At 42.6% G+C, this 122,974-nt stretch overlaps 7 protein-coding genes across 8 annotated transcripts; 3 read left to right on the forward strand and 4 right to left on the reverse strand.

Moving 5' to 3' along the window:
• Positions 1-8,415: 8,415 nt before the first annotated feature.
• fgf12a (fibroblast growth factor 12a) lies at positions 8,416-31,460 on the forward strand. 2 transcript variants are annotated; one of them, XM_053437767.1, is made up of 6 exons: positions 8,416-8,611; positions 9,948-9,995; positions 12,887-12,997; positions 17,453-17,556; positions 27,501-27,699; positions 28,703-31,460. In XM_053437767.1, exons 1-6 carry the CDS (start codon positions 8,416-8,418, stop codon positions 28,816-28,818), a joined length of 774 nt encoding a protein of 257 aa, XP_053293742.1. In that variant the 3' UTR covers positions 28,819-31,460. The 2 variants fall into 2 exon arrangements, with proteins under 2 accessions (XP_053293742.1, XP_053293743.1); XM_053437768.1 differs by lacking the exon at positions 9,948-9,995.
• A 7,974-nt stretch (positions 31,461-39,434) lies between these two features.
• Positions 39,435-65,407, reverse strand: LOC128454370 (collagen alpha-5(IV) chain). Its single transcript, XM_053437754.1, has 52 exons — positions 65,336-65,407; positions 64,103-64,156; positions 63,011-63,100; positions 62,801-62,845; positions 62,567-62,611; positions 62,363-62,425; positions 61,898-61,951; positions 61,750-61,776; positions 58,054-58,131; positions 57,587-57,649; positions 57,444-57,479; positions 56,924-56,968; positions 56,701-56,781; positions 55,892-55,945; positions 55,653-55,718; positions 54,954-54,995; positions 54,677-54,730; positions 54,542-54,583; positions 52,006-52,090; positions 51,797-51,832; positions 51,476-51,652; positions 51,212-51,301; positions 50,851-50,934; positions 50,663-50,733; positions 50,401-50,589; positions 50,152-50,323; positions 49,956-50,045; positions 49,748-49,855; positions 49,510-49,604; positions 48,905-49,055; positions 48,687-48,797; positions 48,383-48,547; positions 48,100-48,186; positions 47,757-47,897; positions 46,774-46,872; positions 45,780-45,878; positions 45,420-45,559; positions 45,140-45,266; positions 44,960-45,045; positions 44,662-44,752; positions 44,433-44,480; positions 43,872-44,054; positions 43,373-43,503; positions 43,045-43,117; positions 42,683-42,757; positions 42,399-42,524; positions 42,137-42,232; positions 41,689-41,898; positions 41,429-41,606; positions 41,179-41,293; positions 40,909-41,081; positions 39,435-40,295 (listed from the first exon to the last, which is right to left on the reverse strand). The coding sequence occupies exons 1-52, from the start codon at positions 65,405-65,407 to the stop codon at positions 40,178-40,180; spliced, it is 5,031 nt and encodes a 1,676-aa protein (XP_053293729.1). The 3' UTR covers positions 39,435-40,177.
• Positions 65,408-67,858: 2,451 nt separating this feature from the next.
• Positions 67,859-76,830, forward strand: LOC128454550 (collagen alpha-4(IV) chain-like). Its single transcript, XM_053437970.1, has 22 exons — positions 67,859-67,977; positions 68,361-68,424; positions 68,906-69,040; positions 69,206-69,264; positions 70,641-70,706; positions 70,817-70,876; positions 70,985-71,047; positions 72,054-72,098; positions 72,178-72,249; positions 72,338-72,356; positions 72,467-72,520; positions 72,671-72,734; positions 73,517-73,614; positions 73,754-73,787; positions 74,562-74,668; positions 74,769-74,841; positions 75,161-75,267; positions 75,349-75,532; positions 75,637-75,708; positions 75,989-76,077; positions 76,282-76,473; positions 76,648-76,830. Exons 1-22 carry the CDS (start codon positions 67,859-67,861, stop codon positions 76,828-76,830), a joined length of 1,959 nt encoding a protein of 652 aa, XP_053293945.1.
• A 5,712-nt stretch (positions 76,831-82,542) lies between these two features.
• LOC128454551 (collagen alpha-4(IV) chain-like) lies at positions 82,543-85,019 on the forward strand. Its single transcript, XM_053437971.1, has 9 exons — positions 82,543-82,711; positions 82,933-83,040; positions 83,149-83,304; positions 83,376-83,483; positions 83,632-83,769; positions 83,901-84,017; positions 84,132-84,311; positions 84,401-84,684; positions 84,759-85,019. Exons 1-9 carry the CDS (start codon positions 82,543-82,545, stop codon positions 85,017-85,019), a joined length of 1,521 nt encoding a protein of 506 aa, XP_053293946.1.
• Positions 85,020-87,543: 2,524 nt separating this feature from the next.
• On the reverse strand, positions 87,544-103,725 carry nyap2b (neuronal tyrosine-phosphorylated phosphoinositide-3-kinase adaptor 2b). The gene is made up of 8 exons (XM_053437976.1): positions 103,542-103,725; positions 100,906-101,107; positions 96,703-97,019; positions 92,486-93,540; positions 89,631-89,742; positions 88,269-89,375; positions 88,044-88,147; positions 87,544-87,837 (listed from the first exon to the last, which is right to left on the reverse strand). The coding sequence occupies exons 2-8, from the start codon at positions 101,082-101,084 to the stop codon at positions 87,544-87,546; spliced, it is 3,168 nt and encodes a 1,055-aa protein (XP_053293951.1). The 5' UTR covers positions 101,085-101,107; positions 103,542-103,725.
• A 5,700-nt stretch (positions 103,726-109,425) lies between these two features.
• Positions 109,426-115,476, reverse strand: LOC128454780 (cullin-3-like). The gene is made up of 15 exons (XM_053438319.1): positions 115,285-115,476; positions 114,849-114,962; positions 113,413-113,573; positions 113,178-113,292; positions 112,856-113,084; positions 112,572-112,717; positions 112,304-112,480; positions 112,040-112,210; positions 111,815-111,922; positions 111,486-111,610; positions 111,306-111,402; positions 111,063-111,197; positions 110,761-110,947; positions 110,153-110,298; positions 109,426-109,557 (listed from the first exon to the last, which is right to left on the reverse strand). The coding sequence occupies exons 1-15, from the start codon at positions 115,474-115,476 to the stop codon at positions 109,426-109,428; spliced, it is 2,235 nt and encodes a 744-aa protein (XP_053294294.1).
• A 3,016-nt stretch (positions 115,477-118,492) lies between these two features.
• Positions 118,493-121,036, reverse strand: LOC128454473 (zinc finger protein OZF-like). The gene is made up of 2 exons (XM_053437884.1): positions 120,717-121,036; positions 118,493-120,022 (listed from the first exon to the last, which is right to left on the reverse strand). The coding sequence occupies exons 1-2, from the start codon at positions 121,009-121,011 to the stop codon at positions 118,938-118,940; spliced, it is 1,380 nt and encodes a 459-aa protein (XP_053293859.1). The 5' UTR covers positions 121,012-121,036; the 3' UTR covers positions 118,493-118,937.
• Positions 121,037-122,974: the final 1,938 nt, after the last annotated feature.

A 122,974-nucleotide genomic window follows, 5' to 3' on the forward strand; every position in this document is an offset into this window, starting at 1 on the left:
ATGATACAGCACCATCTCCATATCTGTGACTCTGGGTCTAATGCTAGCAACCCCTCCACCCCTCCATCCTCACATTCTCTCTCTTCTCCTCTCTGACCTTTCTCATTTGCATGGCTGCTGTTGTTGAGGCATTCTGCTGACCTCACTTGTCCTTTTATATTCGTTGTATATAGATTTTGAAAGTATGAAGGCAGGTTTTTAAGGTAGTTGCAGGCCTTATCATTTGTTGTCCTTGTGGTGCGAGAGTAGAGGAGTGTTTGGGTAAAAAAAATTATGATATGGTATAAAATCTCCTCAAAAGTAGCAGTGTGTAGAATTAGTGCTGCAGTAAAAGGTTGTGCAATATGTCTTTGCTCACTGCCGACAAAACCAAAGCTTTTGTGTTAATGCTGTATTAGTGAGTCCTTTATATCATGGCGCCCCCTAGAGTAAGTAGTTGCACATAGAATTGCTTTGGTCTAGAAAATCAGGAGGGTTTTATATTCGTCCTGAGCCAAAAATACATGGTGAAATCTTGAATCCTGACTTTTAAAGTATGATAAGATTAGATCACAATGAAACACAATTAGATTGTAATAAAACATTATAAGTGATACTCATATTTAATCTCAAAGGTGGCTCTATTTAGTTTGGAATAATATATTTTAAGTCTTAAAATAAGGAACCATGTACCAGCTAAGACAGCTAATGTTGTCGGTTCTAACAGACATGTGAGTTGCATGATAACATGTATATATTTACCATTTATCTTCTTCTGTACTCTGAAATGTTTCTAAAGTACAGCCAAGAGTGTTGGAGTGTTGTTGTCTGACAGAAGTTATCCAAATGTTAATAGTAACTTAATAATAATAAATAACACAGGGTTTTGAACACTTCCTCCACCACTGACAAACAACATCATATAAAGACCTGAACTTCATCGTAATTAATGTAAGTCAGTGGGCCTATGTGTGTACTAGTTATATGCACAGGAAGATCGGTTCTTGACTCCCAACACCTGTGCAGCCCTGTCGCCTTATAGCTCCGCATTACACCTCACTAAGGGAGGGCTGCCACTGTACCCCTGCAGTTTAACTCTGGTGTGCATGCATCCCCCCCCCCCCCCCCCCCTCTCTTTCTCCTACCCTCCTTCGTCCCATTACGTCCGCGCGGATGGTGAAGATACAGGCGGTCGGGGGGTGTATAGAGGAGGGGAGGGGGTGTGTGTTGTACAATTAAGAGCACATTGTAACGTCCTTGCGTTGCCTCGCCGTGGCGGAAGTGGAATGTTTGACGTGACCGACGGTGGACAAAAAGGAGAGAGAGAGAGAGAGAGAGATAGAGAGAGAGAGAGAGAGAGAGAGAGAGAGAGAGAGAGAGAGAGAGAGAGAGAGAGAGAGAGAGAGAGAGAGAGAGAGAGAGAGAGAGAGAGATGCTGGCCCGGCTCCGCGATGCTGCCTGACCCTGCCGGCTGTGCTGGGATGATATAGCGCTGCCCGGTTGTTTGGATTGAGGAAGGCTCCCATCAACCCAAATCAATGAGGATTCTGAGGCCATTCCTTCAGAAAGGAGCGCATATGCTGCAGTGTTTCTGTGGACAACGATCGAAGTCGACCACTATCACCGACGGTGAGAGACAGCACCATAGCAGCATAGCTTAGTGGCTAAACACCTTTCTTTGCATGCTTCCTCTCTTGAGTGATGATGATGAGGAGGGGGGAGACAAAAGGGGAAAGAGGAGAGGTGAGGTTGAGGAGGAAGAGGGGGAGGTTCAGTGGTTTCATTGGAGTGTTTTGAGTTAACATCCTTCCAGTCTGCAGTGGAGAGAGAGCCTCTCCTTGTGCTCCTCGCTTCTGTCCCGAGTTTGTGTGTGTGTCCTCGGGTAGCAGCATCCAGCACCCAGCCGCACTGTGCAGGGCTCCAGATGCACTTCACCAGACTGAGCTAAATTTGCAGGCGAGCGTGTTCCAGTGCTGCATCAGAAGCAGAAGCCAAAAAAAAAGGGACAATGCAGGGACCAAGTCATTCAACTTCAGGTGGGAGGCAGCCTTGTGATCCAGGGCCCCAAACAAACAGCCCAGGGTTCAGCACCACGGACAGCGGCACAGCACAAGTGACACATGCAGGCTCACAAACTTTTCCTTTCACTTTCCTTAAAAATGATCTTGTTACAATTAAAATGTTATGACTTTGAATCAAAAGTAGTGTAAAAAAAGAATAAGAAGTACCTTACAATGTACTGAAATGTCTATTCTTGGCTGAAAGTACTTATTATGAGAGCCTCCTCATTTAGAACCCCTGGAAGTCCCTAAACGTTTCATGTCACGATTTCACTAAATGTATCTCAATAGAACCTCATTCAACACCAGTTTGAACAAGTTTAATTAATAAGGCCCAATACCCGACAGCACAGAGTAAAAACTACTCTACAATACACTGGATAATTAAGTTGGAAAACAGTTAAAAAGCATTTTCTTTGTTGAGTTTTCAAACTGCTCATCATGAGAGCCTCCTCATAGCCCCCAACTTGTCATTTCTTGATTTCACTAAATGTATCTCTTTAAACCCGAGTTTCATGACATTTAATCAACTCTAGTCCACCTGACAGCACACATTAAAACTTAGCTTAGAATATAAAGTATAATTTAGTTGAAAATCTGTTGAATTGTCTTTCTTTGTCTCTCTCCTTAAGTAAACCACATGTAATGAGAGCCTTTTTATAGGATCCCTGAAAGTCTGTTAAAAAACACTTCTACTTCTACCACTATTACAATATACTAGCTAATTGAGTTGGAATTGAGATTAAATGTATTTTCTTAGCAGATTTTGGCAAAAAGAGCCTCTGGAGGTCCCCAAATGGATTCTTTACCTGACATCACAGAGTAAAAACTACAATATATTGGATAATATCATTGGAAATCAGTTGAAATATCATGTCTTTGTAGTGCATGAGAGCCTCCTCATAGGACCCCTGGTCATGTAAGGATTTCACTCAATGTGTCTGTATAAAACCAAATTAAAACTCCAGTTTGATGACATTGAATTAATAGGACCCTACTTTACAACACAGAGTAAATGCTACTTTACAATATAATGGAAAATAGAGTTGGAAATTAGTTGAAATATCTTTTATTTGCTGATTTTTGGGACACTCTTCATCACCTACAGGAGCCCTGGAAGTCCCCAAACTCCCCCTGACACTGCTGCTCTAATTCTGGCAGTGTGTCGTTTCAGAGAGGCTGCATTTGCTCCCACACCCGTAAACAAGACACTCTAGAAGTAACTCACTTTACATTTACAAAACATACTTCTCTGTGACTCAAGCTAAACCTCCATTCAAACAAGAAACATGTCATGTCCTCTACTCTTTACCAGCAATTCACTGCATTGCTGCTGTCCACTCATAGCATGACCACATATTCTGACACAGTAAATAAAAACCTCCCTCAGAACTTTCAGAATGAACTCGATTGCCCTTTGAACGGGACATAAATTCAGCAGCCTCTTCCCACCGCTCTGAGTTTGTAAAGATCGAGCTGGAGCAGCTGTCGAATTCAGGGCAGACAATTAGAAACTCCATTAAGCACAGATGATTCCTCTGAGGTGGTTGGACCAAAAGCAGCGTGCACACTGGGAGCTGTGGGACGCGATGATATAAAAGCGCCACCGGCCCTTATGCTGCATCTCGGCTCGCTGTCAGATTCACCTTATGACCTTAATGTAAAACTTTGTCAGTCAGCTCATTTGTGTGCTCACAGAAGGATGCAAAAATGAAAGTGTGAGTCCAAGTTGAAGCTGTTTGATTGTAAGCTGTCGGCCGAAGAAGCTTGTCTAGGATTTACTAACTTGCTCCCTCGTTTGCAAAGCTTAAATCAGATTCTCTGCTGAAGTCTTGTCTTTCAAAAAGAGCCCCTTAACAACTGCATACTTTTTGATTTTGGATACAACACTGATCAAACATCCAATTCTAACTGAACTCGATTCAGTCTGTTTCATGCCAGCAGTTTCTTTATCACCAGTCTGACACTTAAAGAAAACTCAAGACTGAGCATTTCTGACAAACACAAACTCAAACTGGTGAAACAAAACAGCATCAGACTTTTTTTTTTCCTCTGAAGCAACCGACTGATAGAGAATTTTTTTTTTTTAACTGGACCATCAAATTAAAACTTTTTATTTAAATTGAAAATTTATTTTGTATCTCTAAATTGGACATTTTCTCAAAATAATTACAAAAAATAACGTATGATAAGTTTTAATTGCAGTAGCATTCAAAGCTGGCATCTCCTACAAGGGCCCTTAATGTTGGTCTCACTGCTGCTGTTTTACTTTAGCCTACACAGGATCATGCAAAGCAGGAGGAGTAGAAAGTGCTGCTGCTCTGCAGAATCAGGCTCGCTGCCAGCAATGACCTCAGAGGGATTCACGGTGTAAGATGTTTTTCTGAGCAGACTTAAATGGTTGCACCTGCATGCGTTCCTTTGCAGTGTCAGGGTGGCCCCTGGCTTTTGCTCTGTTGAAGTTAAATACAGTAATCGGAGGACACTAGTGTAGTGGGTGCTGTGATGACAGAAAAGCAGTGGCAAAGCCTCGTCCTCATTCATATTTCTTGTAACAGCCCTGTTAAGCTTAATACTCATTGTGCACGTTTTCTTTTAATTTCAGTTCATGTTAATCATGTGTCAGTGAGAATGATGGGTCATGAAGCACATTTCTAGACAGCACAGTTTTACCATTCACACACATGCATCTATGTGCAGGACGTTCTTTATCACACTCATACACTGTTGGCACTGGGGCAACTTGGCCTTCAGTATTTTGCCCTTCAGCATGCGGTATATTGGAGACTGGAATTAACCCCCCGGCCTTATGCTTAGTGGACGACCCGCTCTACTACCTGAGCCAAGTACTCAGAGCAGTGACTGAAATTGTGGCTAATGTAACTTAACCTGTGTTAACTGTTGAAAACATCTGTTTTTTGTAAAGCAGGGATCTTGTCCTTTGGCTTACACTCGCTGTTTTTATTAATATGAACTAAAATAAAAAACCAAGAATTTCATACAACTCAAGCTTTATGCATTATTGTGTGACTGTTGCACTCTGAACAGTCAGCTGTGATTGTAGAAGTGTGGTGGTGTGCGCTGCGAGCAACGGCATCGCTTTTATTCTCTCACATTTCTGCTCTTTGCCACCTGTCAGGTTGGCAAAGCAGCCTGTTCATCAATTTACATCACAAGATGATGAAAAGTACTTCCAGCTATTGTGAGTCAACAAATCTGTGAGGTAGCTCAAGGACACAATGAACTGTCAGACTTCATACAGCGGAAACACTTACATCAACTCTGTGAATACTTGTGGTTAATTATTTCTCCACAAGGTGGCAGCAGTTGTAAAGGAATCACTAGCTGTGGTTCATTCACTGTCACTCTTTTAATTCACACCAAACTTACACACTAACTGTGCAATCAGCACATATTTGTGTTATTTTCACACGATACTAAGAAGTTTTATACCATAAAGAAAAATAATACAGGTGATGCACAGTTTATTTTATTGAACCAGCCAACCACCTCCAAGTCCTAATCTTTTTAACTGACTGAAATGATTGCAGTCTACTGTCTGCAGTGGATTACATAGCAGCAGAGTTTTAATGCTCATGGACGTATCTCTGCTGGAATAAAGTGATCATCAATTGTCTGAGGTAGAGGGAGGAAGCCGAGCAGATCCTCATTAGGGAATGCTGTCGAGGAAGGACAGAGACATCCTGTGTCTGGGCTGTGTCCCTCCCATTTCCAAGAATGCTGGCTATCCCATCAAAAAGCTCCACTGGCTGATTCCTTTCATTCATATAACTCTGCATATCCACCGGAGTGATGCATGTTATTATTGAAGTTGGTATTGATTACTTTTGATTTCTATATGCTGCAGCGATATGTTCACTTTCACCACTTGCTGGCAATAGAAATGCAAAGTGGGTTTTGATTGGTGACTCTATCCATCAGTTTTGTGACTTGCGCTCTGCTATATCTCTCGTTCTCTCTTTCTCTCTCTCACTGACACACCGAGAGATAAACATGTGTAAGTACACAGGGGGCCTAGCCAGGGTATTGACTTCCATCCCTTATATGTGTGGAGGGAGGAGTGTATCTTAAAATCTTCCTTCCTCTGTTCTCTTTCTCTCTCCCCCCCTTTCCGACCTCTCTCCGGATTCAGAATGTCAAACAGAGTCAAGAAAAAAGCCACTAAATGTTTCATGCTGTTTCATCATGGGGAGGAGAGATGATCACTGTGCTGCTGAAGCCTCACGTGTCCTTCCTCCCACTGTGTGTGTATGTGTGTGCGTGTGTTTATGTGTGTGTGTTGTGTGTTGTGTGTGTGTGTGTGTGTGTGTTTGTGTATATATCCCCTGCTCGTGCAATTATAGCGTAAATCAGAGGCATGGTCACAGGAACTCAGACATATGTTAGTACACACAGGCCACATTTTTGGGGGGCATCTTTGCATTGATTAACATTTACTGCTATTGTATTGCTTGTGGCTTATAACACTGTGCTCATTACAGCTGCAGTGAAAACAAACAGTTTTCTAACATTTGCCTTCAGATGTGATCAGTGACACAAACACGCTGGTTTTCTCAACAGGCAGCAACAAAAGCATAAATGATAAGAACTTTATGATGATATAAGCTTATTTGTAATCGTCCGCTTTGCCATGTGGGTGTTGATTTCGTTTGCATAAAAATCCTAAATCATATTTGTCCATGTGTTGGGTCTGCACTTGGTGATTTGTGTTCATACTGTGTGTGCTGACACCTGTGGCAGGTAATCCTTTTAGTCACGTTTGATATGTCCTTCATGTGTGGCCTAGGGGTTCTACAAAATAAAATGTGTGCTTATCTCCCTTAAGCTGTAGGGGCCAGAATACTCTCAGCCAAAGCTGATTAGGATAACTGCTTTTACTGTATCCTTCTTGCTGCTGAACTGTTCTTTTTGGAAACTTATTTTCACTTTGGGATTTTAAAGTGTAATTCACTTTATTTGTGCACCTCATCCCCTCAAAACCACTCTTTCCCCTCTTTCACCAAGACCCCCCCATTATTCACCCCCTTTCCTCTGTTATGTGTTTTCCATATCCACATCCTCTCTCCGCTAAGAGATCATCTACCTTTCCTGTGCATCCCCCCGATAATTCCTAATACAAACCTCAATCACGTATGGTTGCGTTAAAAGAGTTGGAGAGGGAGAGATTGAGAGGGAGAAAGAGAGAGAGAGAGATGGAGAAGGGGGGGAGAGAGAGAGACAGACAGACAGAGAGAGAGAGAGAGAGAGAGAGAGAGAGAGACTGTAGAGGGAGAAAGAGAGAGAGAGAGATGGAGAAGGGGGGGAGAGAGAGAGAGAGACAGACTGTGAGAGAGAGAGAGATGGAGAAGGGGGGAGAGAGAGAGAGAGACAGAGAGAGAGACAGAGAGAGAGAGAGAGAGAGAGAGAGAGAGAGAGAGAGAGAGAGAGAGAGAGAGAGAGAAAGGGGCAGAGGGGAACTATGGACCGCGACAGTTCGCTCAAGCTGTCGGCGATGGAGCACACCGACAGCATCCACATTCGGGGACGCACGGGGAGCTGTGTCTAGGCTACTTTATTATTTGTGCGTTACAACAAAAAGCACTCTGGTGCGCGTCCGACTTAACTAATTGTTGCTGTCCAGGCGAGAATCGCTCAGTGCGCGCCTGAATCACATCTCTGCAGCATCCCTGCAGAGTAGACCCTCTGCTGCCCGTTTCCATTTTTTTTTCTTCATTCGGTGCCGTCGACGGAAGACTGGAGACTGGGCTCGGATATCTGGACTCCTGCGTCCAAAGCAGCATCCACGGACGGTGCCATTCATCGCAGCGGAGTTAATAATCAAAAGAGAGAAAAAGTTCCTCTCTCCAGACGTGCACGCGTGGATTCAGGTTGATGCGAGTGATTGAAAAGGCGCCTGGGAGCCAGCGAACAGGCTGTGTGTGCAGATGAGGATTATGGCGCTGTTCACCTGGAGTACCTGAAGCTCTCCCACGACGCGCGGCTGCATCAACTTGTCGACACTGTTGAATATTCTCCAGCGCTGACATGTCGGCCCCTGTGGCCTCGCCTGCAGCTTTATGTATCGTATAAGATCTGAAATCGCTGGCGCTTGATTCGCAGCCCTGTCGTGCGTAAAACTCAGCAGCAGCTGAAATCCACGCCACGGTTACACATCAGGAGGATGCAGAGTACCTGAAGCGAGACGATGCACGGAACTCGGAGGCTTTTGTGATCAGGATGACATTTGGTTGAGACACTCGTGGGGCCGAAACACAGACAAAAAACAACTCCCCTTATTGCTACATTTTTTGCAGCAAGAAGCTGCTGCATCTGTCGACTAGACTTCTCGTGTATTTTGTAGTCTCGGTTCGGGGAGATGGCCGCGATCGCCAGCTCCCTGATCCGTCAGAAACGCCAGGCGCGGGAGTCGAACAGCGACCGGGTCTCCACTTCGAAGCGTCGCCCCAGCCCGAGCAAAGACCCCCGCTCTCTGTGCGACAAGCATTTCCTGGGGGTCTTCAGCAAAGTCCGCTTCTGCAGTGGCAAAAAAAGACCCGTGCGGCGGCGAGCAGGTCAGTGCTGTCGATTCTTGTTTCTTTTTTCTCTTTTTTTTTTACCCCACTGATGTGTGTTATGTGTGCGTATATGGATGGAAGCGGTCCCCCCCCCCCCATACTCCCACCCCGCCCCTCTGTAGAGCAGCAGAGGCATACTGCAGTCCAGAGCTCCACGAGCAGCTCGATTTTTCTCCGCGGTGCGTAAAAAGCAGATCCACCTGTTCCATTGGGTCCTCCTGTTGTCTGTCGACCCACAAAGACGCAGCCCCCCTAAACCCTGATTATATATATATATATATACTGTGACGTGACCCCGATATTTACTTTAATGCTGCTCTTATCACAATAATCAAATCAGCCATCAACAGAATTGATGCCACTGTATTCCGGTCAAGGCTTGGGCAGGTTTCTGCTCCAACAGCTTTATGAGCCTTCAAATGTATACACTTAATCTTTGTCCCATGTATGCACACCATCTGAAAACACACACACACACACACACACACACACACACACACACACAGCACTTGAATACACACTCAGAAATTCTAATTCAATATTAATGCAGATTGAAGTACAGAGGGGAGATAAGTTGCACCGCAGTGCACCAAGGCTCTTTTGAGATTAAATGTTTTAATGGTAAATGTTTATTGCAGAGAGGGAGTCTTGCTGCAGTGAAGGGGGGGCACAGCCTCAGTGATTAAGAGCTACTCCGGCTGTATCGATAGGCTCACGTAGAAGCTACACACTCACTAAATCCGCTTGTAAAGCCTTTCCCTCCCTCTTTTATTCCACTGGTGCACATGTTAACACGACAGGGGTGCATGTCACCCATCCATGTGCACATCCAGAGAGTTCTGTTGTGTGATGGACGACAGCCTCTCAGCATCTCCCCCACCAGACAGAAGGATGAGGAGTTAGACAGACAGACATTGGGGGGGGGGGGACATCAGGGACAGATGCGCAGGCCAGACAGACGGGATTAAAACCCTGTTTTCGTGCAGCCTCATCAGACAGACAAACGATGTCAGTCCCAAAAGTGCCATGATATAATCGTAGACAGACAACAGTCAGGCCTCAACACTGACGGGCAGGTAGGTAACTTCCAGTCACCTGACAGGGCCAATACTAAACCTGACTGGAGGTCGGACAGCTGTGACACAGACACATGCTGTATATGTCCTTTAACTGATCGCCCTTTCTATTTCCACCTGATGCCTTCGTTTGCCGTTATATGTGCATATAAAGAGCCGATACACTGGAGAGACTTTATGAATTCTGCCTGTTTAAAAGCCTTGTTGTTTTTCCTTCTACCCCCCCCCCCCCACCCCTTCCTCCCACCCCTCGTAAGATGCACCCTCGAAACCTCCACAGGTGTCCCATAAGGGCTGCAGGCTAGGTCAGTAGCTCAGCCTCCATCCGTGTGTGCTGTGTTTCTCCTCCTCTTCTCGTCTCCACCCCATCTCGCGACCATGTCCGACTCCCCCTCGGCCAGGGAGAAGGGGTGGGGGTGGGGGTGGGGGTGGTGGTTGGTAGGTTGGGTGGGTGGGTGGTTGGCCTAGGGACGGGATGGGACAGAGAGGGAGGGAAGGGCTTGGGGGCTTCAACACCTGTCCGACAGCCGACGACCCTCTCTCTCTCTCTCTCTCTCTCTCTCTCTCTCTCGCTGATTTGTTTCTCCTTTCTCTCTGTCATCCCTCCTTCTGTGTGGCTTTCGTTTCTTTTGAAGCTTAATTTCCTAGCTCTCCTGTAGCCAGTTGTCTCGCTGCTCCTCTGTCCCTCTTTCTCTCCGTCTCTGCCTCCCCTCATTTTGTTCCCTCATTCTCTTTGTCAGTCAATGTCGGGTCAGTCGTTACCCCCGCTACTCGTTCTATGTCTGTAAATATGTGTCAAGTACTGTTGTGTAAATCTAGTAGAGGTTCTTATTGTCCATCAGTGTTTCTGGATATGATGTGCTTCTCCGTGTCAAACACTATATAAGAACAGGTGACACCATTTCATGGTCATGATGCCATTTGTCGACATTCCTAAATGTGTTTGTCCTTCTGTATTGGTATGAAGTAAAGTTATTGACCTGTACACACACAGGAAGATGATCTCTATGTTGCAACTGGGGGACATTGTCCACGCACACATGCATATGTTGTAGGGTCTTGGGTGAAGCCTATTTATACCCACACACACACACATACATACCTACTCACAAACACACCAAAACACACACACACACATGCACACACACACACACAGAACACACAAACACTCTGCTAAATGATTGGGGCTGATGAGCCGTCAGCGATTGCTCAAGTCCACGATGGAGCCCTAATTTATGGGAGTGTAGTTACCACATGTGATTTACTGGTGTGCACGCTCTCGTGTGCTTTCACAAACACACACAAAAGCACACGCACACACACATGCATACACCCACACACAAATCCTCCTCACCCTGCCTGTGATGCATGATGAAGGGCCCGTCCCAGGGATTGATGGCCCCACCAAGAGTAGGTGAGTTGGGGGACTGATGGTCAGGACGACGTACATTTAACAGCAGTCACTACTAAGCCAAGTCTTTATGTGGGACACGTTTCTTTATATTGCACATAGACGCTTTGTGCGAGAAATCTCAAGCAGAGACTACTGTCACAGTTGAAAGCAGATTTGGATATGGAACACTCCTCTCTCTCCAGATACCAAGTTTGAAAATATTTATTTGGGGGTTTTGTGCCGGCACTGAAATGCACGACCTCCACGTCTGGTTATGACCTTGGAGGACAGTCACACTCGCTCCTATGCCTTTAGTACAATCACACACTGTGTATTATCTGTAAGAACATGCCGTGTACCTTCAAAGACTGCATTTCCACGGACAAAATGCATAATTTGTTTCTCTTGTCTGGCAGAGTAAACAAAGGATAAATAATATTCAGCACAACAACACACACACACACATACGTAGGGCACACACTCTTTCTTAGCTTTTCGTTTTATATTTGCAATCGAAATGACTCAAGTATTTAGTCATCAAAAATCACAACCCAATGCCAGTTAATGTTAATAGAGCCATTTGACTTTGCTTTTCAAACATTTTTTTAAAGAACCTGCTGGACACGAGACACACCAAGGAGACCACACACGCATTTTCTCTCAGATAAACACATTTTTTTCTACACAGCTATCTCTTTTTTCTTGGCGTAGCCCGAGGCCAAGAGGCAGCCTTTGCCCTGAGCTAATCCTCATTTCTATCTGCTTCCCTTCGAGCAGCTTCTGGCCGGGCGCCAGATGTCACAGCCTCAAAGTTGGAGCTTGGTTCAGGGAAACTGTGATGGAGAAAAACCTGCAAAAAGTTTAGGTCAACTTCTTTCTGGTCAAGAATCCCTCCCACTGGAATTCTTCTGTGTAAAAGCCTTTGGCCAGTAAAATCTCTTAAATGAAGAACAAACTGAATATCAATCAGGATAACCCCTAAATGTACCGTTGCTTCATACCAAATAAAGAAACCATTGGCATGTCAGTGTGCATTACAATGTGATTTATCTATTTTTTATTTTAAAGGTTTTCTAAATAATGCAGACAAATTTTTCTGCACCAGATCCAGTCAGACCTTATGAGAAAGTGACAACCTTCTCATTGATTTCCTGTCATGGGGTTCCCATTGTAAGGGCCTTCACGTCAAACAGCCATTTAGCCTTTTTTGGGAATATGTGATGCAACCGATGTGTCATGACAATGTGTCGGATTGTGCCACAGGTATAATAATACCTTTTTAAGAATGGTTCATTATAATTGAGAGTTTAATTATTATGGTTAAATTATAAAAACAAATATTTATACAAATAATTAAGTAATAATAAATTCAATTCAATATATGGCAGGATTACACACATGTGAAGGTTGTTTAATGCATCACGTTACTCAAAGGGTGAATAAGTCTTTAGTAACATAATAAAATGTTTTTATTTCTTTGGTGGTACACTCCATCCTAAGGAGTCCTTGGGTGTTTTGAGAGGCGCGTTATATTTCAGCCAAGGTGTCTTATGTCAATTATCAAAATACTGATCATTTTCTGTTTGCAAAGCATTTCTTTGTGATGATTTCAGCTTTTGAAATGGTTTGATAGAAACTTATATGAGTAAGCAAACACTGAGTAAGCAGCTGCAGGCAGAGGTGTTTACTCATTCCTGTGTTATTGTCACGATTATCAGACTGTTATTCTGTGGGGATGGGGCCGTGGCTCGGCCGGCGGTTTGTGTGTTTGTGTGCGTGTGTCTGTGTGTGTGTGTCATTCAGAGCCGCAGCTGAAAGGCATCGTGACACGACTGTTCAGCCAGCAGGGCTTCTACCTGCAGATGAAGCCGGATGGAACCATCGACGGCAGCAAGGACGAGAACAGCGACCACAGTGAGTGGATCGTCGCGGAAGCAGACGCTTCCAGCATAAAACATTTAATGGCAATGAGTCAGTTGGTTATATAATGCGGCATATTAACACATTTTATATGCTGTGCTTTATCTTTTTTAATTCTTATATCACTGGTGCCATTTTAACAGCCTAAAGCGCTCCAAAATTAGTTTAAGAAGCCCCAACTGATTGGGATTATCTACAGTTTTTAAAGGGAACTACTTAAACAGATTCCACAAGGCAGCCTGCCTTCTTTCTGTATCTCATTATGCAATGGCATGCGTGGATATAAATGTGTCAAAACCTACTCAAATGCTTTAGATATTCTTGGCCCGTCATCTGAACAGTTTACCTTTCACAGTGCATTAAATATTTATGGGGCATCTTGCATTAAAACATTTAAGCATTTTTATTCCTACGTAGAATAAATGCTGATACCATCGTCCCAGCTTTTAACCATTTCCATCTATGTCACAAATGTTAGTCACAAGTGTCACATTGTTTTGATTAATTCCGCTCTGAAGAGTGAGTTATCATCACAACAGTTTTTCTTCCTGGAAAAACCCATCACCTGTAACAAGTGTAGCCGCACAGCATCAGTCCTTGTCACAAAGATTCCTCCCTGAGCTACTTCTTTGCAATATTTCACCACCGATCGAATTTCCATAGTGGACTAGCAGTGGATAAATACTCTCCAGGGTACTGTCGCCTAAAGCGCTCACACCCTCTCCCTCCCCATAGGACCAGAAACAAGGAAATTTTGTTTTGACTCCTTTGTATAACATCGCATTTTATAACATGAAAACCAGTTGTTGTTGATGGGCGTATGTCAGGAGAGAGTGGTCGTCAAAGCGATAATGAAAACTCTCGCAGTCTGGAGTGAAGCAAGGCAGGAAATCAATCATGGCCTATCTTAAAAAAAAAAAAATGCAATCTTTAAGGAAGCCGTAGCCAAAACTGCCGGACCATAGCAGTCATGCAGTCAAAGAAACGTCTCTCCCTGTCACTCACCGTTTTATATTTTATGAGGAGACAGATTCTGTGAGAGAACTAATCAGAGCATCAGAGTCTCCAGAACAAAGAAAAAAAGGAATGGAGAGAGCGGGGAACAATGATCACATCCATGTAATGCATTGAATCCCTGTGCCGTTTTTTTGACCTCCATTGTGTCCTATTAAGGTTTTGGCTGATGAGGTTTATGTTGTATACAAGGGTTTCCCCACCTCAAGGTAATCCTCTTCTTAAGCAGCCCCGCTGGCCCAGGGATGGAGGAATGCAGTGAATAATTCAGCCAGAGGAAACTAAAAATACCACCTTCTCCGTTTGTACCCGATGAATAATTCTCTGTGTGAGATGCCTCAAGCTCAGACAGTCCGACAGAAGAGACAGAGGGAAAGCAGAGGGGAGGAGAGGGCTCAGCGAGACGGATTGGAAATGTTTTTAGCAGAAAGACGCAGAGGCCGAAACAATAGAAGAACAAGAGAGTGTGATTAGATGAGATAAAAATGGAGCAAGAAGATTTGGTATTCAGGTCTCGCGCTGAACTATTGATTGCCTGGCAGCATTATTAGAATAATAGATTACCCCCACCCTTGAACCACACCACCCTTTGACCTGCAGAATCCGGTTACTTATTTTCAGGGGGAGTTTCAGTAAAAGCGATGGGATTGAGGAGAAGGAGGATGCCCCCGTCCATACAAGGAGCGACCTGAGCCAGCCAACTTCATGTTTTTATAATTTACTATAGTTCTGCACCGAATGACACCAAGCTCCGAGACAAGGACACAACTGAACGGCTGTATTACAAACAACTCACCTTCTGCTTTAATTAAACTAGTTGAGTGCCTGAAACATTGGGAGTGCAACCTCAATGATGTCATCAGTGACAGTATCAGAAAAATATAAAAGAGACCTGCAGTAATTGAGCCAAGGAGATAAGTCCACAGAACCCTGAAGCTGCACCACCGCGGCTGCACAAAGAGCTGTTCACTTGTTCAAAGTTCACAGGATGTTGACTCCGAGTGCAGAACTGCAAACTGGAGAATCTGTTCGCGTAGCAGTTGGGTGTCACTTATGAGTCCCAACTGCTGTTGCTCCAGGGAGCTGGTTGCCTGTGACTTAAACGTTTATTCATTTCGAACATATCTCTTGTCCAATTCGCACCAAAATTGTCACTGCACCTCCTTGGGCCCTTACAAGTAGACACGGCCCGTGTGTAGCCGATAAAGTGAGCGGTTCTCGAAACATGAGATCTACAGACAGACAGACAAACAGCTACAATCTTATTAGTGACATTATTAGAAACCTTTTCCACCCAAAATACTCAGTAAATTGTGAGGAGTGACAGAATAGAGCAGGTTGTTACTGTATTACACATAAAACTGATTTAAGCATCGCTGACTGGCAGGGCTACACTTAACTCAATGCAAGCGTCACGGAGCAACATTCAATTAATTAACGCCCCTTGTTCCAATTTGCGCAGTTATTAATTTAATTGTCATCAGTTGATCGCCTTCAGTAATTACCTGCACTTTCTGAGGCTCTAGAAAGACGGTGCTGGATATGAGTCACCTGCGGTATCAGGCGCCCCCTTCCATCTGTATCTGGTGCTCCGGGTTTGATGGATGGGATGATGGAAGGTTACTATTTAATTTTATTGTTTGAAGACCCAGGCGTTCATTCCAAATGCATAATCAACTCTTGCAGAGAACTATGGGGAAAGTAAAATTAAAAACAGTATGTAAGTAACGCACCTACCTCCTTCTGGATTTGGAGATGTGCCCTTGGCTCAGTGTTTTTTTTTTTAACTAAACCTTTTCTGCAAGGTTTATTTCCTGCTGCACCAGTATTCCTCACATCAAATGCGCTTCCTTTATTATTATTGCTCCACCGGAAGACTTGCTGTTTCAAAGATTTTTGCTTTGTTGGGTTGTTTAAACCTATTTTGTGAGGCCCTTTGACGATAGTAGATCCCCTTGGAATTCTCTGTCCCCCGCACCGGCCCGGACGTTCTCTTTTCTGAGGTTATTAGGAGGAAAGAGCAATTACTGTACCTTCAGAAGAGCCACCAGGTACAAACAGCTGGAATTATGGAATCGATCAACTTGTGGAACAGCAAATAGAGAAAAGCCAGACATTAAGAAGAAAGACAGCTCCTGTCAGCTTTGCATGTTTTGGAGCAGAGATAAATAGTGTCTTACTATGTGTTGTCGTTATTCTTCCCACTTTTCAAATTGGGGCATCATTGACAGTCCTATTCTGGGCCCTACTTCAAATAGGAAATCTCAGAGAAAGCTATATTTTGATAGGTGAATGGGCTCTGGCGCAGAACACTGCTTGGTTGTAGTGATACGTGACAGAACTGTGCACAGTATAGACACAAAGGCAGCAGCCATGAAAAGCGGAGAAAAAGAAAATGAGCAAGGGAACGGACCTATGGGGAAAGGGAGCGTTACCACAGATGAGATGGGGAAACAATCAGAGACAGCGCCCGAGCCTGAGAAAACAAGATTTCAGGGGGAAATGGAGCCATATCCCCAATCATCCAGCCCTCAAGGGTATACCTAACTGCAACAGGGGTCGGTGTGTATCACCCGCACCAGTGGCCTGAGGGCAGATAGAGACCATTGGCAGGCGAAAGCAGTGTGTCGATATTTATTGAGTGAAATTGAATCTGCTTGGAGGACGGACCCATGTTGGCACATCTCCTCTTGTCTCTCCAGCTTTGTCCGATAGTCCCCATCCTCACTCACAAGAACAATCATGCCAACAATACAGGCAGCCTGCAGAATGTAAAGTGACCTCACACCCTCACCAGAACCAAAGCCCATTAAAAGTCACAGTCCAGTCGGCAGAGTCGGCGGAACCCACCTAGAGAGATGACACTAACTCATATCCGCAAGTACGGAGCCATTTAGAGCTGGATGTCCCTGTGGACATTTTCAGAATTAATCATTTCACCTGGATAATTGTTGAAACATGAAGTATTTAATTTGCCATAATTAAGAGTTTCAGTTGTGGGCATACTCAGCACAACAAGTTTAGACATTTGTCCCTGTTGCTGTTCAGCCTCAATTCCTTCGATATGGTGGCGATCGCAATTACATCTGTTCAAAGAGTTGTTGCCCACAAAGTCACATGAATGCAAATCAGTGTTACTTTGCTCTGAGGACAATTTCAATGAAATTACCACATTGCTTTTCCAAATTGTATCAAACAACATTTCAAGTACCTGAAAAGTTTTGGATTTCGGACTTATGATGGATACATCACTGTTAGACTCAGGAGCCTCAGTGTTTCCATTGTCCATGACCTTTACTGTTCACTTTAGTGCAGACAGAAAGCGAAACAACAGAGATCAGAGTCTTTCGTGAAATCTCAAATGTCCTATTCTGTCCTTTCTGTCTGATATCTGTCTTTTGTCTCCCTCTCTCTTTGCGCCTGTCCTCTCTGCAGCCCTGTTTAATCTCATTCCCGTGGGTCTGAGAGTGGTGGCCATCCAGGGCCTGAAGAGTGGCTTATACATCGGCATGAATGGCGAGGGCATGCTCTACAGCTCGGTAAGATACACAACCCGTACATGTGTGTGTTTGTGTGTGTTTGTGTTGCCAGCGTGCGTGTTAGCTCACTTACACGTGTTGTGTTTTGTTTCTGTTTGTTGTCTCTTCTAATATCCCACTGCAGCAAAGACTCAGCCCTTCCCAACCCTTTCATCTCGGCTCTATTCAAGAGCTCTTCAGATGTGCTGCAGAGCACTTATTCTCCCCTTTGTGGTTGAAGCACCACTGCACATGTTTTACATTTAATTTGGCATCAAGTTCTGTGGCTCAGCCCATTAAAAAGAATAAAATAAAATGCTCCCACTTCTTCTACTGGCTACTGATGGAGGCTCATTATGTTATATTTCATTATAAACAGAAATCCCAGTGAATTCCACGATCTGTTGATGTGAATGGTGCTTCTCTGTTCCACTTTCATCCTGACATCTATCCAGGATTCCTGCTGTCATGAAAGCAAACCACACACCCAAAAATCCCTTATTATATCAAGGCAGTCTTGGTTCAGGAATTAATTTGAATTAATCTTTTTTTTAATGTTGGCCAAATGTTCATCAGAGTCTAGCACATGGCTTGGAGAAATGAAAAGACAAATCAAGGCTCAGCGGGGGAGTAAATATTGTGATGGTGGATGTTTTATTAGCAGAGGAAGTTAGAGAGAGCACACAGGCTGTGGGCTGCCGATGCACGGGTGGGGGTGGACGCAGTCACGGATGTCAGGTGTGGAGCTGCAGCTTTTGCATCGAGGATGAAGTCATGGTTCTTGAGCACGTTTTGTCGAAATGAGTTGCAGAGGGCAGGAGTGTGTGAGTGCGTGTGTGTGAGAGAGAGAGAGAGAACGAGCTCGAGAACTGGGGTGGGGACAGACAGAGATACAGAGACAGGAAGATATCCCTAGTTGGCATAGTTACATAACCTCCAGTCTCACTGTTCCTAATCTAGCTGAAGATATAGCTACTGGGGGAAGAAGAGGGGAGGGCTGCGTTAAATCTCGGTCTGATCGGCAGACGGTCCCGGTGAACGACGTGCAAGAGCCGAAATTGACTTTTTTTTTTTTATAAAATGAAGGACAGAGCGAGGCCAGCGTCTGACGTATTCCACCGTGGATTTATTGTTAAGTGAGGTGCTTTACCGCAGCAGAGACAGGAGAACATTTAGAAGCGGGCCAGATGAATAGCAGCACATGATGTATTTTTTAAAATGCCCACTTGAGTAATTGCGGAGTCGATTAAATTCAGTGCAACGGGAGCTCAGCTCGGTGCCTCGGCAGATGTATGAGCACTCACAGGTTCACAGGAGGACGTACAGTGGATGCACAGGCCGCTGTGACTCATCCAGGTCGACCCACTCATTCAGAACTAAAGGTAGAAACAAGAGCAGAATTCACAAGATTACAATGAGGCTCATAATAACCCTTCGCCCACCTATCTGTGTCTAATTAAAGTTTAGTTGAGCCCAGACAGCAATCTTTTAATGTATTAAACTGACTGAGTTGGGGCACTCTGCATGACTCTCCATACTCACAAACACACACATACACACACACACATACACACACACACACACACACACACACACACACACGCACAAACACACACACACACACACACACACACACACACACACACACGCACACACACACACACACACACACACACACACATCTCTCTATAGTTATGAGGACACTCATTGACATAATGCATTCCCTAGCCCCTTACCCTAACTTTGATCACAACTAAATGCCTAACCCTAATCTAGACCTGATTGTAACCCTAACCGTAATACCAAACAGCCCATTGAGTTTGTGAGGTCCAGTCAAAATGTCCTCACAATGATGGAATTAAACCAAAGTTGACACTCAGAACTATAGATATTGATGCACACACACACACACACACACACACAAACACACACATGCACGTCTCTCAACAGTTGTGAGGAAACTCATTTACATAATGCATTCCGTAGCCCCTAACTCTAACCTTAACCATAACAGCTAAATGCCTAACCCTGACCCTAACCGTAAAACCAAACAGCCCATTGAGTTTGTGAGGTCCAGTCAAAATGTCCTCACAATGATGGAATTAAACCAAAGTTGACACTCAGAACTATAGATATTGATGCACACACACACACACACACACACACAAACACACACATGCACGTCTCTCAACAGTTGTGAGGAAACTCATTTACATAATGCATTCCGTAGCCCCTAACTCTAACCTTAACCATAACAGCTAAATGCCTAACCCTGACCCTAACCGTAAAACCAAGTATTAACCCTTAAACAATCCTGAACAAGGATGGTATTTAACCAAAATTGTCCCTCATAACTATAGAAAGACATACAGTATACACACACAGACACACACACACACACACACACCGAACACCCTTGATGAAATCATCATTGGCATCAGAGTACGTGCTTATTATTAATTACAAATGATTCAGTCTCTCTGTGTCAAACAGGCAGCGTTAAGTTTGTCTTTTTAATCGCCTTTTTTACGGGCGCAGGAACAAACTTGTAACCTCTCTATTGCAGTGGGAATTTGTCAGGAGATGTTGGGGTGTAAAAACCCCCTATTAAAAAAAGCAGTAAAGCGGATGCGCTCTCTGGCCATATGGGGGACGTCCGGTTTCTCAGTCCTGAAGCGGGGGGAATTAGCATGCGTTGGTAAGCGTATGTGTGGGTGGCAGACTTTTTAGCTTGCAGAGCCACAGAGCGCTCGTAAAGAGGCCAATTTAAGACGCAGACCTTTGGATGAAAGCACAGATGCTCTTGGCTTCTCTCTCTAAACCTTGTTATTTACCTGTTTAATTTATCAATTCAGATGAAGTGTTTCAGGAGGACGGTAAGGGAGAACATTTCCGTTAATTATTTATTCATGAAAGCTGCTGTGGTACAATCACAGCTGTAATACGAAGCCTTCACTTCCATTCCTCATACTTACTCATATTAACTTTATTATCATTTATCCTGCGGTCCCCCCCCCCCCCCCTTCTTTCCCGCTCTCTTTCATTCAAGGTCTCCATTACTTTTCTGCCTCTCCAAACTATAAAGTTTCTTTCTTGCTTGTTTGTTTAAACTTGTTTTGTTTTCCTAACATCTGCGGAATCCACCACCGCCCCCCAACACACCCCACGCCCCTCACATCCTCTTGGGAGATAATTACTGTGGGTTATCCTCCTATACTTCCCTTACTCTCCCTCCCTTTTTTGTCATTTTCCCGCTCCCTGCTTCTTTACACCGTCTTGTCAGATGAGGGAATGTGACAAGCTTTACCTTCACTGTGACGGAGATGAGACGATGTTGTGTTGCTGCTTTCTGAAGCCGCTCGCTCAAACGCCTTATTCTAAATGCGGAGATGCTTACAGTCATTTTCTGCTGGTCAGTTTATCGTTACCTTTTCGAGCCTGGAGTGCAGACCTCACAGTGGGTGAGCGGGGTGATAACGCTTGTGTGTAGTGTTTAGTGATGGAGTGCGTGGGGGCTGAGCATCTACAATGAAGAGTTCCCTTCCATTATTTATAACATTTCTCAATATGACCTAGTTTAGTGCACAGCAGCAACCACTGTTCTGTCTCTCTGGTTTCTCTATGTATCTATCTATCTATCTATCTATCTATCTATCTATCTATCTATCTATCTATCTATCTATCTATCTATCTATCTATCTGCCTGCCTGTCTGTTGTCTGTCTGTCTGTCTGTCTGTCTGTCTGTCTGTCTGTCTGTCTGTCTCTCTCACTCTCTCTCTCTCTCTCTCTCTCTCTCTTTTTATCTGTCTGTCTATCTGTCTCTCTATCTGTCTATTTGTCTCTCTATCTATCTGTCTCTTTCTCCTCACAAACACATACTTTATCTGTTCATTATTTGTGTCTCAGATAAGATAATAATGTGTGAAAGTTAAATCTTCAATGAGGGCCCTGAGGGATGAGTGAGTGACAGTTGGTGTGGAAGGTCAGGGCTTCAGATAGTAATAATGGAGATTTGTGAGTTGACTCTCAGAAAGTCACATGCTGTGTGTGTGTGTGTGTGTGTGTGTTTTGGATGCATCAGGACATATCAGGGGTCCATCCCGGTCTTTTCTGATGCTGTGCCACATAACAGACCCATCTTGTCGAGGTCAGTCATCACCATTTGCTGAAGATCTTGGATGACCTGAGCTTAGAAAAAAATTGTTAACAACCCCACAAGTTGCTATTCGGTGCAGAGGTGATGCATTTGTGGAATTTATGGAAAAATTAAATAGAACTTTATTAGTATTAATGCATGCCAATGGTAATGCAGTTTAGTGCAATTTCAAAATCTTTCCCATTCAGTGGCCACACTGATAATTACTTTTTTTATTTTCACATGTTAAGATATAAATGTTTCAGTTCATCACTTAATTATTTAGTGTATACAATTGTGAAAGGGGCCTATTTGAATGACATTGTAACAGCGGATGTTTTGCATTTCTGCTCAATAACTGACCTGAATAATGAATCAATTATCTGAATTTGTTGGTGAATCATCAGTCAATACACTTATAGATTATTAAACTAACTGCGTTGGCCCTCGGGTGCATCAACATTGAACAGGGGTTTGTTTGTGCTGACAGTCATAATGGCAGATAGGGACAATGCTCACTGCAGAGAATGGGAAAAGAAAAAGGAGAGGAGGAAGACAATTTGTAGAACTAATCTCGAAAATGTATTTTATTATGTGGGCATTGGTTTGTGTTGGGGTTTGAATTAAGCCACTGGCCACCGACGTCATCTCTACGGGACGTTTTTAAAGGACGGAGCAGCCCCTTGTTTCAGAGTGATTGAGTTACAGAGTGAGACAGAGGAAAAAGATAAAGCGAGTAGGATAAACAGCGAGGGGCGGATAGAAAAAGCGAGAACAAGAGTTTTTCAGTTTAAGTAATGTCTAGACAATCCCCGACCTGAATCTCTCCCAGAATAACAATGAGCTCCATGGGAGTTCGGTGGCAGGGCAGGGATTCTTCTCAGCGAGTCCAGATCTCTCTGATAAACCCGTGTCTCAGTGTCATACGTCCTCCCCACATCCTCATCTTTATCCAGAGTCACAGGACGCCTATCCACAGCAAGCAGGGCTGCTTAATGCAGAGCTGCAGAGCTGCCTGCCCTTTAGGGTGGAGCCGAGAAACTGATTTGGATTCAGAATGCGTTCAACCCAGTTCTTTTGGCAACCCAGTTTTATATCCATTACATATTGCTCTCTTGCGTAATGCTTCATTCACTTTGTACGCCACCTTCTTTAAGCCCACAGCCCACAAACATCAACTCACTCATATCTGTTTAAATATGCTGTTTTGTTTTTTATCGTGGTGTTTGACATTGGGTGGCAACGGACTCCAGCGTTAAAACACCTTGTAGCCGACTGAGCCACATGTAACCGGCTGTTACGAATAATGGCTGACTCGAAAATAAATCTCAGCAGTTTGGTGAACCTCGAGCACCTTTACTGCTTATAACTGTGCTGGTGTGATTTGGGCTCTGTGATCTTATCAGCCAGCAGCTCTCCTCAGCATAAAAGCTCTGACACATCCAAGAAAGGTGCTGAATATACGTCTCTGTGGTTCAGAGTTGGCAGAGAACAAAATGGAGCCGCAGACATGTCTTCAAACGAATGTGTCCGCTGGGTGTGCTGATGTGTTTGCTAACAGGTAGTGTCAGGTGAAGTAATGTTTATTTTTCCTCCAGCTTGTTGCGCCAAAACACCAGAGAACATGCAACATATTTTATAGCGTACATATAACGTCAGTACATCCAGAATAAAAAAAAAAGGCTCCTCAGTTATACAGTGTCCTTTTTTTATTATTGTTGTGTTTGACATTATGCTGCAATGGACTCCAAGGACTAACACATCATTAATCCACAGACACCATTATAAATAACATAAGATAAATCTCATAATAACTCGAGAGAGAACATTGTTTAGGTGACCCTACAGTCCTGGCAGCCAATTATAACAGTAATATTACACAATTTAATAATTTATGGTATAAGCCTGGAAAATATGCTTTAATCCCACCGCCTCCCAACGGCCCACTTGTCAAAGCCATGCCGCGAAAAACACAAGAAAGCTCCTAACTTAACTTCCGTGTCATGTTTATTACAGTCGTGTTGTATTACTGTGAGGGCCACAGAAAGCCGTTTTGTACTTTTTTCAAACAAACACAGCTTACATCCATTGTCTTGCATTAACATTTGTAGCAACTATTGTTGCATGGATGAACGTGTTAAACGCGAAGTGAAGTCACTTCTTGGAAACCCTGCATTGTTTACATCCATGTTTACATTGACTATCGTAGCCCATGTTCTCCAGCTTTATCCGGTGCTTTGGGCATAAGCACCATAGCTATTTAACCGTGGAATAGCCTCCTGTATAGCCTCCCTCTGACAGACATTGTCGTTTGTCGAACTAACTGGCAGTTACCATCACACGCGTAGCTAGCACCTCATGTACTTGAAACTGCTTGCATCTCTTCTGGTTTGTCTTATCTCCTTAATGTTTTATGAACTGCATTCACTGCACATTTGCATTTCTGCACCAGACCTGCATAAGATCTGTGCCTGTGGAATCACATATTTGAAATAAGTAGAAGTAGTTGTAAGTTAAGGTGACATTCTTTTAATAAAAATATAAAAATTCTTGGAAAGTGCTTTGTGTTAAAATTGCTGAAATATTTTATAGGCCTATATTCTACCTCCACCTCCGGTGGGGGGGTATTCAGCAGGTCTCAGGTTGACCTCTGTGTTTATTTATCTTTAGCTCCCCGCTGGGACCCCTAATGGCAGCAGTCTCATGTGCCCAGCTTCACTAACAAGTCCTCTGCCTTTATCCGTTACATCCCCACAGAATATAAATAAGTGTCCTTGTAATCAGTTTACCATCACTAAGTGCAGTCTGAAATGTGGCACCACTTTTTTCCCTAAATCTTCCCTGTTTTTTTGCAGCAGGGACAATTTTAGTTGATTATGTATTCCTGGCCGAGGAAGTGATAGGGCAAACCTGTTGGCGTGCATTTTTAAACACGTGCGCTGCATTGACTCTGTGTAAATAAGTGCCCAGTTAACCAATTGGTATTTTAGTCCATTTCCTTCCCAGCTTGGTTCTGTGGTTTTAGCGTGTCCATTAGGCAGAGCCCATTAATCAGGAAAAACTCTTGCCCCGTCTCGTTCACCTCATATTTCCTCTCAGTCACCCGCAAACAAGGCCCTTTGTCAAAGACTTCAAAGTCACTTACATTCCACCCCTATCATTTCCAAGCCACGGCCTGGGTGCTTTCTATACCGCTCCGGGCCTTGTCACAGACGGGAACAGCGTGTTGTCCTTGTGGACACATTTAGAGGGGATTCTACAGTGTGTCAGCAAAGCGAAGTGGCTGGTTGTGAAGGGTAGGATAGCAGAGAGCACTAATGTCTTTGTGTGGGTGTGTGTGTGCGTGTGCTCGGCCTGATTTCGGCTCCCAACAGATGAAGCTAGAAAGAAGCCTGCTGGTTTGTATCTATCACCCGCTCCCCCCTAACGCACAAACACATATGTTCACACCCAAACGCATCGATGTGACCCCCGCTGCCCTGACGGAGGGAGAGTTGTCTGCTCTTTGACAGGGTGTCAGCCGGCCCAGATAACCACTTCACCGTGAAGCCTCTCCCCTCCCTGACCAGCGAGACATTTCCTCGCCGCCGACCATGTGACCTTACCTTCCTCGAGTCCTTTACAAAGGCTGCTGTGCCCCGCTGTGTCTTATAAATGAGCAGTCACACACATAATGACTCATTTTCCGAGATATGGCCCAGCGTACAGCAAAGACACAGACACACACACGCACACACACACACACACACACAAAAAAAGGTTTTTTTTTGCAGAACTTACTAACTTTTATACAAACCTCAGAGGTTCATCACCTGACTCAGCAGTTCCCCTCTGCTCTTCAAAGCTTTCTCCCAATGCATTAATTTAGAGTCTTTCAGTGCTGTTGTGATTCGTTCTCAGTGATCCCATCAGCTAGAAGCGGTTTTCAGCACAAAATCTCTGATAAATCTCAGATAGTATCTCCAAGCTACCAACCCAGAACCAAATGGCAGAAAAACAAAGCAACCACTTGGCAAACTTCAGCATTAAGGAGCCAGATATTTTGTCTCTGTGGTGGTGGTTTTAAGTTGGTGGAGAACAAAACTGAGCCAAAAGGAAAGTGAACAAAGGATTTTTGATTTGCCAGGTATGCTCATGCCCAAATTAATGTGTCTGCTGGGTGCGCTCATCTGTTTGTATGAGTAATGTGACAAAATGTTAATAATTTCCTTCCAGCTTTGTTGCTCCAAAACAATGCAGAGAACACGCCACATATTTTAATTATATGAGGTGGATCCTGTAAACAGAGCAACTTTGTCAGTTGATCCAAAATTACAGAAAGACGTATTTTCTCAGTTACGTTCAGTGTTATCTCAACTTGTGGATGGAGATTAGGTTCAGTCTGCCCAGGTTTCTGATGAGATTTATTTGAATTAAAGTTTGCTTGTAACGATCATAGTTTTGACAACTGGCAGAGTCTTTTTTTCAGAGTCAGTGTCACTCTTACTTTGGATAATCCGCAGGCGTCTCAGGGTCATATTTCTTCAGTAAGAAGTGCTTTATATCCTAGAACGGCATTTTCACTTTCAGTTCATCTCTATTGTAATGCAGGGCAGGCAGAAAACATATAAATACTGATATGCAAAAACCTGGTTAAACAAATAAACACAGTCTACAAAGCTACAACAGATAACTATGTGTTTTGTGAAATGGGAACCCCATCCTTTTACCGAAAATTTGTCTCCGCCTCTCCTCCACTCTTTATCCTTCACTCTTTCAAAGACTCTCCCACACCCTCTGTCTCTCTCTCTCTCTCACACACACACACACATACACACACACACACACACACACACACACACACACACACACAACCACACACACACACCCAAACACGTAAACAGTCACCTCCAGCGGGAAGCAGAATTGGGCTGTCAGTCAAGCGAACAACCTTAAAAGGGCACAGAATCCTGCAGCAGGTATCAATGAATGAAATACGGCACCAACACCAAAACTCACACAGGCACACACTCACACTTATAATGCAAAGTCTGCCTAAACTGAGACGACCCATCATCCACCGAGCCATGCTGTTCCACATCACCTGCATCTATTGTGGATGCACATGATTTCACAGACCTTGAACCTGTCTGGAGTGGGGTTTTATTCTCACCTTTTGCAGACAGGAGATATTCAGACTACAGGGAGAGCAAGAGATTGCATATTTAGAATTCACTGTGTCTCATATTTAACAAATTACCCAACATTCCTGCAGCTTGGATCTGTAATGAATGAGAGAACTAGGAACATTGTTTCCTCTCTGGCATCGTCATGGCCCTAATCTGGCTCTGCACTCAGTCACAGCACTGTCTCCAGTATCTGGATCTTTCCATTTTTTACTGACATTCGCCTCCACTTCCTCTCGGTCCCCTTGACTTTCTCCCGGACTTTGTTAATGAAGCCGAGATAAAAATCTTCCACTGGTCATTGTCATTTTAATTAGTCTATCATTCTCATTACTTGGGAGGATGTGTGTTTGTGTGTGTGTGTATGTGTGTGTGTGTATGTGTGTGTTTGTGTGTGAGTGTAAGTATGAGTGAATACAGTATGTCTCCTGAACTTGGCTATGTACACAAGCTTACTAATGAAAGCCAGTATTGGCAGAGTAAACCAGACACACTTCATTATCTAAAATCCTCTGACTGTCGTGCTGCCGGTTGTCTCTCCATGTGTCTTTTATATTTATGTGGATGCAAATTAGGTTTTATCTGTGCGCACTGATTTATATCTCTGATCCTTAATGTCCGCATCTGTGTCCTCCGCTCCACTGCTCTGGCCATCTGTTCTCAGGAAATGTTCACACCGGAGTGCAAGTTCAAGGAGTCTGTTTTCGAGAACTACTACGTGATCTACTCGTCCACGGTGTACCGACAGCAGGAGTCGGGCCGAGCCTGGTTCCTCGGCCTCACCAAGGAGGGGCAAGTCATGAAGGGCAATCGGGTCAAGAAGACTAAACCCTCATCGCACTTTGTGCCCAGGCCCATTGAAGGTATGAATATTTTTTTATTTGTTGTTTAATCATTTTAAAATAACCCTCCTGTCGTAATGCATATTTTGTCCTTCTTAAATATAAATTGCGCATTTTATTACTACCATTAACATTAAGATTTCCGCCCTATATAGTATAAAATACTAAATACTTAGTTGCTGTATATAAACTATCACAGCAACATTATGAGAGATTATTTATGCTGCCTTTACTTATAAAAAGAGAGACGTGCATTTAAAAAAATGTAACCGTCAACATGCATGCTAGCACGCTTGTTAAGCGATGCGTCCACTAGAGGGCAGCACAGAGTGAAGCATTTGTGACCTTTCATAAAGTTAAGCCATCGTTGAAATTTTCTCCTCATGGCCTTTGGTCTTCTCGCTTGAAGTATTGGCTACACTGCCCCCCATGATTTCTAGTGGTACTGCTCCGTTTTTTCTGTTTTGTCCAGAAGCTTTTAGAAGATGTGCACAAATACGAACAGTATTATGGCAGTATATGGACAGGAGGCACCATCCACATATCTAATGTTGGTCATAAATGAGCCCTGAGGTGGTGGTTTTACACAACTCTGTGCATTTTACATCACAGGAAATATTCTGACCAAGAAGGATAAACTATTTAATCATTAAATTTAGAAAGTTGCACTTTAAAAATAGATGGCTATCTAGCTTCAGACTATTTCAATGATACTACTGTGATCTCACTGTATAAGATATATAACCTCTAACGTGTTTTTCGTTTGATAGATATTATCATGAGAACTTGTCAAGCATTGTGGAAAAAAAGTGCTGACTTGGTCCAAAATACCCATCTTATCACTCCCAGCCTGGTATAATTGTCCCTCCAGCCTCACACCTGACCTTGTCTCCGTCTGCACATCCATCTCTCCAATCTCCATTGTCCCCTCTCTGAGCTCCTCCCTCTCTTTGTCCCTCTCCTCTCCTCTCCTCTCCTCTCCTCTCCTCTCCTCCCCTCTCCTCCCCCGGCATCTCCACCTCAGTTTGTATGTACAGGGAGCCGTCACTGCATGAGATAGAGGACAAGCACCGCTCCAGAAAGAGCTCAGGGACTCCCACCATGAACGGAGGGAAAGCTGTCAATCAGGATTCCACATAGCAGCAAAGGGGAGGGGCTTCCAGCGGGGATGGGGGAGTGGCCTCATCCTGACTCAAGTGGCGGGGGTCATCGGAATACTCGCCGCACCCCCACCAAGATACATACCACCATCCCCTCTGAAGACGGGAGCTACGTATTACTGTACACCCGAGACGACAAAAAAAAACTGAACTCTTGCCTGTGAAATACTTTTAGATGAATTAATATGAAACCAGAGGATATATATATATATGAAAAAAAGAATATTTTCAATCAGGACTTGACCAACATTTTATGCAAAAAAAGAAAAAAGCTGTGATAAACAAAGAATGGTGGTCTCTCTTCACACAAATACAAATATCTATCATTTCCAATTTATGCTGTGAAAAACAAGCTTTAATACATGTTCAATTTTCATAAGGTGAGTTTTTTTTTAATCTAAATGCTATTGCACTCTCATATGCTTTATGGTGTTATTGCTGTCAGTAATATCTACATCATCATCAGGTTATACCTTTGTTTTTGAGATCAGAGAAAGTTTTGATTTGATTGTTATTACTCCTTTATTTTGTTTTCTCTCACAGTTTGATCTCCAATGTATTGTCGCACTACCTGCTCTGGTGTGAGGGTAAGACTGAATGTATTTGATAGTTCTCTGTGTTGAACTGAGACAGAGCGCTAAGGGTGGGATATAATACTCAGGTGTGTACTGTACGTTAGACTAAATGAGACTAAATGGACAGACGGGGCTGTTTGAAATACTCGGACATGAACTCCCCTGCGATGTCCTGCCATGACGGAACAAGACTGATAAAAGCAATATAATAGCAAGCGGTTGAGTATAATACGCTAATAAGCCGACAACACATCGCTGTGATTGTTGGCAGAGAAGACTGATGAAGAAAGTTGTTTGAGGAGGTAAAAGTCTGAATCAAGGGTAAAAGTGTTTTAAACTATTTCAGTAAACTTTGCAAGGGTTACTAGGTTTTAGATAAAGAGATGTTCACACTCGTCTACTATTCTCTCCAAAACCTGAGAGGAAGATAAAGACCAGCATCAGCACTACGAGCCATGGCCAGAAAAAGGTCACATCACATTTGCACCTCAAGAAACACAGAACCCTTTTCTTTCCACTGATAATCTAGGTTATAACCACAACTCCTCAAGTGTACCTACACGACAGCATTCATGCTTTTGATCTCTACGGACAAATTGTGAAATAATCCTTGATAAAGAGGGCGTCTTTTGAATGGGAGCTGTTTTGACAAGACTTGTGTTGACAAGTTTTTCCAAGACATGTCTGCGATTTCGGTTACTTTTATTGTGAGAGGTTCCTCAGCACAGGTCTGACTGGCTGACTGTTCAATCATCCGCTGACTTGACCTGTTGATATCGTCGTTGTTATGTCTCTATCACAGAGACTTTCCCGTCACAACAGAAGCAGAGTGCTTTACTGAGGATCCAGTATATCTGGAGTTAACCAGGTTCGAGGAAGGGTGTGTTTCCATCCCAGTGAGAGCTGTTTGTTCTCTCGGACATGGTCCTGGTTTTGTGACCCATGAAAGGAGCCATTTGCTCCATTGTGGAAAGTCAGGTCTGTGTATGAGTAGGTGGATTGACCAGTACACCGCACTAGCTGTGTACACTCTCATAACTCATTCCTAATCCCCCGATTAGTTCGTCCAACTCAGGAAGTCCTCCTATAGATCTGTGAATGGGGCGAAATGAGCAAAGGCTAACAGCCTGTCTTCCAGCACCCATCGCACAAAGCCTGGCCACTGCCTGGTGTTTAAAGAGGTCAGGATTGGGGTCGATGGTGTTTTTGTTATTTTAAAGAAGGTGTACAGCTAAGCTTAGCCAGGTTAGGTAGTTTGATAAAGGGACAAGAGGAGGCCTGACAAAGCATGAACATTGCATGATTGTAAAAGTTGATGTTAGCTTTGATTTTGAGGTGAGAGCAGGGAGGAGAATGTTCCAAATTTGGGGAGAGTAGGTACAAAACTTTTTAATGCAACATTTTGATCAGTATTTGCAGCGAGAGCTCCCATATCTCTCTTGTTACTGTTTGGAAATGCTGTGCTGGGTTGGTGGTAGGTACACTCAATAGCACACATTCAGCCGCACAGAGCAAAGCGCAGTGATATATCATCATGGATCTGGGAGAGTCTTCCATCTTGGGCCCGGATCCATCACTGGTGCAAATAACCTGCAAGAGCTAACGGTAGATTAGTTCAACTTCCACAGCACCTACAGCATCACGGAGATACACACAGTATATTTGACTCTGAAAGTCGACAGGCAAGACCAGCATATATCAGAATGTTTTTTATAGAGGTTTATATTGGCGCAAATGAGATACATTTGGACTCAAAGCAATGCATGAAATTGGATGTACTCGGTGTCAACTGTTGAACGAGAGGACTTGAGGAGGAGATGAGAAAAAGAAAGGCGGTGAAAACAGTTGAGCAGTAACGCAGAGCACTTTTGGTGGGTTCATCGACGTATGACAGGGTGAGCGAAGGTTTCGGTTGTATGTGGTATCAAGTATCATTTGTTACTTTTATGTTTGCAGAGGATTTCACTGCATCGGAACACGCTCATATATGCATTATGAATTGTGAGATGAAATAAAAAATATGCATTGATAATAAAAATCTGAATGAAGTTAGTGATTGTTTAAGAATAAAAACTATGTTATCAAAAACGTTCACATGCACGCGGTGATTGATTCAGTGTCGTTGATCGTGCCTGACTGAGTGTGTGTATTTGATCCTCTTTATTTGCGTCTCTCCTTGCATCAACAAGATAAACAGCAGGATAAGCAGAGGAACTAAATCCATCAGTGTTGGGACTTTTTAATGCGCTTCAGTCAGATTCAGAAAATCCAATGTCAATTCACCGGGGCTGAGTTATCGTCTCGCCGGCCCCTAAATCCGTTGTCATTTTGGGGATGGCGCGCCTTCGCCCTTAATTCTCCCGTTGTCATGGAAACAGACCTTCCATGCCGTCTGCAAGGAGAATGAGGAGGAGGAAGAGGAGGAGGAGGAAGGCTCCCCTGACTTTCAGGACGTGGCAAATGTTCTCTCTCCTGCGCGATGGCTGCAGCCCAGAGAACAGCAGAGTTGGAGGAGGGGTACTTTGTTCTCTTGTCTTTTTTATTGTGCTGTTTTCTTTAGTTACAGTAAACAGCTGAGCTGTGAGCAGCACTGCAATCTATAGGGACACAAATGTGTAGTTACTCATGATGAGATAAAGAAAGAAAGAAGTAGAGCACATATGTCCCATTAGAGCTAATCAAGCTGCACCAAATTGCACACACTTTAGGAGTAGTCTCCTAAATATACCAGATTTTTCATCATGATCTATGAATTTTTCCCTGAGAATCAATGAAAATGTCAAAGAATTGAAAGTGAAAGAAAGTGATGAATTATTTTTGGTTCCTCTCCCTAATCTGCACAAATATCAAATGGGTTCTTCTCTGACCCATAAAACCTCTTCCACTAAGTTTCATGATAATATGACCAAAAAATATACACACTGATCAACAAAAAACAGATAGGGGTGAAAACATAACCTCCTTGGAAATGATAATGGTTACTGACAAATGGCGTTGAAGCAAAAGAAAGGGCTCTCCAAAGTCTGTGGGGTTGATAATATGGACACTACCAATATACTTCTTAGAATAAGTCTGAATATAGACTCTGGACCCTGAAGGAAAAGTGATGGGATCACTAAACTGTGTATATTTCGTCTTCAGGATGAAACTAAAATGTCTAATAGTCAATCGGTTGTTTTCATCATCTGGGGACCATGAATGTCTTGAAGCTCATTCATATTTCAGTCTGAACCAAAGTGGTGGTCCCACTGACTGCCTTTACTGCCTTTACTCCCAGTGCCACGCCATATGTGTCTGGTCAAACCTTACAGAAGCTGTGATCACTTGTTCTGGAGCAAAATATATCAAATACACAACGGCAAATATTTAGCAAGATGTATTGTTATCAAAATGTGTGTTCAACCACAAAATCACAGCGCAAAAACTCACACTTTATCCCAATCCATATGCCGTGCTGCTCACTGCATCCGCCTCTGTAATTAACTTTTTCAAGAAGAACAGAAACAAGTCAATGTCAGCTGTTTGGACACCCATGGGAGTCGGTAAGGCTCATCTGTTTAGAGAAACATCGGGAGGGCAAGGTCTGGAAACAGCTTGAAGGCCACCTTCTCCTCCTTTTCTCTCCATCTACATCTCTGCCTCTGGCATTTGCTTCTCTCCTCGTCTCCACCTGTTCTCCGCTACCACCTTCCCCCTTTTCTCAGGCAACCTTGGACTCAAAACCACTATTCAAATCTCCCCTGGAGAGAAAATGTACTGATAGTCCAACTATTATTACCTTGAAGAGTGACATCACTCAGATGTATTATTCAAAAGCAATAACAAATAATGTAAATGCAAATTGCATGATGAAAATGGAATTTACCAGAATAAGAGTTTTCAAAAAGTTTAACCCTTTTCAGATCTTTATTCCACCTCCACAAGGAGAGTTGTTTTTTGTTTGTTGTTGTTGGCAGGATTGTGCAAAAAAAAAAGAAAAGAAGCCAATTTCCATTAAATATTGTGTAGGGTTGGGACCAGACCCAAATAAGAATCTATTAGATTTTGGTGTGGATCTGGGAGCGTATCCAGGAATTGGGATAGAGATAGAGGGTGTTTTTCAAGATTTTCATGGATTTCTCAGATTTTCATTCATAGACCTTGTCATGTTTAATGAACAAATATTTTGCATGAGTATGCAAAATCTGGATCTAGTGATAGAAATTCAGTTTCGCCATCCGCCTGTCCGTCTGTCCGGAAAGTTGCCAAAATGGCCAATAAATCCAAAATGGCGGGCTTCCTGTTGCATTTTTCATAATGCTCCATGAGACTTTTTTGCTTGTCTGGTCATGATACACCTGTGAACCGATTTTGTGAAGATCGGTCGAAGGGAAACCTAGGGGCTGCGTTCCAGGTGGCACTGTTTATCCATTTAGCCAGGCCAATTAAAAAATACTCCAGAATACGCACATTTTCACCACTTTAAAATTTTCTGCAAAGTTTGTTAAGTATTTGAGCAGATTTAAGCCCTCAAAAAGGCCATTCTTTTGCCTTAAAAATAATAATAATCATTCAATATTCAATAGGGCCTAATAAAGTAAATCTCAGCTTCATAATATAGACCTTTGAATCATCGATACATTTGATGAAACATGAGATTCAGTGTCGGTTTGATTTGAATACATGTTTGAAATTGTGGCTTTGACTCATTTAAGTGTCCTTAAATGTAGACACTAAGTTTTTAATTGTGTTCAAACGGCATGTATTGTTATTCAGCTACCCTCAAAAAAAGTGTTTGCATTTAGCTGCATCAACAACACTGACACCTATTTCTGGCCTGTGCTGTTATTTTAAACGAGCCTGTGTATGACTTTGTCTTTTGCAGACTCATGAGCACACGGAGTGAAAATATTCTTGATCCTTTATCCCAGGAATCCTCCCTCTCTCTCTGCCTGCCTCTTGTTTGGCCTGCTGTTTTTTAAGGTACGGGCCTGAGCCACTGGGACTCCACTTGTTTCTCTGTTCTCGTCGTCCCAGGGAGAGAACGAGGGAACTCCTACTCAGAAGTGGGGCGTTCAGCTCAACTCATTAAAAATAATTGGTCTCAGTTCAATTAAGGCTCAGTGATGCTGCTTTGATCCAGGCGGCTCGCTGTGTTTTATCGGTGTCTTTTACATTAAAATGAACTATTGGCATGGATTGGGTAAATTGGTTATGCTGTGTTTATTTCCAGAAGTGGGGGGGGGGGGGAGGTTAGGAAATAGGAGCTATACTCGGGAAAACATTATACAAGTTAGAATGAAAAGGGCTTTGATGGTTAAAGAGGCCGACATCAAACCTTGTGATCTCCGCTGCGGCACCGTGCGAGACGTTCCGCCATCCCGAGACGACAGAGACGGATCACCTTACCTTCTCTCTTCTTCCCTTCTCGCTGTGATTTTCTCGCCTTCTCCTGTTTGCAGATGAGTACCGCAAGGGATACTGCGAGCGAACACGCCGATACCAAAGAGACACAAGACATATCAAAGTTCATGCCCAGCGCACACATGCACCTACTCTCCCAGCCAGATGCCCGCACGTCCACTCACACAGGCTGTGTTTCTCACTCTCACACACGCTCACCGTCACTTTATGGAAGAAGCTCTGCAGTATGAGCATGTTAATGTGCTGGCAGGGCTTCCTGACACAGAGGGAAGCTGTTCTCTTGAATCCCAATAGCCCAGGGACAGAAAAGGATACCAAGCCAAGCCCTGACTGCAGTGATGATCCAACACTGCTTCTTTAATCATCCCCTTTCTCATCCTCTATCCACCTCTCTTTCTCTCCGTCCTTCTTCTTTCTCAGTTTTCTAATCTCCGCTCCCTCTGCACATCTCCATCCATTTCTCCTCAATCTAGCTCTCCTTACCTGCACACTACATCCAACCTATTTCTCTCTTTTCTTTTCCCTCTTGTTGTAGGTAATTCTCGCAAGAGTTCCAGAGTTCTACATGCATGCACAATACTGCACACACACAGTGGATATCAATGCATTTTTCATCAGAAATGCCTCTAAGACATGCATTAATGCAGAGCCACCTAAACACACGATCATCCCTGCAGTTATTATGCAAATTTGCACATATAAGCATGTATGTGATAACGTGCAAAAGCAATACATGAGTCATAGATGCATGTATTGATGCCACACACATCTTTTTCCAAAGAACTTACGTTGGGAATAATATGCTTTAATCAATGGTATAACAATTGAAAGAACATTCGACACATACTGAAATTGATGAATGGATGTCTGTAAAGATTCTTGTTTATTCCTTTGCAGGTAGACCATGACGATTATTGGGAAACATCAAACACACTCCGGGCATCTATTACATTTAAAGTCTATGTGGATTTGACAAAGAGAAGAACAGCCTCCTCTGCTGGAGTAAAAAAAACGTGACAAAGTATAAAAGTACTTATTAAAGAGAGCAAGAACATATCTGAACGCTTTAAGGAACAAATTAATGAATGTTGGTTCATGTGTTTGACTTCGTAGAAACCGCGTGCATGCTCAAACCCCACAGTTCGTTCCACAGGACAGTGGAGCACAGTTGGTGATGGAGGAAGCCCGCTGAGTGTTTCAGCTATCGTGGCAATTTCTGGTTGGGGCTGTTACAAAGTCAAAGGTCAGGATCTTCTGATTAGATCAAGGCAACAATGCCTTAGTTAAAGCAGTAAGGCCTAAATTCATTCAGTTTTACAGGATACAGCATGATCAAGGTAACATTGTATGGGTGTAAATCATAATCAATCAAAGGGGAAATTAACATGATCATATTGTGGTCAAAATGTTACATTTCCCTTACACAACCCTCAGCAGCGATTGTTTAACCATCTGTTTGACGAACAGGACATGCGGGGTTCTGCAGAAGCTTTCCGATTGTGTGGGTCCTTAAATTAGTAATCAATGAAAGCATGAGAAGAGATCGAGAGACATGAAATGGTTTGGCATTCAGTCCGGCACCTGAGTGAGAGCAAAGTTAGCAGGAAGCCCAGGATTTCCAGTAGTAGACTCTACAGCCGTTTCTGCGACTTGCATTGCTTCTACCGAAGGCGCGTCGAACCTTCTCCTGTTGCTCGGTATCTTTGGTGAACTGGAGGGTATTTCCATTTTCAGCTTTGAAATATTCAAAAATCAAATCTGCAAATGTCCGAGTCTTTGTTGATTCCTATGGAACAAAATATTAAAAATAATGTGGAAAATTGTCAGGGAACAGACTGGGAACATCTAAAAACTTTACCTCAATATGTATGTCAGTTCATATACCAAAGTTTACATTTGTTTTATGTTATAAATCATTTCGCATGAACATTGGATTGTTGCCATGAAAGTAAATGTTGTGTAATCCCCGTACTAATTACCATGTTTGATCTGGACATTCCTGGAGGGACAGCTCAGAGGAAAATCAATGAGAGAAAGACTGCTATAGTATCTCTGAGAGAACCAGATGAAGTAAAAAAAATAAGGTATATGTGTACAAATATGAATAAACTATAAAAGTATGAACTTTTTTAGCTTGACAAAATCTATAGACCATCACATCCAGATGTATGGAACATAATCATAGCTGGGACCCGGAGACTGCTTTCAATCAATGGGAGGATTTTGTGCTGCACTCAGTATTAGGAACATGCATGCAGAAAGGTATTAAAGAAAACAAAGACATCTTACCTGCTTGTCTTTTAATCTCTTGAGCCATGACAACGAGTCTTGCAGCCGTTGCACTTCGTTGATTTCCTGCTCAGTTTCCAGGTTTTTCGCAACACATGATACAGAACACAGAAGTGCCAAAATGTAGAAGATATAGGCCATTGTTAGTCAGAAAATCGAGTTTGTGCGCTTTTTTTTTTTGTTGGGAAGACACCACAACGTCACTGATGTGGACCCTAACAGAAGAATACTCTGAGAGGACTATTTTATATGTTGTACCTAGGTCAAAAAAGGGGAGGAGTATCATAGTTATCTACGTAAAGGCCCCATGTTCACTGAGGCATGTATTATGTTATTTACAGCTGCCATTAGGGGTGAGGCAAAGGTCTAATTAAGGCTGCTTTCACCAACCCGATGGTGTGACCATTTAAATAAACACACAGTAAAAGCACACATGACAAGATAAGGTCATCCTGATGCTGTCATTGGTAAAAGATCCCCCCCGCCTCCTCCTTTCAAGCCAAATCCCTGCACGAGAAGTGCTTTGTGCAGTCAAGTAAAAATAAAAAATGAATGATGCACAAACACTGGGGAAACAATGATTTGATCAACCCTGCGCTGCCGTGAAGTTGAATCAACGGGTAGCACAGAGACACTGGGGCGTCCAGAGGCCTGAAGGTCACCTGATCATTTGTTACACCCTCGTGAGTTTGGTCTCTTTGCATCTGTGCATCTCTTTAATGAGATTTCTGCTCTGTTTAACTTTACAGTTCTACTGCATCCGAATCGAGAGGCGTTTTAATGAGTTTGTTATGGTACTGTACATGCTGTAAACGGACAGCCGCATTACATGGACTGGAAAATGTGGTAACCTCTTCTTTTTTTATGTTTGTTAGGCAAATGCCGGGTTAAATAAATCTCCGGTATTTTTATGGCGATCAGTGTTAATTATAAAACATCTTTGTGAAGGAGCAGGTTAAGACAGATTAATGATTGTATGAAATGAGTAAATTAAATCTTTTCTCATTATACATTGTGACAAATACAATAAAAGACATGATTAAATACCAGTTGTTTCCAGATCATTTTCACAGTATACAGCATTTAATCTACAGTTTGTATATTGCTCCATCAACCTGCATTATAACTTCCAAAGTCACAAGACATCCCTTGTTGTTCAGGATTGAGATCTGACCTGGGGAAAACAAATGTGCATTTAATGGAGCCAAAATACATTTAATACTTTGTAATCCACTTTTTATTTTTTATTTACTGTTTGATACTATTCCAAGTTTGAGTCTATCCTCCAATGTGTGAAGCTAATCTGTAACAGAATCAGTGGAAATATCTTTCTAGCACGTATGTGGTTATAAACCTAGAAGGACGCGTCCTTCTAAAACAGGAGATGACCTTAAAGCGCATCAACCTCTCAACAAATCGCCATTCTAACCTAATTAGAGAGGTGTAGAAGCCTAATATAGCTGCCTAAACAATTAGTAAGTGCAGTGTCGGGAGCAGAATAATCCTGTTAAGGATACAGAGAGCGCTTGACAGCAAGAGTGTTTCCATACATGCTGACAACTGTCTGCACCAGGCCATGTAAGACTTATCTAATTCAAGGTGGCATTCAAGGAGTGGCTGCTTCTCATACCTACTATACCTGGACTCCCAGATGTTTTGAGATGCTGAGCCAAAAATGTCTAAATATGATTTAATCAGTGTGATACTTTTATTTATTGTTGTGACATTCATCGTAGGTTTTTAATTAAGCTCTTCGTCAGCTGTTACATAAGCACACGAGGCAGTGTGTTATTTATGACCGCGAGCAGTCGATATCTGGGATTATCTGCGAGCCGAAAAGAAACAGTTTGTGTTTGTGGACATTATTGTGCTTATCTGCATCGAGTTCCATTGGGATGTATTGATCACGGTGGCAGATATGGATGAGCGAGCGTGAATGACTGTCCCTCTGAGGTTTATCGCTCCAGTGATAGTTCTCTGAGTGGAAAATGTGGAGGAATAATATGCTGAGAAAAATCACAAGATTCATAGTTTTCTTTATTTCTTTGTGGATGGAAATGGATGGATTACATATTCATTCAGTTTTTGATAATGGATTATTTCAATTCATGGTTACAATTTGGAATCATTGGCCAAAACACTATATCACAAAAAATTGCATTATTTCTCCTCATTTGTATTTAATCCTAATACATTTTCCTCCACTTGTTCATCTAGTAACATGGGTATGAGTTGCACATTTGTTTGTCTCCATGCACCATTTAACATCCTGGAATTCAAAGGAATGTATTTTTAGAGTGAGGGAACAAGTGACTCAATGTTTGCATTTGGAAACAATTTCAAAGCGAGAGCAGGTCACATTTACGCCCCACTTTCTCTCCAGATGGTTGAGAAACATTGGTGACATTTTCTGTGACCTATTACCTCAGACGTCATTGACTGGACTGCAGCCGCTTCTCAGGTCACTTAGAGCAAAGCAGCAAACATGTCAATGACATCACTGAGTGGACGGGAGTGGAAGGCTTTTGTTTGTTTTTTAATCAAAAAGATCTTTTGTTATCACATGGTGCTACATGACATTTTATCAGTTAAGGTACACACCGTAACAGATGGCTTGTTTTCAATATGTCAGTGAGTTTTTTTACAATATTAAAATTAATAACATGGTAGAAAATTATGTTTGGTGAAGTATTTAAAGTAAAACACTCAAAGTAAAAAATAAATCATTTACAATCCAGAAAAAGATCAAATGTAAAAACTGAATAGGATACAGTGCTGCTGTTGCTACGAGTACTTTTTCCACTGCCATAATTAGTTGTTATTCAGGCAAAAAAATTATTAATTACTTTCCAGTGGCAAACTACAGCATCCATAAAATATTATGGATCACTAAATGTTTCATTAAATTTAATATTCACTATTTTCAGAGCTTATATAACTGCCATCAAAGATGATTGGCTATTTGGTTGAGGAATGTTTTTCCATTTATTGGAAAAGGATAGGCACTTAGACAACTAACAAGTTCCCTCTCACATTCATCATATTTTAGATGACATTGAAAATCAGTCATTGTTAAAAGCTGTCCCCACGTCCGTCGCCTGGACGAGCCTGTACTGGTTTCCTACAGACTTGACAACGGCTGACAACACTTTCTAGAGCGGGTCCCTTGACGGTCCGAGGAACAGGTTTACTGGAGGGGAGAAGAAAACACAAACACAATGTTACAGATGGCAGGGCCAGATCCAGGGGTGGGGACAGGGGGGCACTGGCCCTCAAGTAGGCATGTCTCGTCAGTAGTTATTTTTCTTTTAATAAAGATGTTCACTTATCAACAATAAATGTGGCAACATGCAGCTATAGAGCTAACAGTAAACAAGAAATGACCTAGTGTGTTGGCCCCTCTGTGTAAATTGTTGCCGATTAATGGACCCTTAATCAGAAAAATCCAGATATGTGTCGTGGAGTTGTGGATCACAGCTGTTTAGATGATAGATTTGTTAAAAGTGTTAACAAAGCCATTGAAATCAAGAAGATAGATTATTTTGTAAGATTTGATGGAACTAAACAGATTAAGGTGGGAAAATGTATGTTATAAGAGCAAATATCTGTAACATTCAGTTTTCCTCCAGAATTTGATTCATGGCAGGATGGATTAGGATCTGAAACTGTACTCAAAGCATCAGAAATGTGAAAAAACAAACGCTTAAGAGAATTATTTGGCTTAGCAATTGTTTCCATGTGGCAATCCCCATCCTGAAAATTCAGGCTGAACCACTGCGTAAAAAGAAAAGTAAACAGTTTACCTGAACATGTTGTTGGGGTCGAGGGAGGCCAACCAGTAGCTGTAGGAGTCGGGATAGTAGTTACATGTTCCCTTGCCGTGACATTCAATGAAGGGCACTTGGCGGAAACTTTCCAGACATGAGCCAGGAGAAACCAGAGGCTGGGAGGAGCCATCTGCACCAACGCCTGTTTGCTAGAATGGATAAAAGGTCCAAAGAAGACTAATTATTTGGGAAATGTCTGTTAAGGAGATCTACTAATTCAGAGGCAACAAGCACTGGTCTCTTTACCATGACAAATGAGTATCCAGTCCACAGGGACTCCCATCCCTGTGGACATTGAGGTATACGAGTTGTCTGACTGTGGACGGCTATAACGTTGGAGGTGGTTTCACACACTGAGCACCTAAACCAAGCATGCAAACACAAACGTTAATAGAATCATGATCCATAAACAACTTCAGTTAACAAAAATCATATTGAATTAAATCAAATTCCTATTTCAACTATATAGGACATTTTTGTGAATGCACTGCTCCACCTGCTGATGTAGGAGACCAGTTTATCCCCTGCGATGGCAACCATGTTGGTGGGCATGGGAGCGTCAGTGGACAACCAGTACGAGTAGTCATTTCGAGAAGCGTAGCGGCAGTTACTCTCCGTGTCACAGAACAGGAAGGGCATGGTGGAGAACCGAGGGAGGCAGCTTCCCATTGTGCCTGAGAGACAGTTTCAAGGGGAAGACAGATGTCATCAAATGTCTAAAACAAAAAGAAGCTTCTATGTATGAAGGTTTCTTACCGAGGTCCTGACCATGAGCTTTCTCATTTCCATTGATGAAGAGGAGGGAGTATCCAGAGTAGATTAAGATGGAGCCATGAGGGCAGTCAGGGACATGGATGCTTTGACTGTGTCTCGCGATCAGGAAACTGTCAGTGTGACATGAGAAACCTCGACCGGGCAACCCCGAAGGACCCTTGAGACCTGGGTCTCCGGCTCTACCTTCTGGACCTGCAGAGTACAGAACAAAATGGACAATGAATTATTAAGTAAAATCAGTTTTTTTCGGCTTAATGGTTCACTGTCTTTGTCACTGTCACTGTTCTCACTGGACTCCCACCCAGATTTAGAAGTATATAATGCAAGCAACCACTCATGTGCCCCTTGATGTAGAATGGCATCATATATAGAAAGGCACAAGAGCAACTTCTTATTCCACTGGTATCCATCTTTCAGCCTATAAACATACCTGGAAACCCGGCTCTTCCTGTGTCTCCTTTGCGGCCAGGAAAACCCGGCAGGCCGAGTGGGCTGGAACCACGCACCCCTTTGATTCCTGGCTGGCCTGGGGAAGATACATCCAGTGTCACATAGTATCACAAAGGGAAACTTCATTGAAGTAGCATTATTTGAAAATACTGTACATCACACTACACATTATTATATCACACAATATGACAAACTACCGGGAAAAAAAAGGCAAAGATTGAACTGGGATTAAATTTACTAACCTTGATGGCCAGGTGGTCCTGACACTCCCGTGCTTCCTGGGGATCCATGATTTCCAGAAGGACCGGGTAAGCCAGGAGGCCCTGGTTCATATATTACTTTGCCAAACGCTGGTTCGCCTTTAGGGCCTGTAGCAATAGGTGAGAAATAATCAAGAATGGTGGTTTTCTGAAATGTCCATCAACTGTACCGGGAATGTCAGAAGGACCAAATCTAGAAGATATTATCGGGGCACATTGTTATCCCTGCTTATCGAGAAGAACAGTCAAACAGACTTCTGACGCACCAGGTTGTCCAGGTAATCCTTTGTGTCCCGGTGGTCCTGGCAGGCCTGGGATGTATCCAGGGTCTCCCGTCCCACCTAAAATACACATGTTATAATTCGATTTCAAGTAGCTTGCCTCAAACCTTACTTCATATATTCTTTCTCATAGTGTATGCCAGAAAATATTTGAAATGTATCCTCATGAATATTCTTTTATTTCTGGTCCCAGTCATTTCTGGTCCCATTTGGGTCCCATCTCAGTTGTAGGGACATAAATCAATCGCCGAATATCACTCTTCTGTGGTGACACATCTGCATTTTCTCTGTGGAGGAATTCATAGAGGCCATCTAATCTATGCACTAAAGATGAAATGATAGATTACCTCGAGGGCCTTGGAATCCAGGAGAACCTGAGTCACCTATTGGCCCTGGGCCTCCAGGTCGTCCTCTTGCACCCTGGGTACGCAAATGAAACAATGAAAGGTCAAAGGTTCGACTTCAAGTATTGCAGAGAGATTATTTTAAGATTCAGGATTAAAGGCATCAGTATTAGAAGTGATGTAACTGCAGGTGATGCTTGGAATTAATCAGGGATAATCAGCTGGAAGAAATTAAAACTACATCTATGACATATTACTTGAATCTTTTGTCAAGTATATTTTATCAGACATTTTTGAGTAATCATCAAAAATAAATTTTAGGATCACTTACAGTTGGTCCTTGAAGCCCTTGATCTCCTTGTGGACCACAATAACCAGGGAGACCTGAAGGACCCATGTGCCCTCTGTCTCCTTTTAACCCTGCTACAGTGGGACCTGGAGGGCCAGGTAAACCAGGAGAGCCTACATATACAGCAGCAAGGAGAGAGAGTCATAGCTGAGAATCCATCCATCCATTTTACTGCTTATCCCTTGAGGGTTCCGCATGGGCTGGAGCCAATCCCAGCTGACTTTGAACGCCTATTGGCAAATTAGTCTCTCTAATTCACCTAAGATTTATGTCTCTGGATTACCAGGAGATAACTCAATCAGATGGGGCCTGCACACCGTTAGACTCTAGTCAGACATCACGTTTGAACCCATAACTTACTAGCTATGAGGCGGCCGTACTAACCCTACCACTGCACTGCCACCCTCAACACCTCAAACACAACATTTTAGCCACTTTAAGATATGACAGGTTCTTTATTCCTGCAGCAGGAAATCCTCACCTCGTCTGCCAGGAAATCCAGGATGGCCACGGTCTCCTTTTAATCCCGGTAAACATGCCCCTTTTCTACACGCTGGCCCCCGAGGACCCTTAACCCCACGTGCGCCCGGAAGTCCTCGGTCTCCTGTCGGTCCAGGACTCGCTGTCACAGACAAGCCGGGAGGACCAGGGTTTCCTTGGGGACCTAAAATACATAAAGAAGAATCCACTAATGTCTACAGCCAAACAACGCAATAGTTAAGAGGATTAAGATTCTTAGTTAGATTTTAAGGTAAGATTTTGAACTCTGGATATGTCATTGTCTATGTCCTTGTGATCAATTTAATTTTATAGTGTTAATATTTCTAATTTGGACATGATACAATTATGACATGAGCTATAAATGAGTAGGTCGCTAAAGCTTTCACCAGCTACACAGCAGAAAGCAAGGCAGACCCCCCTTTGAGTCCAAAAACAAAATCTTCAGTCAACTTTCCAAATGTGTGAAAATTTAAATGCAGTACCATAATGAAGCAAACTTGCACAAGTGGGATGTTTGTAGAAGTGTTGTCTATTACCTCACCTGGTAGACCTGTGTCACCACGTCTTCCGGGAGTCCCTTCAGTTATGGCTGCAGAGAAGATATCGAAGGTGAGCTTTGGCTACCTCAATTACCTCGATGACTTGTTGTCTAGTACACAGACAACTGTTCAATAACAGTAAGAAAATAACAACACTTATAGGTTTGTAATATGCATGATTTGCATGAGTTCATCGCGCCATGCAAGATGTTCATGGAAGATTTCTCTTACTCTCCCCTTTTTGTCCTGGTGGTCCAGGGATCCCATCCCTGCCCTGGTTGCCTTTCGGACCTGTAGAACCAGCAACACCCCACAGTCCTCGCTCTCCTGTGGCAGGAGACATGAAAAGGTCTTGTTGAGGTTTAAATTAAAATAAAGTACAAATAAAACTCAACGGTTTAAAAGTTCAGTACTTCTTACAGTATTTTCTGCGTACAGATTAGTTTTCATCTTGAAAGTATATCGTAGATTAATTTAGTGACATTTTTATGGCATTGTTATAGAGTAGAAAATGGTTAATTTAAAGGACTTTGCCTGGTGAACCATGAGGTCCTGGGTGTCCTTTAAGTCCCGTAGGCCCATCTGAACCTTTAGCTCCTTGATACCCTTGTAAACCTGGAATGGGCAATGGAGACAGAGGTTGGATGTAGAGGTAAATAAAGTGTGAGTAAATAAAATATGCCTAGTTCTCATGATAAGAGGTAGTTACCGTTTTTTCCAACAGGTCCTGGGTTTCCTCTGGCTCCTGAACTTCCTGGTACACCTACTGGTCCACTGATGCCAGGTTCTCCTTTCTGACCTTTCATCACTTCACTATTGCCTGATCCTGGTTCACCCTGAGGACAGAAATAAGAATAAAGAGAAAAAAAGAACATGTCATTATTTACAATCAACACATACATTGGCTGGATCCATATTTATATTCATATTTTACAAGATTGGATTGTGCTCTACCGATTCATGCAAAAATATTTTTTTGGATCAGTCACCTTTTGTCCGGCTGGTCCAGGGAGTCCATATCCAGAGTAACTTGTTTCTCCATTAACCCCTTTGTATCCTGTTGGACCAGTTTTGCCGACTAGACCCGGCCCTCCAGTGTTACCTTGATCTCCTTTTGTGCCTTTCAGGCCTGTTAGGGTTACAACAGGGTTTGTTTGGTTTAACTAATGTATTGATTTAAATTCTAAGGTTTTTTTCTAATTTTGAGCCTAAATATTCCACATTTAAACAATACTGTTTTACAAAAGTGAAAACCAAAGATTGGTTGCAAATAACTATTTAGATGTATTAGTTGTGAAGTGAACAGAAACAAAATAGTCAATGGCCTTAAACGACAGTTTAGGTTTTACCTGGAGGTCCACTAAATCCTGGGTCTCCCAGGACTCCAGCAGGTCCTTGACTTCCTTTGGAGCACGCTGCTCCATCAATACCTGGAGCACCTGGAGGACCTGGACAAATGATACACGTTAGAAATACAGCTGCAAATAATGCAAAAGACATGCTTACCCTAACGACATCACCATGACATAATTTGTACCATATGAAAACCCATGATGGGTTATTCCTGTTTCTAATTTTATTGATTACAAAAGTTAATGCAATACAACTTTAGAAAATGTATTTTTCCAACCTACAGACAATACGCACACGCACACACACACACACACACACACACACACACACACACACAGTGTGTCATAATACATTCATTAGCCCCTTACCCTTAACCCCCAACCATCCAAACTAAATGCCTAACCCTAACCGAAACCTAATTCTAACCCTAACCCTGAAACCAAGTCCTAACCGTCAATCAGCCCATTCAAAAAGTGAGGACAGGTCAAAATATCCTCACTTTCAAAATATGTCCTCACTCTGTAGGGTCTATGCCTGAAATGGTCCTCACAAAATTATAAATTCAGGAAGGAACACACACTCAAAATGAAGTATATTGTTAGAAATGTTACTCTAATTGCAAACCTTTTGGTCCAGGACCCCCTGGTCCTCCTTCTGTCCCTCTTTGCCCTTTTGGTCCAGTACTTCCAGTGTCTCCATGGGTACCAGTTTGACCAGGGGGACCTTAAAAAGTACAGTTAAACCCAACCATCCAAACTAAATGCCTAACCCTAACCGAAACCTAATTCTAACCCTAACCCTAAAACCAAGTCCTAACCGTCAATCAGCCCATTCAAAAAGTGAGGACAGGTCAAAATATCCTCACTTTCAAAATATGTCCTCACTCTGTAGGGTCTATGCCTGAAATGGTCCTCACAAAATTATAAATTCAGGAAGGAACACACACTCAAAATGAAGTATATTGTTAGAAATGTTACTCTAATTGCAAACCTTTTGGTCCAGGACCCCCTGGTCCTCCTTCTGTCCCTCTTTGCCCTTTTGGTCCAGTACTTCCAGTGTCTCCATGGGTACCAGTTTGACCAGGGGGACCTTAAAAAGTACAGTTAAACCCAACCATCCAAACTAAATGCCTAACCCTAACCGAAACCTAATTCTAACCCTAACCCTAAAACCAAGTCCTAACCGTCAATCAGCCCATTCAAAAAGTGAGGACAGGTCAAAATATCCTCACTTTCAAAATATGTCCTCACTCTGTAGGGTCTATGCCTGAAATGGTCCTCACAAAATTATAAATTCAGGAAGGAACACACACTCAAAATTAAGTATATTGTTAGAAATGTTACTCTAATTGCAAACCATTTGGTCCAGGACCCCCTGGTCCTCCTTCTGTCCCTCTTTGCCCTTTTGGTCCAGTACTTCCAGTGTCTCCATGGGTACCAGTTTGACCAGGGGGACCTTAAAAAGTACAGTTAGAGTTAGAATATTGCAATATTTCATTAAGTATATGTATTGCATACAGTGCTATTTGGTATAAGAGTCAGACTGTATTAGTGACTTCACATGCACTCTCGTAATAGATTGCCTGAAATCCAGATCAATCAGGGAGCTCATAATCTTCTGCTCCTGCACAAAGTTCTAGCTTCCTCTCACATTTCGATCGATTTATTCACTATTAATCAAGATGACTATCACTGCTGTGGAGAGGTCTGTTGAATCCTTTATTGAGACAGTTTTAAACAAACAAGACTGTATATTTCTCTGAAAGATGAACAGCTGCATGTAATAGTCTGTTTAGATTTTTCTTTTACACATTTGGAAGCTGAAAACGAATGAAAGGTTGCAGAGGATCTGGAGATAGCGGACCCTGTCCTACCAAATTTTAAAGTTTATTAGAACCACAGCAGCAAACTGTCTTTTACACATTTTTCATATCCATTTTACTGAGTTACAAGAGTTTGCTATGATTAGTTTACCAATATAGCCGGGGTCTCCTGGGGGTCCAATGATTTCTATTGGTGTTGGTGATCCAGTGCCTGGAGGACCTCTGGGACCAGGTTCTCCATCCATGCCTGGCGGACCCTGGGAACCTTTGGCTCCATCAGGGCCAGGGGAACCTTTGTGGTTAACAGTCATGTTAATTAACTCCATCATAAGTGTGGATCACATCAACAAATACAATGAATCACTATTATTGAATGAGGCAAAAACCTCTGATGAAATCAGACATAAGACTTTCTAACGTCAAAAATAATTACTAGATACACAGTGATTTGCTTGTCTCTGAAGGTGTTTGTGTGTGTTATATGGAAGTGTCACCTATTTGGCCTGGTGGTCCTAGAATTCCAGGCAATCCCATCAATCCATATCCCGGTAAGCCTTCTGGTCCTGGGTCTCCTCTCAGTCCTGATGAAATCCAAGTGCAACATTGAAAGACAAGCTGTTTCTCAGCATCTGTACATTCTTCCAATGGCACTGCATAATTATTGCAAACGTCTTTTTGATATGCACTTTAATTTGATTCGATGTTTTCTTATGGTTGAGACAAGAACTAGTGATCATGAAATGAGTGTAGTTTTCAGTCAGAGAAATAATGCCCTACCTGGTTTACCAGTCAGGCCGTTTCGTCCCATAATCCCTTTTTGTCCAGGAAGTCCACGTGAGCCCGCCACTGATGACCCAGGGGAACCAGGCTGACCACGGGGCCCCGGATGACCAGACCCTGCTAAACCTTGATTCCCCTTCTCACCAGGCAAGCCATTGGGCCCTGGGGTAGGTGACATAGAGAGTGATGCGGATAGAAGCAAATGGGGGTGGTGAATAGTGGTAAAGCTGAATTCAATGAACTTTTATCTTTGACATTTTAGCTTTAATAGTCACATGTCTCCAATGTCCTGTAGACTGACCTGGAAGTCCTGGATTACCATTTGGTCCTGGTGGTCCCTCTGGTCCAGATAAACAATTACATGAATCCTTGCTACCAGGTAGTCCGGGGGGTCCTATAGAGCCTTGACTTCCTATATGCAGCATAGAGTAATGTTATACACAGATTAATATGTGTTTGTTGAAATATTACATGCATTAATGCATATGTATTACAGTTTTACATTTGGTTTATGACTACCTTTTCCTCCTGGAAGCCCAGGGTTGCCATTTAGCCCTGGGTTTCCAGGTAAACCAGGATTCCCAGAATCTCCTATAGGTCCCTGCTCGCCAGGTTCTCCCGGAAACCCTGGCAGGCCTGGGGACCCACGTTTTCCAGGGCCACTATCCCCCTGATAATGAAACATAAACAGAGCATTATTTATTTATTTATATTAGTTATATTCACATATATCTGTGTGCCTGCAGTATGGCATTTTCCTAGTGCTGTGCTATGGTAGTGCTGGGACATATCGTGATTTCAAAATTTACTGAAGCGGTCTGTGGAATCTATAATAGTCTACCCTAAATTCGGTTCTGTTTAGCGTTGAAATCTCCCTAGTGAACTCTCACTATACTTTATAAAAAACTTATGGCAGGATATATTCAAAGAGGCATCTACCTATATTACATTATTAATAAAATGAACACTTGAATGTCCTGGAAAAATGTATATAAATATAACATAAAACATATAATAATGTGTTTTCAGTAAACCAAGTTACTGCTCGCCCCTAACTGCTATTTTCCTTTTGTTACCTTTGGTTTTTATTTCTACATTTCACAGATCTTGTTTGTGTCCCTGACCTTCAGTCCCGGAACACCAGGAGGGCCTTGTGAACCTGGCTGACCAGGCAAGCCCATACCTGGAAGACCTGGGAGACCTGGCCGCCCCTTTTCACCTGAACAACACACACAGATAAAAACATAGAGTGTTATAGCGAGTCTCCTAAGGCAATATCAAACTAACTGTGACACTGATAACACACCTATCTATAGAGTATAAGCATGACTTCTTTGCTTGACTTCAATACACATTGATTACCTTTTGGCCCTGGAATTCCGAGCTTTCCGGGAAATGCCAGATCCCCTCTTTCTCCTTTCTCTCCTGGGGTGCCTGGTAGGCCTGGGGTACCTTGCACTCCATGATCACCTTGATGTTTATTAAAAAGTATGAGATATGCTTTCATCATCTATTGTATAATCATGTTCAGAGTATCCGTCCATCCATCCGTCATCATCCTTAAGCTTACCCCGGTTTCCAGGAACACCAGGCAGACCTTTAAATCCAGGTGGTCCAGGGAGTCCTTTGGTGTGAATGTGGATAGGTTCCCCTTTCTGGCCTATCCATGAAGGAGAGGAGAAATAACAAGCAATGGCTTTCACTCTTTTTCTCTCTCCATCTTCTGGTATTTGTTCAATTGTTTTTTCATCAGTGTGTTTCTTTACCTGGAATTCCAGGCAGCCCTTGGTGGCCAGGTACACCAATATCTCCCTTACTTCCTGGATGTCCAGCATGCCCATGTCCTACTGGGCCAGGGAAGCCAACTGGTCCTGGATGGCCTAAAGGCCCTGGTGGACCTGGAAAACCCTTGTCTCTCTCGACACCAGTGCTTGGATACTAGAGAGGGGACAGTAAACTTTGTAGAACTTTTGGTCCCAAATGGCATAAACCCGAATTAGGCAAAACATTCTTACTGAATCCCCTGGAGGGCCTTGATATCCTTTGAGACCTGGTAATCCAGGAGTCCCAGGGAGACCGTTTGCACCAGGTTTGCCAGGCTGTCCTGGGCCTCCTATCTCTCCCTTTATCCCTGGGGTGTGATAGGAATATGAGTCTCCCTTTTGTCCTGGAGGACCTTGAAATCCCGAATCACCAATTGGACCCTTTAGAGAATAATATATGTTTGTAAAAACAAGCAACAACAACAAAAAGCTACTTTAAGATATAATATCTTACTGGTCTTCCAGGTACACCTTTAGGTCCTGGGAAGCCTGAATCTCCGTTGGCACCTGGTCCTTGATTGTAGCCTAAGCAACAGAAACAATAGCGTCTATTTCAGTTTTATATTTATTTTACCAGAAATAATATAAAAATGCAATTCAATGAAGAAGATTTGGACTGTTTACAATCATGCCAGGTTTTACCAGGAATGCCTTGTGGCCCCGGGGGACCTGGTAAGCCTGGGTGTCGTGATCCGGTACACTGACTAAAGGACTCCCCTTTCTCTCCTGTACAAAGCATAAGAATGTATTTATACATTAATATGTATTTTTTTTAGCCCTATTTTCATTACACAATATTATATTTTGCTCATCACAGTTCTTTGTATCCGTCCATTATACAGTATATACATAGAATAAGGTTTTAGTCCTTCTTATATTAAAAAATTATTAAATTTCAAAGGGTTCCAGAAACTGTATCTTACTATTACTCAGATTTAGCAGTTCTGAAGATGTGTAGAATAAATGCGAAACAAATTAATGTTAGCTGTCAATTTATTACAACCTTTTATTCCAAAAGTTCCGGCATATCCCGGGGCTCCAGGTATCCCCCTGATTCCCTTCATTCCTGGGACACCTGTGGTTATCCTGTTAGCTATAGGCCACACAAAAAATGAATCAATAAGTTTAATCTTTACTGTTTCAATTTATTCTCACTATTGTATCAAAAATGGTTGTTCTTTTCATCATTGTGCATTTGTTTGTACTTCAGAACACCAAATCCAGACACAAAAAGCCTGGCATGAATAGCTTTGGCATTTAAACATACTTCTGTCTTCTGAAAGTCCAGGTGGGCCTTGATCCCCAGGAAGACCTCCATCACCAGGGTCTCCTTCTAGACCTGGGAGTCCAGTATAAATATCCCCAGGCTCCCCAGGGTCCCCTTTGGAACCTGGAAAGCCATTATGGCCGCGTGGGCCTGGCACGTAAAAGCCAGATGCACGGCCTGTGTGATGAAAAGTGACAGACTGAGACAGATATATTCAGGGGAGAAAGCAATACCTCCATATTCTGCACCTTTGAAATAAAACTTTAAAAAATATATATATTTTCTATAGGGAGGTAGGAAGGCAGCTTCTTTTCTTCACACCTGGTAGTCCTTCTTGTCCAGGGAAGCCCACAACACCTGAGAACAGAATAAGGACTTTTGTTATTGTCTGATTACTGAATTACCGTTATAGCAACTGTGGTATTTGTTATAACACAGTCATGTCACAAACTGTCTTAACCCTTTGTTGTATCGATCTATTTCTCATCTCACTATCTGTCAGTGTCTTTATCATAAAGCTGTTCATCTACCCTGAAGACCAGGAAGCCCAGGTGTTCCAGGGGGACCAGGATCTCCCTGATATCCTTTGAGTGGCTCAGGCACAGGCCCATGTATCTGCAAACAAAACCATGTAGTGAAATCATGGCGGTACAAGTACTAGTCACGCACAGTATAGGACACTAGACACAACAATAATGTCTTATCCTCATTCTTTCATCCGTTCATGTTTCAATAAATTATTAAAACATCCCAGTTTGCTTAACTCAATCCCTCCATTAGATTATCGCAAAGGACGTCAAGAGAACCTGGAAAAGGCAATCTACTGTTTCCAGAAAATATGGAGACTACATTAAGAGATATAAACTACACATTATTAGTAAGAATGCCATATTGGAATTTACTTATGATCCAAAACATACAAGATCATCTGTGAAGCATTAAGCAGATAAATAGGATATAATCTCCCAGATTTATGGAATCATCTGTTCGATGAAACCTACAGTGCCTTGCATAAGTATTCACCCCCCTTGGACTTTTTCCCATTATGTACTGTTACTAACTGGAATTCAAATAGACGTAAATAAACTTTTTCCCGTTTGATCAACAAAACATGCATAGTACTTTGGAGGTGCAAAATAAATGTTATTGTGACACAAACAATAATGAGAACAAAAAAGTTGACATCTGTTGGGTGCATAAGTATTCACCCCCCTGTGTCAATACTTGGTAGAACCCCCTTTCGCTGCAATTACAGCTGCAGGTCTTTTGGGGTATGTCTCTACCAGCTTTGCACATCTAGAGATGGAAAGGTTTGTCCATTCTTCTTGGCAAAAAAGATGAAGCTCAGTCAGATTGGATGGAGACCGTCTGTGAACCGCAATCTTCAAGTCTTGCCATAGATTCTCTATTGGATTGAGGTCTGGGCTTTGACTGGGCCATTTTAAGACATTAACATTCTTTAATCCAAACCATTCCTTTGTAGCTCTGGCTGTATGTTTAGGGTCATTGTCCTGCTGGAAGATGAACCTCCGCCCCAGTCTCAAGTCTTTTGCAGACTGCATCAGATTTTCTTCAAGGATTTCCCTGTATTTGACTCTATCCATCTTTCCCTCTATTCTGACCAGTTTCCCTGTACCTGCTGAAGAGAAGCATCCCCACAGCATGATGCTACCACCACCATGTTTCACTGTTGGGATGTTGTGCTCAGGGTGATGGGCAGTGTTGGGTTTTCGCCACACATAGCGTTTTGCATTGAGGCCAAAAAGTTCAATTTTGGTCTCATCTGACCAGAGCACCTTCTTCCACATGTTTGCTGTGTCTCCCACATGGCTTCTGGCAAACTCCAAACGGGATTTTTTATGGATCCCTTTCAACAATGGCTTTCTTCTTGCCACTCTTGCCATCTTGAGAGATGTTCAAAGCTCTGGATATTTTTGTATAACCTAACCCTGATTCATATTTCTCCACAACTTTATCCCTGACCTGTTTGGTGAGCTCCTTGGTCTTCATGATGCTGTTTGTTCAGTAATGATCTCCAACAAACTCTGAGTCCGTCACAGAACAGGTGTATTTATACTGAGATTAAATTGCAGACAGGTGGACCCTATTTACTAATTATGTGACTTGCAAATGTGACTTGTGAATGCAATTGGTCGCACCAGATCTTTGTTAGGGGTTTCACAGTAAAGGGGGTGAATACATATGCACTCAACACTTTTCAGATTTTTATTTGTAAATAATTGTGAAATCCATGTAATATTTCCCCCCACTTCCAAATGATGCACTATTTTGTGTTGGTCCATTACATAAACTCGCGATGAAATACATTTTAATCTGTGGTTATACCATGACAAAATGTAGAAAAGTCCAAAGGGGGTGAATACTTATGCAAGGCACTGTAAGTCAGTAGATTAGCTTAAAACAAAATGGACAACATTTTTAGGTCACGTTACACCAATGAGAACTCGGCATGTAATCATACCTGATCTCTTTGCTGCCGACATGGACTCAAAAACTTAAACATAAGTTTGTGCATTGTATTCACTTCACAAAATCCAACATTAGTAAATATTAAGCAAATCTGGATCCTACCAAAATGTAAATCAGAGTCAGCCATAAAAATCCACGTCTGTAGAACAGGTCATTTTGAAATCCTTAGTGAAGCTTACAACATATTTGTGGAGCTGCGTCTTCTCACTGTGGGTTTCAGAGGAAATTGTAGTAATGCAGTTGCCTTTACTTGCTTGATAAACTCGCCGTCTTATCCTGTTTAACTCAAAAGATTCTAAACCCACTTTCCATGTCTGGTGGCCCCCTAAGGGCAAAGAAGGTTGAGTTAAGTAAAATGTGATGCCATTTTTATCTTGTGTCACTACTGCTGGGGTAACAAATTGGTATGACTCATAGCGGATCAAGATTTATTTATTTATTTGGCTTTGTTCACTCTCTCCTTGTGTGGAGGCTTTCTTTTTTTCTTCTCACACACTTTTGTGTAGTTGTATGAAGTCTAAAAAAAGGGATGCCAAGAAATCAGGAATATTAAGTTGAAAAAGAAAATGAACTCACATATCCCGGTGGACCAGAAGGACCTCTATCTCCCTTTGCACCCTAAAGTTAGAATGTATAGACAGAGCATTAAGCAAAGCACAGCAACCTACCAAAAGACTGTGTATTGTTTTTTGGCACTAACAGATCACTAACCGTTCCTCCTGCGGTCCCTGGATTCCCTGGCTCACCTTGGTGGCCAGGGTTTCCCTAAAGAAATATAAATTATATTTAAAGGCCACATAATGAGGGCACAAACACACAGACACACACACTCACAAGCACACACACACACACACACACACACACACACACACACACACACACACACACACTCACACACACACACACACACACACACACACACACACACTCACTCACATAGACTCAATAACATTCGACATTTGACATTCAACAACAGTCGAAACAGTACCTTATGTCCTTGACCAGGATCCCCATCCCTCCCTGACGCTCCCTGTAAGTACATTTAAAAACATCATTAAGGTTTGAATAGGTTCTGCTTTCTATAAAGAGAATAACTTAGCGTGGGCCCTGAGCATATTAAATTTATTTTCTATTGATATTGCAGAGTTGGCAAGTTTTGGCGCCTAACCAAGTTAAAAAATAAATATCAGATGCACTCAAATCAAATTGAGCACAGCTAAGGACAACATGACAACAACTTAATTTATAAGCTGTATTCAAGTGACTGTGGATTCATGGAAGGATTTTGTCCTTGGCTCTTTCCCTTGTTTCAGAGAAGACTCTGTGATGCAGGTCCCTTTCTGTGTTGGCCTTTGCAATTGGGTCAGTGATGAAAACTATTTTCCAGCTAGATAATTCAGATGACATTATGTGTAGATATCAATGACATGGGTCTATTTGTCTGCTCTTTCCTCTCTTTCTCCTGTACAATAGCAGATCTCATTGGGTTTGATGTTGCATTACTGCCCTCTGCTGTTCATCCCTATTCTTGAACTGTTACCTAAGTGATATGAAAAGTGATGTCATAAAACAAATATCTGCACATAGGGAGAAAGATATGTATATATAACAGTGAAATACATTTGATCTGGGACACCACCAGCTTTCATCTGTATGCACATGGAAGACATTGAAGCTAGTATCTTACTTCTGGACCCTGCTGTCCTTTGTCTCCCTTTGCTCCTTTGGAGTAGAAGCCATAACCGACGTCTCCCTGAGAACAGATCGTAATGAGCACAGAAATAAAGAGGGAGGGAAATACACAACACTAAAAAGGCAGAATAACCAGTGGCAGTTGTTAAACGTTTAAAAACCTTAACTTTGAAGTGTGTATGCTTTGATGCCAGGTGCAAGTGTCATTGATGTGAACTGTTACCAGAAACTTACTGGTTCGCCCCTGCAGCCTTTTTCTCCCACATCTCCTCTATCTCCCTTTAGAGCCTGAGTAAGAAATATAAAATTAGTCAGTAGTTGCAATAACAGTCTGTCCAATGGACAGACATTGTAATATCCACTGGCTATAAATATTGCTACCATGCCATATTAAGAAAATAATCTATTCCTAGTACTTTTTTACATAAGAAACATTAAATTGTAATGACTTTGGATATAAAGCATTATAATAATTTCCCTCTTACTGTACTTTGAATAAATGTTGCCTTCCCTCAGATGCTCTCTCTGTGTCTCAAACTACCTGGCACAGTGATTAAGGGAAGTTGTAATCCCTCAAAATCACCAGCAGGTTAGCAACAATAAACTGATAAATGTATCCAAACATCGATGTTACTGAATAAGTGATATATTAATATTAGCTTATATCGCAACTGTGAGTGCCTTAACACAGCGGCATTTGGCATCGGAATTGTCCTTATATACAGGAAACAACACATTGTAAAATATTTAAAGGCTCAGTGTGTAGCATTAATTACATCTAGTGGTTGCATGTTGCGGCTGAATACCCCTAACATCACCCTCCCCTCTCAAATATGAAAGAGAACCTGTGTTAGCCTTCGGTTGTTATAAAGAACCCAAAGGTCCAGTTTGGACTAATGTAAAAACATAAAGGGCCCATTTTAGGGGGAAGAAAACAACAATTACAACAATTTAGTTATGTTAATTTATATTGAATTATTGCCAATAGATCCCTTTCACCTAAATCTTACACACTGGACCTTTAATCGTCACGATAGTCTGACCTCAATCTGTTGCTGTAGGTCAGTAAAAAACTGCCTAATTCGACCTGGTGGCCCCGGTTGTCCATGTGGTCCTGGTCTCCCCTACATCAAACAAATTGAAATCATCCTCAAGACATAATACAGATAATGTTATGATTATTTAACAGAAATTGTCAACATCTTCTCCTCTTTTAATAAATGTAATAATTATCAGTTTACCTAAACAATGGATTAAAAAAAATACCTTTGGTCCTTGAGGTCCTCGGATCCCACCTGTGCCCCCATGACCCTGAAGGATGGGAAAAACATTTGTAACTTGTTTGCATCTCAATCTCTCTCAAACACTCCCTCAGTTTGCTTTATCTCATTTTCCAAGGTCTTGTTGCTGCAGCACCAAAGAGAATAGATATTCCTGTCCCTTCTCTGATCCCAATTACGTTTTCAACGTCTGAGAGAAGTTTCACAGAGAGCTGGGAGTCTGGAACCCATGTGCATGTTCCCACAACAGTGTGAAATCCTGCCCCACTGATAAACAAGTGTAGCGACAGACGGCAGCAACAGCCAGTAAATGTTTACACTTTCCCAGGTTGTGTGAACACGGCCAATTATGATAATTGGATAACAGGGGCAAAACAAAATAACCCTGCAGCTGTGGTTTTCATGTGGTTTCCCAGGATATACAGTACAGTGCTCACTCTACTGATCACAGGTGTCAAATAGTGTTGGTGTGTGCATATCTAATAAAATATTCAGACAAGCATTACCTTGGATCCCTGGGCCCCTGGACGGCCAGGAAAGCCCTGTTCACAAAAAAGGCATACGGCGATATCAAAAATCATAATTTACATCATAATCATAATTTCCCATAGTGTCAAATATATTCTAACAACAAGGCAATTTCACTCACAAAATTGCCCCTTGGTCCAGGGTCCCCAGATGGTCCAGTCTCTCCACGGGGACCTGGGGCTCCCTGAAATATAGACCTGGCCAGTTATCAAGTTTATCTGACAGTCTTCCATGATCTATACCATTCATCTTTTGAGCATCACATACGGGGCCAGTCCAAGCTGACATTAGGTGGAAGGGGGGGGGGGGGGGGGGGCGGTACCCCCTGGACAGATCGCTCTTCCTAGATCGGGACTACATACAACCATTCACACCTATGGCCAACGTGTCCCCAATTAACCCAGCCCAAATCTGCAAGTCCTTGGACTGTGGGAGAAAATACAAGGAGAACATGCAAACTCCACACAGAAAGACATCAGCTGACTCAGGATTCGAATCAGGAATCATCTTTCTGGCCGGGTACTACCCCTGATGATAAAATGGTGAATATTATACAAATCAAAACTGTGATGAAATATAAATAGTTACCTGTTTTCCGTCCCTCCCAGGTGGCCCAGGTGGCCCAGGTGGCCTTTGTACTGAATTTGTTGCCCTCCGAGATTCACCCTGTGTAGCGATGGAAATATGTTTATTTATTATTTGATACAATAATTAAAAGTGTTAAATTTAGTGTTAAAATACCTGATAATCTCAGATATGTGATAACACTGTATTGAAGGTGTTGCGCAGAGATGGGCAAAAATACATCAAAATGTATTTTTATACAAAATACAAAATACCCCTCAAATAAATGTATCAAAATAAAATACAAAATACTGGTGCCAGAAAATGTAACAAAATACAATACATGTATTTTGTAATTGAAATATAGGAAATACTTTTTCTGGATTTTCTGTTTTCTCACAATTTGGTATAGCAGAGCATTCAGGTTTGGGCTGTACAATTTACACAAAGCTCTGGTGAACCCCACAAAAAGGTCACGGAATGTCTATGTAACTAAGCAGAGCTAATAAAAGAAAACAACTTGATTGATTACGTATATATATATACAGTGGTGGCCAAAATTATTATAACACCATTAGGATCTGAGAAAATTGGTAAACTGATAAAAAACATAATAAACTGGATAGATCTATTGTACATTCAAAGGAAAGCCTTTGGCTTGAGTTGCAGAAGGCATGGGATAAAATTAGGGTTGAGGTTCTTAGGAAATATATTGACACTATGCCAGAGAGATGTGCTGCTGTAATTGCTCCAAAAGGTGGACATACCAAATATTAAAGTTAAAAGTGGATAAAATCAGTAGGACTCACTTCATCTGTTATTTGTTTGTGCTCAGAGCAACCATCTGCATGTTTCATGAACATTATGACATTAAATCATGATTTGGAGGCAAAAAAAGTCAATTTTGTCAGATCCTAAAGGTGTTCTAATAATTGTGGCCACCACTGTGTGTGTATATATATAGATTAATGGGTAAACAGCCCCAAAACAAATATTCATCACATATGAATAGCATCACACATGGCCTATGTATACTATTAAAGCAAAATATAGAAGGTAAATAGCCTAAATAAATTACTGTACATAAAGTTATGCACAGAAAAATAACTAAACAAGTGAGTAGCCTACTTACTTCTCTTTTACTGAACCTTGGCCAGTGGCATGGTAGCCTGCTAATTTCTCTCTTACATTGGCCAGTGGCATGGTAGGCCATAGTTATATATTACAGTGTTAAGTGTAATATTCACACTGATATATTTATGACATAATAATTTTCCATTTTGGTTCTTGAGACCCAACCATTGATATGGCATTATGACATTCACATTGAGAAGACAAAGCAAAACTTGTAATACAGTGCAAGATTAGATGGTCAGACGTCTCTAGATAAGGTTATCATGAACATACAAGCTCCTAATCTCCCTCTTCCTATAGCTAGCTACTCAACTGATAAATTAACTTGCTAAACACTAGCTATGCACTAGCATAGCCAGCATGCTAGCGTCATTAGCATGTTAGCATCTATAGCTAGTTTGATATTAAAACCATCACCATGTAATAGGCTATATAATGTAGCCAGACCCTGACATAAGTTATACATCCAAGCTAGTTGACATCTGTCACACTCAGATAAAATATTTACCTTGACAGACAATCTGCTGCACTTGAAGATCTGAAGACTGAGCTCGTGAACTTCTTTTTGATTAGTGGAGAAAGTATTTTGAATATTTAAAATACTAAATTACTCCACTCTAAAGTATTTTGTTACAAATTACATTTGATTTTTATCGGCACTATCAAATACAAATTACAAAATACTTAAAGTACTTGAAATACGTATTTCAAATACAAGTAATTGAAATACTGCTGTTGCGATACTTAGCTGTTACATTTGGAAAATCTAGCTGACGGTTGTGCTCTGTAGGCTTCATCACTCATCTTTATGTATCCGTGCACTTGACATGCACATGCTCAGAATTACAATGACCACAGTCAGTGTCTTGGGAGCTGCCTCATTGAATCGACCACATAAACCCTACTTCTCATTCGCCATGACTTCAGCAACTAGTGGAGGAGAATCGATATTTAGAGGGTTTTAGCTGTGTTTATAGAACAAGGTAAAACAAACGCTAGCCTGTTTTACACATGCTTTGCTTTCTGGAGGGTTCAACTTGCTTAAAGAGCAAAGTTGGCTTAAAGCGTCATCGCCCAGACATGACAACACAGTAACAGGAATGTAAATGAGCCAAAAGTGCACTTACACAACAATATCTCACCAGGGAGGATGTTACTCCTCTAAAAACTGTGTGTGATGTCATGGATCAATTTACAGAAAAAATATCCAGTTTTCAATGAACCTTACTTGTGTCTGACACCTAAATTGATATCATGTACCTGAACACTTTTTCCCAGATTTATATCATTTAGGTAAGACTTCTGCACAAACCCATTACTGCAGCATTTAGGTTTCCACAGAGTGAAAAGAAGTGTGGATTAAAAACAGGCCCAGAGCAGAGGCACTTGCATGTACGATTATTCATCTTATCATTTTTACCACGTGGGACTGCAGGTTTTTGAGATAGGCCTCATTACTTTCTTTATTTTTCCAGGACCCGGTGTGGCAGCCAAATCGAGGCAATCGGTCAATTTGCGCTGTTAAAACACAATTGTGTGTTAATGGAGCGATGTTTGGGAACGGGCTGCATTGCTCAATGCATGTGACATGCCTCATTCTCCTTACACACCCTCCCGATTTAGCGGTCTGCTAATGTTTTCCCATTTCGTCCTTTGCCTGTCGGCACTACCTCAGCATCCACCTGCATGCTCCAGCAGAGGGTTGAAGATATGTGCTCATCACTCACCATGATCTCTCATCTCATATCTGGGCGGAGTGATGAGGTTGCGAACTTCAAACTCAAATTATGGAATGGAGCTCAGCGTAAGTTCAATCAGGAGGATTATCATAAGGACTTACAAATTCACAATTCTCTCTCCCTGCGTTTTCTAATTAGCCGACAGTGAGCATTTTCAGTAATCTCAACCAGATTCTCATCCAGCCAATTATCTCCTTGCGGCCAAACTTTAAATCTGTTCTTCTCTCCCCTTTGCTGTCAGATGTAATTTCGGTGATTTGCTGCAACCCTCCTCCACCCCAATGACCTCCAGACTTTATATCCACAGCCGTAGTTCTGAGCCTCAGCATCGCTCCATCCCATCACAACCACCACCAGAGTCCAGAGGCTGATGGGGGGGGGGGGGGGTCCTATTCTACACAGCCTCACCCCCTTTCAATCATAATTACATCACAGGGGGGTGTAGGTGTCAAAAGACTCATTTATATCCCATCACTTCATCTTCTTTTGTGCACAGCAATAAAAAAAAGCATTTAACTGTCCATTGAGGTCTCCCCTGAATAAACTGCTACTGTAATAAACATTTTATCTCAGAGGGGCCGATCACTGTATTCGGAGGTTGTTGTCAAACCTTAAAAGCGCGAACACTGAGGTGTATTGACCTTGGCTCAGACATGTTTATCAACACTTCCCAGTGCCTCATAGATAATGACATGGACATGTTCACAGATACATAAAGATGAGCCACACCTGCGGCAAAGCCTCAGATAGATCACGCTCACAAAAACATATAAACTTCTTAAAAGTCGGTCAGTGCCGAGGGAATTCTCAATCTTCATCATTAGAAAAAGGCTTTAATGATCATTACCTTAGGTCCATGCAGACCTGGATGACCCTGTAAAATTAAAAACAAAGCTGAGGCCAGTTTTGAACAGTAAAGTGGATTGAAGTGTAGAAAGCCTCAATACATTATTTTGTTATACATAATAATGAATTGTTTTGAGTTAGCTTCTTACTGGTTTTCCATTAATACCGAGGGCCCCATGGATTCCAGGAGGTCCATCATCTCCCTAGAAAAAGGTCACAAACACTTTGAGGCATGAAATACATTTGTTTGAGATCAGAAGAAGAGGGATGGAAAGTTCTCGCTTTGCAAAGGTTCAGGATTTCTAAACTCCAGCAGCTCAGTGTTGTCTCATCCAAGCACAGCCTGACATGCTTGCCTTTGGCCAATCACTTATTAGCTATAAGATACTGTTTCTCTCTCAGCTGTCTTTCAGCACAGTAACGTTTTTGTGACAAGCCCTCACTACCATAGCTGCAGTCAATCAAACCCTGTCCTGTCATGAATCATCTTTCCTACACCCCTACTTCCTGTCTCAGCATCAAAAGTCTCCATCTCTCTCTTATTCTATTTTATTCCTAAATTAAATGTCTCCTAATTTAAAACTATTACAAGTAACAATGTTATTTTTTCTTACATTAGTTCCATTGCATCCTGGGGCCCCTAGGGGTCCCGGAGGCCCTTGTAAACCCGGGATACCCTGTAAGAGAATGATCAATTATCTATTATCAGAAGCTTAAAAAAGCATCTATTTAAATATGCTGGAACATACATTTACACATTATAGAAATTATAGGATGAAGAGTGTAGCACAGACGTGTACGAGGATAAGACAACTCACCGGTAAACCATGAGATCCAGCAAATCCTTCTTTGCCATCAGGTCCCTGTAATGACATTGTAGGTTTTAAACTGCAAAACAGGTGCAACAGAATGGATACCGGGTCAATGCAATACAATGCAATGGAAAAACTTGTATTATACACAACTACATTCAAGCTGAAGTCAAATATATATCCACTGAGACATGACTCAACACCAAACAGACAGAAGCAAGCATATCACAGTTATGTTACCGGATTGCCTTTTGGTCCCACGTGTCCATCAGACCCTCTTTTGCCCTGTCAAAGACAAAAACCTATAATTGATTTGAGGATTTGAAGTCATGCTGAAATGTAACAGTCTTAACACGATTTGAATCAGTGTTAAGATCTGACAACATCTGACAATAATCTGTGTTTTGAAGTCAAGCAAGAGAAGCCATAAGAGCCAGGCTAATATTTTACCTTTGCTCCCATTGGCCCAGCATGACCAGTTGGTCCCTGACGGCCGTCCAGTCCTGTGGGACCTGGAACTCCTTGTAAACCTTTGTCTCCCTGTGTGTGTGTGTGTGTGTGTGTGTGTGTGTGTGTGTGTGTATAGTTATGAACGACAAATACACAAAGGGACAGACAGATGACAGATGACAAATAAAAATAGAGATATCATTTTAAATTGTACATTTACACAGTTGTATTTTTCAGTGATTAATTAGTGAAGAGTTATTGAGGAATATATAGTTTCCTTGATGTTTGTGGAAGTAATATTTTACCCTCTTATGTCACTATAATTTTGATGCATAGTGAATAAAATGGCTGTTGAATAACATCCCACTGTATGTCATCAATTGAGGCCATTGCCCTAAAAACATATAAACTCAATGACCCCTCGGGAAAAATAAGCTTATTTCTATTATATGATCAAATCCACAACTGCAGGAGAAAATATTAATTATAGTTCAAGTAGTTTTCAAGTGTCATTCCCTGTTTTTATAAAATAAAGTGAGTAAGATGGACGTTATTTTGAAGACTGGAGATTTGAGTGGGTTGACACTTTGACAGTGAGACTGATGTTTGTGCAAATTAAACGTACTTCTCAGGAAGGTTTAAAAAACAAATTGAGTAAATGTTACATATACTGTAATTACAATGAAGTTGTTTGAGTGCAAACTCTATGAAAACAGACACATTCTTTTAATTCATGATTCCTCATGCATTGAGAATTATTTGCAAACCTTAGTTGATTAGTTTATGATGTAAGATTTTGGAATGTATGCAGTCATAGCAATTCTAGATCCTTAAAGAGTGTGAATTATTTTACATTAAATAAGTTTCATTTGCTCTTTTTCTGCTTGAATCTAACAGTAAAACAATTTTAAATAAAACTAAAATAATTATTATGGATGTTGAATCAAACATGTCAATCAAACAAGATGTAGCTGAGACTGATATAAACTATTTATAAACTATGTAAAGAGAAGCAGGTCTAAAACAGGAAAAGCTGAAAGTAATTCACATTTAATTTGATTATTTCACACAGTAAACAGTTGCTCTACTCACCCTGCTGCCTTTCACTCCTTCACAGTGGCACCTGGATTTTCTTCTGCACACACACTAAAAATAAATTATAACATTATTCAATATATATCGTCTGCATGGAAAACATTGTCCAATTAATTTGATATCATTTTGAGTTTGCCCGCAATGAATTTTCATTGAAATTAAAATGTGCATCCCCAATGTCAAACCCGTTGGATTTTTGTCATCTGTCAACCATATTGCAGAAACCAGCAACATTTGGGGTAGAGTATCTTCCCCAAAGACAATGGCATGCGGATTGGCTGAGCAGGGGATTGAACCACCGACCTTCTGGATAGTGGACGACCCACTAGCTAACACATAGGCACACAACAGTCAGCGTGACTGTTTTCATTTAAGCCATTATTGGTTTCTACCACACTGCACACATATTTTTAACATATTAATTATGAGTTTTGTATTACAATTGGCACAGTTGTAACACCAACCACCATACACAGCTAGCACATGTTCCTCCTCTGTTTAATGCTTGTTCTGCTTATTTTCAGCTTTCCCTCTTACATATACCACTGTCTCCATGAACTTCCTACAGAAAGGCCCACCAACATGGCCCCACGTGAAAAACACTACACACACTGCACTGCATGTGCAGACCAACCGTAAACAAACCCATCTCTTCGGTGTGCAAGATGTTTGCACATAAGCTCAGACCCTGCAGTTACAAACAGACCTTAGTGTTGTATATATGAGAGCTGAGGCAGTGAAGAATGAACGTCGCTAACTTTATACACAACAGAAAATACACAGAGAACTACAAAATGACGCTCCTCTCCCGTAAATAGATTTTAGTGAGGGATCTGGGCAAGTGGGTTTCAGGTCCACAGCATTATTGAGTATGTAAAAAAGTTTATGTATTACTGACATCTTCTTTAAATGTAAACAAAAACTTGGCAGGGTTGGATGTGCAATGATTAAAGCTCAGTGGAAAAGTCTTATTTAATGGCTTTAGATTCAGGTTGTGACACATTGCTTTTCTCTTGAAAAATCCTCAGCTTAAAACTCTCCTAAGACTTTTAGAGAAATAACGAGCAGTGAACACATCACAAGTTTGACTTCACAAAGTGTGTACAATATGAGATGAAAGCAAAACTACTAAACTACCAGAGATCAGTACCTCTGCAGATGGGTGTCTACTCCTCTGGCTGAATGAAATCACATTATTCTTCGTTGAAGAAAAAACAAGAAGCATCTTACATTTTTGGCCCCGGTGCCTGACAGCATCACAGCGAACACCATCAGAGGGAACACGAGCAGTGGCCTCCACATGGCTCTTCTCGCTTCAGTCAAATCAGAAGCTCAGGGAGTATCCGCCAACAAACCAGGGGTGATGAATGTGTTTCAGAGCATCCTCCTGCAGCGACCGGCCTTCAAAGCTCACACCCACACACTGCTGCATTTCCGGACGCTCTCAAGTCATTGCCTCAGCTCATATCAAGGTTCCCACACGAGGGTTTGAGCGCCTTGATAGACGCACAGAGATGTTGTTTAACTTAATTCTGTAGTGGTAGGAGGTCTGAGCTCACTGATGCAGCCAACCACAGTCACCATCCTTCTCCTGATCTCACAAACAGTGGCGCTTTCTACTGATACTGAGGCAGGAGATCGGACTGAATCCTCTCTGTGGTCGTCCTGTTTGGAACACGCTAAAAGCTTCATGAGGATCATTTCAGCATCTGAATCTGGGTGAGTTGTGGATGTTGCTTTATGTGCACGATGGACTGTCAGCGATAGACTACATCGAATTTCTCAGCAAGTAGCATAATTTCACTGTTTTAAATATCATAATTGCATGTACTACATTTTATCTCAAAGGAAGGATTTCTTTATATAATGTTTACTGGTCCATGGTTCACAGGTGTATTTGCTGTGTCATGCTTCCTTTTATCCCCTACAGGGGGCAGCCCTGAGGCCAATACTCACCTGTTAAGCTGACTGAACTGATGTGAGATGAGATCCTCACTTACTGTAGTGACACTGTGCAGGTGAGTCTTTATCTGTAGCTGCATTCATATCAGATCACTACTGATAACTACTTGTCATTTAACTGTCTTCTATGATATCCCCACATCAGAAAACCCAGACTGTTGTGTGTTTTAAATTTTCTATGTTAAAATCTGTCACATGATTTTATCAGGAAAATAAAGCTTTTGGTGTAGAACAGCAAGAGGGCAACTAGTTTAAGAAAATCATTTTCACTATTGTAGTATGGAATGTCATATGAAGCCCAATGGAATTCACATCCACTTCTCAGCAAATCTATTTACCGGAAGGCAAACACACTTCATGCATGTTTACTCAACACGTCTGAATACTTGCAAAACCTCAGGGATGCACACGCAGGAGTCACCTGGGGCCACTGGAGAGTTTGAGTTCGACAAACCTCCTGCTGGGTTCCTGCTCTAAGCGAAGCTCATAAGTCCTCATGCACACAGGAGAGAAATCACACAAGCCCATGTACAGTGATTTGTCATGTGGATTTGTCTTTTTAATCTTCTGTCCTCATATTACATGTATTTGCATCAGTTGGATGTTCGAGATTTTATGTTGTACTCCAAGTAAATATGGTCTCTTTTGGGATTCTGTTCTTGGAGCCATTGGGCTAAATGAGGCTGCAGCTAATCTATTTACATTATTATATTTAAAGGTGGATCCTTGTTGTGTTTATCTCCATGCAGCACCTCAGTGCGGTAAGTATTTCCTTCTTGATTTCTTCATACACCAACCACCAGTTAAAAGGTGTTAATCAACAATTTAAATGCAGAAATATACTGCGAACAAAACTAAATATATGATCATAGTGTATGTTTTTCTGTTTTACGCAAAAACTTTTGTTAGCACCTTTGTTAGCAGGTTGTGCTAATGCAACACAATACATGTGTGCATTGTGAAGCTCATCGTGTTTAGTCTCTGTTGACAAGAAGCAAAAAGCATCAATAGGCCCCTGTTAATTAGTGTAAATGGTTGAATTGTGGGTAGACACATTTTTTGAATATAATGTAATCACTAACTACAGACTCACAACTTACCACTGAGTTAACCTTTTCCGACACAGCCAGAACCCCTGCGGTTTGGACTTTGAACAGAAATCTGAAATGCATCACGAAAACTTTAATTCCAGCCTAGCTTTTGCAAACATTGCTGCTGCTACAGTAACCAGGGATGAAGTTTGGGCCCATGTCACAAACAACTTAAAAAATGAAGCCAGGATATTCCTTAAACCAGACGCTCTCAGTCTTACTTCCCTCATGGGGTCACTGGGTGTACATGAACTTCTGTTTGTGTTTACGTCTCGCTGGTAAGTTCTCCCAGAAAAAAACAAAACCCTACTGGGGTTTGTGATGTATTTCAAAGCGAAATTCCTTCATGCACTTGACGCACCTGCAAACTGTATGTGCTGCTCCCTTTGTGTTTACAGTATTTGTCACCAAGTATAACATTTCCTGAAACTTTGCTGTATAATGCACAGGACTATTTGGTGTTTTTATAGTGTATAAATGTTTAATTCTGTGGAGCATTTGCTGGACTGACATTTTGGCTAAATATGAGTTACAAAAAAAATGTACAGTATAAAAAAACTAATAGATAATTGATAGAAGATCATTTGTTGTGATCTTATATTTAAATTAAATAAGTTAGGTAGTTAACTTTAAACCATCACTATTGTGATGCTGGGACAAAGATAAAAAGGGACACCAGTGAAGCAGTAATATTGACATCATGGCGATCTCAATGGCCTGTCCAGGACGCAGCTGCGTGCTGGGGTTTTTCTTGGTGACTGAGAAACAGTCACGATGTTTGGACCTGGAGAAAAAGAGGGACGGGCTTGTGTTCCAGATGTGCATCAGAATACAGTTTCCCCAGACTACACTCATCCAAATATTTGGAATACCTCTTGGAAATTATTTCCAAATATCGTGACATCTCCACACTGCAAAACTCCCACCACTCACCCACACACACATATCGGTGGGAACACTTGGCGTCTGGAAGTGTGATAGAACAGTGCTTTGTTTCACACTATCTAATCAGCACTGCTCAGTCTCCATGGGAAATGTGTTCATTCTTTAATTCTCAGAGCTGACTCTTAAAGTGGCAGATACTGGTGGGAAAAAAACTTATCTGTGCTTGCTCGATGTTCTTTAAACGCTTCCCATCATGGGTAACCCAGTAACGTTAAGTCCCAGTAAGGCCAGTGATTCATCTCTGTTTGTCGTTCCAGGGGGAGGTTGAGCTGCCATGTCAAGGTAGAAACTGCTCTGTATGTCGGTGTCATCCCGCGAAAGGTGCACGGGTATAAAAACTTTTCCTGTTACGTTTTTATATATTGGAAAATTATTCTCACTCAGGGACAATGTAGAGTATGTTTTACATTTTGTATTTGAATGTATGATCTCCCTTAGTTTCTTTATCTAATCGAGTGCTCACAGGTAAAGGCCATTTCATTCTGCCTGCACCAATGTTATTGCTAAAGTGTCAATAAAGTCTGATTGGATTTCTGTTGGTTCTTAAGAGAGATATAAAGCTGAGTAGCTGCAAAAAATGGAAAAGGGAATTATATATGAATAAGAGTATAAAAAAACTATCACATTCCATGATAGAGAATTTGCTACTTTTTGGTAATTATTCACTATAGGAAAATACATGTGCATGCAGCGTTAATGTGATGCTTTACAACTATTCACAACTAAAGTGATTAAAGCAGCAGCAAATTCTTTACAGTCTCACTCGCAGCAAGATTTTATGAGCATGACTTTCTTTTCCCAGGGGTCTCCAGGGAAGCCGGGGGATCAAGGCCCCCAGGGACCAATGGGGCCGTGGGGACTTCGAGGGCCACCTGGAGACAAAGGCAGGAGGGGAATAGAGGGATCACACGGCCCTGAGGGGCCCAAAGGAGACCGTGTTAGTGCAAATGTTCCTCTGCATGTTGCATTTCATTGTTGTATCTGAGACAGAACATGTTCATGGTCATCAAATTAAATCTACTTCAGTAAAACTTTTTAAAATAAATAAATTTAATATAAAACAGGAAATAGTGACTGATGCTCATATTCCTTTACATTTCAGGGCAAGATTGGTGCATCTGGTTTCCCTGGTAACGACGGCTCATTAGTAAGCAATCCACTGTAAACATGAATATAATGTGATCTCACTTAGTTTCAGTCTACACAGTAATTCCTTTGCCAAAGTCTCCACAGTTCAACATGGAGGTAACGTACTTCCGAATTATTTTCCCAGAACCTCTGTAAATAGGTTGTTGTAAGTAGTACCAAGTCGTTTAAGATTTTATCAAGATACAAGAATCAACAAGAGGTGGTGCAGTGATTTGAAGCATGTGTCTGTTGGGCCCTCTAGTGGACACATCGAGGCACACTGTAGATGTGGACCTCTTCACGGCCTAGTGCAGCTGCCTCTTCATCACATTACATCACATTCACTCACTTGGCAGATGCTCGGGGGACAAGGCTAAATGTGCAGTACATTAACAGAGCTGGAAGTAGGTACGAAGTGCTAAATCTAAGGAGTGGGAGATCAGAGAAAGAGGTGGTAGTTAGTCATGTTAGGGTGTGAGGAGAGGAGGTGCTCTCTGAAGAGATGAGTCCTCAAGAGGTTATTGAAGATAGATCAGGTTAGAAAACATTTGGCAGCTTATTCCATCATCAAGGAACTAAAAATGAGAATAGTCTGGACTGTGATCTTGATGTGGGCAGGGATGGTATTGACAAACAATTTTCCTTTGAGGATGGGGGAATGAATGAGCATGAACCTGTATGACAGAGTTCAAGTAGATGGGGGCACCACTTCATGACAACTCAATTTCAAGTTGCTTTACTTAACTGCTGTTATTACAAAGAACTTCATGACTTTAGTAATCTGCAATTATACTTCATCGCCGGAACTGTGCAATATCGTTCAGGGTCACCCTGGGGCAGGTGGAGAGTCTGGTTTGTCAGGACTGGATGGCTGTAATGGGACAATGGGGCGACCTGGAGTTCCTGGTACTCGTGGTTTGGACGGTCTGAACGGGCCGCCGGTGAGTTAACTTCAGTTAGTATGAACACCATGAATCTATGGACCCTCTGCCTTGACTCCAAACTGTTCACATTCATATCTTTATCTTTAGGCCCTTCACCAGGCGATAGTTTGAAGGCCACAGACTATCTGAGCATTGATGCTGAACACATGCTTCTCCTATTGGCCACGATTTCCCATATTAGCTGGCCACTTCCATCGTTATCATTCACCATGTCCCAAGGCAGAAATAGTCTCTAATTGCTTTAATGGACATAAAAAATAAATTCAGTTTACTCAGCAGGTCAGTAGAATATATTTGGATGGTAGAACAGAGAGATTGTCAGCATGAATAAGCAACAAGCAAATCTGTTGAGATGGTGGGGATTATGTAATCATGTTAAGAGTGTTTTTCCACATCGTCCAATACAAATCTTCAATTGGAAAGCGAATTATCACTTATAATATGTCTACCCTCTCCTGTTGTCAGGGATTACCTGGACTTAAAGGAGTTAAAGGAGAACCGTTGTATGGTGTTACCCTTCCTGGACTTCCTGTGAGTTCTTCGACACAAGAAAAGTGTACAATGTTTATTATATTAAACGATTTATAAAAATGTAGCATGTCTTTCTTCATGTCCCATCTTCTGCTGGTTTTACATTGCAGGGGGAGCGTGGCAGAGATGGAGAGCAGGGTCTACCTGTATGTTTTTAAAGCAGTAGTTCTGTACTATCACTATATTCTGATAAATAATGTATGGGTTAGATATTTGTAATCTTTCACTCTCTATCATACAGTTAAGTTGACTCATATGGTTTAACTCTTTTTGTTAAGGGAGGACGAGGAGTCATGGGACCTAAAGGCCATGATGGCTTCTCTGGTCTTCCTGGACCTGAGGTAAGAAAATACTTAACCAACTACAATGACTTAACTACAATATCTTATATAAGTGTTTACTGTTGCACAAACGCGCATATGAAGAGTATTTAGAGACACATTAGATCACAAATTTCCAGCAGTTACATTACAACAAATACATCTCTTTAAATGTGTGTGTGTGTTCCATACAGGGCTTGGTAGGATGTGAAGGTGTCAGAGGACCACCAGTGAGTCACAGGCTTCACAATCTTTGGCAGTGCATACTGTAACAAAAACAATCATTGCACATAATTCACACACAAAACCTTACTAAGCGTCCTGTTGTTGTGCAGGGAAACCCTGGTGGATCACTGGCAGGTGATAAAGGAGAAGATGTAAGAAAAACATATTGGCCTTTGGATGACTGAGGTGTTGTGCTGTGTGTGTGTTTGTGTTCCTGTATGTATACCTTTGTGAGGACCATTTTAAGCATTGACCCTACAAAGTGAGGACATTTTGACTGGTCCGCACTTTTTCAATAGGCTGTTTGAGGTTTAGGACTTGGGTTTAGGGTTAGGTTTAGAATGAGGTTTAGGCATTATGGGCTAGGGAATGTTTTATGTCTATGCGTGTCCTCACTAAGCAAGGAGTACAAACATGTGTGTGTCTGTGTGTGTGTGTGTGTGTGTGTTTGTGTGTGTGTCCATCAAAGAACACAGCCAATGTGCTAATTTTTTATCCAGGGTGATCAAGGTCCACCTGGGCTCCCAGGACCAGAGGAAATCATTGGATTTCCTCCTAACTTTCTTCCACTAAAAGGCTACAAGGTGAAGGCAAAAAGCTCCTTTTTATTTATAAAACACTGCTGAGTTTAAGACATCCTTTAAGACATATCCTATATGTAGAAGAAAAATCCAACTTTATTTGTTTCATGGCAACCCAGGCAATCATCAGGAAAAATAAATAATCTTCCATGCTCAAATTCTATATTTGACCAAACTAAGCGTGAACCTTGATGCTATACTTTCCTTTTTCTGCTTCTCAGGGAGACAGAGGTCTTCCTGGACCATGTGGAGCACAAGGCATTATGGTGAGTTCTATCCTGTATGTGACTACAGGTATGTTTCAAAGAGAGAAAATACATCTGAGTTTCTTTTTTTTTTTATCAGGGGGATAAAGGAGACTCTAACGGACAAAGATATAAAGGAGAGCAAGGAATCCCTGGATTTCTTGGACTTCCGGTAGGTGACGTAAAACCGAATGCCCCATGATTTAACATAAACAACATGCATACATATTATTCTTAACCTCGCTGTTTGTGCTCTATAGGGTCTTCCTGGTATTCCTGGTATAGATGGACAAAAAGGACCCCAGGTACATCTATCACATAATTCAGCCTTCACATGTGTTATAAACTTGGACAAGTTGATCAGGTTAAATACAATAGTGCATTTTCAGGGTGTCTATGGAGAGGAAGGACTTCCGGGTCTCATTGGAAGAGCTGGACCAAAGGTGAGTCTGGTCCAATTTCCAAAACAATTTGAACCAAATTTTTGTGTTGAGCTGTAAGCAGCTATAGGAGTGATATCCCTTGTCACCTTAAGATATCTGGCATGTTCTGTTTGAGGCTATGGTTTCCATCTCTGTCCTTGCATTCAACAGGGTTACCCGGGAGATCCAGGTCCTCCCGGCCCCGTTTACTTATATAATGGAAGTGATGCCAGAGGTGAGAACAAGTTGTATGAGCCATATGTTTGGTTTGGGTTTAAATTACGCAATACTCCTCCAAGCAGTGTGGGGTGTATCGTGATGCCAGGTTGGCCAGAGGTTATTCAGGTTCACGACAATCATCACTGTTGCTGAAGAAGAATTAGAAGAGAAAACGTTTTTGACTGTGCTCTGAAAGAAGTTGTTTTTGGTTATATGGCTTTACTTGTTTTTCAAAACCGTATTGAAAGTGACGGACACTGTGGTGAGCAAATAAACACCATGTGGAGAAAGACTAATCTATGTAACTGAGCACAAGTCTATGCCAGTGGCAGCTATATATTAGACACTACAGTAGTTAACTTCTCACTGGTTTAGCAGTATTCTATTTTATATATATATTTTCATTAGTAATTAAAAAATCATCTAGTTTGCATCTTTGATCCTTATTATTTTGAATAAAAATATAGTTTTTATAATTCTCAACACTGCCACTTTAGATGTAGATATACTGTCAAGCAGTTGCATAAACTATACTCTACTCAGACTCTAGGTTTTTACCAAAGAGGTTTGGACACTGTAAGTGGGTGTACTGACGGGGGTTGCAGCACACCCACTTCCAGTGGCCAACTGGGGTGCAACTGCAGGGAAAAAAGGTTTACTAGAAAAATCTGTCAAAATAAACATTTAATTTAATTTTGAGAGAAGCAAAACATTTCTGATTTATTTACCATTGCTCAGTAAATAAATGACCATTTGACACATATAAGGCATCTCTGACTAGTTCTGTGTGTGGTTCAGGAGCTAAAGGTGAACGTGGTTACCGAGGGTCATCTGGAATCCCAGGTGACATGGGGTACCCGGGGATGCGAGGACCTCCTGGCCAACCAGGGTTAACAGTATCAGGTCACATTTTAGCTTTCGTCTTGGCTCTCTAACTTTCAGGATGCTAATGTCCATTTTACCTCACAAAGAAACTGTCTTTTTTAAATCCTACCTCATTTAAAGTTTCACATTATCTCTCACACATTTCCAGAGGAGCCAGGCCTTCCTGGTCCACAGGGGCATCCCGGTCCAAAGGGTTATAAAGGACAACCAGGGGGTTATAACAATTTTGACATAAATCTGTTACCGGGACCAAAGGGAACTAAAGGACTCCCTGGACCCAAAGGTGGCAGAGGCCTCCCTGGTCGTCCAGGTATATATGAACTAAAGCGTTTCTTGAATGTGTGATCTTGCAAATAATATTTGATTATATGAACAAGTGATAGATTCTCAAATGTTCATTTAAATAAGGTTTTACCCTCTTATCTGTGTGTGTTTATGGTATGGCGTACTTGATGGCATCTGATTAGGATGTGGAGGTAAGTCTTTGTTTTTCCCAAAGAAGTTTACTTTTACTCAATTTATCATTCAAATCACTTTTAAATATCTTATTTATATTGGTCAATATTTTTGGTTGATCCGACAGATTACTACTGTGAGCCTGGTGTCCCAGGCGACCCTGGTGACCCAGGATTCAAGGGATCTCATGGAAAGAAAGGACACAAAGGAATCAAAGGTGAACTGTGACTGTTTGTGATCTGACAAGCAAAGGCTGTGTTACTGACATCTGGCAGAGTCATAAAATATAGTAAGCGGTTGTACATAACAACAATCTTCGATGAATGTACTGGAACAGAACCAAAACTGATTTATTATACTCCATATGATCATGTTTGTCTATGGGTGAGAATGTAATTACATTATATAAACATACTGCATTATAGTTACACATTTTTGCCCTCCCTTTTTCGAACGGGATGTCCAGGGGATTGTGAATGTAAGTATGTTGAGGGAAGCATAGGCCTGCCTGGTCCACCTGGTTATCCAGGATCTCCAGGGTTTCCAGGAGCTCAAGGACTCATTGGGGACCCAGGTCTAAAGGGAGATGAGGGTGCGAGAGGACCATGTGTAAGGATAATATGACTCTGCCTAAATTAATAAAAGTTTTTTTTCTCAAAATCTTAACTTCATAGCAACAGTTTCGTGTTTTGACTCTTTTTCTATGTAGGGCTTTCAAGGAATTCCTGGTTTTAAAGGAAACAAGGGGCCGAAAGGTGACTCTTTTGTGGCAAGTGGTAAAGGTAAGCTCCCACTGAAGGTAAAACTCTAGCATACACAGCGCTATATAAGCAAGGTTTTGTGTTAAAGATGTTTTAAATAGCAAAACATTCATCCTCTGAGGGGATTCTCAAGATTTTCTAAAATGTTTCATGTTCCAAAAACAATAGCAAAGCAATCCAATTGCAGACTGGTATAAAAAGTAAGCTGTATTTGACTGTTACATTGTACTTGTGGTGAAAATGAGAATGATAAAACAGACTTCTCTTTTGTAAATGTCCATACCTTGGGTTTTTAAACATTTCGCGCCTAATACGTATTGTTTCTTTTTGTTGTTGGAAGGTGTCCATGGTGACAGAGGATTTCCTGGAAATACTGGTCCTCCTGGAGCAGCAGGTAGGCCAGGACAGGATGGCCTCCCTGGCCCCACAGGAGACCCTGGACCACAAGTAAGTGTGTCCATTTTAAGTTGAAAGAATGTATGATTAAAATTGTTACCACATAATAACATGCTACAATCATTTTTTAAGGGTTCTGGATATCCAGGATTACCTGGTACCAAAGGTGACCCTGGTGTTGTTGGACCCAAAGGTTTTCCAGGGATTGTAGGCCCCAAAGGACCTGGTTTTCCAGGCCCTACGGGGGCCCCAGGACCCAAAGGAGATTATGGTTATCCTGGCACCCCAGGAGTTAGTGGCAGACCAGGACCTCCAGGTCAGAGACTCAGTTAAATTGAAAGATTCTCAGTCGGGTTTATTACTCCCCCACCTGTCCCAAAGTCAGGTGTAAAATACTAATGATTGTGTTTGTGTCATCAGGTGAAATTGACAATTGCTGTCATGAAGAAGCGTTTGGATCACCTGGTCTAAAGGGTGAGCCAGGCTCCCCAGGTAAGTCTTACAACTTTGAGACATAAAATATGATGATAATGATAAATATAATGATAATGATAAACCAAATCAGTTCTCTGTCTATTGGTTTGACTTTTCTAAAGTTTGCAGAATAAGATCATCCCTACAGTTACTACCAAGTGCTTTCCTGAAAGCCAGTAGCTCAAAAGTCGATGGCAAAATTTATTTGCCATACTAAGCCTGCATTTATCATCAGCGTTGTTTTGACATTTTCGGTTCACGATGCAATTCAATGTTATTTTCATTTTGTGCCTTATAGGAATTCCAGGTGAGCCAGGAATACATGGTCTCCAGGGAGTTACAGGACACCTTGGCCTTAAAGGATTGAGAGGAGATGACGGTGGAACTGTAGGGGTTGGACTGCCAGGTAATGACTCTACAATTTCAAATTAAAATTGTGCAGGATTTTTTTAAGGTATTTTCTGGAAGACCCAGGTTCAATGTTTTGGATCATCGAGGAACAAGTTACAAATTATACAAATCAGAGGGCTGTTTGTGTGCTTATGTCTTTCTTACTTGTAAAAGGACCTACAGGTTTAAACGGGGATCCAGGTGAACCTGGTCCCTGGGGGATTAAGCTGGATGGCCCTCCAGGCATTCCGGGGATACCAGGACTCCCAGGCAGAAAGGGTACAACAGGAGACATTCTCTCTGTCTCTCCTGGTGTTATTGGCCCAGCTGGCCAACCTGGGGTTATTGGGACAAAAGGACCTCGTGGCTTCCCTGGAAACCCTGGGTCTCCAGGTAAATTGGTTTGATTTAGGTGAACACAATAAACTGCTTAACAGATTTGGCTTTAGATAAATGTGAACTTTATTACAGAAAAAAACAAGTAAATACAATAAAGTACTAGGAGTGTACTTCCTTTTCTTTATGTATATTTAAAAACATTTGACTATTGCTGCTATGGAATCACAGGCATACATGGCAGACCTGGACAACCAGGCCACAAAGGAGAGCCAGGAGTCAGTGGTGACCCTGGTGCAACAGGGCCCCAAGGTCCACCTTGTACTGTATGTGAACTGTATGGACTCCCAGGCCCTCCAGGCCCTCCAGGGAACTCTGGACAGAGAGGAATACCAGGTGATAAGACAGCACTAGACAGCTTGATGGATTGAGTGTCCATTACAATTTCTGTTGAGACTAAAACTGGCTTACAATAATGCATATTTTCCTTTGTAACCATCAAACAATCCATTGACATATTTTCTCATTGAGTTTTATGATGTTACATACAGGCTACCTTGCTCAGAAGGGTTTGAAGGGAGATAAGGGTCCACCTGGTCATGGACCGAGGGGTCTTAAAGGATCTCCTGGCCTCCCTGGTTTGCCAGGCTCACCTGGACGCAGCGGCACCATTGGCCTTTCAGGAGATAATGGGATCGACGGCTGGCCAGGGACAAAGGGTGAGGCAGTTATAAAAGTAATTGTTAAAAGCTTGAGTTTCTTAGACTTAAGGGATAGTTCACCCAGAAATGAAAAGTCACTCATTATCTACTCACCACTATGATAATGGAGGGGAGATAGATTGATAGATAGATAGATGGATACTTTATTAATCCCGAGGGAAATTCAGATCATCCAGTAGCTTGTACATTTAACACATCACTGACACACATACATAAATCACATACATCAAATACGGAGAGCATATTTATAGATACAGGAATGGAATGCAATGATGTGATTGTGTCAGTGTCCAGTAGGAAAGTATTCTTGTGCTGCTGGAGTGGAAAGTACAAAAAAATATAAACTGTATATATAATATAGAAAGAGCAGAAATATATATATATATATATAAATATATATATATAAATATATAGGAATATCAATCAATCACTCAATTAATCAAATTTGACTTGTATAGCCCATATTCACAAGTTACAATTTGTCCCATAGGGCTTTAACAGGGCATGACACCCTCTGTCCTTAACCCTCAGCAAGAGTAAGGAAAAACTATGCAAAAAAACCTTTAACAGGGTAAAAATACATAGAAACCTCAGAGAGAGCCACATGTGAGGGATCCCTCTCCCAGGACGGACAGAAGTGCAATAGTTGCCACCAATATGGTCGACTCATGCCGGGAAGATCTCTCCCCCCCCCACTCTCCCTCTGTGTGGCGTTATGAAGCTTAATGGCCCTGGGGACAAAGGACCTCCTCAGCCTTTCAGATGAGCATGACAGTCACAGGAGTCTGCCACTGAATAAGCTCCTCTGTCCTATGAGAGTTTTGTGAAGTGGGTGGTGCTCATTGTCCAGGATAGTCCGCAACCTACTCAGGGTCCTACTCTCTAACACTGTTGTGAGGCAGTCCAGTTCAGAGCCAACAACAGCTCCCGCCTTCCTCACTAGCCTATCCAGTCGCCCTGCATCCCTCTTCTTTATGCTGCCTCCCCAGCAAACAACAGCATAGAAAAGGACGCTGTCAACAACAGACTGGTAGAACATGCGCAGGAGTTTGTTGCAGATGTTAAACCACCTCAACCTCCTCAGGAAGTAGAGCCGGCTCTGACCCTTTTAGTAGATTGCATCCACATTTGCTGACCAGTCCAGTTTATTGTCCAAATGGACTCCTAAATATTTGAAGGTGTTGACCAGCTCCACACTAACCCCCTCGATGGGGACTGGGAGCAGAGGAGGCTGAGATCTCCTAAAGTCCACCACCATCTCCTTGGTCTTAGTGGTGTTCAGCTGCAGGTTGTTGTGTGTACACCACTGCACAAAGTTATCCACCTGGCTTCTGTACTCCCCCTCCTGGCCATCTCTGATACATCCCACAATAGCAGAGTCGTCAGAGAACTTCTGGATGTGGCATGACTCCGAGTTGTAGTTGAAGTAAGATGTGTACAGGGTGAACAGGACTGGTGAGAGCACAGTCCCCTGTGGAGCGCCGGTGCTGCACAAAGACTGACGAACTGTGGTCTCTCTGTCAGGTAGTCAGTGATCCAGGATACCAGGTGGACGTTCACACCTGGTAGCACCCTGAGTAGGTTGCAGAGGGTGAAGTGTTGAGTCCACAAAACACCTAAGGAGTCTCAGGGGTAAACAGTGTTAGAGCAGAATCCAATACAAATGAAGTAACTGGAGACCAAATCTTCAGACATAATAAAACAACAGGAAAAACAGAACATACCTCATAACTGCTGGTGTAGTGTCATCCAAGTATCCGCAAGCCAGACACTCATATTCAACTCGAAACCGCATCATTTACACTGTGTCTTAAGCCTTAATTGTCCACCAAAAGTGGCTTAGCTGCCGGACGTTAGCAGGTCCGACGGTCCCTAATCGCTCCTCCTCAGAAAATATCAGTGGACATTTAGGCCTAAAACACAGTGTAAATGACCTCATTTTGAGTCGCATATGAATGCCGGGGCTTGCGGACACTTCTGGGTGAACTATCCCTTTAAAGTCATGCTACTTATTTTGAAAGATTAAACCAAAGAAAAAAAACAGGTGCCGTTGTTGAGCATAATATCTGACCACCGTGTGGTGGATGTGTTACAGACCTACTGACCTCATAGAGTTCATATCTGAATTTAATCAAAACTCCCACGAGGAACTCTGCACTGAAATCAATGGTATATCAACAATGCAATGCATGTAAATTAGATTGCTATGGTTGAAATTATTTTCCTTTAAATACATCTAGGTAAAATTGGCTACCCTGGTAAGGCCGGAGCAAGCGGACGACCTGGTCGTCTTGGACCTCCAGGACCCAGAGGTAAACAGGGAGAAATAGGCTTTACTGGTCAACCAGGTGACAAAGGAGACCAAGGACTGCCGGGTAATAAAGGTAAGTGTCTGTTGCAGTCCACTTGGCCTTGACCCAATTGTCTTTTTAAATAGACGGTCTGTAAAAAGATTACAGTCATGGCTATACAGCCTCAACACTGGGTAAGGAGGATTGTGGTAGACAAACATACAACATAATCTGTGTTATTGAGTTTCACTTTGAATTTAATTTATACAGCAGACATGCATTTAATCAGAGTTGTGATCAATCCAGGTTTACAAGGTCTCCCAGGATTACCAGGCCCATCAGGACTTGTGAATATGACTGAAGGCCCATCAGGACTTTCAGGAAGGAGGGGACAACCAGGCCAACAAGGACTTGGAGGCACGTATACATGTTTTTTAAAAATATGTTATATTGTTTCTTTAATTTACATGAACAGTATATCAATTTAGAAGACTAACATACAGATTGTGACCTTTGTGCCAGAGATTGTATCCTTTCTGAATAGTGTTGTCACTTACAGGCTTGAAGGGTATAAGGGGAATACCAGGTGACTCGGGGCCTGAGGGATGGCTTGGTCCACCAGGGCTTAAGGGCAGTGTTGGTGTTCCAGGCAGGGGAGGAATCCCGGGACCTCCTGGGCACCCTGGAATCAAAGGTTTCCCTGGTCCAAGGGGAAATACAGGACATGTTGGAGATCCGGTACACATTAAACTAAATTTATGTCTTTTAAGGCAAGTTTTTAGTATCTCTCCAGTCTATACCCCAAAAACCCTATACAGTCACAGAGGAGGGAAACCAGAAAAGACAGTACATTAAGTAAAATATACACATAAGGAAAGCTTCAAAATAAAACAGGAATCTAAAAATCCAAAATATATAAAAACAACACGATTACAAATCACGTTAACAAATCCAAGCTGAATATCAAAATATAATAATACTACCAATTCAAAGGTTATTTTTTACCAATAAAATGTCCAATGATAAATCAAGACTTTCAAATGGTGCACAACAGTCTCTTCAAAGGTACAGCATGGGGGCAGAATCATGGCACATTCCAGCCGTTTGGTAAAACCTTATTGTTTTTACTTTTGAGGCACAACTCAAGTTAAACCAGGTCTGTGATCCCTTCTACCTCATCATGTTACATACCGTATTGGACCTCCTTACTTGTGTATTTGCACAATCTTAAGTATTTTAAAATGTTTTTTTTTATGTTACAATCCCATAGAGTCTTCGATAGTGAATAGGCATTTTACAGTTTTGCAAATTATTGCATATTTTATTCTCAAAAATAAATAAATATATAACAACATATTTTGGGAGGAACTTGTGGTGCTGCTATCTGCAGTATCTAGTGGATGGCTACAGTATCTTTCTACTTTTTAGTGTGGTCATTTGTCAGACTCAGATATGATGAAATATTGTTGGAATATTATGCTCAATACAGATGAAATGTAATTGAATTTGCTGATTATCTTTTACAGGGAGATCCGGGGCATAGAGGGAGTATAGGCATACAAGGGATACAGGGATTGCCTGGTGCCAAGGGTCAGTAACACTGGATAAGTTGTTTATTAATACTGGTAAATATCTTCTCAGTTGAAAAAAAATGCATATTATGATAAATGCAGATCGACCTGTAGGTATATAGCAAAATAAAGACAAATCTCTTGTATGAGCTCATACATTTGTTATTCAGCTGGACTGAACTTGATGATCTAAGTCTGTTCCAGGTGAGCCAGGAAAGTCAATTGGACAACCTGGTCCACCCGGACCCAGAGGACTGCCAGGGGATAATGGACTGAATGGTGAGTTAAGACAAATCTACATGTTGAAGAAGAAATACAAACATTTTAAAATTCTTTAAGGAGGTTTGACAGTTTCATAGACTATATGCTTGAGTGGATGTAAACAGGAAATACATTCACCTCCACAAAATGATTTCCTCAAGCACACAGGGGGAGTCCAGGTGATTCAGGTGACCCAGGACCCAGGGGAAGGCCAGGACAGACTGGACAACCAGGCATTCCTGGGGAACCAGGAAAACTCGGAGGATTAGGTGATTTCCTGTGAACTGACGTACTATAGCAAACATTTAAAGTAAATTAAGGTACACTGATGAGGTCTTTCTTTTACATGGGAAAGCTAACTCATGAGTCAAGTACGAAGTCCATCAGAAAAAAATAAAAACCAAGAACATGTGCCAGTAACCAGGATGTCTGTCCTTCCATGATTTAATTATCACTTACAATTTGATTATAACAGAATTGGGCGTTATTAAATGATAAGTGAATAAAACCAGCTGCGGTTTCCAATAACATCCTGTCAAGAATTAGGATTCTTAAAAATTCTGATTTGCTCTCCTAGGAATTGAAACCATTCTTACACATTTTAATTTCCCTTAGGAAATTTGAAATCTGTGCTTAAGGTACATTGTTTAGTGCATGTGTATTTGTGTGCGTATGTGTGTGTTAATGTGTGTGTATGTGTGTGTGTGTGTGTGTGTGTGTAGGCGTCCCTGGGCCTCGTGGCACATCTGGCCATCAAGGGTTTCCAGGTATTCCAGGCGATCAAGGAGGTCTCGGCCCACCAGGTCCAACTGGCCCAAGTGGGCCTCAAGGTACTAGCATAATATCTCTTGTTTCATGCACACACACACACACACACACACACACACACAAACTGTACTTATTTTTCTGAAGATACACAAAGAATTGGATAAAACACACTGCAAACAAAAGTTGCATTTGTATGCTGAGGATACTTCTTATATTGCATTGTGATCTTATGTCAGGGCCCCCTGGACCACCAGGTCTGAATGGATTGGATGGACTTAGAGGTCCAAAAGGGTTTAGGGGAGCAAGTGGTAAGCATTTTTTTTAAGCTGAGCAATTATCCATTTGCATGTCTCTTATGGTGGTTGGCTTTCATTTTTCTCAACATTAAAATAAACTGCATATTTAGGACTTTCAAACTGCCTTAAATAGGAATACTGAACTTGTGAATTTAGTGATTGGTCATTTCATCCTAAAAAAGTGAAACTAGAGTCATTACATCGACTTTGTGAGGACATGCAACAGTGTAACACTGAGTCTAATAAATCACTTCAAGGCCAAGATATCCCTGGCCCACAAGGACTAGATGGTTTTCCTGGAGTCAAAGGTCTGAAGGGCCATCAAGGACCCCCAGGAGTCACCTATCCTGGGCCTAAAGGTCGGACGGGCCCACCTGGTGACACAGGTATGATATATATTATTATCATCACTTTTTCAGTACTGTAAGTCGGCTTAAAATATCAAAATGATTTGATTTGTTACCATGCAATAGTCTGTTCTGGTTTCTCAGATTTAATGGCCCCCTCTTTTCTGTTAATCACTCTCCATTGTTAAGTGTGGCACGTGCTCCATTCCTCTACATATTCAGTGAGAAAAGGAATAAAAGTTTTAGATTTCTGTTCTCAGGTCTTCCAGGCTTCCCTGGCGAAGCTGGATACCCTGGCACAGAATGCGACACACCTTCACCGGGACCCCATGGAGATGTAGGATATGAAGGACCTACAGGGCTCCCAGGTGTGTGTGAATATTGTTGTTCCTGTCGTCAAGTTGTGTGGACAACTTGAAGAAAAGAACATTGTGTGCAGCCTGTCTACATCTGGGACTTTTGTATTGGGTTGGTAGGTCTTCCAGGGGAACCAGGCCCTCCAGGCAGCAGCACATCCTCCTTTGGAGATCGAGGACCGATTGGCCCCCCAGGGTTAACAGGCTGTAAGGGAGCCATGGGCCACCGAGGGCCTCCTGGATCTCACAACAATCCAGGCTTTATCGGTCCAAAAGGTACATCCTATACTGCTGCCATCACTTACGAAGAAGGTGAATGATTTCTAAATGCTGCTGCACTCTGACAGGTGAGAGAGGTCCCAATGGTCCCAGAGGTGCTCAAGGACCCAAAGGTCAGCAAGGTTTCCCTGGGCCACGGGGCCCTAAGGGAAAAACGGGTCCAGCTGGAAATAGTGGTGAGTGAGATGCCCAGTAGGTAAAAGGGATACAAATAACTTTCTAGAGGTATTTTTTTTACTGCTATTATTTCATAAACAATCCTCACCGACTGAAAGACATGTTATTGCAGTGCATCTGGTGATTAGTGAACTGTGTTTTTACCAGGCGTCAGAGGAGCTCCTGGTGATTCCATCAGTGGACGAGTAGGGGTGGCTCCTCCCGGACTTCTAGGACCAATTGGTCCCCCCGGATCTCGGGGATTCCCTGGTGATGTCGGTCCTCCTGGGGGTCCAGGACGTAAAGGCAAGACATTCTTAATATATTCTCTGTGTTGATAAATTTGTACACTTTCTGTCCGAATTGATATGTACTGTGCAATTCTCAGTTGTTGCATGTTTGTGTGTTAATTGTTCTTGTTTGACTGTGTGTTCCAGGAGAGAAGGGTTCTGCAGGCTCCATGGGCGGCCCTGGTCTACCGGGTCCTGCTGGTCCTAATGGCTATGTTGGAGACCCAGGTGAAGTCGGTCAGCAAGGATTCATTGGACCACAAGGTGAAAAATTTGAGTTTATGTATAAATGATAAAAATGTGACCATTCATGGCCTCCATTAAATCCCTAATTTATTATCTTCTTTGTCTTGTCCTTTTATCCTCCAGGTGTTTCAGGCCCACCTGGTGAACAAGGTCCACCAGGTCACAGGAGGACATCCAGGTCAGGCTTCCTCTTGGTTGTCCACAGCCAGTCAGTGCAGGTGCCTCAGTGCCCTGAAGGCAGCAGTCAGCTTTGGGTGGGCTACAGTCTGGTGTACCTAGAGGGACAAGAGAAGGCTCACACACAAGACCTGGGTAAGTGTCTGCATAAAGTGATCGTTTTGTTGATGTCTCTGAGTTTATTCACACACAATTTTTTTTAATTTATTCTCTTTTCCCTGTAGGCCAGGCTGGCTCCTGCCTCCCTGTTTTCTCTACCATGCCTTTCTCCTACTGCAACACAGCTGCCTGTCACTACGCCGGCCGCAATGACAAATCCTATTGGCTCTCCACCACTGCTCCCATACCCATGATGCCACTATTCGGCCAGGAGATTAGCTCCCACATCAGCCGCTGTGCAGTGTGTGAGACGGTGTCACTTGCAGTGGCTTTCCATAGCCAGGATCACATGGTTCCTGCATGCCCACCTGGCTGGAGGAGTCTGTGGAAGGGCTTCTCTTTCCTCCTGGTGAGTGCAAAACAAAAGTGAGTGGATGAAAGAAAATGTTACACCCTGAACGTCCTCTGTCTTCCTGTCCTCAGCACACAGGGGAAGGTGTTAATGGTGGTGGCCAGTCTCTGACCTCCTCCGGCAGCTGCCTCAAGGATTTCAGAACTCACCCCTTCATAGAATGCCAGGGCGAGCGAGGCTCCTGTCACTACTTCGCCAACCTATACAGCTTTTGGCTGACTACTGTGAGTGAGACAGAGCAGTTCATCATCCCGAGACCGGGCACCATCAAAGCAGCTGACAAACAGCGACACAAGGCCAGCCAGTGTCATGTCTGCCTCAGACGGATATAAATGTCAACTCACATCACTTTTAACTGTTACTCTAAGCGTTTCAATTTTCAAAACCTAATTCTGATTTCCACTCAGGGCCACATTTATGTTACATTTACTGGCAGAAATGTACCTTCATCTGAACAGCTATTTTATACTTTTATATTTCCTGTCATTGTTTTGAATGAGGTGCTATTTCTAATTGAATCATCAATCATCTTGTTGCTGTACTGTATTCGTGCACATTTCCAGATTAGTGTGGAAATCATAAGTAAAGCATTCGTGAGGAGAAATGTTCAAAACGCTGTCGTCCTTTATCTTAGTTCTGCTCCTCAAATAAAATGTTTTTCTAAAAGTCATCCAGAGTTCAGCAACTATGACAGTTGAAAATATGACAACCTACATGCAAAACCCCCAAGGTGTGAGGAAAATTAATAATTTCTTCAGGATAGAGGTCTTTTTTCCATAGTGGGTTTCAAGTTCATATTTATTTATTTCTCTCAACAGAACCCATGTGACAATCAGAATACAGTACTTATTTCCTCAAACATTTTTTTTTCTTCATTTTTTTATATTACGCGAAACAAGAGAACACTCAGTGCAATAGGACAGAGGACTCTGACAGTGCGGTGCTCTCTCTACCTTTTCACAGTGCACATTTATAAACACAAAAAGATTGTACATCATCATTATTACATTTCCAACCTCCACCCACCAACACCATGGATAGGGCAAAGTGAATGTCTTAAAACAATCATTTGTAAAGATTCAACTTGCATACAGTGTAGCTTGGCACACGAACACAGACATGCACAGCTCTCTCCCACACACACACACACACACACACACACACACGCCCATTCGCACAACACAGAGGGACCTCTGTACTATGATTCTCACCAGAGAGAGGGGGTACTGCACTTGCACTCTGAGTGCTCGCCCATTTGTCAAACCCAAACTATTTTGGCAATGTTGACATTGCATTTTAATGTGCAAAGAGAACCAATTTCGATGATGTAAGCAGGAGGCTGAGGTAGAGGGAGAGAGCTGGGGGGAGAAGGACGTGTATGTTACCAGCCTGATTGAATGTGATGGAAGATGATGGGTAGTGCAGTTTTCTTTTCTTCTTAACAAAGTCTCAAATGTGTGTAGGCCCTTGTGCAACCCCTGTCCTTTTGACCGGGTAGAGCTGTTGCCATGTGATAGGTCCTTGAATAATTCGATTTTTAAAATGGTTTCCAGCCAATTCAATTGGGAACATTGTCAGAGACAACCGATCACGGACGGCTGCATGTCACACACGGCCAGTCTCCTGAGGCGTTTACGTCCTAGCCAATAAATGAAAACTTCCATGGCAGAGCTCGCTACTCCTAACATTTTCAAAAATATATATATAAGCATAATCTTGAAAGTTATTTCATAAGCAAGTGCATATGGCTATTATAATCTGCAGTAAAATTAAGAAACGTTCTCAAAGATCAGGTGTTGATTGTGCGGGCTGGTCGTTGGCATCAAGTCTTTACACTGTGCCATGGTGCTCGCAGTGTGCATGGCAAAAGGTAAGGGCGCTGGTGCTCGCCAGCTAATGCCACCACCCCGTTTCATTTAACCCAACATCCTAAGTGCAACCACACCCATGTCTTGCTTTTACAGGCTTCGGCTGGTTTTGGAAATTATACTGTCTAAAATGTAATGTTCTAATTTACTACCTCCCCATCCCACCCTCATAGTGTCTCTTAGAATACAGCAGAAACATTTCACACTTTCCCTGTCATCTACAACGTGCCAGCCAACAGGTTGACCTATAAAAGGAATTGACCGCTTGAAAGGCTTTGACGCAGTGACTACACAGCTTCTTACTGTAATATACAAAGTGAAGCACACAGAGTTTCCTGTCTCTTTTCTAGGACCAACTGTTGTACATTCTACAACATGCTGGACCAGGCATGGAGGGCGCCAGAATCTAAAGCACGTTGATGTTAAACTCCTCAACCTACTATACAACAGTGAAAATGAAAAGTATATATAGACAGAATTGAATAGTCCATTCACTTCAGGGCTTTTGAGCACAAAAAGAGTTGGGCATAAGAAAATTATGCTACTACAGTACAAGTATTGATAGATTATGCTTTCAAATGTAAAATAACCACAAAAAAAAACAACTTAAAAAAACAAACTTTAGATAGCATCTACATCTACTATACATAATTTAAGATGCTTTTTAATCCCCATCTCATTTAAAAAATATCTATTCATCAAATATCTATTCTACTAATTATATTACAAGAAATCCAGTCACAGGAAATAGAAAAATATCAAATATCATCAGTGATGATAAGAAAACATGACAACCTGAACAAGCAGAAATATTGCTATGGTAACCACCATTGTCCTTTGACATCAGCAAGTATCATCCCCCTGGTGCTCTTATTGGCTGTCCTGGTTCCCCCTGATGTTGCAGGGATGAATCAGCTCCACTCGGAGGAGAGAGGGATTGGGTAATTGGGGGGTTGTGTGGCAAGGAGGTGCAAGTGTGTTGTCCCTGTCAGATGGCCGTGTCCCAGAATACGGTTGTCTGTGTGGGGTAAGGGGGGGGACGAATCTTTTTGGGCCCACTGCTTTTCCCCCAGCTTGGGAGGACAGATGCACTCTCTTGCTTGCACTGACTCCGCTCCGGGTGCCTGTCCTCGTTCCTGTCCGGAGGAGGAGGAGGAGGCCTCTCCAGGGATCGCTGCAGGTGCGGGTGCTGTCTGGAGCGGATCTGCATGCAGAGGGTGCGCTTCCTCTCGATCTGGTCTAGCATAGTGTTGTCCCCACATATCCAGGGCATCTGGGGCATCTGAGGGAGAAGATTCAGTGCATTTAGTGAAGTGAATACAGCTTTAAAATCAACAAACATGAAAAGTTCCCTTGTAGGAACATTGAATATTTATGATAAAAGTAGTTTTAGTAATATTTCAGGAACGGCCTTTGAAAGTACATTTTCAGGAGCTGTTCAAGTCTAAAACAATATGTGTAAAGACCAACAGAAAAAAATCTGGTTACCTGACTGTGATGCGCCTCTGCTACTCTCCTTTGTGGAGTTCCCAATGGTGAGGGGTTGCCAGGAGCAGAAGGTGAGCGGGCATATTTCGGTGGTGCTTTCGGATCTACAAAGCAAAATCATGACATAGAATTGGTTAAATGCACTTTATTCAGCTGGATGCTTTATGTTGCTCCTTATTCTACGATTTAAAGATCAGTATCAGATTATGAATTTGAGGTCTTTACCATTTCCTGTTCTCACAGTCATTGGTGGGCTGCCGGATGATCTCCCGTGGTGAGTAGGTGTAGTGGTGGATGAATGCTGCCCTGACGTTGTGCTGCCGTTCCTCTCTTGTGCTTTTGACTGTTCCATGCTGTAGTTTGTTTTGTTTTCGCGTCGGGGCGTGCCATCCCGTCTGTATCCTTTGCTATCATACCTATACTCCATTGCAGCGGGGCTCTTGCTGTTCTTCAAATCGTAATAATGCTGATCGCTCGAGCCATTCAGACTTCTGTCTTTGCTGTCCCGCCTCACCTCAAGGCCGGTTTTGCTCAGATCTTTACTCTCCTGCTTGGGTAAAGGAGGAGGAGGGAAATCTCCTCCATTGTGACAGCTCCGCTCTCTCCCTTCGATCTTGGAGTCAGAGCTGGAGACGACTCTGTCCTTGCTGTTGCCGCCTCTGAAAGTTTCTTGTCGGGGCAGGATCTCCGGAGGCTGGTCTATTCTACCTTCGTGCCTATGCTCAAGCTCACCCCTGAGTCTCTCTTTGCTATCCTGTCGGGGTAACAAATTAGGTCGATTATCTTTGCTATCATACCGATATTCTGCTCCAGTACTAGCTCCGTTTTTGCTCTCCAGTCGGGGTAAAAGCTCAGGTGGCCTGTCTCTGCTTTCATGCTTTAAGTCCACACCGTTCCTGGCCTTCTCCCTACTATCCTGCCCTGATATGAGCTCAGGTGACTGATCTAGCAGTCTCTCTCTGCTTTCGTGTCTAGAGTCTACACCATTTCTCGCCCTGTCCTTGGTGTCTTGTCTCGGTAAGAGCTCAGGCGGCTGATCCAGCAGTCTCTCTCGGTCTTTGCTGTCCTGCCTCAGCAGAGGCTCCGCTCCATGTCCCCCGCTCCGGTCCTTGCTGTCTCTCCTTGGCATCAAGTCACCATTGCTGATCCCTCTGTCCTTGGAGTCTCTTCTTATGGAAGAGATTGGTTCTAAGGAGCTGCAGCCCTTGTCTTTGGAGTTCCGTCTGACAGGGATTGGCTCTACACTGCTGCAGCCCTGGTCCCTGTTGTCCCTGCTGTCCCTGCGAACAGGCGGTGGGGCCTCTACACTACTACAAGTTCGGTCTTTACTGTTTTTGTGGGCCAGTTGTTCTACATTGCTGCTTCCTCTGTCTCTGTCTCTGTCTTTGTCTATGTCTCTGTCTCTGTCTCGTTCTCTGTCTCTGTCTCTGTGTCTGTCTTTGTCTTTGTCTTTGTCTCTGTGTCTGTCTTTGTCTTTGTCTTTGTCCTTGTCTCTGTGTCTGTCTTTGTCTTTGTCTTTGTCTTTGTCCTTGTCCTTGTCTCTGTGTCTTTCTTTGTCTTTGTCTTTGTCTTTATCTTTGTCTTTGTCTCGCCGATGTGAAGACTCTTTGCTGTGCCGCTCCTTGGATTCTCGCTTGGACTCCTTACTGTGACGTTCCTTGCTTTCCCGCTTGGACTCACTGTGAGACTTGCTTTTGGACTCAGCTTTAAAGGAACAGGACAAAAAAAGACATTTTAATAATTCGGACATCTAAACATACTGTCTTAGTTAAAAATGCACAATAAATGTTGACTTATAGTCACATAATGTCAGTTTTTCACAATACGTTGGCAATTTGATAACACAAATTATAAATGCCATACTCCTGAAGAGAAAACACCTGTATTTGAGAAAAAAATAATGTTTTTCCTGCTACAAGATTCTGCACTACCATCAAATATACACTAGGTGTCACTCTGTGCTCACTGAGGCAGCTGCAGTGAACCACTGGCGTCAGATGAGTCAATACGTGGGCTCACACAAATTGATGTAGATCATTTATTTTCATACTAATGATAGATGAAACAAACCATCAGTGACACTCAATCATTTGATGTTTGCGTATTTTGAACTCAGTAAAAAATGTTTTGTTTATTCTGTCACATTGTTTCACTCTATTTCCCTTTGACCTTAAAACCTACGAAATATAAACATGAAGTGATCTGGATTACCAAGAAACATTTCAAACCATTAACCACTGTCATGTTTAGATTTTCTTCTTCTTTTATTCATGCGCAATTTCAATGTGTGCTTTTCTCTACAATGCACAACATTCCATCATGCGAGAGTTGCAAACACTAACAGGGAATCATAAGTGTGTCACTGATTCAAGCATAAAGATATTAAAGATCAATGCTGCACCAGAGGAAAACAATGATGTGCCTGATTGATTCCCATATACACTTTGCCTCTATATGGTTTATATATGGGCATCCACATACAGTACCCTACGCAAGCGTCCCCTGTAATGCCTACATGTGTCATCCACGGCTTTACGGTGTGTGCGGATGCATGAGTGTATGTGTGTGTGTGTGTGTGTGTGTGTGTGTGTGTGTGTGTGTGTGTGTGTGTGTGTGTGTGTGTAGTATAGCGATTAACCGGCTGGTAAGTGGGTCAGGCTAGCTGTTGCTGCCTGTATCGCCTTAGAAAGGGAGAGTGAGAGAGGAGAAAAAATGAGCCTCTATTCATTGTGTTAAGTGTTCGTGCTCATTACAGCGGGTGTGCTCGTAGCATGCTGCAACCTGTCAGTGCTTTAGCCCCGATGACACAGGTGTCAGGATGAAAAGAGAATCATTAATTTAAAAAGACCCATCACCCCAACCCACAGTGGATGTATAGAGAACATATGCGCACAATTAGCAAACCATATGAGACAAGAAGTCAAAGGGCTCATTAGTGAGACATCACTGGGAATTCCTGGCACCTGAACGCAACACTTGACTATCTAATAATCACTTAATGTCAGGTAGTAATTCTAATTCCCACAAGATTAAAAAGTGCACTGACTGATACACTACACTGAAAGACATATTGATCGGTAAAAGTCGAAATAGCAAGGAACCATTCATTTTCACAGCTTCCACATCTGCCAGCAGCCCTGGCTTCATGATTGGCCGAATCATGAGTGGAGTGTGTGCTGATTGGATGGGAAAAGAGAATCTGAAATCCTGTGATCATGGGTAGATTTGAGTTCAGAGGAGAAACTATCCCCACCAGGAGCTCACTGCTCCATCGTAGAACGACGTGCCCTGAGCTGTGATTGGCTGCAGTACCCAAGGGGAGGGAATCTGCAAATAAGAAACAGGGATTTCTCCTCCTTCCGCTGTTGCTATGTTGTAGTTGCTAAGAGCACGGAGTGGAGATGGATGGGTGGACTCTTCTTTTTTTATGTCTGCACAAAATGTACTTGAAAAGTTTCGAGCATTCAAATTTAGTTTGATATCTTAAAAAAAAGATTTCTGATGTGCAGCTCACCTCTGAAGAAAGACGTAGCATCTGAGTTTTCAGTCAACTACACATGTCAAACCTCTCTGTGCATAACTATACGGTGCATAGTTACTATGCAAATTTACTAGTGACCCAAATAATAATGCATGCCATGCTACTATATAAATCCTTCATGCATTTATGAAACACTAAGTTCCTTATTTAGTTTGGTTTAATGGTTGCAGTCTTTCTTTTTTTTTTATTAATTTCCAACAATTACATTATATTTCAAAATATTCAAGATTAATACAATTAATTTGACAATTTGTGCATCTTATTTCACAGCGATCGGTGCTCATAATGATATAAAGTTCACAAATTGCACTTTAAACATAGTATGTTTAGTTATTTGAGTGAGTTATTCGTGAGCAGATAACATTTTCCATTAGAGTTGCATTGATTATGGCACAGCCATCTGTATTTAAAAATGATGTTTACATATTTAAAATGAATGCTGCCTGATGGCTAAATGCCTTGAGTAGGTTTGAGGGACCTGCTGTCTGCTTTAGACTCTAATCCTCTCAGATTAAATCATACGATCTGTATCAGACCTGGCTTGTGGGGCCGAGATTAAATAGACGGAAGGTTGTTGAACACATCATAAACATGGTAGTATGTGCAACTTGTTACCCCAAAGCAGGGATAAATTGAAAAGTATCACTGATTAGGGAACTGAAGACTACTTATTTAATTGTTGCATTTAGACTCCGACTCTTTCTGTGTTGTGTTTGGACAGTTATTCCAACTCTCCAGTTTGTTTGTCTAGGTTTCTTTGCATATCCTCTTGAGTGCTGATAGGGTGTATGTGTCGTTGACCCTCTTAACTAACCAAGAAGATGTCTACAAATCAATAAAGATAAAACATGTGTGCCATCTTCAGGACTTTGTGATCACTAATCATGATCAACCAATGTGCTGACTTACTTTCTCCAGGCTCTTTCGACTTTCTGCCACTTGCGTTTTTCTTCAGCATGTTCCTGCCTGTGGTGAACAGGTTTGTGAGTTCGTCCAGCGGGCTGGTGGGTGTTCGTGACCGCCCTGTTGACACATTCTGCATAGAGCCATGGAGTCGACCCACACCATCCTGAGGTGGTGAACCTTTGCCGTGAGGGGTGGCAGAGGCGCTGCGAGGCAGACCTCCAGGGAATGGCATTGAGCCGTCAAACGGAGGTGTGCGCATGAGGCTCAGGGGGGTGAGACAGCGACCCATGCTGACGGGCGATGGGCAAGCAGAGTGACTGCGCTGATAGGAGGATGAGGAGGACGACTTGTAGAGGGTGCAGGGTAGAGGAGGTGCGGAGGAGCGCCCGGAGACGGTGAGAGTTGGGGTGGCGGTGAGCTCCCTGCGGATGTGTGCAGAGGCTGTCTCACCCGAGGACGTTGGGGATTTGCTGTAGGGTTGGTTGTCCATCATGGGCAATTTGGTCACATCTAGAGGGGTGAGGGGTGACTCGTCGGAGTTGGGCGAACACTGCGCTGGTGCTGGGGGGAACACCAACAGCGGAGGCCGATGGGTGAGTAAATTGGGAAAAGGTGCAGGAATGTCACAGAGGGGAATGTTTCGAGGTGTGGAGCAGCGGCTGAGAGGTTCGGGGTCATAAGGGGCAGGGGTGGGGCATGCAGAGCGGCATCCCACAGGGTCAGTGCGGTACTCCATATCATCCAGAGCAGGGTACTTCATCTCCTCGTACACAGACTCTCCCGGTTCCTCGTCCTCGCTCTTCAGCGGTTCCCGTGCTCCGACATCAATCCCGCCCATCTCTATATACACAGGTTCATCTTCACAGTCATCTGTAGGGCTCTCGTCGCTCTGCGGTGGCGAGGGGTTGCGTTCGCAGGGGGAGGTGCCGCGGTGGTGGGGTCTGTGAGTCTTGATGTAGGACTCATCGAAGGAAACGCTCAGCTGTGTGTTGGGATTCCTCTTGGGTTTGGGTGGCGGCACCCTCCGACAGTCCTCGCTGCATTCTTGAGCTGGTGACCAACAGAGTAAAAGAAAGTCTTAAAATCACCTTCACAAGCACCATGCACAAAATGATCTGTTTTCTAAATCATATGTTTAATACCCTGAACGCCATTTTTGTTTGCTGGCGTACAACATTTCTGCTGTCACAAAGCAATACTGGTTTTAACAAAAGTGTGTCATTTCTAATCAATCATTAAATGATTCAGTGGCTTTAATGTAAAGCCCATCGCTGTTCTGTGGGTCAGATGTAGGTCAACGTGTGTAGCTGAGAGCAATTTCTTGAGTCAGATATGTGGGAATAGTTGAGGCATATGCATGTTTCTAGGTCACATATACGGCAGTGGAGCAGTATGTGAGTATAGTATCTGGGTCACACACACTGTGGAGCTTCGTTCTGATAGTGGTGACGTGGCATTGCAGTGTGAATCTCTTTAGATGTGGTGCAGTGAGGCTATAGAACAATGTTCGCGTCGTAGATACTACGGTACAGTATTGCTAGTTTACTCACGGCCTATACTACCTAGTTTGTTCAGCCTATTTCTAGGTCAGGCACTGAGATGTTTGGAGTGTCCTTTTCTCTGATAGGTGGGGGGGGGGGGGATAAGTGTCGTTAAGAGTCGGACCATGTCGGAAATCTTCAAACTGCAGATTTTACACCTTTAATAATTCAGAAGCCAGATGGCCCAGGCACACGCATACTTCCCGTAACTTTGTGACTCACCACCATCACTTCGTGCATGAATGCACTTGCACACACTGACACACACACATAGCACATGCCTACACAATCGCAGAGGGAAATTAGGACGAGCATATACCACGCAGTGTCACAATTTAAGAAGACTTCCAGAAAATGGTCTCAGAAACTGAGTAGGTGTACGCCTTCCTCGTTTTTTGGGTTGCATCTGAATGTGCTGCTTTGAAGATTATGTTGCTTAAATTAGATATACGAGTATAAAAAGATTGATTCAAGTCTTTTATTTAAGTGGAAAAAATAAATTGAATTTAAAGTTAAGAAGATGATCCGCTGGGATAAACAAAAACAGCAAAAGTGGAAATTCAATCAGAAGATTTTGTGTTGTTTTGCTCTGGTATTTTGCATGTGGTGCATTTATCCATGTTGATGGTGATGCCAGTGATGCTAATTCGAGCTGAGGATGGAAGAGGTCTTTTGTTTCCACATTTCCTTTGCATTACCACTAATTAATTTGGTGTTAATAGAAGGTTTGCTTCATTCCAGATGTGCCCCTGGTATGTCTTTCGTTAGACTCATATAATACTCACACTCTTTGTGTTCAGATGTCCATGCATATGTGTATGTGCATTTCATTTGTCTTTTCTACAGTTGCCCAATACGTTACTACACTAACAGGTTTGCATGGTGGATCTGGAGATCTGTTTCAGCACTGACGATGAATCCAGCGCACCCAACATCCCACACTCCCCTTCCCTTCTCCTGCTCTCTCTCCCTACTGCTCCCTCTTCGCCCCCTCCCCCTGTAGCGGATGTGTTTACCCGCAACCCCCTCTCCCTCCCTCTCCTCCTAGGGAAAACGAATCTAGGTCAATCGCTCCTCCTGAATGAATTCTACTTTCACAGGCTCCTCCTCTTGCCGCTACAGCGCCAGCTACAGAGCATGCAACCCTCCCCTCAGCCAGGGACACCCCCACACTCTCGCAGCGATTGGCTCCGCAGCCTCAGACTTCAGCATCTCTGGAGCCCCATTGGCCCAAGCTGTTGAGTGATGCTGTGATTGGCTGGGCTGCAGGGGGTCTTGTTTCTGTGGGATGGTTGCCGTGGTGCCCAGGAAGATCTGTGTGCACATAGAGAGATCCCCACCAATCTGAGCCAGCCTGGGCGACTCCCTACACATCACGTTGGCAGCATCCAAACCGAAATGGAGTCAAAGCCTCCTGCAACCTCTGAATCTCTCTGCTCTCTGAGCCACCTGCCACAGAGACCTTTATTATAATATCAGTTTAATATTGAAGTGCTGGTAACTTTACATTCAGCATACAGACGTTTGCATTGTGCATTTGCTGCAGCAACCACTGATTCTGTGACATTTCGAGCACAATTGCCCAAGCTTGAACTTTGCATCAGAGATTCTTATACACTGAGTTGTTGTTCTGTATAAATAGCCAAATACAAACGGGAATCTGACTGAAATCGCTGCAGGGGGCATCTTCTAGATTTAGATCAATGCATCTCTAAATGTTTCCATTGGTAATCTGCCGTGTAGAAATGTAAAACTAAGTCAGATTTAATCAAGGTTACCATGTTTCTGCAATGAGAACCACTTTTTGCATTTTACAGCAAAGTCCACTCATCCATCTGCTGTGGTAAAGCTGGAGCTTCACTTGAATATACAGATCTGGTTGCTCTATAATATATCAAAGTATTTCTTTCAGCATTAAAGACAGAGACAGTGTTGGAAATCTACGAGTTAGCAGACTTGTTACGTGGATGATTCTGAATCTTCCTCTCTGTGACTAATCTGTGCGGCGAGGGGAAGAATGCGAACATCCTGTAATTTGTTTAACTGACTTTAAACTGTTTAATTACAGCTGTAGATATTTGCATCTTATATTGCACTACGATAATGCGGTTTGTTTGGGTTATTGCTACAGTGTTATTTGTGGGCAGCTGGGGCTCAAAAGGAAGAGTGGGTCGTCCACTAATCAGAAAGTCGGCAGTTTGATCCCAGTCACCCCCCAGCCCTCTCCATTCCATGTGCTGAAGTGTCCTTGGGTAATATACTGAACTTCAAACTGCCCCTGATGGCTGTGTCAGCAGTGATGTATCATAGAGATAGATAGTTAGACAAAGATGTGCAGTGTGAATGGGTGAATGGCAAAAATGTACACTAAAGTGTTTTTGGTGGTCATCAAGCACCACATAAAAACAGACCCTTTGTCACAATGCTTGACAGATTCCATGTTGTTTACTTACCCGCAGGTTAATGTGTGCACAGTGTTTAAACCATTTTTTAACCCCATTGTAGTTATGCTTTGTTATAATTTCATATCAACATGCCACAATGCCACACATATTGGAAGTAAGAGATGAATAGATGTCACGTCATCGTAGGAGACAGTGTTGAGGAGGGCACTGCAGAGAGAAGCTATATATAGCGCAGCAGTTTGGTGTGAAGTGCCACCACCACTCACCGTCACATCTCTCCCCACGGCAGGTGGACATGGGACTGTGGTCCACCGCCTCGGACGACATGCTCAGCTTGGTGGCTGGGTCCCTCCTAGGCTTGGGTGGGGGCTGCTTCCTAGAGGTCGGACTTCCCACTTCCTCCTCTCCTCCACCCCCAGTGTTCCCACCACCGACAGAGTGGAGGGACTGGGAGCGTACGGAGAAGCCCTGGCCACCGGCAAGGGCGTGCGGGTGGGGCATGGGCATGCGTTCCTGGGGGTCCGGCATGGTTATGGAGCCCATACGCAAGTGTTTGCCCTCAGTTGCTATGTCTTCACCCGTCCTACATCAGGAAAAGAGGAGAGGGAGAGAGAGAGGGCAAAGGAAGGAGAAGGAAAAAACAGAAATATGTAAAATGTGTGAATGAAAAAGGTGTTTATGATGCAAAAAGACATTTTCAGCACCATGACACTCTTCTTGAGCCCTTGTGTGTTTGTTCATGTTGGTTTTGTTCCCTGCAAGGGTCTCAAATGATGAGGATCCGAGGTTAACATTAGCAGACTTGTTAGTGCCACATGAGAACAGGGTCTCTTTCGGGGCAAGGCATTGATTTGTATTTAACCCTGCACCAACCCTGCTGACACAACCACAAGCACGGTGACACTATGGAAGTTATCCAGCCTGTACACAATCAATCCCCTCAAATGGATGATTGGCCTGAATGGAGCAGTAATGATGTGTTAATGGGGGGGTGGAGCTCTGGGTGTGTGTGCGAGCGTGTGTTTTTGCAAAGTAAATGAGCTCAAGAGAGTTTAGGGAAAATGGTTTGTACAAAACACATGATAAATTTACAATGAAGACATCCTTGATCTCTGCAGTTTATTTATTTATTCTCATATTAGAGGCACAATTAGGCTAATGTCAGAGATTTGAATGTTTAAGCTAATGGAATAATTTGCATGTGTTTTTTCACAAATCTTTTTCTTGTGTTCTGTGTGTGCACGTGTGTGTATATGTGTGTGTGTGTGTGTGAGAGAGATTGTGTGTACGTGATACCCCACGGTGTGGGACTTTGCTGACTCTGGCTCCCTCCTGGCCAGTTGCTGAGCAGAAGGTGTTTGCTGGGACGGGCTCACTGACCAGGAGGACTCAACTTTGCCTAGCAACAGGGTACCCATAGTAACCAGACACACAAGCAGCTGCCGCCACACAACAATAATAAAGTGCACGTGCACATCTCCACTGCGTTGTGTTCTGAGCTGAGATTCCTGCAGCTGCATAAACAGCCACATCGGCAATGACATTTTAAACAGTTAGGAAGAGAGCACTCGTATTTATATACAATGAAATAATATACTGTATGATATTATTAACCAATCTGCTTGGTTGATATTAATATACATTCTGTATAGAAATATGAATCTTCCATGGTTGGACTTAAATGGATTTGTGAAAAAAAGTATCTTCATCTCCAGCCACAGGTTGTACAACACAGTATAGATAAAAACTCACCCTGTCATGCATGCATACCCACATATATGTGTTGTGTTTGTGTGCATGAGAGTGTGTGGGTCACTGGACTAGTGGTGACTGGTTTATTTATAGGATGTTTGCCCAGTGATTGGCTGCAGGACGGACTAAAGGTACACTTGGACCCGTTGGAGTTGACATGTCATAGGGAAGCTCTGGTTCTCTGTGACACCAAGAAACTAAACATAACCCTAACAATATAAAAAAAATGTTGTGTTGTGTCTGTCATTGCGTGCAAAGGAAAGAAGAGGAAAGCAGTCGTTTGATATTTGCCTGCATATGTAAATATAGGTAAATTAGTGAATGTGTTTTTTTGTGTGTGTGTGTGTGTGTGGGCGGCAGGTGCATGTTCATGAATACAATTCAATTTATAAGTAAATTTGTCTGCATCTACTTTGTGTGTGTTTGTGTGTCTGTGTGAGTGACTTCTGATGAAATACAATAAAAGAAATCCAGAGTGAGACTGAGACAGCAGCAGGCAGGAAGGCCCGCCTCACTCAAACCTCACATACTGATCTGATTGGCCGATGGCTCTTCCAGCTGTCACCAGGCAGAACATATCTCCTGCAACTGAGCTCACACTTAATCTCTAACAGGTTTTTTTCCCCCTTCTTCTCTCCCCCCCCACTCTTAAATACATTTGCTATAACAAGCTCTCACTCCCTCGCAGAATCGAACAGGCCATTTGTTCTTTCCTAACCTTCCTCACACACTAATAACATTTGATTTCCCCTTGTTTTTCACGCCCTTGCAAGCACATGTGCAAGAGCACATGCTTATTTACGCACATGCAATCATGCACACATGAATCTTAACACCTTGCCTCACTGTCAGTCAGTTACTGTAAAAAGGGGTCGTCTCATTGACCTACTTGTAGGCCTCATGAAAAATCCAGTTATTTTTTAGACTCTTCCTCCAGTGACTGTGTATTAATATTTCAGTTTTGGCAACAGCTGAGAGCCAGTGAAGGGGTGGCAGGACAGTAGATGCCACTCTCCTCAGGCGTCGCCCTGTCCCATTCACCAAGTTACTGCCTGTGTCTGAATCAGACTGCCTAAAGAGAGCCAGGGACATTTTAGCTGGAAACAGTGTTTTTGTATCTTAGCTCTCTCACTAAAGCCTGAGGAATGAAGTGGAGCTCGGCTTTGATCAGGCAAGTGACACACAGTAGAAAGAAATGGACAATCGCAGAGGCAGCAGAGCTCTGTTTAAATCTCATGAACCTTTGACAAAAATGTGATAGGGTCGAAAGTGTCGCTGAATAAATCGGTTAAGAGGAGGAACATCTGCTCACATATAAACACCCGGTGGACGAGACCAAGTGAAAGTAATCATCTGATGCAAAGCTCAAACTCCCAACTGCTGCTAAAATGCCCTGCACCATGTCAAACAGACTGATAAATGAACACAAATGATTCATTTCAACATTTCTCTGAGCTTTTCCACTGTTTGTTGAGCCTGCTGCATAATCAGATGAGTTGTTTTTCCCGTTTGAGTGAATAACATATTTCTTTAAAAGATGATATATTATTCTTTTAGACAACCGGCATTCAATTGATATTTTTATCATCAATATCTCAGCAAATGTAGGATCTTGTTTAAGTGTGATGAGTGTTATTGCACTATGAAAAGGACAATAGTGTATTTTCAGAGGAAAACCAAATGTTTAATTTATTTTGGCATCTTGCCAAAGTATCAGAAAAAATCACAGAAACAATCGTAAAAGCAGATTTATGGTGAACAATGCTCTTGAAGCAAAACTCAAATCAGCGCTGTACAACTTAAAAGTGAATTACAGATAAATGTCTTATTCTACACAGTTTTTCCTGCCTTCCGTTATTTTGGTGGGAACAAAACACAGACTTCCATGATGTCACACCAAAACATAATTCGTAACCCTTGTGCAATCTACCATTATCGTCTCCAAAGACTGGGTGACTCAGTGCTCTCAAACTTGCGCCCACAACACAAGCGTACTGCGTCCACGTGCTGGCCACGTTTTGAGAGCGTGCCTCCTATTCGCTCAAGTTCCGGGATGCCACACAGTGGTGCTGCTGTTCACAGTGGCACTGCTGTAGCCGCTTTCTCATAACAAACTCAACAAGGTGCAGCAGCGCATGTGACAAAACTCTGATGAGGACGATTGTAAAAATGATATTCTCTGAAACACTTCTTCAAGATGATATGTGACAATGAACTGAACAATGAACCCCAACAAACAGGACACTTAGATGTACATGGATCACCACAGCATAGGCAGAAGTCTCATTTCGGTCCTAACACACTTTCACTGCCAACCTGCCTCCTTTTTCATTCTAAAAACTCTCCTTCTTCAAAAATGGAACAGCGTCAACCTCTATGCAAGGACAAGTCCTAAATACCTCCAGAGTGAAAAATTAATTATCCTCCTAAGATCGTGGAGTGCACCAGTCCACATTGACAAAAACCAAAATACGGCAACCCGCCATTGCCACAGAGACCCTCTGGCCGCTTGTCCCAATTCCTTACGACCTATTTGTGAAGTGAACCCGCTGACATCCTTGCATCTACAGAGCTGGATCCCATTTGTGTGATGAAGTGAGTCTTTCGAATTTAATTCATAAATCCTGTGACCAGATTAATGTGTTTTATGATATAACTTCATACATTTATTTGTCATTTGTGCTTTTGGGAGGAACTTTTACTTGCTGTCTTTTTACCTCCTTATGGCTTCCTCCTGTTTTCTCTTCTTGTCGTTTTTTTCCTGCAGGAAGGCCTTATTTCTCTCATTCCTGGTGTGGTCCAAGTTCTGAGCTACCAGGCCATTGTAGGCTCTCAGCCCACTCTCTTCAACATACTGGAAAAACCGGAGAGTTTCCTCCTCTTTGGAGCTCATCATTCTTCAAGTGTCTCCGCAGCATTCTGATGAGAGAATACAGGAAATGTTAGTTCTAAAAGAGACAAAGATATGCTATGAATGATGTGGATCAGCACAGCACCACGTTTGAGTATGTTCTGAATGCAATAAGCGTGCGGTTGTGTTAATAACTATTCTTTCATCCTTCGATTTTCAAGGTCAGCCTTGGTGCGAGGGTAACCGATGGAGCAAGATTTCATCAGCACTACAACAGTGTCACACATTGAGTTTGTGCGATGCTCCTGTTGTTTTTACAGTTTTTCTGACTGTCGCAGTGGAGTTCATGGCCTGAGGAAGGTCCGTGTCGGTGGTGAGACTTGCATCATTCCTCTGTCTGCCAGAGTAAACACTTTCCCTCGAGGGTTGCAACATCTTTTTCCATCACTCACTGTGCACAATGCACATACACACATGCTCACATGCACATACAAATTTGAATAATGTCGAAGGACTCACTATCTGGCTACAGTCACTCATTCGATTCCAGTCTTTTCATTTTGGCTGGGGATAAGTAGCAGCTGCTCATTTTTCTCAGTTGTGTTTGCACATTTGCTGGCGGAAATTACTGGCTTTAAGAGTGTCTGAGTAAAACTGGAGAGAGGCTTTCATCCTCCACAGTTGTAATGTGTCGGGCACAGATGTGAAAATACAGCCCTCCTGGGACAAACCGCACAGATGAAATGAGCAATCTTCCTCGACTGTGATGCGTGGTTTGAAAGATACCATCATCATCTTGTGTTTCAGATCTAAAAATAATCTCCCGAGTTTTTTGTGAGTTCGAGTGTTCGCCGCAGCCTTTGATTTCTGCAAAAAAAGACTTATGCAGACATCACTGTCATATACGAGAAAAACAGCCCGGATGTTGCTGCGAGGAAGAGCCTCTTTGTTGAAACATTCACATTGGCAAAATCGTCATGTGATTAAATCAGTTAAAAGAATCAACGTTTGCAGCCACTTAAGATCAAACCATAGTATGTAGCAGTTTAATTTGTGCATGCATGTATGGCATGCTCGTGCCCTACCACCCGTGCAAATGAAAGCAACACACTATGTACAATGTGCACGATCCAAATGTGAATTTGGATATGCCAGTAGTGGAAGAGAAGAAAACAGTGAATGCTTTTATGTAGGTCAGTGTTTTCAGATCAGCCTAAGACTCATGGCTGTTTACGTGTGAGAGAAGCACTGAGTGTGAGTAGGGAGGGGGAGGGGGCTTGTGATAGCTGTATGTATGTTTGTGTGTGTGTATGTGTGTGTGGGCAGGCAAGGGCAGCGAGGGGAGGGCTTGGAGGGCAGCCAGATGGAGATTGCAGGGCATGAGAGAGCGGCCATTGTCTGGTCATCCTCGGCATCCCTCTACCTCATGTCTGGCTATCAATAGGTCCAGCATGGGACTGAGGTCAGCGGGTTTATCTGCCAGTTCCACTCACCACGACGCATCCTCAACATGCCTCAGCATGGGTTTTTACAAGCATGAGGAGAGGAGTGATAAGAGCCGACAGACAGGTCCACCGTCTCAGGGAAGAGCTAAAATCAGGGCACAGAGTCCTGGTGTCATGGAGTGCTGAGATTTCCCCCCTGATTGTCAGGTCTTATCACCAATGCACAGCCACAGTCAGAGATCTGAAGCTGTACAAAGAAAATAAACCGTGGTTTCTGAGGAGAGACAAGATGCACCGGCTGGATGTGTAAAGGGTGCAGCAAAGGGAAGGCACAGTTCAAACACTGTTTGAGCGGAATTAAGCTTGCCTGCCTAATCCCTGTAAGCCTGCAGCAGCACTCTGCACTGGAATCAGCTTGTTTATGACACTGTTTTTACCAACCAAGCCTTTCACATTGGATTGTCCTCCTGTGGGTCATTGTTCTAAATCTTTTATTTCATACTCATCTCGATAAAAACCTGTCCACTCAGCAACTTAGTTTTTTTATCAAAGCTGTCTTCTTATTGCTCTTTCCCTTCACTTGATGCATTTCCATTTTGTTTATGTCTTACCTCTCCCCCTCCCCCCCTGCCCCAGTTGACATTGGCTGCAACAGTTAGAAAACAGAGGTGCACTTTGCTTTAAAAGTAAATGGCAGTGGCACAGTGATTATGTTTTCCAGGCAGCCATGTCACAGGAGAAGGGCAGCGTGGATATTCTAGAGACACAATGTCAAAAAGATTGCAAGGCCAATTGTCTGGTGTCAAAAATGTGTGGGCGCTTGTGCATGCACGCACACATCAGTGCAGTGTGATGGCCATGTAAAGGTTCATCTGTAATTCCAGACACACACAGAAACAACAATTGGCAGCATTGCTTTGTTATTTCTATGTTGTCTTGAGTTGAGAAAAAACAACTTTTGCATACATTTGCATTTTCATACATTTGCATGGGCATGATTCTTTGTGGGTTTGTGGGTCATTGTTGTATAGCGACAAGTGCGATGATGCATACTCACAATGGGGCTGTGTCCCTTCAGATTTGTTGACCAATGTGTCTTCTGTCTTCCCCTGATGAGTCCAGTGCACGCTAGTGAACTCTGACCTATGCTGGAGCACCAGTGCACTATTCCACTTAAATCCACAAAGACTTCCATCCATTGTATAGTCCAACTGAGTGGCTTGCTAGAAGGTGTCCCTGTGACCCAGGATGATTCTGGTGCTAGAGGGGAGCTGAGCCATTGGGTGCCCAGCCCGGTGCCCCCTCCCCTGGGAAGAAAAGGGAGATGCACCCCCTCCAGTCCAGATGCTGTCAAACTCCAAGCCAGGTGTCAGCTTCACTGCTCCACACATCTGCACATTCTGGAGACGGAAGGAAGACGCAGTGTTGCAACAGACCGCACCCGCAACTGCAAGCACGACACAAACACACACTGACACATTCACACTTCAAACTCCCCTTGCAGTTGCAGCCCTGACACTCACTGTCTCTGTAACGCTCCCGTCACAGACTGTCTTCAATATGTCCAAATGCACAAAATGTCCCACAGGTGAAAGAGATCCTCATTCGCAGCGCCCTGAAGGTTGAGACCAAGGTAGAGCGGAGTAGTGTGTTTCCAGGTATGTCGTTCCCTGCTGCCTCCCTCTGTCCCGCTCAGCCACACAGGTTGGTATAGTCAGGCTTAAGCAGATGACACCGGGCTTCCCAACTATAGATCACAACAAGAAGAACACGCCCACTGCCGACTGTAGCCACCTTCCACTACAGCTATTCTCTCTTGCCGTGCGCCTCTCAACTCATCTTCCCAAACACTCAGAGCCGAGTTTCTTGCTCCAGGTAGTCATTTCATGTTTCTGTCTTGTGTGTCTCTCCTGTGCCTTCTCCTCGCAGGCTGCACTGTTACTGGAGCCTGAGCGTGTTTTTCTGCTTTCAGCACCACGGAGAGCTCACTCTGTCAGAGGGTAGGGGGGTAGGGGGAGGGGGAGGTGGGTGGGCACACACAGAGGGGGACAAGTGGAGAGATGGGGGGGGGGGGGGGGGGGGGGGAGTGGGAGGAGTCACCGGGTTGCCAGGGTGTGACCTCATTAGACACAACCTCCTCTTCACCCAGCAACGACTGTGCTCCCCCTCAATGACGGCCAACCCCCCCACACCCCCCTCTTCCCTCACAGCACGTAAACAAGACCACGACACAACAACACTTGCCAGTGGGTGCACCGTGTGTCTCTCTGGTGCATTCATTACATGTACAGTTGCCAAAACAAAAGCAGAGCAAAAACAAAGGGGGTGCGTGACGAGCATGAGAGCAAAACACACAGAAAAAGGGGAAAAAACTGCATTCTGCAATATCCAACGCACATTGAAGTGCAGATGCCAGATTAAAATATGTTTGCATATAGACAAACAAAGCTTGCAATCCAGAACAGAGATTTTGCTCCCAGTGGTCACAAAGATGAACAGAATGAAAGCAGGGACAGAGTTGAGTGTGAGTTGTGTGTTCGTCGGGGGGGGGGGGGGGGGGGCTACTGCGGCGGCGGTGTACGTCTTCCTGACTGTCTGGGGGATGAGTATTGGTTTCAGTAGTGCTGCCGGTTGTTTATGCGGTGGGACTGCTGGGTACGTGGTGCAGAAGCAGGGGTTGAGGTAGGGTGAGCGGTGCGGGTAGGATGGCAGGGCTGGGGTTTGCGAGGCATGGATTAACACCGCCGACACAAAAGGATTAGGGAGCAGAGATCTGTTGTTTTCATCAACCCTTCCCTCCATTTCTCTTAACCCCCCACCCCCCCTTTACGGCTCTGTCTCGCACTTTGCTCTGGGAAGTATGACGCTGGGGGTGGGAGGTCGCACTCTGGGGCTCCACGATCAGTTTTCACAAACATGTGGTGGTTAGCTCAGAGGACAGGTTGGGATAATGGTGTTGTTAAAAATAAGGCAAGGGGAGGGGGAAGCCAAAAAGAGCAGCAGCACACTGGTGAGTTCAGCAGGCGAGGGAGGAACAACTGTGACTGCGTTTGATTATCAAAAGAGGAAAGAAAAAGGTAAAACTCCTCTCACAACAACATGCCACATGCCACAAATAGACCACTGCTATGATCTCACTGTGGTGAAATGCTCTGTCAAAAGGTAGTCACCCCCATTTGTCTGCCTATTGTGACGGACGTGGTCGAGTGGTCATGCACAAAGCAAGTCATTCCATCCAGACCCAATGCAGCGCATGCACACACAACAAACATGCCCATGCACACAAAGACGCCGCCCTGACCTCAGCGCACGGCCCATGTGTGGGACCTCAAAGGAAGTTTTTAAGTCCCATCAGGGTTCAATGAACCCAGACACTGAGGGAATCTCAGGGGTTAATTGGGTTAAACACATGTTTTCCACCTTTGTGTGCGGCGGCACTTTGTTTTGTGAACAGCGGAGGACACTCCCTCAGGGATGGAAGGTGAAGATACAATGCCTGCAACCTCTGGAGCTCACGAACACTTGTGTGCACACAAAGATCTGCATTCACAGAGAGAGACATTTCAATTGTCGGAATACATTAGCCGAGACACAGTTTACAGTATCCAAATTACATTTTGGGCTGTTTTCTGATTTTCTTTTGTTGCATATATTTATCAAAGCTGCTTAAAAAAGACTGTTTAAATACAATACATTCAACCAGCGTGATGTCTCATCAATGATATCATATTTCAACTTCAGGGTGATAGCAACACATCGGATTTATTCTACGTCTCCCTTATCTCCCTAAATCATTTACGAACAAGCCAATAACATGTGATAAGCCAATCAGTCCTCTCGGTTACAGTTCATGTATGTAGAGGGACATTATGACTGTTTACAAATACTAACCAATGTGCCCTGGAGCAGATGTCTGGAAGTCAGTTCAATCATGCATGTAATGATGTTGTATTGATCCACTGCTGTAACAGGCTAATGAAGAGTCTATAAAAGCCATTATACCAATCAATAAGATGCCAGTGAGCAAACAGAGTCATTATATTATAGAGCAAGGTACGGTGGCCCCAAGAGCACGACATGCTCAACTTAGGAAAACACCTGCAAATAGAGAATTTTGCGGCATATATGTCAAATACTCAAAATACAATGAAATGATTCCAGGGGAGACCAAAAAGTAATAAACACGTCTAGTACACATGTACCGTGGTTTGTGACTATATAAATGTCTTTTTCAGATCAACAGCACCACAGTAAAGAAAATAAATGTCCATCTGATTATCACTTCTGTTCTGTTGTATTTGGTTGTGTCTTGAGTATTTGGTTGTGTTGTGTTAGGGCGGTGTGGCCTAGGGGGTCGAGTGGTCATTTTCCAACAAGAAGGTTGGCGGTTCAATCCCAACTCTTCCCCATCTGCATGCCGAAGTGTCCTTGTAATGTAATATGTCACACATGTGGTTTGTCTATTTGATCATTTTCTTGATTTGTAGTGCCTTCAGCTCTTAGGGCCACTGTAGCAAGAACCTTACTTCACAATATTTGTCATGGTGTGCTTTCCTGATATCAGAGATTGGCGCCTGCACTTGGGGCCACTGTACATGGCACCTGCTTCAAATTTGGGTATGAAAGATAGCATGCAGACTCTTGTGAGCCTCAGTGGGGTGGAGTTCTCTGTTCTCCCCGTGAGTGCCATGCAGGTCATGATGAAGAAGGCACTGGCAGGACAGATACTGAGACAGTGGCACTAAAGATGTCAGACTCTCATTAAAGATGCAGCATGGCTTCCACCCCTCACATCATCAGAGAGAAATGGAGCGTAAGGTTCTAGCTCTGACCAACAATGTGCAGGCATCTGACCACTCCATGTATGCACGCATGTGCTTTAAATTTATGCAACCGTTTCCTTCACCGTGCACAATTTAGGGATGCATTTTTTTGGCACCGAAATCGTATCCACTTGTTCCCTAGTATTTAGCAGCACAGCATGAGGAAATGTTCTATTTAATCAAGCTCCTCGAGACTCATGTACAAATTCTTCCCTCTTGAGATGTCAAGCTGAGGCCCGTCTCTAATGACCACCCTTCACACTTCCTGCTGTTTTCACCAAGACAGAGAGGTGAAAATAAGAGACTGAAGATCATAATCTCTCAAACAGGCAGTTGAGGGCTCCAATCTTGGGGGTTTAACCCCATGTAAGCCCTTTAAATCCACAGTTTAGAGGGTCAGAACTGATGGGCTAAAGCTTGCAGACTGTCTGCGAACTACTTGACTCTAACACATCGTGAGGATACAGACCTTTGGGCCACCACCACGACAATGGCAGCTACAGCATCCTTCTATAGTCCTTTAGTCAAAGGGTTGGATGGGCTTAGTTGTCACCAAAGTTTTGTTCACCAGTATGAAGTTTCTGATAGTGGTGTAAATACTAGTACATATTGGGATTTCCTGTTGCTGCTGTGTTCTGTTGTGCTTGCAATGATGCCAGCGTTGACTAAAGACTTGTTGCTCCCCACAAACTTGGGATACAGGAGATTATTTCAGTTCAAACTAGAGCCTGATCTCAAAATAATATATATATATATATAGGCAGGAGACAAACACGTGTTTTTTTATCACCTCAGTTAGGCTAAAATTATGAAAATTAATCCTTATCCTTTTTATCTGCAATTGAGCTTTTTTAAACCATGTTTAATGGAGCTTCATATGAAAACTTAAACCTGAACAGACGAGCACCCAGAGTGCGACGGGGAGGACTGGGAAAACTAGGCCGAATGGCGCCATCTGCTGATCAATTCTATCCACATTTGGAGGGTGTCAGAGGATTAAAGAAACAAGCATAGTTTTTAACAACAAATTAAGCTTCACCAGAACCAACTGCATCACAAGGGTCCTCAGCTTTGGCCTATACATCTTACTGTTGAAAGTAACACAATTGCAAGGTGGAGACTGTGTTAAATGAATATGATCCTTAGCATAATGCATGAACAATGCCTGAACAACGACTGAGACCATGCTGCTGCATTTATGATAGCTAAAGTGTTAAATATGGGAAAACTATTGGAAATGAGCTTGGTGTCTGTAGAAACAGAAATATGTTTATTTTATAGCTACTGAAAAGGTGATTAAAAAGCTCTATGACTTTACATTTACCTTTGCAAACACACAAACACAGCAAATATGGTGATGGAGCTGCAAGTCAATGACAACTGCAGACATAGACAAGGGCATGGAATCAAACAAACACTGCATTAGTTTGATACTACGGTGGCTGAGAGAGCTAAACACACTACAAATAGAAAGAAGAACACATGTAAATAGAAAAAAACATGTGGAAATTGAGAAAACAACTTCAGTTTGATGACACATGCCTCTCATTAAAGGTCACAAAACATAAAAAAACAGAAACGTTCTGAGTTTCATCATCATCCCTGACGGATTGTAGACTTCAGCTAGAACATCCTTCTAGGGAGAGGGAGACGTTGCCAGTTTCAGAGAGAGAGAGAGAGGTTCATCACTTTTTTGTCCCCTGGAAACATTTGATTGGTGAACTTTGCCTGTTTTCAGGCAGTGGAATACCACTTTTTCGAAGTAGAGCACAAACGTGTTTGTTTCTGTTGTCGTGAAAGACCACTTATGACCACCACAAGGTGCAGGACAAAATGACTGACACAAGGTCTGTTCTTAAGCCATGCCTGAAGTACAGAGATCCTTTCCAGCAGCACTGTTTGGTGCTGGGTGCCTCAGGAGCACAGCCTGTCCACCAGACGCAAAAGAAAAAATGTAATGGTTAAAAAAAAGCTAAGCTCTGCTGGTCCATGTTTGGCCAGTTTAATAATAAGCAGTTGGACCCAAGATGCAGAGTTTAAAACAAAAAGTGTCCTTTTAATGGGAAACGTATCTTAACAAGATCAAGGGTGTGGTTTCTCAAAACCACAGTTTCTCTTCTATGCTACATAGGTGTACACTTTACGATCCTCTGGCGTCCTCGCCAAGTATTCTCTTTCTAGGAGTCCTTCTATACGCTTCTTGATAACCACAGGACTGGGGAGAAAACGTGCCCGGAGGTGTTCAGTCACCTAAACACACAAAGTTGAAACATAAGAAAAAGGCAGCGTTTAAACAGGCGTAGATGGAAAATCATAGCTTACAGACTAGGGGAGTGTAAAAGTGTAATCTTATCCTTTTGCCTGACAAACCTTTTTTTTTTTTATCAAAATTATGCAGTCCGAAGAAGACTGTAGTTTAGTTTATTCTTTGTTTTTATTGCTGCTACTTTCCCTGTTCTTTTGTTTTGAAAAAAGAATTGGATACTTGAATTATGTACTTTTTATATTAGCACTTCGCCTGTCCTTGGTTTTAAATGGACAAAAACTAGATTTTTCTTTCTTTTTGTATCAGAAGCCTAATATGCAGCAAAGTTGATTAAAAGACATTTTTGAATGAAGTATCGATGTTTATTGTCTTTAATATCAGTCATCACATGCCGCGATCAACATACAGCTAAATTTAAAAGCTGATGGCTAATTAAGAGCAATTGAGAATTTGTGCGATTCATAATCTGATTAGTCGATTCATCTTTTCAATAATCCATAGATTAATCGACTATCAGAATAGTCGTTAGTTGCAGCCCTATAACAGACCCAACTTCATATGATCATGTGCGTAACTAACCTCCGCCATCAGGACATTGTGCTGCATCTTCTTCCTGGACTTCATGATTCGGACAATGGCTGCCTCTATCTCATGCTTCCTGTCATCGTCCACTTTCTGCCGTGTCTCTTTCCTTTCGGGGTCTGATTCTCCTTGTTTAGCAGCAACTGAGAAAGTAGAAAACAGAGATGAGATGAGGTTCGAGGAAGAAAGGGGACAAACCTTCAATGTGCTGTTTTATATTAGCAGTCGTAGCAGTTCCTTCTTACTCCCACATCCCTGTTACATTTATGAACATAGGATTTAACTTATCACTGTGTCTGAATCACTGACATATTACACTAAAGTATTCTATGAACTAAATGTGCATTTAATACTGTACACAACCTATTGTAACTTTAGTTATCGAATGCTTATATAATTATCACGTGCTCATATTTGTTTAAATGGCAGGATGACCAAATCTTACGACAAAGTAGTAATGAAAGAAAGAAATCCACAGTATCAGGTTTCAGATGTCCCGAAATGAAACCCTCAAACCAGAGACACGTTGTGCCACAGACAGTTGTGGACAGTAGCTGAGACTTCAGCTCTCTATAGTTTATGTTGTCCACAATCCTTTTGCCCACCTGTCTGTATTTTGACTCTGTGCAGTTTGGAAGTAAACTGATCATTGACTGTAAACACGTGTCCGTTTTCAATCTCCTTAGACTTTGGCTCCTTGGTGAGAACCCGCTGTGTGGGTTTCCCACAGGCCAGAGACTGCAACGCCCGCACTAGCTCCCGCTCGGGGATATCAGTCTCCTGCTGGATCTCCTACAGACAAGGACAGAAGCAGGGAAAAGGTTGTAAAGAAGGAATGTTTTAAACTCTGTCCTGTAGAACGACAGAGATTAAAGCCAGATAAAGGTGCTTCACTGTGCCCCCCCACCTCGAAAGTGCACTTTTCCCTGTTGTTGAAGAGCATGAGGATAGTCATCTGGAAGGTGGAAACCTGCAGTACATGCCTGCGGGTGTTTGAGCCCGTCACCTGGGCACCTCCCACACCCACTTCGGAACCATCCTCCTGCAATTGAAGAGGGAAGGAAGGTGAGTTTTGATGAAAGCCAACAAAGTTTTAGTAATAATATTACCAAACAATAGCATTACTGCAGTATTTTGACCATGCTTCTACCTTTTTAACAGCTCCGTAAAAAGTTGCGTTGAGGTCTGCCCCGCCCATGTGGTGCTGAAGTTTAAGCTGCCTGCCACTGTGCTTAGCGAGGTAAAACCTGGAAAACAAAGACAGGATCAAATAATATTGAGCCCCCAGTGTGTGTAGTATTAAACATGAGTGTACTCAAAGGAGTATTACCTTTTAAAGATTTCAAATGCGTGTGTAGGACCAGGGGGGATAGTGCATGTTGAGGTTGCAGACTGTGTGGGCCAGTAGCCGGTAGTGAGGACTCTAACTATGAGGTCCACACCACTTAAAGACGCCTGAGAGAGAGAAGCAGGGAGGTTACACACAAAACAACTAGTGTTTGCTTTCTGTAACATTCTGTGCTAACGAGTTAAGACTAAATTACTTTGCCCAGATCTTCTTCCAAAAACATATGATGAAATGTGCAGTGTCATGTTATATATGTGTCTTTTTCCATGTGCCCTGTTTAGAAAGATTGTCACTGTGCCCGACTGCCTTACCGACGTGGTTTGTATGTGTTGCCTGAACTCATCCATGGTGATGTCGGAGATGCTCATGTCTCTGAACATTCCTTCAAGTTTTGTGGTGAACTGACAGCCACATTCTGTCTGCGAGAGGAAAAAGACAGAGAGCAGTCATTTGAAACTGCCAACAGGGCAATATAATGAGGAACAGTACAAGTGATGTGCATATAAAGTGCAGCCAAATGCTATTCTTCCTTTTACCTTTAGTTTATGGATCATGCTCCTCTCTGAGTCGTCTGAGACACTGTTGTTGCTGAGCAGCCTGCGAGACAGGTGCTGCTTATAGTACCTTTCAAACAAATCCTTCTCCTGCATGAACCTAAACAACACCATGGCCTTGTCAAGGATGTACTCCACATCCTGTTCTGTTAGCTGGGGGGGGGGGGGGGGGGGGGGGGGTTTGAGGAACATTCACAATTACATTTTTTGGAGGGCGTAAAAAGACAATCGTTGTAAGTCACATACCCCTTTGACTCCTTTCTTGAGCTTATCGTCGATGAAGAGTGATAGATACTCTGGAGAGCGAGAATTGAGATTGAGGAAATACTCAAAGTCGCCAGCTATGGTTTGTTTGAAGAGTCTGTCATTGTTGAAGGACTCAAGGAGGAAACAGTCAAATCGTGTCTTCAGGTCTAGCAGGCCCTGATGAGGAGAAAATTACAGGAAACTGATATGATCTTTGTCATCTGACAATAAAAATGTAATATTTTGGACATAAGTTGAATCAACATACCTGTATATAGTCAACAGGGTTCTTGCCCTCTCCCTCTTCTGACACCAGAGCTTCGCCTTGCTCCCTCAAGTAAGAGCTCATACACTCACACATCGTTTTCAGGCCGTTTGGCACGCGAGTAAACAGCTTGTACATGCATGCCAGGTCTGAGAGGGATACAGTGTGAAAAGCAATGAGAAACCAGATGAAAATGCAGGAGAAAGCCAACAGGAAGATAATAACTTGTGGTGCAATTGCTTGTCATTTTAAAACTAGAATTAGATGCAGAACAAAACAGTTTTCACCGTCTAGCTTTCCATTCTTGAGCATATGGACGAGGCCCGAGTTCTCCATCTTTACAACTTCCTTCATGTGTTTAGAAATTAGCTCCCGTTCCACCACCTTGACAATGTACTCTTCTGTAGACTTGTCCAAGCAGTGCAGGACTCTCCCAATTTCTTCATTGATTCTGGCCTCTACCTTCTTTATGTAGACACTGGCACTGTTTTCAGCAAGGAGCTTTTGGCTCTCCATCTGAAAAAAAACAAAACAGATATAGCATGTTGTTTAATTACAAAGACTTGTAATAGAAACAAAGAGGAGTCCATTAACCTATCAGAGACTCACCTGGAAGAATTCAGCTGACATATCTAAGAAAGGGCCCTCAAAGTCCTCCGCATACACAAACCTGCCATCCAAGCCCAGAATCATTAGCATCTGGCAGGCGATTTTGATGTCACCCCTGTAATAAATGAGTGTACAACCTCCATATTAGCAATCATTAAATATAAAAATAATAACCCTTACCCTGAGGAATCCTGGAGAGGGCGTATAATTACAAAAACTCTTTTGAACTGCGTACCTATTTACAACCTCTCCATTCCTCTCACGTGCGATCATGTCCAGTAGCGTCTGTCGCAGGTGGCCTTGAATGCAGCCGTAGCGAACCACCTGGTCCCTGAATATGATGAGGCCAAGGTTGTACACATTCTTCACATTGTTCTGTTCAACATAGACTCGGTCCTGGGAGATGAGAGAATGGTGCGAAAAGGACATCAGACACTGTATGTATAGAGAGACGTACCATGGCCTGAATCTGATTGATTCTAACTCGATTACATTCACATAAATGTATAGAGATTTAGGAAGCAGAGTATGAAAATATTTAAGAATATACAGTTTATTTGGAAGTTATTTATCATCTTGATTCATGAATTCAAGCTTTGTTTTTTTCGTTGTCAAAATATGTAATTCTATGCAGTGCAAACTACTTGTTATATTGGCTTAATATAATCTAAATGCTTTTATTATAAACTAGACAATACCACTGACAGGTTGCAAAGCTCTTATAAGATACAAAATACAAAATGACTGGCAGGTATTTGAATACCTGCCAGTCATCTTACATGCATCCCTTCGAGATGGCATAAATTGTGACGGGAGAATTGGAGATTCAATATTTAACGTGCGGCACCGTGTTAAATAGTACCTGGTTCCAAATTACACCTGGTTAATATTCACACAAAAGATGAGAGGATTATTTCTGATTCCTCATAGATTTTCTATATTACAATTAAAATGATGAGTTATATAAGTCTACTAGAAAAATAAATAAATTCTTCCTGAGTCTGAAGAGAGGCAACTTTGAGAACAACAAAGTCCCACTTGCTGCATCTGTCTCGCTGCTCCCTAGTGGTCAGCAGCCTGGTAACAACAGCTGCAGGTTGCGAGTCTGCACTAGTTTTACAACAGACAGCCGAACTGTCCGGGGTTAATGCAGGACAGGAAAAAGGAGACCGTTTAACAAAACAACCCCAGGGGAGCTGTGTCCTCTCTGCAATTACTGGGCCATTGTTTAACCTACACTAGTTTGTATCTCAAAGGCTCACTCACTTGCACACAACCTCATAAGCCCTTTGGACTGGTTGTGGGCTAAAGTAAATCAACTAGTCCTGCCAGTTTTTCCAACTAAACAAATACCTTCAACAACAGAGGCTCATTGTTGGGCCCACAAATGAAACAGCACCTTATAATCAAAGCCCAGAAAACGGTGTAGTTGAAGGCTGGTCAACATGATGACTACTCTTCTACAGCACAGAAGTATGATTTAACAGAGATGAGCCCCATATTACACTTACAATGACACGCAACCCATGAGGGAACGCTATAACTCCTAATCTGTTCTTTTTGACAGTAAATGAAAAAAGAGCTTTCACTGCATAGTGGTGGAGAAGACTGTTACTAATCTATAACTACTATAGTATTTGCTCAGTAAGACATAAGATGAGGCATACCCACCATGTACATGAGGATGTCTCTGATCATAACCATGGCCGTTTGATGGTCACTCCAGGCCTGATTCATTGTTTGCAGAAAGTTATTATTTAAAGAGTTCAGGACATCTTCCCGGACCTGAAAATACAAACACATCAGATCGGGTCAATGGAGGACAATGACGAGGAGAGGATTGTGAGGAACCTAATTGTTAGTAAATGCGATAACCATAGGTCACTCACAGTCAACTTGTGAACTTAATGCTTGATAAAAGAGGTATAAACTTAACATCATGAAACAATCCTTTAGGTGCATTGGTTGCCTTCAATGAACAGTGTTTTTAATCCATAAGGAATGGCAATTGTCATCTTTTTTTCTCCTTTTCTCACATACCAATTATAAAATGTTCTGTATATTATCCATAAAAAGAGCAGCATTAGAGACGTATATATCTATTTACTTTGTTGACAAGGTGCTCAGTGATGAGCTCCCTCAGGCCTGTGTACAGCTTCTCTCCATGCTTGTGGAGCACCATGATGTAGGCAACCGTGTGCAGCTCCCCAAAGCTTAGCCCACAGTTGTTCTTCCTCTGGATCTCCTGGATGGCATTCTTTACAACGCCCCAGATGTTATCCATATTCTCCGCATCCATCGTCCTCTACGAGTGAGCACACAGATGAAGGTGTGTTTATAATTTTTTACCAAATGCATGCTAAGTAGATGAGGGCAGTGATGTCAAGGCTGTCAACAACAAAAAAATATTTGGGTGATATATGTCCTGGGAAAGCCCAGGACTGTGTTCATGTACACAGGCCCGTAGCCGGGATTCAAGCAATACTGAGGTCGAATTTCAGGAGGCTGAAGGGCAGCACCTGGAATTTCTGGGAGGATTTCCCCGATCTAAATATTCACATTTTAAGATGTGTGGAGAGCAACTATTGGATAACAGTAGCTACCATCTGCAGCGAAGGTTTCGGTGTCTGCTCTATTATTTTTCGCTCGCCGGGAGGTAATCGGGCCATAAACACACTGAAAATCGATTTGAAAACGATTTAAATGATATATTATATATGATCAAATATGCCTCCCCATACCTGATTTCCCTGCTGTTCTCCTGGAGTTTCAATGATGAAATTTCCCCATCTGCCCATCCGTTGCAATCGTGAGTTTCAGTTATGTACTTACTCATTTGTCAGTTGTGTCTTAACCGACAAACACAAGCAGACGGACACAGAGGCAGAGGGGGGCACAATACCACCCACATACATGCTGCTGAGCACATCCTATTTGTGCGTTGTACAAGTTAATTTTAGGCAGTTAAGTCGCTCCGGACCTCGGTATCCTCAATGGCAGCTACCGCCATACATGTTCAGGAACTTCTAGAGTTACCGTGGACATGTTTACTGTGGTTTTGAGCCTTAGCTCTGTAGCTAACACTTTATGACAATGTGTCTATAACAGCTCGAGTCAAACCCCTGCTGTAATAGAACACAGCTCACCGCTATCGTTGTCCTAATGATACTCGCAGGCTGACTGCAGCTTGGCTAACGTTAAGTATGCTAGCACCCAGGCGTGCTTCCAGCTAGCTACTGTCTGCTCGCCTCTAACTGGAGAAGGTTTCCCTCATATGCTAACATTAGTTAATATCAGAAAATTACTCCATTGTCACACCAACATTTTTATAAATTTAAACACACTGAACCAGTAGCACAGTTCCATATGCTTCGGGTATCACATTTTGTGTCTTGGTGTCTATGGAGCCGGTGAAATACTTACAGGCGAGTCTTGTAACTTCCTTTTGTTGGTGTTGGGCATAGTTAGTCGGGTCAGTTCTTGTTTCTGAAGCTGATTTAAAGGCTAAATGAAAGGCAGCTGCTGGTGTCAGCTTTCAGTGCCAGGGTTGCGTCAGTGAGCGTGCTGCGTTGTTGTAACTTACTTTCTTCGCTCTCTTCCCTGTTGCTTTTTTTATCATTTTTTTATCATCATTATAATTATGTGTTAATTTTGTGGGGGTCGTCTGCTACGCGTACAGGTGCAAACCCCACAGGTCAGTTTTTCGGAGGGTGGGCTAACATCCATTTGCATTACCACCAATATCTACTTCTCTACTTGCATCATAGGAAGTTAAAAGGTCATACTACAGGGTCTACATCAAAGAGTAATCCCGATGTCTAGACCTAGAAAAAGCCTTTGCAGATGCTGCATTACTATTCCATATTTTCTTTAACCTAGAATGGGCCCTTTATATTTAAATGCTTTATCTTTACATCGGGAGCAGATCCTCTCCACGGACGTGACCATGTTTTTTCCAGTCATCCTACCATGTTTTTTGCAGTGGTCCAAACTGGACAAACTAAACACCTTTTGAGTTTTTAACTCTTACCACAGGTTCTCTTGTTTGGAAGGGGAGGGTGAGATGAGGGGCATTCAGCTGCAACATGCAACCTCACCACTAGATCTCACTAAATTCTACACACTGAACCCTGAAGGACAAATGAACAGAGCTCACCGAGATACAGACTTGTTGCCAAGTTGGACGGAGTAAACATGCAAAGGGTTGTAGTGTATGTAGAGACTGCTGAATCGGCATCTGACCTTTTTTGCACTTGATGAAGCCAAAAAGAATCAGCTTATCATTGGGCCTTCCCATTATTACATTGTCCTGACACCACCACTGCTCAGTTTCTTTTCATCGATGTCTTGAAAATAAGATATTTCATCATTATTGTCATTCTCCTAGAGTTGCAACAAAAGATGAAGGGAACAAATTGTTTCATCAACAAAGGCACTGGAAAAGGAACACTGTGCTGAGCTTTACGCTTCTTGAAGCTGTGCCTACCAAAACGCACTAGACGGCACCGAGTAAATACTTATTTCAAACTATCTAATACATCTATCATGACCAGAAAAACAAGAAAGTCTCAAGGGGCATTATGAAAAACACAACAGGAATCCCGCAATTTTGTATTTAGTGGCCATTTTGGCCATATTCCATATTTTTACTATGAGGTCCTTGTACCAGGGCTTACATCAGATCAACTTCAAATTGAGATGAAAATAAAAAACAATTAAACATTAAAATTACAATTTCTAGGACTGCCAAGCAGCACTGAACATGCCCGAGCGCATGCATTTTGAAGAGTGGCATGCGTTTTGCGCACTGCGGCAAGGATAAATGCTTCACTTCCTGCGTCCGTCACGTGATGTCGATCCTTGCCTGCTTATTGCTCATTCGATTAAATACATTTGTTTTCAATCACTGCCCTATGATCGCTGTTGTTTTATATAGATCTGTGATTAACTGAGGCCAGTATCACACAGATGGACCGACGGAACCAACCATCCCAGCACAAACATATACAAATAATTATCTTCAAATTGTATAGATTGGGGACATCACAGCTGTCTCTGAATAAAAAAATGCTTTTGGACATTTACCGTCATTCATGTAAACGAGTTCTCCACTGTCCGTGTGTGTGTGTGTAATGCTGTGTTCCAGACGACTCGTATGTCAGATATTATGACCTGAAATTGCCCAGTTCCGACTTCACGTCAACAAAGATGTCTGACTGTGAGAAGCTGATTAATTTGTGTCGTGATGAGACAATTCAACAGTAGCCAGTGCAGCCTCCATTCGTACAGAAACAAAGAGGAGGGCGAAGACGCCATTATCTTTTCATTAGACTTTTATTCTTGAAAACACATACAATACATAAAGGAGAACACACACTGTCATTGAATCTCACAAACCAAGAAACCATTGTTTTAATCATATGAACTAGTTAAGAACACCCATTAATTATGTGCAAGGAACACACTTTAACCTTAAAATGACATGAAGGACATTATGAAAAAAAGATACAATAGGTAGAAATAAGATATATAAACACAAATCTTTGGTGTTATTCAATGATTTACATTTTCTAGGGACATAAAAACTGTTAATAGTCTGTTTAAAATAGTGAACTATGAATATGTATAATTTGAATAGCTGCTGATAATCCTATTTAATCTTTTGTAGCAAAGGTTGCAACTGAATCACTTCTCTCCTGTATGAATCCTCACATGTTGTGTAAAATAGGACTGAACCTTAAATCTGTTACCAAACTCAGATCAACTAAGCAGTTTCTCTCCTGTATGACTCCTCATATGTCTATTTAGACTGCCCCTTACGTTAAATCTCTTACCACACTCAGAGCAACAAAACTCTTTCTCTCCAGTATGACTCCTCATATGTATATTTAGACTGCCTCTTTGGTTAAATCTTTTACCACACTCAGAGCAACTAAACGTTTTTTCTCCAGTATGACTCCTCATATGTCTATTTAGACTGCCCCTTACATTAAATCTCTTACCACACTCAGAGCAACAAAACTCTTTCTCTCCAGTATGACTCCTCATATGTATATTTAGACTGCCTCTTTGGTTAAATCTTTTACCACACTCAGAGCAACTAAACGGTTTTTCTCCAGTATGACTCCTCATATGTCTATTTAGATGGCCCCTTACGTTAAATCTCTTACCACACTCAGAGCAACAAAACTCTTTCTCTCCTTTATGACTCCTCATATGTATATTTAGACTGCCTCTTTGGTTAAATCTTTTACCACACTCAGAGCAACTAAACGGTTTTTCTCCAGTATGAATCCTCATATGTGTACTTAGATGGTCCCTTTGGTTAAATCTTTTACCACACTCAGAGCAACAAAACTTTTTTTTTTCTGTCTTACATCCCATATCACTAAAATACTGTTTGTTATTTCTTGTATTTAAAGTACTCTGAGGTTCCCTGGTCCTCATCCAATCATGCTCACTGTCTTCAGTCTCAGAAGAGTCTTCATTCTTGTCCTCAGGACCTGGTTGTAAACGTCCATCAGGACCTGAGTTCCTGGCTGGTTCTGGTCCTCCACAGTCTGCTCTGTTCTCCTGCGTCTCACTCAGATGAAGGGTTGACGATTTAAGTTTCTCTTCATCTTCTTCACTCTCCTTCACAAGGACAGGAGTCAATGTGAACTTGATTTCAGTCTCCTCCCGTCCTTGAAGCTGCTGTCCATCCTGATTGGTCCACGGTTCCTCCTGTTCATCTTTAATGTGGGGGGGCTCTGGGTCCTCCTGGTCCACAAGAGGGCTCCACTTCGGCTGCTCAGAGGGAACCTCTTCTTTATTCACCATCAGTTGCTGAATGTCTGCAAGACACACTGAAACACAAATATACACGTTTATCATTTCAGAGTTTCCAGAGGTGTTTGGAAAAACTTGTGTTGTGTCGTTTATTGTCGACTGTTGTGATTTTTGAACGATCACATTCGGGAAGTAGAGATGTTGAGGCCGTTTACAGTTGGTTTTACGACGCAGCTCGTAAATGAAGCAGCCTTAAACAAAGGGTTTCTGGTAAAAAAAGGTTTTTCATTTTGAGGCCAAATAAACCAATTAGGTCACTCACAGAGGAGAACAGGGCGAGTCGACAAATCCCCCGTTCTGTGAACCCTTTGTTAAGTGACACTGTGTGTGAGGAAGTCATAGAAAATCAGTGACTTGAGTGACACCCTGAAATCTACGGGAACCCATTTGTTCATCCCTCTAAACATCTCAGTAGTTTCTTCTATCAATCATTGCCCAAATGTAAACAATTGCTATCACAGCTGCTTTCAGACAAGGCCTGTGGGTAAAACTCAGAGACATGTGTCCAGACTTTCTGTTTCAGACATGAGCAACACAGCAGCAGGTTTTTTGGCACAGACTCGTTTACAACAGCATCAAATCCTCCTCATTATTCAGGTGAGTTGGAGCAGCCGGGTGCAGCAGATAGATACAGGATGTGACGTATTAAGTCCGCTGCTCGAGCGAATGCTAGCTCACGTTAGCCTGTAAGCGGTTCCTCTAGGGTCTGACCTGCTCTGTGCAGCCGGACCACGGACTTCATCGCGGCAGCGAGCAGCCTCCTCTGGCGGCAGATCTCCCGCTCGGACGGCTCTGTCCGCTCCACTCGGTCTTCGTACTCTGCCACGGTTTCCTCAAACTCCGCGAGGATCTCTTCAACCGCCGCCATTAGCCGCTCGGTGAGCATCGCTCTCATCGCCAGGACTTGAGCCTTTCCCCCTCCTTGCTCCACCTGCAGCAGGAAGTCTTCAGCGGCAGCGCTGATCCGCTCATGTACCGACACCCGCAGCAGCTGCACGGCGAACATGTTCCTCCTCTCTGCGCTCGGAGCGATCACAGAGAGCCAGCGACAGGAGAGCAGAGACTCCGAGCTCGGAGCCAGCAGCGTCCCCTGTTGGACTGGAGGACGAAGAGGAAACGAAAGTTATAATACTGCACAGTAGAAATACTCTATTACAAGTACTTGTTAAACAAGTAATAAAGTATAAGCAACAAAATAAACTTAACCAGTGGTGGAAGAAGACTTCGGATCTTTCACTGAGGTAAAAGTACCAAGACAGTAAAGTAATAGTCCCTTACAATTAAAAGTACCAAGACAGTGAAGTAGAAATACTCAATAATTAAATTAAACAATCTCCGACAGTAAAACCAAAAATTAATGCAATTTCTAGGACTGCAAAGCAGTACTGAACGGGCCCACTGCGTCAATGATAAATGCTTCCCTTCCTGTGTCCGTCACGTGATGTCGATCCTTGCCTGCTAACTGCTAATTACGGTCAACGCTATCAATTGCAGATCACACTGTGAAAACTTTATGTAAAATGAATGATAGTTGTAAAATAAAGCTTATTTCCTGTTGCCAATAGGTGGCGCCATCAGTATTATTACATACAGAATAATAGATCCGTTCAAATAGGGGCTCTGATGTAGCGTGAGCAACGGTGGGGGGGCACCGTTGAGCCATTTTGCCACGCCCATTGAAAATTCCTCCAGAATACGTACATTTTCACCACTTTCAAATTTTCTGCAAATTTTGGTACGAATTTGAGCATGTGAAAGCCGTCAAATAGCCAATTCATTAGCCTGAACAATTATATAAAATTTCAATAGGGCCTCAACCTGTCTCACTCTGTTCGGTGCTCTGGCCCTTTATTTTATTTCTGACCCCAGCTAAAATGGGATTCTGGCACTGGCCTGATTTGGAAGTTTGGATGACTGAAGATATATATATAAAGTTTGGTGAAGATGTGGATACCAGGTGAGACACATTACAGATCATATTATTTGTGGAATTTGTCTCTTTCTTTCAATAAAAATCCAACACCAGGATTTCCACCTGAGACATGTGTTCTTTTAATTGGACTGTGGAAGCGTGGTTCCATTGTTCCAAAAGGCTGCAAAAACCTTCAGCTCTCTGATCCTGCTGGAAAAAAACATGGCTTAGCTTTTGAATCTCCAGCAACTTCAGCAGAAAGTTGAGAATTTAATATCCCTTAAACGACAAGGCAGTCACAACCCTCTCTGACTAATCCGGTATGTCTCAACCTCCTTACTATATAGCATATAATTTACAGATTGTGGAGTTATACGGTCTCATAAGAGACAGCCTTGATCTTTGCTTTCCCCTAGGGAAAATTTGTTGTGAACAGGTGACAACAAATAAATAAAAGGTATTTATGTATCACCGAAATATAAATATATAGAACAGGCCTTATGTCAGGATCAACCTTAAAGTTCATATATAAGCATTCAAGTGTATTGCATATGTGAATAGCATCGCATTGAGAACACAGTCCTCTCGTCATTGATTAACAATACTTTCAGTAGCTTCAACAGTTGATTCCTCTTGTTCAGAGGGCCATGAGAAATGGACAGCAGAACCAAACCTGCCGCCCTATTACACCAAGACGTATACTTGCCCTAACCTGTGACAAAACACCAAATTTGTAGAAGTAGATAAAACAATTCTGTGCTAAACCAGTTGTCAGCTGATGGCTGCTGTACTACTACTGTTTGGCCAGGAGAGGGTAGTATTTACAAAAAAAAAATGTATGCGGAGCACCATTAACTACACAATTGGAATGTTTTTCTTTTTTCTGTCTAGGGGAGATAGGCATATATTGGCCTATTATTTTAAACATAATCCCAATTCCTGATTATACGAGTGCTTGCTCACTAATAATTAATAGATTCTCTGTTACTTTTAAACATTGTCTCTGTCTCTCAGCAGTGACTATCTGCCGGAGTTTTTTTTAATGGGAATTTGAGGG

The sequence above is a fragment of the Pleuronectes platessa genome, chromosome 13 (genome assembly GCF_947347685.1).
Source record: "Pleuronectes platessa chromosome 13, fPlePla1.1, whole genome shotgun sequence".
NCBI classification, from domain to species: Eukaryota; Metazoa; Chordata; class Actinopteri; order Pleuronectiformes; family Pleuronectidae; genus Pleuronectes; species Pleuronectes platessa.

What these genes read in the sequence shown, in the direction of transcription:
- fgf12a (XM_053437767.1), top strand. Translation starts at nt 8,416, where the DNA reads ATGGCCGCGATCGCCAGCTCCCTGATCCGTCAGAAACGCCAGGCGCGG. An exon ending in CCATAAGGGCTGCAGGCTAG is followed by an intron (nt 9,996 to 12,886) that starts GTCAGTAGCTCA and finishes TGTGTCATTCAG; the next exon opens with AGCCGCAGCTGAAAGGCATC. An exon ending in GGACGAGAACAGCGACCACA is followed by an intron (nt 12,998 to 17,452) that starts GTGAGTGGATCG and finishes TCCTCTCTGCAG; the next exon opens with CCCTGTTTAATCTCATTCCC.
- LOC128454370 (XM_053437754.1), bottom strand. Translation starts at nt 65,407, where the DNA reads ATGTGGAGGCCACTGCTCGTGTTCCCTCTGATGGTGTTCGCTGTGATG. An exon ending in GAGGACCTCAAGGACCAAAG is followed by an intron (nt 56,782 to 56,923) that starts GTATTTTTTTTA and finishes TGTTTGATGTAG; the next exon opens with GGGAGACCAGGACCACATGG. An exon ending in CGGAACTTTTGGAATAAAAG is followed by an intron (nt 50,935 to 51,211) that starts GTTGTAATAAAT and finishes TGCTTTGTACAG; the next exon opens with GAGAGAAAGGGGAGTCCTTT.
- LOC128454550 (XM_053437970.1), top strand. Translation starts at nt 67,859, where the DNA reads ATGGCGATCTCAATGGCCTGTCCAGGACGCAGCTGCGTGCTGGGGTTT. An exon ending in GACGGGCTTGTGTTCCAGAT is followed by an intron (nt 67,978 to 68,360) that starts GTGCATCAGAAT and finishes TTGTCGTTCCAG; the next exon opens with GGGGAGGTTGAGCTGCCATG. An exon ending in GTTTTTAAAGCAGTAGTTCT is followed by an intron (nt 70,877 to 70,984) that starts GTACTATCACTA and finishes CTTTTTGTTAAG; the next exon opens with GGAGGACGAGGAGTCATGGG.
- LOC128454551 (XM_053437971.1), top strand. Translation starts at nt 82,543, where the DNA reads ATGCAACAGTGTAACACTGAGTCTAATAAATCACTTCAAGGCCAAGAT. An exon ending in AGGATTCATTGGACCACAAG is followed by an intron (nt 84,018 to 84,131) that starts GTGAAAAATTTG and finishes CAGGTGTTTCAG; the next exon opens with GCCCACCTGGTGAACAAGGT. An exon ending in GGCTCACACACAAGACCTGG is followed by an intron (nt 84,312 to 84,400) that starts GTAAGTGTCTGC and finishes TTTTCCCTGTAG; the next exon opens with GCCAGGCTGGCTCCTGCCTC.
- nyap2b (XM_053437976.1), bottom strand. Translation starts at nt 101,084, where the DNA reads ATGATGAGCTCCAAAGAGGAGGAAACTCTCCGGTTTTTCCAGTATGTT. An exon ending in CCGTGGGGAGAGATGTGACG is followed by an intron (nt 93,541 to 96,702) that starts GTGAGTGGTGGT and finishes GTTGGTCACCAG; the next exon opens with CTCAAGAATGCAGCGAGGAC. An exon ending in AGCCTGGAGAAAGTAAGTCA is followed by an intron (nt 89,743 to 92,485) that starts GCACATTGGTTG and finishes TTTAAAGCTGAG; the next exon opens with TCCAAAAGCAAGTCTCACAG.
- LOC128454780 (XM_053438319.1), bottom strand. Translation starts at nt 115,476, where the DNA reads ATGGATGCGGAGAATATGGATAACATCTGGGGCGTTGTAAAGAATGCC. An exon ending in ACCCTGTTGACTATATACAG is followed by an intron (nt 112,481 to 112,571) that starts GTATGTTGATTC and finishes TCTCCTCATCAG; the next exon opens with GGCCTGCTAGACCTGAAGAC. An exon ending in TCAAGAAAGGAGTCAAAGGG is followed by an intron (nt 112,211 to 112,303) that starts GTATGTGACTTA and finishes CCCCCCCCCCAG; the next exon opens with CTAACAGAACAGGATGTGGA.
- LOC128454473 (XM_053437884.1), bottom strand. Translation starts at nt 121,011, where the DNA reads ATGTTCGCCGTGCAGCTGCTGCGGGTGTCGGTACATGAGCGGATCAGC. An exon ending in GGTCCGGCTGCACAGAGCAG is followed by an intron (nt 120,023 to 120,716) that starts GTCAGACCCTAG and finishes TTTGTGTTTCAG; the next exon opens with TGTGTCTTGCAGACATTCAG.